Source organism: Hippopotamus amphibius, chromosome 12 (assembly GCF_030028045.1).
Source record: "Hippopotamus amphibius kiboko isolate mHipAmp2 chromosome 12, mHipAmp2.hap2, whole genome shotgun sequence".
Taxonomy (NCBI): Eukaryota; Metazoa; Chordata; class Mammalia; order Artiodactyla; family Hippopotamidae; genus Hippopotamus; species Hippopotamus amphibius.
Window position 1 is genome coordinate 61,209,962 of NC_080197.1, and position 144,179 is coordinate 61,354,140.

Here is a 144,179-nt window from a genome sequence, read left to right on the forward strand (position 1 = left end):
GCAGGGAGTCTTCACAGTTTTCAAGGCTTCATGTGAAAGACCTTTGCAGAATAAACAAAGTATTCAATTTCTGTTTCTCAAAAGGGCTGCTGGAATTTGAACTGTTGCTCCCAGAGAGTATTTGAGGCACCAGTTAGATCACTAACCAGTATAATTTCCATTTGATACCCACCTGATCTATGTGTCCAAAATAAAAAGTTTTATTTAATTTCAAAACAAATGAATCTGCACAATCAGTTTATAGATGTATAAAATGTTGAATGAAGTAGGTTAGCCTGAACAGGAGGAGTAATGTACTGCTAGGATGTGTTGCACCATATTTACACAAAAATTTGCATTTCTACATATTTTAAATGATGGTACTTTTAAAAGATAGCACTCCCAATGAAATAAACATTTTGGATGTTTACTAACCATCTCTTAAATGTCCCTGTGATACAGATAATTATATATCTCCTTTCTTTAAAAAAAAAACCCTATAGAAAACAACCAGACATTAATAACCTAAATGACTGTAAAGCTACCTCTAGAAATATTTTGAATATTTTATATACATATATATATCATATGAATGTGTGTGTGTGGTAGATGAGAAGAAAGACAGGTAGATAAACAGATAAATATCAAGATAGATAAATAGAGGATAGATGTAGATATTCCATAAACAACATACACAATGCAAAAAAGTACACAGCCTGATGAAAAACACATCTTACCAGGCCAAAAATTCCACCCATAATCATAATCAGTGTCTCCTAATAGATGAGGAATTATGCAGATTTTTAATGTTCTCTTATTAGTTTGACCTCTAAAATCATTTAAATGCCATGATATAACAATCAGAGAAAAATTCAACCTTTTCTGTCACTCCTGGAACACCAGAGAAGAGAAATCAAATACCTTGACCCAAATTGCTGATAGTTTTTCATGTGTGGCTAAATTATTTTTAAAAAGTCATCCTCGTTAGGAATGTGAACTTGCCAGTCTAAATCCCAGGTAGTGTGCTTGGGCTTTCATATATTGTCAAATACTCAGGGACTTCCCTGGTGGTCCCGTGGGTAAGACTCTGCACTCCCAATGCAGGGTGCCTGGGTTTGATCCCTGGTCAGGGAACTAGATCCCACATTCATGCTGCAACTAGAAAGAAAGGATCCCACATTCCACAACTAAAGATCCTGCATGCCGCTACAAAGATCCTGCGTGCTGCAACTAAGACCTGATGCAGCCTAATAATAAATAAATAAATAAAATAAATAAAATAATAAATAATAATAATAATAATAAATAAATAAAAATACAAAACCTCTCTCTATTGAAAAAACAAACAAACAAATAATACTATACGCTATACAATAAATTCTACATTGGCAAATTCTTGAAACATTGAAAGGGAAAAAGTCAGAAATTATGATGAAATGAGAATTCTATTAATCCCCTGGGGAAAAAAATGGCAAGCACAAATGCAATGCCTAGGTCTTCTTATAGTTTGCTATGTTTTTGCCTAGTCTAATGACCACGCAATGTAAAATTGCTGGTGGACCATCCTATCACATGGTGCTGAGCTTGTCTTTCCTCAAACTTTTAGACCAAAGAGCAACTCCAAGTTGAACTTAAGAGACACCAATTTCTTAACCAGATTCTTTACCCAACATGAACTTGGAAAATTCATTCTAAGTCTTGCCAAATGAACTGTTTCCATGATTTTGCTCCTAATTCTAGCATGGCTAGATTATTGTGATAAACAAGCACCTATTAAAGAGAAACTGGCAATGTAACGTGTAAAACTCTGTTGATAAGATTCCCTGATCTAAATTTGTAGATCCAATATACATTTTCAGGGCAGTCAAGGGTAACGGTAGAGTGACCATGGACATGATGACAACAGTGCTCCAACGGCTTGATGGTTTGAATTTTAAAAAAAGAGAAGACCATGGTTGTCATCTCAGCATACAGAGAATATGAAGCAATAAGATTCCAAATCTCATCTAAAGACTCATGCAAATACAATGCATGAGCAATTTCTCCAGCTCTGCAGTAACTTACTTATTCATTCGTTCATTAAGCAAAAAATGTATTGAGCTATCAGCTAGCAGAGACTATGGTGAGCCCAGTAAAGGGTACCATGTTATACAAAACACGGCCTCTGCTCCAAAGCTGTTCCCAGGGAATATAGGCAATAATATAGTAAGTATAGAGATAGTTATATTAGTGCTCTGACAACCAGAGGAGAGAACAACCTAAATGTCCCTGGAGGAGTTGGGAATGGCTTCAGAGTAGTGACATTTGAAATGGGCCCTGCCAGGTGAGTAGGAGTTTGCCAAAGAAGGTTGCAAGAAGGGCACGCTAGGTGGAGAGAGCCGCAGGAGCATGGAAACTTAAAAGAGAATTGAATGTGGAAAACTAATCAACAAAGTGTACCCACAGTGAAAGGGAAAGGACATGAAATTAGCAAAGAGCTGCTTACATTTCTTAGACCCCGTGGTACAGAGTAATTTAAAAGATGACAGCAAAAAAGTGGTTTGTGCTTCATTGTAAAGGCTGTTGCATATAGCAGTTTTTCACTCTTTGTGTGGTAGGTAGATGGGTTACAGACGTGCTGAGATATTGACCTCTTAAGCCCTCTTTGGGTCAGCCAGCAGAGTCTGGGTGGTCAGAGATACTAGATCCATCCCCTCTGGCCAAGAACAGCTTCTTCCATTTGTCATAGTGCACTCTGAAAATATCATCTTCTATACCTGTCATGGGGTGGAAAAGATTGTGGATCATTGGCATAGCCAGCTAAAGCGTATGCGTTTTAGGCACTAGTGAGCCCCTGAAAATCTTAGGCAGGAAAGTGGTGACAACAGGAGACGTTAGAGATGGGACACCACCCTCAGAGGCTACTACAATAGCCAAGAGAAGGGAGGGTAAAGACTTCAGCTATTTCTCAGCTGGGTCACTCTTGAGCACCTTGTGTCATTCTGTTAAACAGAACTCACATTCTGCATGGTAAGGACTTATGTTAGAGACACAGAGACCCTGGGATATCACAGCAGGACCACAGAACCGATTTTTGTAAAGAGGCCCCCTGTTGGGAATAAAAGAGAATATTTAGGTCTGACAATCAGGCTTTGGCTCACAAAATGACTACTTTGAGCAAAAAAGGGTAAGGCCAAGGCTCTGTTCAACCATTTGGGGTGGAGGCATGTTTCAGAAAGTAGCTTCTAATGAACTAAGAACCCAACGGGCATATTGGCTCAGTGTGTGACCCAACCAACTGTCCATGAGAAGAAACCGTTTTGGTAGAGACTAGAATGTAAACTCCATGTCAGCAGAAATTTGGTCTGTCTGGTTCACTGGTCCTCACTGCCTAGACTAGTGCCTGACACTTTTAGGCATTTAATAGATATTTGTTGAATGAAAGGATGATACCATAATGTTGAGTGTTAACGTGTAAATAGTCTCTGGCGCAATTCCTGTGGAATATGCTCATTTTTCTAAAGAAGGGATTATAAACTCTAAACATATATATGTATGGAGAGACAGAGAGAGAGATGGATTTAATTTATTTAGACTGAAGCCCCTGAGGAACGAGATGAACAATGGAACTTCAATTCTACTTCCCCCGCTCAGCACTGATGTCAGTGGCTGCACCTGAAAAAGTGGCTGAGAATAAAAGCAGCAGCTAAGGAGTGACTAAGTGACAGGAATGATGAAACCCAGGAGGCATAGCACCAGTGGCGCCTTTGGCAGCAAGTCAAGACACACAACGCATTTTCAGCATAAGTTGTGAGCTGTGGGTGTCCCCAGGTTGGGAATGCACGTGGACATGGGGAGGGAGAAGGTAGGAATCCAGAAATGACAATGCAATAGTGGGTGAGGACTCAGAGAAAATTATTATCCTTCATACTCATGAGTAGGAATGGAAACTGCTGACATGGTTCAGGGAAACAAGGGTTACACATGCATTCACAAGGATCTGAATCTGCTATCCGCCAGCTGTACCAACAGAGAGCCAGTGAAACAGACCATAGTATGGAAAATATAGTGTGTGATTTACTTCTGTCAACTTGTAAAGCTGAGACAGATTTCTGCAGCTGCACTGGACAAGCAGAGATCCATCGAACTCATTAAGATGTCAATGGCCAATCATGTGCACCGTGTTTTTCTAGATCCACAGCTCTAGCCACAATTCTCAAGTCCAGAATCTTCTGGAAATCCAATTTTTTTTAATTTTTTAGACATTTGATGATTGAACTGATGTAAGGCTACTTTCAATTTTTGTCTCATTTAGTGGGAATATGCGCACCCTTGGCTGCTGAAATTTGGTGATGGAGTCCTGCTCCAGATGCTGCTGGGGGTGTTGCACCACACACATTAGTGTGGTGCGTGCACCAAATCACCTTCCCAAATCCTAAACTTCCTGCATTCTGAAGCCCATCTTGCCTCACAGGCTTCAGCTAAGGGATTGTATATCTATATTCTAATTCTTCTCCCATATAAACAGTCTTATTTTGGATTTAGAAGCATTTCATAGTAATTATTTTTACTGACCCCTTCCAAAAATAGAGTTGTTTCTATCATTAAATTTCTAATTGCCAATTTCTATGCCTTCCAAAATTAAAAAACAAAACAAAACAGTAATAATACCAGCTAACACCAAACGCTTACTATGTGCTAGTCCCTGTGCTAAAAGCTTTAGATTTGTTTTGTCTTAGTGACATGTAGCTGGGCCTAGCCCCGGTACCTTACAGAAACCAATGACACGTTTGCATTCCCCTTGGTTCCATTGTCACTGAATCTTCTTTAGAAAATTAGACCTCTACCTAAGGCTACCAAGTAACCCCAACAGCACATATAGAGAGGGTCCAACTTGACCCCATGGGATTCCTAAGCCCCTCATATTACCTTGTTCTTTCTCTTTATAGAGTTGATTACATTTGTCATTGTATTTTTGTTTCTCTGTCTAATGCCATTTTCCCCACTGTGAGGTGAGGATGGTGTCTATTTTAGTGACCATGGTTTCTGGTGCATAATAATGGGCTTCAGTTAATTATTGCTACGTAATAATATACCATCCCCAGAAGTAATGGCATAAGAAGGAAAACAAAATATTATTTTCACAGTCCTGTGGGCTTCTGGGCAGTTTCTCTCTTGGTTTCACTTGAGCTCACTTATTTGGTACAGGGATGCACCGTGTAGGATGGCAGTACTGACACATCTAGTACTGACTGGACTGACTTCCTTGTGTGGAAATCTTGGGGTTTCAAGAGAGCATCTATAGAAGCATCAAAGCTTCTTAGGGCACAAGCTTCAGAACTCACCTCTCATCTCTTCTGCCACACTCTACTGGTCAAAGCAGGTCACAAGGTCAGTCCAGACTGAAAGGGATGGAAAAAGCCCATTTCCAGGTGAAAGGACAGCCAAGGGGCAGGCACACAGGGACTGGGTGGAATTTATGGCTGTGCAGCAATTGCCACATTCTACCCTCTGGTCACAAATTTCTCACAAGCCTCCCACATGTAAAAAGGCTTATTCCTATCCCAGTACCTGCAAAAGTCTCATTCTAGATATTGCTTGAAATTTACCAGTTTGTGATTTACTTCTGGTCCTTATGAGATGAGGTTTCTCTGTGCGGCCCCTCTGCTCTCCAGAGACCTGTGAACCAAAACGATAAGCGATCTGCCCTCTCCCACCCGAACAGCTAAGTTACAATAGTGAGGCAAAGAAGACGTAACCACACTGAACACTCATTTCTTAAAACGAGAAAAAACTGGAAGCACATAGTGTCTGGTCTGTAGCAATTGTGAGATCCAAATAGACACATGTTCAGGGATAGGAAATGTTCCCTGATTAGGGCCTCTTCCTTCCCCCTCGGAGTGGTTCTCTAATCCATTTTGTTCTTACACTCTGGACTGTTTACTTAGCCCTCTGAGAGGCCTTTCTCTTTCCATTGGAAATAGCCCAGGTTTGCATCTGAATAATTCTCTCAGTCTGTTTTCACCTGTGGGAAGTTGAGGGCCTAGAGGTTTCTTATACTGTCTCTATCCCTTTTAATCCGAATCAATACAGCTCCTTTAAAAATCTTTATGGGATTTCTAGGGATCAGACTAACGTCTACTCTATTAGACAATAGCCAGTCTCACTATTCTTATCGAAACTGGCTTCTAATTTGTCAAATTTGGGTGACGTGTCTGGATTCATAGGAGATCTTTTGCTTAGGTGAGAGGTCTACTAGACACCACCTTAAGTAATTCTGAGGTCTTGTGAAAGGATCTTATAGCCACACCCTTCATTTGATCTTGCCCCTGAGGCCACATTTTATTGAATATAGCCTGGAATTAATTTTTATGCACATTTTAATTTTCTTCGACAGTCTTTTCCAACCCAACACATCCTGGGTCTTCTATATTTTCTTTAAATTCTATTGCAAACTGAAAGGTTCTTTCTTTAGTTAATCTCTCTCTTCCTGCATTTTATTATACACAGCTATAAAAAGCTAACTCACACTTGTAACATTCTGCCTGGAAATCTCCTAGCCAGATCCACCAGTTCATTAGAAAAAATTCCCATCTTCCAAGTGTAGCAGGCAACATTTGCCAGTTGTTTGGTTACTATATAACAAGGGTGATTTTTTACTCCACCCTCCAATAATAATTTCCCTATTAATCTCCCAGCATCTCTAGATGCCAATCATTTTCTCACAGCCTCTCTAGACACCAACTTCCCCCATTACCAAAGTCAAGGCCACATGTTTTAGATTTTTCTTATGACAGCATCCCACCTCTGTGTACTAACTTCTGTTTTAGTTAACTATTTCTGTGTAACAAACTACCCTAAAACCTAGTGGCTTAAACAACAGTGACTTCTTACTTCCTATATAGCTCTGCAGGTTGGCTGGGATGTCCCTCTGCTGGTTTCGTGTGTTTGTTCATGCTGGAGGTTTGTCTGAGCTGAGAGGTTCAAAACAGCCTCACTCTTAAGTCTAATGATTGGAGTGGACTATGGCTGGGGAGTCTTCATTCTCTTTTACGTGGTCTCTCATCTTCTAGTCGGCCAGACTGGCTTTCCTAAACAGTATCTCAAGGCATCGTTTCCAGAGGGCAAGGGCAGAGTCTTCAAGACATTATTATGAGGCTCAGGCTCTGCAACTTGTATGATATCATTACTGCCACATTCTGTTGGTCAAAGAGACTCACGGGGGCGGGACAGGTTCAAGGAGGTAGAGAAACAGATCTATCTCTAGATGGGAGGAATGGCAAAGTCACAACGCAGGGGGATATGCACACTGAGATGGGAGGAATTTGTGGCCACTGAGCAATCTATTTGACTAGAATCTATTGAAAGAGTGAATGCTTAATTCTTATTTGGGGAATGAACATGGCCTTAGTCCCTGATCTCTACTTCTTGACTCCAGCTTCAACTCCACGGCGGTGTGTTAGGGCTGGGCTCTGAGATCAGACTTGTAATATGAGATTTCCCAAGTGACTATTCTCTGATCTCCCCACTTTCTTAATCCTTGTCATGAATGGGGTCTTGAATATCTTATATCTGCTGTTCTCTATATCATATTCTAGATCAATCTGGACGAACAGATAGATCTGGTTTAGAATCTTGGCTTTATCGTGTATTCATTATGTGATCTTGAGCAGGTTATTTTAATGATTTGAAATATCTTCATCAGATTTGTAGGATAAAATGGCACATTGAATTAAAGTTCCTAGCACATAGTAGGACATCAATGAATGTCAGTTTTCTTCCTTTGTCTATGTCACTAGATCTAAAGAAGATCTTACACAAGGTAAGGATTGTGGATTTACAGGCAAAAGTCAGCTGTTGATAGTTTGTAACCTAGGAAATTATAAAAATAAAAGGGGTTGGGAAATGCTCAGCTATGTATGACTTCTATATTATATGTCCTACATTATTCTGCACTGTACATACAATTTCAGAGATTTTAAAGAGGTATATTACTATAACCTCCATCCAGTAATAGATTACACAATTAATCCCTAAAGATATGTGTAAGATACGAGAATATTAGGTCACAGGACAAAATTACAAAGTTGTGATATTTGATATTTGCTGATTTTAAAAAGGGCTATGAAACAGTTACCAAAGGAAAACCCAAAACTTTTAAAGACTTTCCTACATATATGTATTTTTAAATTTTGCTTTGTTTTATTTTTAAATACATAGTGTAAAAGGAATTGTAGTCTTATCAATGTTTTGTGTCTCTGATCCAGGCTTTCCTTCACATACCACATAAAATCTGAGGCTTAGAATAGCATTACTAGAAATAAAATGGAGACTAAGTATGAGACCCATTTCATAATAAGAATAAATAATAACTCTTCATTGCTGATGGATTGTAAAGATTGATTGCAAGGGAAAGGTCAAAGATCTCACTACAATCTTGCAATGACGTACTCGAGAAAATTCTATAAAATGAAAAATCATCAGTTATGACCCTGGCACGTCTAGAATTCCATAGATAAGATATTCAGTTTGACTTTCTGTAAGGTATTTCATCCATGTGAAGTATGTCAGCTTGGTCCCCAGTTTGAGCTGAATATGTTTGCTTAATAGCATCAAAGTGTTTTTCTTCTTTTACATGTTTTTGAGTCCAGGAAACCTATCCACTGTGGTGTTTAATGCCCCAGAACTCCTAGACCTGTGGGACCTGAAGGTAGTGGAGTAGATACAAATAAAACATGTCCATTGTGATTATACTTTTTTCCAAAATCCCACAGAGATTCCAACAGTTTGAAAACCAGTGGACTAAGACAATAAATTAAAGCATCTCTTCTTTTCTCTTGTAATGTAGGTTTACCTCCAGTGTAGGAATCCAAGGGAGACAGTGTCAACCGGTCTTTAGAGTTTTACTACAAGTTTTCTATTTTTCCAAAGAGCAGATGGGTTTCTTAAAAAGCCATGAAGTCATAGTGTCTAAACCTTGAATGGGCACTTATACATCTGGAACTTCCTCTGGGAAACTGTGTGCTATTGAAATAAAAGCACTGTGTGAGATGATGTCATATAACATAAACACACATTTATCCCAGGAATGGCAAACTCTTATGTTGTCTATATTTTTTTTAAAAAAAAACTGATCGTTATTCCATTTTTCAGATAGTTCATCTCCAAATGTATCTTTGGGGATGCAGGTGGTATTCTGAGGCATATCAGAAATAATTCAAGTAGCACAGACAAATTTCTTCTCTGGCAGGAAGCTAGGCCTTGGATTCCAACAGTAACTCAGCAGTAAGAATCTAGTATAAGAGTTATTAAGTGGGCCACAAAAACCTCCTCTCAGTAATTGCTACCTCTTCTTCCTCTATGCTTTGAATAGAAGAACATGAGAAGGTCCTATACTTTGTGATTTGAAGCCATCAATGTGCATATTACCTATTTGTGAATTTAAAATGCTATTAAACATCATCTTCCTAAAGCTTTATTTCCAGATATGTTGGCACTTTTTAATTGATCTTATGAAGCTCAACAAAAGCTATTATGCTTGTTTAAAAAAAAAAGAAAAAGAAAATCCTCTAGTGAACATGTAACAGTGAGTTCTAGAAAGCCAGATAATTTCTTTGCTTAATAATAGTTTTCTTTCCTCTTGGCTGCAGATTCTCATAACTAGCACCATGCCAAACATTCGAAGATTGGATTATGGCCTGTCGTACTTGATTATTTTTGTCAGCATGCTGACCCGGGGTGCCCTTTTCTTGTGTTGTTCCTTCTGTTTCCATTTTTCATGTCATCCAGCTTTTCATCTTGTCAATCAGCTTTTGACTTCCTGATTAAAGTGTCTGTCACAGGAGCAGCCTGGTCTCCAGTCAGTTGTTTAATTTGTTCCTCATGGCATCCAATTGAGTTATTCATCTGGCCCAGCTGTTCCCAAGTGCTTCCAGCATCACTTTTTCATGTGTTTGGGTTTAACCTCTATATCTATGTACAACAGTGTGAATTGTTCCATTCATACTGTTGACTGTGGATTGCTTTCCCTTCCTAATGCCTTGACGCTATGAGGCTGGCTGCTATGCTGTGGCCAAACCAATGCAGAGAGGCAATATTTCAATCTGATGTTATGGTAACGACTACAACTAAACAGACTAGTTTTCAAGAATTATAGCAGTCCCCCCCTTTTAACAATTAGATGATGTAATGGAAACCCTGGACTATTCGGACTCAGATCCACCCCAAAATAACGTTGATGGGGCTTGGCAGAGGAAAGGAGACCTTAGTCTGCCAACATTGTGGATGTTGCTGTGAATGCTCCAGGACCTATTTGTTGCATTAGGTGACATGAGATACTCTCTTGGCCTGAATTGGTGCAGATAGCCAACTGGAAAAATGAAATTAAGTAAATCTGCTGAGTTCGCAAGCTAAAACTTGTCTTTTAGTGGTAAGATGATTTATATTATGCAACATTCAAGGAGCCACATGATGCAACGGGAAGCTGAAGGAAAAGAAAACTAGGGTATGTTTCCCCCACTCTCCCTTTTAGCAACTCAAACCTAATCAATTCAAAATTTCAGGAGATCGTTCGTGAGTGAGCCATTCCTTCCTGCTATCCCTATCATGTTTCTCCTGCACCCCTTATAAACTTGAAATGGTAATTCCATTATAGCAGTCATGAAAATAACCAGAGACTTTGTGCCTATGACTTAAAAGAATGTAGAATGAGTCTAATAAGAATCAGGCAGCAGGCTAACGCAACTTTATAAACTACCTCCCATTCTGGTTTGATTTCGTGGAAATATTTAAAAGGAATTCAGCTGTTCCTATAAGAACATGCATTCATTTCCTTAGGTGAGCAATACAGGGTATAGTGAAATAATGCAGAAATCCTGGACAGAATAAAATCTTAGTAGCATGATATATGGGGAAAGCTATTGCCAATTAAATTGATGAAATAAAGTCATTTTTCTGACTATGGGTTTTTACAAAATATTTTTAATTTTCTCTGAGAGGTATTGTACATATACTAACTCATATTATTAATAATATTGCAACTTATTTATAGAGGTTTTATAGATTTCATTTTTAACTAGAAAAACTATTATCAAGTAAGCTTGACTTCAAGTGGTAAAAATAAAATGTTTGGGGGTCATAAGTCATGGAGAAAAATGTACTTTGGAATTTATACCTCTGGTTATTCTGGGCAAATAAACCCCACAGGCTTCTCAGTGAAGGTTTTCCATGATGTATTTCACAGGAAAATAGTTTTTTCAATCTCTCTTCTGGAAGATTTTCCTTGTTGTCTCAGGTAGATTCATTTTTCCAATTTTTCCAAACAAGTTTCTGGAGGAATATCCTCTCATGAGTCTTTCTCAATTCTATCCCCAGGAAAGTGAATACAGTGAATTGGTACTCAATATTCTTTCATTCTTTTTCTAGTGTGTCTTTCTGTTCTGCAGAGGCTGGAAAGTTAATCATCATATTTGCTAGACTCCCTTGCAGCTATGGTTCCAGATGTGCTTTAGTTCTGTCCCATCAGATATACTTGTGAAATGTGTGGAAAGGGGAAATGAAGCAAAGACCAATATTTTACCCTTTCTATTGACTGTGTTGGGAAGCACAGCCCTGGAAGTACTGAGTTTTGCTGTGGCAGTGCTAGCAAATATCCCTGGTGTCAAGAGGCAAGGTGAGGTATAATCACTGTTTTCTAGGGAGAGATCTAATATGCACAACATGACAAAGAAGACAACAGTTGTAAATGTAGCACCTTAACCTGAATCTCAATTGGAAAGTGTGCCCTTGGAGCTTACAGTACAGATGGTGGCTTCCTGTTTCCCCACCTTTCTGACTGTAGGTCCCCTGGTGGGCTAGTAATATGTTATTCCTCTCAGAGATATTCCTGGAGTTCTAACCCAGAGACTGATTTTCTAGCCCTTCTAATGGATTGCAAGTTCCTTATTTCCTGTATCAAACCTCTTTCTTATTTAATGAGAGTCATTCTTAACTGCAAATTTATCCTGGTTGGTACAGTTTATCTTTCCACCTTTTCAAGAACCCTTTGCTTTACTGTCAGTGTCAGAGTACAAAGAGCAGATGATTTGAAGTCATACACAACATTATTGTAATATGCCACCTTGGATAAATTTATGAGCTTTTCTAAGCCCCAGTTCTGTCATCTTACAAAGTAATATTTATATGCATAGAGGATATAAGGATAAATGAGGTAACAAATATTTAGACCTTGAAACACAGATGCAAAAATTCAATAAATGTCAATACTCTTCTTCAATGTTTAAATCCGAACATCCATTTCCAATGTAATACTTTTTCCACTAATCTAATCAAGGATCACATTTAGTCAGGAAAACAAAAGGTTATGGGACAAGATTGTATATTTCTTTGAAAGTACATTCCTGTGTGATCCTGTGAGTCAACTACTTGTGGAGACCTGTACTGAGGTTTACACAGGGAACCAGACCAACTGAGACTTCCAAGTTGCTATACTTAACTCTTTGGAAAATGAAATAAAATAAATTTTATATATATTCCATGGAAGGAAAGAGTACCAGGTGCTATACATATGCATGCTTGCTTAATGCCATGAAAAAATTAAGTGACTGACCCTCAATCCAAGAAGACTGTATTAAAGGTGATAGTGTAATTTTAACCCTACCTCCTTACCTAAGACTAGGGACATTTTTCAGTTCGTAACCCAATAAAATAGCACTCCCATTCTTTTAGACAAAATAGCTTTGGGTTATCAGCAGACATTTTCTTTGAAAAAGAACTAAGGCATCCCAGAATTCTTTTTGATCTTTCCACATGAGTTGGGGATTTTACTGTCTCCCATGTTATTAACCTAAGAAGTGTATATTCTTCTAGGAATAAGTGGGATAAAATAGAAAGATGCACTCAGAAGAAAGAAAGAGATGTACCCAGATGCTGCGGTCAAAATGGATCTGAAATTCAACAGCTGCATATGTTAGAAGATACTGTGGTGGTCTGGAAACAGGCTCTAATACCTAGAGGCTTGAGTTTAAATCTCAGTAAATGTCACAAAAAGAGCAGAAGCTTTGAGCATATTTGAATAGGAAGGTAGAAATGAGACCCCTATAAGCTAGAACCATTAATGGCTTCATTCTCAGTGAAAAGAGATACTGGAAACATATATGTTGGGCCAGGGGAATGGCAAGAAATTTTCCCATTGCCTGAGGATCTGGGTCAAAAAGAGAAAAAAATCACCATGGAAAATGGATACCACAAACTATGAGCAAATGAAACCTGATTTTGCATGTTTTGGGGAGGGGAAGAACACACAAGAATTATCAAACCAATAAACATGCAGGAAAAAACAACTGATTTCAGGCACCTTGTATCAGCAAATACAAACTCAAAACCCTTTTGGAGAAACACTTCCACAACTAAAGCTCATTTAGGACTCTCTCTCTCTCTCTCTCTCTCACACACACACACACACACACAAACACACACACACACACACACACTGCTAATGACCACACAATAAAACACTTTTAAAAACTCACAAGAAAACAATACTTCATTAGCAAGATTAAATACACATCATCCCCAAATTCGAAATTACAGGAAAATGTGAAAAATCTATATATGTTTAAAATAACAAAAGGAATAAAAACCATATGGCAAGAATAAGACACTCTCAAAAAGGCAAATTTTAAAAGAACTAATGACATAAAAAATAATATAGTTATTGAAATAAAAAACTCAATTTTTTAAATTAAAAATTAAAAAGCAGATTAGAGCCAAATCCAAAAAAGTAGTAAAATGGAAACTAGGTCTTAAGATCTTATGTAGAATATGTACAGATATATAAAAAGGTGGGGATTGCAGAATGTTAAGAAATGTTTAGAAAAAATTAAGGTAAAATTAAAAGGCAACCCAAAGAAGTTCTGGGACAGATTTTAGATAATGGTAGCAGCACATAATTCAAAAAGAAAAAGAAAAAAACTAACTGAGATCTTTCCTAAATGACATATATCTTCAGGTTCAACAACCATGATGACTAAGGAGAAGTACAACAATTCTCTTCCATATAAGACAGTGTTCAGTGCTCTGCACATATTCCCTCGATCTCTTCCTTCCTCCTTCCTCCTAGTATTGGCCCCAGGTGTGCCTTCAAACCCAGCTCTAACACTTGCATCTCTTTGGCAAGCATTTCCTGTACTACACATCCTCACCGATACTTGTTATCTCTTGTCTTTTTGATAATAGCCATTCTAACAGATGTGAAGTGATACCTCATTACTGTATTGATTTGCATTTCTCTGATGATTAGTGATATTGAGCATCTTTTCATGGACCTGTAGGTCATTTGCATGACGTTTTTGGAAAAATTCAGGTTCTTTGCCCATTGTTTAATTAGATCTGTTTTTATTTTGTTTTTGCTATTGAGTTATAGAAATTTCTTACATATTTTGGATATTAACCGTTATCAGATGGATGGTTTGCAAATATTTTCTCACATTCTGTAGGTTGATTTTTCATTTTGTTGATTGTTTCTTTTGCTGTTCAGAGCTTTTTTAGTTTGATGTGGTCCCATTTATTTACTTTTGCTTTTGTTGTTTGTGCGTTTGATGTCACGTCCAAAAATCATTGACAAGACCAATGTTAAAGAGCTTTCTCCCTATGTTTTCTTCTATGAGTTTTATGAGTGGTATAAGAAAGGGGTACACTTTCATTTTTATACAAAAGATTTCCAATTTTTCAGCACCAGTTATTGAAGAGGTTATTCCTTCCCCATTGAATATTATTGGCTCCCTTTACAAATTTTAGTTGACTCTATATTTGCCTGTTTGTGGGCTCTGTATTCTGTTTACTAGTCTGTATATCTATTTTAATGCAAGTATCATCTAGTTTTAATTACTATAGCTTTGTAATATAGTTCAAAATCAGGAAGTATGATGCCTCCAGCTTTGTTATTCTTTTTCAGGATTGCTTTGGCTACTCAGGATTTGTGGTTCCATGTAAATTTTAGGATTTTTTTTTTCTGTGAAAAATACCATTAGAATTTGGTAGGGATTGCATCGAATCTATAGATAGCTTTAAGTATTAGGGGTGTTTCAGCAATATTAATTTTTCTGATCTGATCCATTAACATGTAAATCCTTCCATTTATATTTGTCTTCTTCAATTTCATTCACCAAAGTCTTAGGGTTTTCAATGTAAAGATCTTTCTCAACCTTGATTAAATTTGTTCCAAGTATTTTATTGCTTTTGATACTATTGTGAATAAGATTTTCTTTATTTCTTTTCCAGATATTTCACTGCTAGTGTAAAGAAACACAACTGATTTCTGTATGTCAATTTTTCATCCTGCAAATTTCCTAATTTGTTGAGTAGCTCTAACAGCTTTTCAGCAGAGTCTTTAGGACTTATATATTTTCTATATATAAGGTCATATTTGCAAACAGAGACAATGTTACTTCTTCTTTTCAATTCAGATAACAATTTTTAAAAATCTCCCTTGTGAATGCAATGAATGGAAAAGAAGGAGCTGTCAACTGTTCCTCTATTAAATCCCAAGGAATGGATGGTCCCTAATTTTCCACATCATTAATGCTGGGGGAAAAGGGCATTGAGAAGTGTCTAGGATTGGCAAAATCTTCCTTTTTGAAGAGAAAATGATAGCCAAGGCCATTCCTGTGCTGAAAGCTTCAGTCAATAAAGAAGAGTTTGTAAAGAACATGAAATGAGAAAGCAGTTAATGAGCAATTTGTTTCCTAACTTACTAAGGCATCATGTCACTGCAAAATCATTTTAGATACCTTTGTCTGAATTTACCTGGATGATGGTGATTGAATGAACATTACCATTCCTTCCAAATTGTGGGCACATTTATTGGTGCATCAATAAAGGCAGTCTTTGATTTTCTTAAAAAAAAAATAACAACAACAAAAAACTTCCTTGTGGATGCAAGGAATGAAAATATGCTTTCCTCTTACTCTCTCTGATGTGTCCAAGCTCTTTTTTATTTTTTTGTTCCAATGATGTTCCACAATTTCTCTGCTGGACTTCCCCAAAGGCTCTCTCATCAATGGATGACTAAGAAAGTGTTTCTCAGGGGTTCCTGGACCACAGCCAAGAGGAGCTGGAGCCAGTTCATGGGGGTACTACAGAATCCATTTCTGGGGCCAAGGTCTATGCGCCTATTACCTGATGTATGGGTATGCAAGCCTCCTCCCAGGTCCCTTGGTATGTGGCGCTGGATCCCACATCTTCCACAAAGGCACTTTTGTCTGTGAATGGATATGAAATTTATGTTGTTGAGGGAGGAATACGAGTTAGGTACTTCTTAGTCAGCCATCTTGCTGATGTTACTCAAAACCAAACTTCTGTAGAGAATATAGCCTAAAATCACATAAATGGTATTGGGATGGATATTATTTGTCATGGTTGTGATGGATTTAAAGCATTCTAAGATGTCTGTAATTCTTTGGGAGGAGGTAAAGCTATTGATTAACTTTAGGTTTTCCAGGTCAAGTGTAGAAATTAAAATTCAGAACTGATGTGAGAATAGAAAAAGAATTAATATTTAACATATGTCAATAGAGAAGAAAAGGAAATAAAATAAAATTTGATCAGCCAATAAGAAGCAAGAAGTTCAATAAAGAAGCAAAGAAAATCATAAGATATAGGAAAACTAAGATTATAAAAATGTATTTAGATGTATCAGAAATAATAAATGCAATTGCTAATGCAATTATCGATGCATTAACCTTTCTAGGAAAAAAGAAGATGGTTCCCAGAAAAGTGCTGTTTTAAAAATCTAACTATATTTTTTTTACTAAAAGTCACACCTACATAACAATAGTACAGTTAGGCTGAAAGAAAAAAAAGTGGAAATAATCCCAGAAACATAATATTGTAAAAGCCTAAAATATTCACATCAATAAAAACTAAAACATATTTCAAGAAAAAATTATTAGTGATATAAAGGAATATGTCATAATTATCAAAGGAAAATTGTGTAGGACTATATAATCCCAAACTCATATACTACAAAGGAACATCAAAATATATAATGTAATGATTTCAAATATCACAGGGAAAATGAAGTTATATGTTTAGTGGTTAATTTTAACATATCACTCTCATTAATAAATCAAGAAGACAGAAAATAATAAGCATAAAAAGTATATATACCCAGAGAACACCATAATTCAAAAAGACACATGCACTCTAATGTTCATTGCACCACTATTTACATTAGCCAGGACATGGAAGCAACCTAAATGTCCATCAACAAATGAATAGATAAAAAAGATGTGGTACATATATACAATGGAATATTACTCAGCTGAAAAATGAATGAGACTAGGACTTTTGTAGAGACATGGAAGGACCTAGAGACTGTCATACAGAGTGAAGTGAGTCAGAAAGAGAAAAACAAATATCGTATATTAACACATATATGTGGACTATAGAAAAATGGTAGAAATCAACCGGTTTGCTAGGCAGAAATAGAGACACAGATATAGAGAACAAACATATGGACACCAAGTGGGGAAAGCGGGGAGGGTTGGGGGGGGAATGAATTGGGAGATTGGGATTGCTATATATACATTACTAATAAGAAAAAAAAAATACCAAATTGTACACTCTAAATATATGCAGTTTATTATCTGTTAACTGTATCTCAATAAAAGCTCTTTAAAAAAGTATATAGACAAGCCAACTAACAATTTTGCTTTAAAGGATATATAGAGAATTCTATCCACAAAAGTAGAAAATACAATTTAAAATATTATTAAAATTAGAGAATTTTTTCTTTTAAAGTATACATTGAATTATATAAAAATCAAACACAAAGAAGCCAAATATTTTATGAAGAAAAAAAGAATGTATAATATAAACTTCATTCTTTTAATGCAATTAAAATAAGTGAAAACGCATTATAAAAAATAAATTTGAGGGTACATTACTAGCAACCTTTCATTACAAAATAAAAAGATCAGCTCATGACCAGCTGACTTCACTGGTGAATTCTACCTAACATTTAAAGAAGTAACACTGATACTTCACAAACGCTTCCAAAAAACAGAAGAGGGACTACTTCCCAAATGATTCAATGAGGTCAGTATTAATTTGGTACCAAAAGTAGATAATAACCACATAAGAAAAAGAAACTACAAACCAATTATTCCTTATGAATATAGATGAAAAGTCCTAAACAAAATACTAGCAAACTGAACCCAGCAACATATAAAAAGGATTACACAGGACTAAGTGGGATTTATCCCAGAAATGCAAGGTTGGTTCAATATACAAAAATCAATCTATGTAATACACTTCAGTAATGGAATAAAGGACAAAAAAAACTTCATGTGGTTATCTCAATAGATTCAGAAAAACCTTTTGACAAAATCCAAAAGCCTTTCATGATAAAAACACTAAAATAATTAGGAGTAAAATGGAACATTCTAAATATGATAAAGGGCATTAATGAAAAATCTAAAGCTAACCATAATTAATGGTGAAAGAATAAAAAATTTGCCCCCTAACATCAGGAATAAGATAAGGATATCTATGCTAGCCACTTGTGTTTAATGTTGTGCTGAAGAATCAAGCCAGGGCAATTAGACAAGAAAAAATAAACAAAAAGTTGTCCTGATTGCAAACAAAATCTAAAACTTTCTCTATTTGCAGATAACATGATCTTGTATACAGAAAATCCTAAGGAATCCGATAAAAAATATTAGAATGTTAAGCAAGTTTGCAAGATACAAGAGCAAAACACAAAAATCAATTTTATTTCTATATAGTGGCAATGAGCAACCTGAAAATAAAGCTTTAAAAAATCCTATTATATTAGCATCAAAAAGAACAAAATAGCTACAAATAAATTTAGCTTTTTTTAGAAACACAAGTCTCCTACAGTAAAAACTTTAAAAATATATTGTTCGAAGAAATTAAAGAAGACATAAATAAGTGTGAAGAAATTCCATTTTAATGGATTAAAAGACAATATTGTTAAGATGACAATACTCTCCAAATTGATCTATTGATTCAAGTTTCCCTATTAGAATCTCAGCTAAATTTTTTTTGCAGAATTTGACAAACTGATCCTAAAATTCATATGAACATGCAAAAGAACCCAAATAACCAAAGTAATCTTAAAGAAGTGCAAAGTTAGAAGACTCACAATTTCTGATTTTAAAACTTACTACAGGCCTACATAAATCAAGACAGCATGGTACAGGTATTACGATAAACATATAGACTGATGGAAAGAATTGAGAGTCTGGAAATAAACCCTTAAATAAACATTTAAACTTATGGTCAACTAATTTTGACAAGGGTGCCAAGATGATTAAATGGGGAGAAGATAGTCTTTTAGTAAATGATGCTGGAACAAATGGATATCTTCATGCAAAAGAATGAAATTGGACTCATATCACATATGAAAACTTATTCAAAATGGATCATACATTGAACACTTCAATGTAAGAGCTAAAACTATAAAACTCCTTGGAGAAAATGTAGTTGTAAATCTTCTTGACCTTGTATTAAGCAACGGTTTCTTACATATGACACCTGTAGCACAAGCACACAAACAAAACCAAAAAAGCCCAGATGAATTGGACTTCATCAGAATTAAACTTTATGCTTCAAAGGATACTATCAAGAAAATGATAATCATTGAATGAAAGAAAATATTTGCACACCATAATGTGAAAAGAGATTTATATCCAGATTATATAAAGCACTCTTACAATTCAACAGTGAAAAGAAAACAATTAAAAACTAAGCAAAAGATATGAATAAATATTTCTTCAGAGAAGACATACAAATGGTCAGTAAGCACATGAAAAGGTATTCAACATCATTAGTCATTAAGGAAATGCAAATTAAAATCACAATGAAATACCTCTTTGCACCCACTAGGATGGCTACAGTAAATTTTTTTTAAAGGACAATAGTGTGTTGAAAATAATGTGGAGAAATTGTAAACCTCATGCATTGCTGGTGGGAATGTATCATGATGAAGCCACATTGGAAAACTGTTTAGTAGTTCATCAAAAAAGAACATGGAATTACCATATGACAGAAATGCCATTCCTATGTACCCAAGAAACTGAAACCTATTCACACAAAAATGTGTACGTGAAGGTTCATAGCAGCATTATGCATAGTAGCCAAAAAGTCCAAACAACACAATGTCCATCAGCTGATGAATGGATAAATAAATATTGCATATCCAAACAATAGAACATTATTCAGCCATAAAAGGAGTACAGTATTGATATATGCAACAATATGAAAGAATCTTGAAAACATTATACAAAGTAAAATAAACCAGGTACAAAAGACTACATAGTGTATGATTCCATTTATGTGATATGTCTGGCACAGAAAAATCCATGGAGACAGAAAATAGTTTCGTGGTTATTCGTGGAAGGAGAGAGAAATGAGGAGTAACTACTAATGGATACAAGGTTTATTCTGGTGGTGTAATATATTCTAGAATTAGATATTGGTGAATTGTATAACCCTGTGAATTTACTAAAAATCACTGAACTGTACATTTTGAAAGAGTGAATTTTATGGCGTGTGCATTATACTTTAATTTTAAAATCAGAAAAAATAAATGAAGAAACTATATAATGCTAGAAATTTCAAGAAGCATTTAAAAATAATTTATGGGTGATAGTAAAATAATTATGGAAATTAGAATCTACTAAGAAATAAGTGACAATGTTTTCACATGAGGAATACAGCTTAATTGTATTTGTAAGAAAATGTAGAGCCTTCAGTACAAATATTTTCAAAATTGAAAATTAATGACCTAAAGATTTAAATTAAAAAATTAATATATCAGTAATATTTCAAACCCAAAGACAGTAAAAGGAAAGAAATAGTGAAGATTAAAAAAATGAAATAGAGAACAGAAACATAAGTTAAATAAAACAGAAAATTACAACAATAAAATAAAAAATTCAAAAGCTGCTTCTGGGGAAAACAATTTTGAAACCCTTTTTGCAAGACTGATAAAGGAAAAACAGAAATTACAAATGTTAGTCCCGAGAAAAGGGTGTATTCTTAAGCACTGCACCATCAGGGAAGTCCCTCAAAGACTTTAAAATAACCTTCATAAACATATTCAAGGCCTTTAAAAAAATCATGAACATAATAAAGTCAGTAAAATTAAAGAACTAAATAACTCAGGACTGAAAAATATAATATCTAAAATCAAAACTCATTGGATGTGCTTAAGAGCAGGGTATCACCTCAGAAGAAAAGATTGATGAACTTGAAGACATAACAAAAGAAATAATCAGATGAAACTTGGGAGTGAGAAGTAGGAAGAATGAAAGAAAAAAATGGACTGATTCGCAGGAAACTGTAAAACAATATCAAGTTATTTAACTGTATGTATAATTGGAGTTGAGAAAAACGGCAGGGGATAATTGAAGAAATAGTCCCAAAAGAATGGTCCTAATTTTTTCAATTTGACAAAAACTATAATCTGCATCTCCAAGAAGCTCAGAAAACCCCAAGCAGGAAAACCCCAAGGGAACTCACCCCAAGGCACAGCTTCAAGTCTTAAAAGCAGTCAGAGAAAAAAAGACATATTTAATGTAGAGTATCAAAGGTAAGAAATATTACTGATTTCTTTTCAGAAACAATGCAAGCCAGAGGACAAAGAATACCTTTAAAATAGTGGAACAACAACAACAAAAAAAAACAACTTTCAATCCAGACTTCTATATCTGGTAAACTATATGCTTCAAAATGAAGGTAAAATATATATATTTTAAAGCAAACAGCTGAAAGAATTCATTGCCATCAGACTTTCACTAAGGCTAAAGAATAATACTCAATGGAAACAGAATTACACGTTGCAATAAAGATCACTGATAATGGTTAATATAAAGTATGCATATACATACTACTATATATGAAATAGATAATCGACAAGGACTACTGTAGAGCATAGGGAAATCTACTCAATATTCTGTAATAACCTATATGGGAAAAGAATCTGAAAAAGAATGGGTATATGTATATGTATAACTGACTCACTTGTATACTTGAAACTAACACAACATTGTAAATCAACTATACCCTAATATAAAATAAAAATTAAATCAAAAAAATAAAGTATACATACAATACTTTTTTCTACATTTCTTAACAGATAATTATTGGGCTTCCCTGGTGGCACAGTGGTTAAGAAACTGCCTGCCAATGCAGGCGACACAGGCTTGAGCCCTGGTCCTGGAAGATCCCACATGCGGTGAAGCAACTAAGCCCGTGTGCCACAACTACTGAACCTGCACTCTAGAGCCCTGGAGGCACAACTAATGAGCCAAAGTGCCACAACTACTGAAGCCCGCGTGCCTAGAGCCCATGCTCCACAACACGAGAAGCCACCGCAATGAGAAGTCAGGGCGCCACAATGAAGAGTCGTCCCCACTCGCCGCAACCAGGGAAAGCCCATGCACAGCAACAAAGACCCAATGCAGCCAAAATAAATAAAATAAAATAAAAACTAAAAATAAATAAATAAAAATTTAAAAAACAGAATTGTTAAAAGCAGAAACAATAACAATATATCATGGGTTTTAGAACATAGAGAAAAGCAAAATGCATGACAATAGCACAAAGGAAGAGAAGAAACAAACATTCAGTTCTATAAGATTCTTAAGTTATAGTGGTATGATACTATTTGAAGATAGACTGTGATAAATTAAAGAAAAACCAAAGTACTACTACCTGGGGAAGAAAAGAAGTACAGCTAATATGGCAATTGTGGAGATGAAATGGAATACTGAAACTATACTCAATTAAGCCAAAAAGAAAGAAAGAGAGAGAGACAGACAGAAAGTAAGGGACACAGATTGACAAATTGAAAGCAAATAGCAAGATTGCAGATTTAAAATGACTATATCCATAATCATATTAAATTTAAAAATTGTAAACCGGGGTTGGCAAATGTTTTCTTATAAAAGCCAAGAGTAACTACTCTCCATCAACTACTCAATATTTTAAAAACAAAAAGAAAAACACGTAGTTAGCCCATGGGCCATAGTTTTATCATGCCTGGTCTGAGTACTGTTCAGTGGAAACATGTGAGCCACATATACAATTTTAAATACTATGATACCTACATTAAAGATAAAAGAGTGAAGTTAATTTAATAATATATTTTATATAAACTAATATATCTGTTACCAGTATTTCAAAGTATAATCAATATATAAGTAATTAATGGATATTTTACTTCCTTTTTTCTTAGTAAGTCTTTGAAATCTGATGTGCATCTTACATGCAAGGAGGCGGTAGTGTTCAGGATCATACAGACACAGAGTCAGTGCCTGAGAATGATTTGCCTCCTTAAATTTTGCTATCTGGGTTCCTCTTTACTGCATGTGAGTACTGGTTTTAAGCCACTGATGGAGTAAATAATCCTGGGGTGGTGGTGATAACTCACTGACATTCCTGGCCTGCCACGTATATGGGTAAAGTAGGTTCTTCGGAGAAATCAGCCAAAAATGTGCAGATGCTGACAGCTGGACCTCAAAAGGAACGCAGAACAAGGGTCAATAGTAAGACCCGAGGAGACATGGTGGGACACTAACAGTATCTGTTACGCCTGGTAAGCAAGAAGTAGCTCATTCCCTGGATGCTCTGCAGAGACACATGTTCCAGAGGGTGGGAGATAAGCTCTACAAAGACTGTTATAGCAGTGATGCTTCTAGAGAGGTGTGTGTGCCTTTAGGGAGCAGTATCAAGTGTATGCAACCATGCTACCCGTCACGAGCTGGGCATTGTCAGAACCAGGAAGACAGACTATCCAGCAGAGATATCAGCAACCCATGGTAAAATCCTAGCAATAGATTTCAGATTTGGACCCGGGCTGGTGATGATAAGAGTTTGTTTATAAATCACCAGAACTTCCATTCTTTGGGTGAGATAATCTGAGATGCTACAGTACAGTAGCAGTAACTCCCAAAGAGATTAAGCTTTTATTAGCCACAGTGAAAACTTGCCTATTTGCTTTCCCTCCTCTGTCTCATTTCCTGATTCCTCTACTGTATTTCTGGGAACGCTCCCCAAATAAGCTAATTGTTCTTGAAACCCTATCTCAGGGTCTTCTTCTGGAGAATCGCAAACTAAGCACCAAGTTTGATTTAGCGTCATGTTATCAACATGGCGGACCAGCATGACATTCTACGTAATGTTGAAATGATTAAGGTCCTGTAGGACAATATTGTGATTGAGCAATCTAGCTAATACAGTGCTTAGTCAAGACTATGAACACATATTGTTGTCTCTCTCAGGAGAATGCAAACTACTTTGATTCTCCTTTTTTAATTTGAGGTATAATTGACATAAAACATTATATTAGTTTCAAGTGTACAGCATAATGATTTATCATTTGTATATTTTGCAAAATGATCACCACAGTAAGCCTAGTTAACATATACTGTTGAACTTTCTTATTGATGACCATTAAAAATTACCCGCTCACCAGATCAGTAGCCTCATGTAACGTTTCAGAGGTGGGACTAATCTATTCTAGTAAAAATAAAGCTACACTTCACTAAATATGTGATAGTACATTTCAACCTACAATGATTCATCTGTTTTTTGCAGGAGCCATTCTGGTAAATTAAGTGAGGAAATGGTGGATGCTACCCTCTTAGTCTTCTAGATGTCATTAAAATCTATCATTCCACCTAGGATGTGATATTGCTTCTAATTTATCATCTTGACTAAGGGCAGTGAGGACAGATTTGTGAGCTTCCACTTGGCCTTTCCTACTATGCTGACTATTAATCCACAAGCCAGGGAATGTTGCGAGGATTTGGATATATATGTATGTGTATATATATATATATAGTATAGTATATATACATTATATTATATATGTGTTATAGGGACACGTGATGTATATATCAATAGAGTTGATACAGAGGCTAGGTAATGAATGGAACCCTGGCCCCATGCTAGTCCTGTGGGTCCGTGGACACATCCTATGCTCATTTCCCTGGTGTCCCTGGGAGACTACATGATGTGTCCACGGACCCACGGGACTAGCCCGGGACCAGTTTTCCACTCACTACTTAGCCTCTGTATCAACACTATTCTGTCAGCAACACCGTGATGACATTTTGGGTCTCATGGTGTCAATGTCAGGTCAGACACTGTGTGAGACATCCTAATTTTCCATTACAATGGCTGCCATCAGCTGTCTGCCAATCAGCTTTTTATATTTTTGTTTTTTGGCTGCTATAAATTAAGCCATCTCCTCATTTTGCCATCTATCTTGCCCCTGGGAATATCATGGTATATTAGCCATTGTGAACAAATCCCAGAGGATCTAAACATCTTGGTTGCTTCTTTGGCTTGGCTGCCTGGTACAGTAATTATGCCCACTTGCCTCTAACGATTAAGTGTCACCACCTGGCTTTTCAGTTACAGACCGCTATCAGCCCCTCTGAAATTGGGAGTGGAGTTTTAGAGCAGCATCTGCTACTATGAACTCTGGCCTGCAGATGACAGTGACCCCAGAGCTTGTTGACAGTGCTTGTGTCACAGTGACTAGCAGAGCAAGAATCCTCCTGGGTCCTCCTGGGGAACATCCTGCTGGTTGGGAGTCCTCTGAGAGAATGGTTAGAGCACATCCCAGCAATGTCCTACCAGGTAGCAAAGAAGCTGAGGTATTTTCTACCAGTTCCCATTGGTGAAGACTTCCTCCTGGGGATGTAAAGTCCTCAGCATTATTAGCCTGTTCAGCACACTCAAGTCCTTCTTCAGGGACCAGAAAAAGTCCCCAGGCAGAGAAATGTGGAAGCTTGAAGGAGGAAGCCTCTGGTGTGAACAAAGCTGCAGGATTGTGCTGAGGGGGATAAGGCTACCAAAGTTTCTACTTCTGTCACAGACAAACTCAACTACATGAGAACAGTGTCTACATTATTCCTGCTTGCAATATTGGGAAAAAAAATGGAAATAGGCTAATTATTCATCTTTGGGGAAATACTGGAGAATAGATAAATAAATGGCTTGTTTATTAATAAAGACACAGCCATTAACATAAATGAACTAGATTTACTTGTATCACTAGGGACAAATCAAAAAACATAATACTGAGCAAAGAATAACTTGCAAAATTTATATATGGTAAATTCATTATAGGAAACCAATACTGAATAATGATGTATTATTTATAGGTATCTGCATATGTAATAAAATTACAAAACATGTGCCTGGAATGATACATATAAATTTCGGGTTCTTGACTATTTCTGGAAAGAAAAGAATGGGATCAGACTGGGTGTTAAGCTGTTTTTATAATACTTAGCTCTTAAAAGAAATGTTAAAAGATAGTCTAAAGCAAATATGTCAAAAATGTTGATAATTACTGAATCCCATGGTGAGTAATGGGATTCTGTTATATTTTGTCTGAAATGTTTCATTAAAAATTTAATTTTAATTTTAAATTAAATTCATTTTTAAATGAAAATGTAAATTTTAATTAAAAATGTAAGTGTATTTTAATTACTTAAAACAAGTGGTGGACCAGAAGGTAGCTTTAAGGTGGTGACTCCTAGGTCTGGCTGCTCACCAGAATCATCTGAGGAGTGTTTTTTTAAATATATGTCTGGCTCTCACCCCCAAAAAATCATTTTCGGTAGATCTGGGGCAGTGTCCCAGAATTTTATTAAAAGTTTCTTGAGTAATTTTGATATTTATTCAGCTTTGGGAGCTACTGACTTAAGATACTTTCTTTCTCTAGGAAATTTAACTTATATCCTAATTTTCTCTTCTATGACTAGAAGTTAAGCAATTCACTTGTAAACATTTTCACTAAGTCATAGCACAATGGTGTGCCTTTTATTTTTATTAAAGAAATAAAAGCTTCGGGATTTGCTGTAAAATCATTGATGAGTGTGTTGTCAATTGCATTACTTAGTATCATTTATAAACCGTATCCTATGAGAAATGGCATTCATACTTTAATGCCAAGAAAAAGAATCTGTCTTTTTGAATGAATAATTGATATTTTTCCTTTTATCAGTTAATAATTATTATGTAAGTAACCACGAAGAAATTTTTGCCTGTGCTGCTGAAAAAACTCAGAAGGAAATTTAATACTTTAAAAAATTCATTCTGTTTCAATAGCTTTAACACAGTTGTTTTTTATTGAAGTATAGTTGATTTACAGTATTATATTAGTTTCAGGTGTACGGCATAGTAATGTAGTTGTGTCTTTTAATGAAAGCCACTTGAGATACTTTGTAGAACTAGGTTTGGGATAAATGATTGTTGTTGATGATGATGACGAGGATGGCTACCTTTTTTGGGGGGGCTTTTATTATGTGACTTCATAAACTTAATTTTTTATTTAATCCTCAATTCAACCTTCTAAGGTAGAAATTATTGCCATTTGACAGAAAGCAAGTTAATTAATAGCTCTTCTTCACCGATGAAGAAAATCAAAATTACAGAGAAAAAGTAGAGCTTGAGAACGTACACAGTAAATTGTTTCCCTATGAATCTACTCAACAACTAGCCAGTAGTCTAGAGTCGCTATAATGTATAGTTTTTAATGGTTCCAACTCTCAGTTTATACCCTTTAGGCAAAGGAGGTAGGTTATGGTTTCAAAGATTCCCTCCAGTTTAATATGACTTTAAGTCACAAAATTTGTGACTAATATAGTGGCTGAGATGGAGGGCAACTAATTTCCCATTTATATATACTCTTTCTCCCACCAGAAACCAAGAGTGTGGGCAGAACAGAGTTCTAGGGACTTTGCAGCATAGAGATAATAAATATAAGGATAATCTTTAGCCTTCAAACCAAAAGCTAATATTTCCATTCAGTATACTTCCCCCATTTCTCCTCTATCCTATCTTAGTCTTCTTCAAATAATGTAGAAATGGATTATGATAAATAATAATAATAAATATTGTATTATTGTATTTGTAGATGAAAAGCATTACATCCTAAAACATAATTAACATAGTGGGTGTCAAGCTGGACGTAAACCCAAGAGGTCAGAATCTAGCCTGAAATATTATTATTCCCTGTGGCCCAAATATTTGTTAATTGAAATAATTACAATAACATTCACTTCTTGGATGTTTTTGTCTGACTATGTCACAAAGGTTCTCACCCCTTTTAGTTTGCCTTGTTTATACTAATGGACAGAAAAACAGCAGGTTGCATTAAAGGACATTTAGAGTACTCTCGTGTTCTTCTTGTTGATGAATTCATGTCGTAAAACCGTTATGCCTTGAAGAGCAAATTTATTTTAGAGTATGCCAGAGTAGAACTGAAGCAGACCTGAAGGCTTGGATCTGCACATGCTGAGTGGTGGTAACCTTCTGATTTACCCAGATTTATAGGAAGTACCCAAGAAGTTGCTGGGATTGTCTTTTAGTTACTTCTGCTTGGTGATCAGACAGAGTTTCCAGAACATTTGGGAGGGCCAGGAAGTTATCAATATTCCTGGGAGACCAGAAAATAGGAGCTTCTCAAAAAATCTGACAGTATCTTCTCCAAATCAGGTGGCATCATTGACAAGGATTCTGGGAAATCTCAAGGTGACAGAAGCTTGCCCATCTGACTTGGAGTATTTCTGCGTCCCTTGTATCGGGTTGGCCAAAAAGTTCCTTTGGGTTTTTCTGTAAAATCTTGGGAAAAATCCCGAATGAACTTTTTGCCTAACCCAATACCATGTATGTAGCCATCTGTGTAAGAAAGCTGTATCATCTCACCTAATTTAAAGTGAGTTTACCCTTTGCTTTATCTGTTGGTGCCTTTGTATCAATCATCTCACCACCACACTTAGACAACCTTTCATGAGGTTACCAAAGGAACCAGAAGTAAGCTCCATCACTATCAAACTCACCCATCTAAAAGCATTTAGGAAGAGTCCTAACAGAAAAATGAATGATTGTGAAAACATTTAGATCATGGTATGTCAAGTGACGTGGAAGACACTCTTTGTTCCTCTTTTTTTTCTTCTTTCAGATGGATCAGAACAGTGCAGATGAACCTCAGAGAAGCTCCACAGCTTTCTTATTCGTTGCCCTCCCCTCCCAAGCAGCAAGGGTCCATTTCCTCCTTTCATTCACTTATCCACAATTACCAAAGATTACAGAGTGCTTACCATGTGCCAACTCCATGGGCTGTCAGACTCATGTTGTCCCCTCTGCCTGAAATATCCTTCCCATGTTCTTCTTTCTTGGATGAATTCTTCCTCAGCCTTTGTGTACCATCTAAAAAATCTCCCTCTGTGAGGGCTTCCCAAACTCTCTAGGAAGACAGGCTTCCCCTCCACTGTACTATGAGAGCATCACTTCATAGTTCTAGTACAGACCTCATCACATCCATTGGTCTCATTTGTCTGTGAGTTCCAGGAGAGCAAGGGGGATGCCTTCTTCTTCTCTGCATCTTTTATGAAACTTGGTACAACTTTACTGAGCATATAGCTCAATATTATTTTTAATTCAAGAAATATGTAAATATGTGAAGGAAAGCTAGGTGTTATTTTCCACACATTGGACTTTACATGGAAATTTGAACAAGTTGCTAAATCACCTTTTTTGTTTTGGCTTCCTCTTGGTACAATTAAGTGCTAACACTTGCCTTCTTTCCTTCTGTGAGGTATCATAATGCTTTGAAACTTTAAGTATGGAACCCCGGAAGTGTCTTATTGTTGCTATTACATCCATTGTCACCTTGCAGTTGACTTTGTGGCCTCAATGCAAATGAATGTTGGATCCAGTGAGTTAGAACAGCAGATAGTAACTGTAGAGTTTATGTGCTGTCATCACATTTATCATGTGGTTAACTTCCTCAGTGCCTGCTTATTAAGCAAGATCGGTTTTAGTGGATTTCTACGGACACAAGAAAAACTGAAGCAATTTGAGGAGTGAGTGAGAGATGAAGAAATAATGGCATCATGTCTAGATAACCCTTTGACAAATTGATTCTGAAGTTAGAGAGAGAAAAAAGAGTGGTGTCTGGCAAGGAATAGGACCAGACCAATTTGCTAAGAAACCAATAGGGAAAACAAGTAGAAGGATGCTCATTGCAGCATCATTTGTAACAGAGAAAAGAGTGGTGGGATACATTAGTATATTCATATGATGAAATAACATGCAGAAGAAAAGTAGAACGAACTGAAACTATTTGTATCAATATGAAATGATTTCACAACATAATATTGAATAATGTATCAGAATGACACACACAGCGTGATACTCTTCATGAAAAATTTGTAAACTCATAAAGTAGTGCTATACATTATGTGTCTGCAGATTTATTGTAAACATATAAAGATTGGAGAGGAAGGATACTCATCAAATTAGTGAAGATGGCTGCTTTTGCATAAAAGTAGAAGAGAGGGAACTGAGATTAAGGAAGAGAATAAAGTGTGCTTGTCTTATAACTTCTATATAAACAATTGCTCTATAAAAGGTAAATCTAAGACATAAATTGGAAAACATTATTAATTCTTGGAGAACAAAGTGTGTTTTTCTTACAATTTCTATATTGACTACAACTTGTTCTATAAAGTATAAATCTAAGGCATAAATTGGAAAACAGTAACCATTTATTAATACAAATGAGCATTTGTAATGTAGATCTCTTAAATACGCTATATTTTTTAAACAATCAAAGAAAACAAAAAGTCAGTGGGAAAGACCCAGTTGAAAGAGTGAGACATTGAATCAACAGAAGTGAAGAAAACTTTCTCAAAAGCAAGAAATAAATGAGGTTAAAAGCAAAAAAAAAAGAGAGAGAGAGAGAAGGAAAGAAAGAAAGAGGAAAAGAAAGGAAGGAAGGAAGAAAGAAAGGAAGAGAAAAAGAAAAAGAAAGAAAGAAAGAAAGAGAAAGAAAGAAAGAAAGAAGAAAGGAAGGAAGGAAGGAAGAAAGAAAGGAAGAGAAAAAGAAAAAGAAAGAAAGAAAGAAAGAAAGAAAGAAAGAAAGAAAGAAAGAAAGAAAGAAAGAAAGAAAGAAGAAAGGAAGGAAGGAAGGAAGAAAGAAAGGAAGGAAGAAAGAAAAAAAGACTAGAATTCTTAAGCTTAGAAGAAGGGCTATCAGGAGCTGATGGGTATATTTGGGTAGGATATTTTCCTTGATTTTTAAAATAAGGGAACTCCTCCATGCTACAGAGTGGTAAGATATAAGAGACGTATTCTGAAGACAACAGAGGATGTTATTAAAAATGATTTCAGGGAGTAAGTGTGAGCTGACTGAAGAAATGTTGCAAAGCTGCCAAGCAATGGGGTTTCCTTTTCAGTGATCATGAATTTCTTGTGAAACCCATCTGTCCTGTTGTGTGAATTTTTTCAGCAGGATGCAGGCCCAAAGAAAGCAGGGTTATTCTTCTTTTAGGATATACTGGATGCATGTGACAAAAGGTCAGAGGGGCAAGCTGATTCAGATTTGAGGGAATATTATTATTTAATGGTGTATAAGGGAATTTCATCTGGATAAGAGAGAAGTGAATAACGATCTGGGAAAAAACAGAGAATTCATGAGATTGGACGTCCCAGTGAGGTCACAGAATGATGGTGGTGGCCCAAACTGAACTAATTATTTAATTAGTGATTTGGGAAGTAGAACAATTATGAGTGATGACATGAATTAGTGATTTGGGTCAAAGGTGGGAATAGCTAAATTATAGTGGAAGGGAAGCTTGTGAAGATGGGAAATCCAAGGGTTTAAAGGCTGTCAGGTCACTGGGGCCATTTACCTGGCTATCTAAATCACGCTGGTTGAGGACAAGGCTTGGTTTCTCTCTCATTGTGAAGAGAGAGACTACATTACAGCTTCCTTTTGTCTCTGTTTCTAATTCATCTGCCACTATTGCCACATTCTCTGTGTTTCATATTTTTTTAAGAGAATGTGTTTGGTTCCATCAGTTATCATTTAGTTTGAGGTTCCTTGCTGGGATTCTCAGAGCCATCCCTGGTCTAGGTCACTGGTGAGTCTATAGAGGTTTTCTCTTAGCCTCGTGTGTCCAGTTTAGATTTTAGAGAAAACTGTACATGGGGTGAATGCAATAAGTACTGTATGTATGAGTGTGTGTGAAATTATATCGCATGCCATTTCTCCAAATATATTTGTGTGTATATATCTTAATTCAACCAAGTAAAATTCAATGAAGTTACCTTTTAACTTCTTCCCAGAGCTACTCACCAATATCTTTTTACTGGAAAAAACAGAAGAAGGGGAAGTAGCAGGGTACTCTGAGACTGTAGGGCATGAGAATTACCGGTCAGCAAGCACACAAAGTAAGTACACCTTCTTTTCAAAGAAGTCCAGGGTCCAGGAACTGTGGGAGCATTGAGGAGAAAATGGGTAGGGCCTGGTAGAACAAGGGAAGCTATGTGTAGTTGGCCAGAGCTGTGGTTAGATGCCCAGTGGCACTTATTCCAGGCATGGAAGCACCTCCTATATGCATGACTGATTTAACTAATATAAAAAGTTATTTCTTCTTTTTGCACCTTGAAGACCAGGAAAAAAGGAGCAAATGAAATCCAAAATAAATGAATAAAATCAATATATTTTTTGTTGGAAAATGCAAGTGAACTATACAGTAAACCCTCACAATATTTCCATCTGCTAAGTAGATGACTCCAGAACGGTTTTACATTTATAATTACAGAGGGAATGTGTGAAAGACCCTTATTGCTTTTTTCCCTTCTCTTAAAAAAAAAAAAAAAAAACAGTGAATAGGGCCTTTAATACTCAATCTTAAATGAATGTTGTATATTTTGGCGTGGTGTCAAAGTGTTAACAGAACTTGTACTATGGTCTTCTAAAGGGAAAAAACAAATAGTTTAACACTGAGGTATTTTGAAACAGGTGCTCTGGACAATTAAAGAACTTTGTGGCTTTTGAAGGCACCTTTCCAAGAACTAGAAATCTGAAAAATGAATACCACACTGTCACTTTGATAAAATATCTGGTTTTTGCTTCTAGTGGGGAAAGAAACCAGAACTCAAAAAGCACAGAGTAAAGTTGTGTTTATTAAGGTGTAATGTACAAGACACTGCTTGAAAGTTACCAATGACCCAAGAAAAAAGGTTATATTCATCAGTTATTTAGCTCCAAGAACAAAACATCAACAGTTCAGTTACTCAAATTTTTGACTTAACTTATTGTTACCATGATACGAATAGAAATGTATAAAAATTACAATTTGGGATAGACAAGGCTATGACTGAAACTGGAATTTTGTAATATAAAGCAAAGGGAAAATATGTGTAAGAAAACAAATAACATAGGATTAAAAGAAAATAGGAGAAGAAAAAGAATGAAAGAGAAGTGGGGGTGTGGACAGGGAAACCATAGGACAAAATCCAAGTGCAAGAAAATGAAAAGAAAAATCACTTGGAATGTTGAACAAATCCCGAGTTCTAGATCTGGATATTTTCAACAGAAATAGGACTATTACTAGCAATAAATAGTGATTTCAAGCAGTACTGAGACATTAAGGAACTAACTCAATGTTTTTGAACATCAATCAGTTTTACCATCCATAAGAGGAAAATATAATTTCTGCTCTGTATACTTTACATGATCTTAGTGAGTCTCAAATGAGGAAATGGTTTTCAAAGCATCATAAAAATATCTAGTGGATTTTTTTGTGAAGGTTCAACCTAGAATCCTATAAAGGGAAACAAATAGTCTAGAACAACACACCATCAAAATCCTGGTGGCCAAAAAGAAGAGAATATCGCTAAGCATATAATGGCCAGTTCCACCTGGGGGAAAGATCTAAGCTGGGATTCACTCTCAGAAAGAGGGAAGTGATGACCTCAGGCTACTTCCCCATGAATTTAGAAGATGACACAATGGTGCCTGTCATTCACATCAACTGAAATGCTTACTGTGGCCTAAGCCAGTCCTGTACCTGTGGGTGCACAGATTGCCCTTAGTTGGGTAGATAATTGTACTAATCTTTATTTCCACTGCAGTATAGATAAAGCCTTTAAAACAAGATATTTAACCCCACTGGGCTTTCAATAATGAATATGACCACTATAGGATTAAAAATATTTTTTAGAGTAGAAATTTCATCATCTATACTCTTGACTAAACCTGGCGTGGGTGGGTGCAGGGGGCAGGTACTAAATTCATCGCTAAAATTCATCTGGAAATTAGAGTTTAAATGTATTTTCCCAGACATACACTTTATTAATTTTTTATTACTCTACAATTCCTAAGATGCTTTCTCAAGGTCTATCTCATTTTGTATCTTATTTTCTATGTTTCAATGAGGCATTTGCATATTTGTCTTCATTACCATATAATTGTATCATATAACATTTATAAGTTTAACTTTTCTATTTGAAATGCAAAGTTAATGGGTTTTGTGTAATTCATCTTCCTCCCACCCCACTGAACCAAAGGATCAGAAAGTACCATGGCCCACATTTTACTGAACACTGGTCAATCTATTTCTGTCTCACATGCTGGTCAAGGCTTCAAGTTACTCAGGATCATATTTCCCAGATCTAGTGGCTCTTAATCCTGGCCTCACTTAAGAATCACCTGATAAGCATTGAAAAAATCGCCATACCCAGGCCCTACATCAGAATGATTGAATCAGAATCCCTGATGATGGGGCCTGAGGGTCAGTATTCTTCCTAAACTCCTTAGGTGATCCTGAAGTGCAGCCAAGATTCAGAACCATCGTTCCAAAGCAGTGCCTTTCAAACTTTAATCTGAGTAGAACTCATAAGAGTATGTTGTGGAAATACTGATTCTGATCTAGTAGGTCTGGATGGCCCCTGAGATGCTGCATTTCTAACAAACCCCCAGGTGAGGCAAACACATCAAAACCCGGAACATGTAACATTATCTGAGTGATGATTTTCTCAGTTCTTCCAAGGAGAGTACACAGCTAGAACCATTCTAAATTAAGAGGAGAGAAGTTAGTTCATCACATGCAATGGACCCCTCAGGACATTGGGCCGGAATTCTTAGAAAATATGAGTTGAGGAAGCCTGCTTCGTCTGTGAATGGAAATTGGAACATAAAGATCAAGCAATATCTTTTATACCTAGACAGCACGTCTTAGTCATTTCTATCTTTATAACATCCACTAATTAATTGGCTAGCCTGGAGCTTTTATTTTATTTATTTTATTTTATTTTAAATATATGAGTGCTGTACTTGGTTTTTATTTTTATTATTTTTTAAACAAATATATTTATTTATTTATTTATTGGCTGCATTGGGTCTTTGTTGCTGCACACGGGTTTTCTCTAGTTGTGGTGAGTGGGGGCTGCTCTTTGTTGTGCTGTGTAGGCTTCTCATTGTGGTGGCTTCTCTTGTTGCAGAGCATGGGCTCTAGGCACGTGGGTTTTGGTAGTAGTGGCACGTGGGCTCAATAGTTGTGGCTCGCAGGCTCTAAAGCACAGGCTCAGTAGATGTGGCACATGGGCTTTTGCTCTGTGGTATGTAGGATCTTCCAGGACCAGGGATCAAACCCGTGTCCTCTGCATTGGTAGGCAGATTCTTAACCACTGTGCCACCAGGGAAGTCCCTGGCCTGGAACTTTTAGATTCACAGGGCATCAATACCTTCTTCATCCTCTTCCACACTGCAACCTGCCATTTATTCCAATTCTATTCACTTCTCAAATCCCTAAATTTTGGCCTCTGTCCTGCTACTTTACTGAAATCACCCCCTCCAAGATCAACAACTTCTTTGGTTAAATCCAATGAACTCTGTTTTAACTCCATCTTATTTGTCTTCTTTTTCATACTACAGACTACCTCATCTTTGAAACAGTCTCCTTCTTAGCTTCTTGCTACTAAAACCCACTCCTACCTCTCAGCTCACTCTTTCTTCCTCAGTTCTTTCTTTCTTTTCCTTCCTTCTTCTGTCTCTCTTAAATGTTGGCTATTCTTGAGGTGTTACCCTTGTGTTCTTATTCTACTCACCCTTCCTGAGATATCTTGCCTAATCCTATTGCTTCCTTCAATGTGCTGGTGACTTTCAAATCTGTGGTGACTTCCAAATCCATGTCCCCAGACCAGAGCAATTTCTAGGCTCAAATTTCAATTGCCTGTTACATCTCTTGGCCTGAATATCAAATCCTTCATTACCCATTCTAAACTTATTGCCACCCCCAACTCTCTCTTTTTTTTAAATCCACTATAGTGAATATTGAAAGCACTAAGATAAGAAATTAGTGAGAAACAAGGGAGAGGTGGTGACATCTGAGAAAAGATGGCTGGTCACTTAGTTAGGTCCCCTCAGGGAAATAAAACCTCATGAATTTTCCTAAGCCCAAATTCTGCCCCTCAGCTTTCCAGGTTCAGAAGCCTTATTTTATCAGGATCTGCCTGGTAATGGCCAATGTATAAAAACTGTAAGCCAAGTTATTTTAGTAAATTTCAGCTTTAATATTCCCATCCATGTGACCAAGATGTGCTCTCTCTATAGAAAAACCTACATGGAAAGTCAAATTATAACCAATGTTTGCTCAATAAACATGAAATCGGTGCAGAGGAGTTGTTAGATAATTCAAATGTATAATAGAATCGGGCTAAGATTCAATACTTCATTTATTCTACAAATATTAATTGAGCCAAATGACTACAGCTTTGCTATGAATTGTAATTCTTAGTTTTTCATTCAATATCCCCTTACCCAAGAAGATGCTTCCTGACAGCTGCTGGTCTTCATAACATTTCTTTTTCTTTCTTCCCATCATTGATCAACCTAACTACCTCCACTTCCACTCACACTGTCTGCTATTTGATATCTTCATTGTCTTCATACTGTCATTGATGTCTTCCTGTTTTTAATCTGCTATTTATCTATTCCAGCTTCAATGTTCTGGAAAAGTCATTCCTGATCTTTAAAGTAACAGCACTTCTTTACTGTACGAACTTTATTACTTATTATATATTTTAAGTCTCAGAGGGGAATTTCATTTTAAATTCCTAGAGCTCTTCACTACCTGCCACCCAAGTATCACCTACAGATACCACCATTCACCTATTTCAAAATCCTGGTATCATAGTGACTCCTTTTCCTGTTTCATTTCTCCAAACACTTAAAGATACAACTTAAGTAATTTACTTAGCCCTCATTTTTCCCCACTAGAATCATAGCTGTAGCAATTATCTGCCCCCTGCCTTAGGTATGGAACCTCTCCAACCCCTTCTCCATGAAGCTCCCAAAGCTTAAGAAATAGAAATTGCTGTTGTTGGGACTATCACCCAAGACAACAGGTAGCTAAACCTGAAGCTGCTGGACCTAACACAGTTGTTATCAACTGGGGAATATTTCTTCTCAGAGGACATTAGGCAATGTCTGGAAACAATTTTGGCTGTTGCAACTTGGGGGATGCTACTGGCATCTAGTGGGTAGAGGTTAAATACCCTAAAATGCACAAGATAGCCACCCCCCATCAAAGAATTGTTTGGCCCCAAATGTCAGTAGTTCTGAGGTTGAGAAACTCTGATTAATATCATTCTAAGCAGAAAGAAGCATAGCCACCGTATTCATGTCACTTTACTACTATCTTCATAAATATATATCCCCCACTCAGGCTATTCTTTACCACATGTCATCAGCTCCTAATGGTCAGAAATCCATTTTCTCAGTCCTGCCCTTCCATGCTGCCCCAGACTCCTCTCCCTGCATCTCCTGAAATGTTACTTGTAGTCTGGGCAGTTCTTATATGCTCAGCCTCTTCTCAGAGCATTCTTTCAACTTCTTGACTTATCTGAATCCTTAAGTAGTTCCTGAGGAGACCATGTCTCCTGTTAACTTTTCAGTTTATTTATTCTTTCACACTTTATAAAACTCAAGATTGGGAAGTGGGAATGTTGTCCTCCTCTAATTTCACATTAGGTGTCTTTCAATGCCACCTACCTCCAAACCATTTCATCTCTATAGTCTGGTTCAGAATTCTGCTTCTCTCTCTCTCGCTCTCTCTCTCTCTCATCCTCACCTTGTTTGTCTATATGTTCTCTTCCTGTCTTCATTTTGTCATATATAGTCCTCCTGGTCATTCCCTTTCATTCATTGAAGGTGTTGTCTCATCATTTTTGGTAACTTAAGCACTCTTGTGAACACACCCCAAATTCTAGTCTCTCAGGTTCTACACTATTTCATTTCCAATGGCATTCTCCTCCACTCCCACAGTCACACCACCTTGTGCTTTCTCTGCTTCTCTACCATTGACCGTACTCTTTCCCTCCATGGATATCCTTTTACCTTCTACTTTCTCTGAGTGACTTCCGGTCACATGTCAGGACTCAGTCCATTAGTTAGCTTCCCAGGGAAGTCTGGGGAGTATTGCCAGAATCCCTGGCATCAGTTAAGCATGCCTCTAGAGCACTGTTTTAACATCCAGTACAAACTTATATCTTGCATTTAGAAAGCTTTTCAATGATTTATTATTTATGTGTCTGTCTTTATGAGTCTGTCTCTCTCAGTTGATTTTAGCCTCCATCGCAGGACCACATGTCTAATTTGCCTTTGTATTCCGAGAAACTAACATAGCACATGGCATATGATTGTTGACATGTCTCTCCCCACTCCCATGACTCTCTCCAGCTCTCAGTTGTCCTTGTAAGTTATAAAAAGAAGAATAGTCAAGGCAGCAGGATACTCCAGTTTATAAATACCAATAATAAGATAAATGCCACTGACGAGTCCTGGAGGATGTTCATACAATGGCCTTAACTTCTTGCATAGTGTCCAAGCCAGTCAGAGACTCAACAGGCTTACATATCCCTTTTTTGTTATAGCCCTAATCTTGGTTGGTTTTCTTCCAAGTTTTGCGAACAGTATTATCTTCCTGTGCTCAAAACTATGAAAGATCTAAATGTTCTCTTCTCGTATTTTCTGATGCCAGTTTTTATGAAGCTGGTATATTTTTTCATTCTCCTTGTATGTTTTTTTCTGCTTTTTAGAGGAGGTTCATGTTTCCCTCCATATGCCTACAGATTTCTTTAAAACTCCTAAGATTCCATTTATATGTTATTTTACTCTCTATAAATAGTAGGCACTTAATAAATGTTGACTCCTGAAAGGATTACAATTCTGAGGAACTCACAGTCCTTGTGTGGTAGAGTAGCAGATGAACTCCCAACCTAAATAAAGAGTGCAAATCAGTATGTGCTCTCAAATCAATGATCCAATATCATTAATAAGATTGGGTTTCATTTTTCTTTCTCCTTCTGCTAGACAAATAAACTCATTAAAGATAGGATTCCATCTTATGTTTTTTGGCACCCTCACCTCCTAATACAGTGCCTTTTAAAGAGTGGACACTCAATGTTTGTTGGATATATAAAATAGTGAATGAATAACTGTGAGGTACACTCTCCTTCACACAATTCTTTTATGCAACATTGAGGGAAGCCATCTATTAACATATAGTAATTAACAGACATACTTGCATATCCACCATGTTTATGTTCTGAAAGATTACACCAATAGAAATTCTTGTGAAATAAGAACTCTCACTCATTGGTAAAAACACTACCACTTAGAAATCCTAAAGAGAATTCTTTTCTCTGTGTCTTAGTACAAAAATGTCAAACTATCTACTATGTAACAATCATTAGATACTAATGGCCTTTGAAAAGGAATTTATTATACAAAAGCAATTTCAAATAAAAATGTTTAAATCTAGCCATCTAGCCAGATGCCTTAAGAAGATGCCTTTATCGATCTTTTCACTTCTTGTGTTGACAAGGCACAAACTGGGACTGGCTCATGTAGATTAATGCCTTTAAAGCAACTTATGACCTATATTTCTTTGATTAAAATCTAGGTGAAATATTAGACAGAATTTCAAAAACCCAAGAGGTTTGAAAATGTTCTCTTAAAAATAATATCTTGGGCTTCCTAGGTGGCGCAGTGGTTGGGAATCCGCCTGCCAATGCAGGGGACATGGGTTCGATCCCTGCTCCAGGAAGATCCCACGTGCTGCGGAGCAACTAAGCCCGTGTGCCACAACCGTGTGCCACAACTGTTGAGCCCATGTGCTAAAAAAAAAAAAGAAAAAAAAAATAATATCTTACATTTCTTTGGGCTCTCTTGGTTTTTACAACAGTGTCTTAAGTTGATTGTGTTGACTTGCTATATGACTGTTAAACAACCATCATGTATCTTCATTTCAAACATAGCTATTTAAAGTGATGAGTGATGCACATATACACACTAAGACAAAGTGTTGATAAGTTGATTCTTTGGAATGAAAGGTATACATAGTCGTTAAATTTCTACAATTAGAAATTCCTTATTGAATTTTCACTTCAGATCATTTTAATAATACTTTATGCCATGACAAAATTAAAAGTTCTCTCTTTAATATGTTTAAATCCCTAATTTATTCCAAGCCCTCAATGTCTATACGGGGTTTTAAAAAAGTTACGTAAAAATTTTTTAAAAAACTGAAAAGATCTCAATTCTACTTCCATAATTAGAGCCTGCTCCACCCTAGCTAATTTATTGAAGTATCTTCTTCTTTGCAACCAATTTGTAACTCCACTACCTCCTTCCTATTGTGTTTATTGAGGAAAAAGTTGTTAACAACATTCATTACTGTATTTAAGAAGTATTTATTTGCCTATCGTGTACCCCTCGGTTCTAGACAGTGGGGATACAATAAATAAGAAAAACAAAAATAAACAAATCAGTGCCTACATGGAGTTTATATTTTAATGCAAATGTTTAGGAAAAGAAATAAACAAATGACAAAATATAGCATGAAGTAATAAAAGTGCAAAGAGGGAAAAGAGAGCATGGTAAAAGGACAAAAATTGTTGGTGATGGTATCTCTGAGGAAGTGAAATTTGGTCAAATACAGTAAGTCCCCTACATACAGGCCTTTAAGTTGCAAACTTTCAAAGATGTGAACATGTGTTCACATGTCCAATGGTATCTCTGAGGAAGTGAAATTTGGTCAAATACAGTAAGTCCCCTACATACAGGCCTTTAAGTTGCAAACTTTCAAAGATGTGAACATGTGTTCACATATCCAGTCATGTAAGTTAGTTCACGTGTCTGGTGTACATTGCCATGTACATGCATCCTATACAAGTGGTTGTGCTGTTGTGTACTTTACTGTACAGTATGGTAGAGAGTACAGTAGTACAGTATCTTTATTTCAAGGCCAGAGTGTCTGGAAGCAAGCGTAAAAGTAGCAGTGATGTAGCTGGTACTGCTAAGAAGTGCCAGGACTTAGAGGCCCAAAGGACGAAGAGAGACAAGAGGAAGAAGTAACTGAAGAACCAAAGAGATTCATGACACTGGAAATGGTGAGGGGAATTTCTTTATTTGAGGAGGCACTGTTAGTTTTTGAGGCACAGGACACGAATGTAGAATGTACACAAAGGTTGCAGCAGCCAGTCAGAATGCAATCCAGTGCCACCATGCTATCCATGATAAGAAAAAAAGAGCTACTACCCAGACATCACTGAATCACCTTTTCAAGAGGGTAGATAGAATTGAATCCAGCAAGGAACCAGAACCTGCGCCATGAGCGTCAGGTGTGAGTGAAACTGCAGCTGGCCCTCCGTCTCCTATTGCTGACGATCCTTCAGCTCTGCCATCTCCTCCCTCCTCTTCCTCCTCCAGTCAGTAACTCTTCTTGCCTGTTCACTTGATGCCAGCCCCTGCATGCCACATGTTGTACTGGACTACTGTACTTTTCAAGGTACTGTACTGTAAGATTAAAAATGTTTTCTTTATATTTTGTTTGCTTTTTGTGTATTATTTGTGTGAAAAGTATTATAAGCCTATTACAGTACAGTACTATATAGTCGATTGTATTAGTTGGGTACGTAGGCTAACTTTGTTGGACTTACAAACAAATTGGACTTACGAACACACTCTCAGAATGGAATTCATTTGTATGTAGGGGACTTACTGTACTGGACAGAATTAAAGAAACAAGGTATGCAAAAATCTTGGGGAAAGTGTTTCAACAGAGGGAACCATACCACAGAGGCTTGAGGCAGAAATGTGTTTGATACTTTCCAGGTGGAGCAGGAAATTTAATGTGTCTGGAGCAGTGTGATGGGGGTGAGGGTGTGGAAGATGGTAAATGATCAGGTTAAAGCAGAGGACAGATTATGAAGGGCCTTGTGGGCCACTGTGGTAAGGACTTTGAATTTCCTTCTAAGTGTGAGAAGAAGCATTGGAAGATAGAGTAGAAGAGTGGCATAATGGGATTTTGGTTTTAAAAGTCTCACTCTGGCTGCTGTGTAAAGACTGGAAATTGGAGTGGGGAAGCAAGAGGAAGGAAAGCAGGGTTACTAGTTGGAAGACCACTGCATTTGTCAGGAGAGAACAATTTCATCTTGGCTTAAGGTGGGAGAGGTGTAAATGGTAAGAGGTGATCTAGTTCCAAATATATATATATTTAATATCTTCTAGTACTTTATTTTTTTAAAAGAACTTTTATTGAGATACAGTTAACAGACAATAAACTGCATATATTTAGAGTGTACAATTTGGTATCCCAATCTCCCAATTCTCCCCTCAACCCTCCCCGCTTTCCGCACTTGGTGTCCATATGTTTGTTCTCTACATCTGTGTCTCTGTTTCTGCCTTGCAAACTGGTTGATTTGTACCATTTTTCTACAGTCCACATATATGTGTTAATATACAATATTTGTTTTTCTCTTTCTGACTCACTTCACTCTGTATGACAGTCTCTAGTTCCATCCATGTCTCTAAAAATGTCCCAGTTTCATTGCTTTTTACAGCTGAGTAATATTCCATTGTATATATGTACCACATCTTTTTTATCTATTCATCTGTTGATGGACATTTAGGTTGCTTCCATGTCCTGGCTATTGTAAATAGTGGTGCAATGAACATTGGAGTGCATGTGTCTTTCTGAATTATGGTGTTCTCTGGGTATATGCCCAGCAATGGGATTGCTGGGTCATAAGGTAACTCCATTTTTAGTTTTTCAAGGAATCTCCATACTGTTCTCCATAGTGGGTGTATCAATTTACATTCCCACCAATAGCGCAGGAGAGTTCCCTTTTCTCCACACCCTCTCCAGCATTTACTGTTTGTAGATTTTCTGATGATGCCCATTCTAACTGGTGTGAGGTGATGCTTCATTGTAGTTTTGATTTGCATTTCTCTAATAATTAGTGATGTTGAGCAGCTTTTCATGTGCCTCTTGGCCATCCATAGGTCTTCTTTGGAGAAATGTCTGTTTAGGTCTTCTGCCCATTTTTTGATGGGGTTGCTTGTTTTTTTGATATTGAGCTGGATGAACTGTTTATATATTTTAGAGATTAATCCTTTGTCTGTTGATTCATTTGCAAATATTTTCTCCCATTCTGAGGGTTGTCTTTTCATCTTGCTTATAGTTTCCTTTGCTGTGTAGAAGCTTTGAAGTTTCATTAGGTCCCACTTATTTATTTTTGTTTTTATTTCCATTATTCTAGGAGGTGGATCAAAAAAGATCTTGCTGTTATTTACATCGAAGAGTGTTCTTCCTATGTTTTCCTCTAGGAGTTTTGGGTTTTTTCACCATATTAACAAAATAAAGGAAATACAACACCCATTCATGGAAGAACTCTTACAAAGTAAGAGTAAAAAAATATTTCTTAACTGCATAAAAATACCTATGAAAAGCTTGGAGCAAATGTTGTATTTGATATTTACTGAAAACTTTCTTCTGAGATTGGGCAATTCCATATGATTGACATTTTGAAAGCTAAAATTTCCCTCTGAAATTAGAACATGAAAAGGATGTCTACCTATCACCCTTTCTAGTCAGCATTTTTGGTGATCATAAACCATGCAATAAGACATGAAAAAGTATATATAGAAGGATTACAATGAAAGAAAAATTGTTTTATTATTTTTCAGACAGAATTATTAAACACAAACAAAATTCAAATGAATCTATAAATATTTTAAAATAATGTGTTACCTTAATAAGGTTGCTAGACTGAAGGAAGTTAGAAAACAATGTTTTAAAATATACCATTGCTTTATTGTAAAATAAAGTCCACAAAGTAAAATATCTAGGAATAAACCTAATAAAAGATGTGTAAATTTCTTATGCAGAAATTTATAAAACACTATTGAGAGAAATTAAAGAAAATGTAAATAAATATTTATGAACTGGAAGACTTGATTAGCCTGTAGATTTGATACAATTTAAAAAAAAAATCTCAAGATGGATGCGTATATATATGTGTAATTTGACAAGTGGATTCTCACATGTATGTAAACTGAAAAAGCCAAGATTAATGACATGACTATAAAAGAAAAACATAGTGGAAAAACTTGCTCTGCTAGATGTCAATTTAAAGTTTCAATAATTAAGACAATGGGGTATTAGGACAAGAACAGACAGATCAATGGCATGGATTACGGAGCCAGCATATATGAATGACTGATTTATTAAAAGGGTACAAAAGAGCTGAGCAGTGGAAGAAATATAAAAAATGTGGCTGAGACAATAGGATAGCCTATGGACAATAAATATACTGAACATCAACTCCTACTCAAGTTACGTGCAAAAGTGAAATCCAGGTGCATTGTAGATCTAAATATGAAAGGAAATCAATAACATTTCTTGAAGATAACACAGAGAGGTATCATTATTCCCTCACTGAAGTAAAATATTCCTAAAAAAATGTTAATCATAAAAGAGTGTTAGATTATAATAAGAATAGAACTTTTGGTCACAAAAAGACACAAATAAAGAGTGAAAAAGCAAACCACAGAATGAAAGGTATTTATAACATATATAACTTCTATCATGTATAACTTACATAACATATAACTTACAGCATATATATTTATAACATATATAACATATATAACTTAGGTCTAGAATATGTGAAGAATTTCAACAAATCAATAAGAAGACAAACAATCCAACAGAAAAGGCTTGAGCAGTGCTTCACTAAAAAGGGATATCAAAATGGTCACAAAAGGATGAAAGAAGGGTCATTAGCAGTCAGGAAAACAAAGTTAAAACCAAAATAAAACATACTACAAGCCAAAGTGCCTCAAATCAAACAGACTGACAGTGTTGTCAAGAATTTAGAGCAATAAGAACATTCATTCATTGCTGGTAGGAATGTAAATTGGTATAAACATTTTGGAAATAGTTTAGTATTATATCAGTTGTTAGACCATTATAATGTTATGCATCAACCATCCAAAAAAACCTCAATGAGACATACCAAAGAGCACTGATACAGCTCACACATCTGCATGGTAGCTGGGCTCAGCTGATCCAGAATGACCTCTCTGCTGCATTGTTGTGATGCTCTGGGGCTCTGTCCTTTGTCTGCAGATTAGTTAGGAATCAGTTGGTCTGGGCTGGGTTTGTTTGGAACAGTTCATCTGCCTGAGTTCTGGTTCCACTGACTCTCCACCTTCTGGAGTGTTATCTTTCCTACTGGAATGTATCTTTGTCCAATGAGATCTGCAGTGAGGGAAGATTTAAGTCTGACTACACTATAAGCACATTGCAATTTGAGTTGGCCAAATATAGCTGTTTGAAGAAAATGTAATATCTGTTCTTCATAGCTATTAAAATATTTGAGAGATTTGCAGAAAAGGCAGGAAAAGAAGTGAAGACTAATCATGCTAATTTCTGTAAAAGCATGTTAGATACTTGTTTCTTTTCTCTCTCTTCTGGAAGAGGAATAAATAAATATTACATCTCTTTTTCTCCCCAATTTCTTCCCTCCTCCCCACTTATCTCCAAGACTGCTTTCTGGTTTTCAAAAAGTGTTTTTCACACATTTTAGCCCTTACCCTAAGCTATTGCTCTTATTCATTTCATTGCAATTACCAAAATGTATAACTGCAGCTACAGTTTTTCAGAGCTAATTTTCTTTGAGATCCTTTTCTCAGACTTCCTAGGAAAGATGAAGAAAGTGGGAGGAAGGTGAGAGCTTGTTGATAAGCCTGATTCTTATTCTGTCCTCATGAAGTCTGAGGTGTTAATCTTGCCTTTTCTTTTAATCTAGCTAATGATAATGGGTTGTTTTTCAATATTGTTTCAACTTCATTAATATGTATGTTGTCTGCTGTAATTTCTTTTTCATTCAAACAGTACTTTGAAGCTAACTTTATAAGCCTCTGTCCTGCTTCAGGCCTAACTTTGACTTTCTTTTTCTCTCTCATATGTTTTCTCTCCATTTGCCCCCTGTGTTTTGTGTTTTGTATCTCAATGCAGCTCCTGGTTTTTCTGTTCACTGCTCTAGCATTAGTCTACCATGTATTTTGTGTTTTATGTTTGGTCAGTATCTCATCAATTTCATGTTTATGAAAACTATGTAGTGGAGTAAATTCCCAATTTTGTATTTATTCAATTAATGTTAGTGTTTATCCTGTGGCAGGCACTGTCCTAAGACCATCCTGCCCACCTCTTGTGAGACCTGGTGCTCTTTCCACACATGAATGAAGCACCTGGGGATATGGGCACTGAAACACTGATATGCACCTTCACTAGGTAGCTGGCACCCAAGCTCAGCTGTCCCCCCCACCCCCACCCCACCCACATAAGGCTCCACTGTCAAACCTTCTCTAAAAGTAGTGTGGCAATGTTTGGGGGTCTCTCTCTTAGAATGCTTTCTGCAGTACCTCCAGCAGGGATCTAATCCTTGTACCCCTTTTGGGGTAATACTGAGAGCACAGGGTTTTCACATATCATTCAGCCAAGCATCCGCCTTTAAATTTTCTCAGTAAAGCTTGTTTTGTGCTTGTATCACATGTAAGAGATGTTTGCTTTCACCTACAACTCCACAACATGGAACAGAATGAAAAAATCCATGTCTTCATGGAACCTCAGCTAGTTAGAGGTACTATGTAAATAGATATCAAATTTATTTTAGGCCCTCAGATAGCATTTTGGCTATGAACTTTTGCCTGGTAAACTCCATTGGATTGCATACTTCAGGCTTATTTCCATCCTGGTCCCCTTAACAACTTGGCTCTGTTCCATGGCCACAGATGGTACCTCCTGACAAGTCATCCACCTTGCACACCCATAGGCACTGGAAGAAGCAACTTAAGAAAGTAAATAGATTAGCTTCAACTCACAAAACTATTGAAGAGCAAAAGACCCTCAAGCAACAGGACCATCATCTCCCAGCTTGGGAAGCAGCAGCTAGTATTTGACTCAGTGCTTCAGTATAATTTCCCTTTTTCTTTCCTACCTAATTTATAAGACTTATAAATGAGAAGAGGCTAAAGGGGCTCTAAAACTTTGACATATAGAAACTGATAACAAATTTTTTAATTATTTATTATAAGGCTATAATTTTCCAATATAACTTCCTAGCAAAAATAATAAGCATAGAATGGATGAGATTAACCATAAGTAAAAATTTTATCAGAAAGAACTAAGCTATTCATTCGTTCATTCATCCCTTCACTCATTAAACACAAATTTTGAGGTGGATCAACTGTATAAGCTAAAATTTTAAGCACTGGGATAGTGTAGACTGAAGAGGCAGTGGCCGTGGGGGGCGGGGTGCAGAATTCAAAGGTCAAGACATATTTCCTAACCTCAGGGAGTTCACGGCTTAGTTTGAGGTGCAGAGAAGTGTGATAAATGTTGTAATAGGATATGTATTCCAGGTCTAGGACACCCTCCATTGATTTTGGTTCTCTCAGGTTAACAGGATAAATTTTGTAACAACAAAGATCAATAGAGCTTATACATTTTTAAGGTAAAATATTGACTGCCAGGTATTCATCCACAGCATAAGCATCTCCTGCATCTCCAAGTACTATGTTTTGGAGACATTTGCAATAAAGTCCACCCCTAGACTGTGATGGCTCTGCCAATCTACTCCCTCTTGGTTGGTTCAACTGTCATTACACTAACAACCTGTAATCCATGAAACAGTACTGATGTATCTCTTGGCATCTTGGGTTTTAAAGCACCAAACTCTCAGCAAGGACAACTTTTCACCTGGTAGTGTGTAGTCCTGTCACCAGCCATAAGATACATTATGTTAGACAACTTCGAGACTTTCTAATATTCTTTCTCCACCACGAAGGCTAAGGCAACCCAAAGACTGCATTTATTGGACTGGCCAAAAAGTTCATCTGAGTTTTTCTGTAACATCCTATGGAAAAAACCCAAACGAACTTTTTGGCCAACCCAATATAAGTCTGCACAGCAAGCAGGGAGAATATGAAGAGTCCCAGTTCTGATTATGTATCTACCTATACCTCAATCATTAAAGTATCAGTTAAGCATTATAAGATAAAAATAGAACATAGGATGTTAAAGTATAGCTCTAAGCACAGGTAAATAAATAAAGGATGCTTGACAATTATTTGTTTTAGAAGGCATATAAGAGAACATAAGAAAGGAACATGAGAGAGAGAGAAAAGTCCACCTACAAGAAGTATAGATGCAGAATTACCATGCTGTTAATGAAGGTGCAGCTTTAAGACCTCTCACTTGCAATGGACCATCCAGGGCCTGTAGAGGGACCCTAAAAATGTGTTCACTTCATCCTGTGTAAAATTTGCAAAGTTACGATTTTTTAGCAGCAATTGATTGACTGTTCTCTTTTTCTACTTCAATGACATCCCTCATACATTTTTTTTCTGATGCTTTGAGTGACTTTGGAGTGGTTTCAGAAATTTGGGAGATGTGACTAAGGGGAAGTTGAGTTGGAGATAGTAGATTGTGCTTGTATGGTTCCCAAGCACTTCCATGTGTACGTAAGTCCCTGCTAACCTTCCTGATGCAGGATGGTCCAGGAATACTCTAAACCACACTGACAGAGCTTCTCTCTCTCTATTGTGGATGAAGATGTTGCAGGATTTGCAAGCAAGTTATTCTCATTGGGTAAAAATGATGTCTCAACAATACTTGAAAAGGTTGACCACTTCGGTACTTTGTAGCAGTTATATTTTCTTTTGGGTTCTCTCACGGTGTAATAATTTTAAACACGTGCCAATTTTAGTTTTCCTTACACATATTCTTAAGCATAGAGAGACGGTCTGTCCATGATAAAGCTGCTCAAGCTTTGCAGCAATGGGTAAAATGACATTTTAGGGGTACTGAGTTATACTGAGAAGATTTGAAATAGAATTCCATATACAAATAATTTGCAAAATGTTTATTTTAAAAGTTTATAAAGCTTGAATACGTTTTAACCATTGTTTAATTTAAAAAGGCATCTTGCAACATTTCAGTAAAATAAGTGAGAAAGTATAGACTCCTGATTTGATGTCTATAAAATGTACCTTCTTGTTCCTGAGTTGACGGAAAATTCAGAGAAAAAAACTAATGGCATATGAAGTAAAAGGGATAGAGATGGGTATTAAAATAAAACAAATTAACATAAAAGGGGTAAATTTTAACACAAACATTTGCAGGGCACTAAGTCCATAAGAGAAAGATGTCTAGTCAGAAGTAATGACTATACCCTTGGATGTTTGCTAGAGCAGTTAATGGAGTGGTGTGAATTGTATGAACACATTAGAAAAAGACTGAAATTTTTTACTGCTTTGATATGAAATACTGTATAATTACCATAAACATTATAATACGTACAGTAAGCAAAGATACCAAAGACAAGCTGGTAAATAAATGTCTTCAATTCCGAGTATTTGAGGTTAGTTACTGGTTAAGAAACCTGGAAACCTTAACGCTAACACAGGAAAGAAACTTGATGAAGATTTTGGCAAATATGATCTCAAACTTTAAAATGTATAAGACAATACCAAATACTGGTTCTGAAGCTGAAATAGCTTTCCTAGACTTTCAATAAGACACATAACATTTTAAAAATTCAAGCTCTATCAACAGTAATAGAGAGATGTGGTACAGACCTGTCGTCCAAGGGAGTTGGTGCACTAACCCAGAAGCAAAAGTGCTGGCCTGTTTAGCAGGTTTCCCACAGTGGCCATGGTGGATCAGGTACCTTCTAGGCACTCAGCCCAACTTAGTCTTGTTCTGTGTTCACCAGGCAAGCCATCGTATTATCTGAATTTCATTTTCCAGATTTCCATACGAAGAAGAAACAGTGCTGACCAACTCACGAGGGGACTTCAAGATCACAGTTCACATTTAATAAATTGTCATCCTGATTTAGCATTCTTTTTTGAATTTGAATTAGTCTTTTTTTTTTTTTTTTTCCGATTTGACTAACATGAGAAAGTGAAAGAAATTCAGTTTCTTCCTGCGTGAGTCTGGTTGTTAATGGTGAGAATTCCGCACTCAGGTTTCCTGGAGTAGAATCCCAGCTTCTTCATTCATTAGCTGTGGGACCTGAGGTAAATTTCTTACCTGGCTTTGCCTTAATTTACTCATGTGTATAATGGAAGAGAGTAGGACTTACAATATGAAAACATTTGGAGAAAACAAGTTAGGAGCACCTGGCTTAGTGGCTCTGGAAAAGCATTAGCTATTTTGATTACTACCCTTGATTCATCCATAGAAGGACCCGGGTTCTATGGTCAGACTGCCTGGAATTGTTTTACAGCTTTGTCTATAACTGCCCTTGAGCAAGGACTGTATAGTCTTTCTATGCCTTGGCGGCCTCAGCTGTAAATGGATTTAACCATTGTTTGGTGATCAGGTAATGTAATATATTTAGAAGTCTAAGAACAGTGACTGGCCCATAGTAAGCACGAGCTACTGTCTTGTTATTAAACACACATTTGTTGAATATGCATGAATTGCACCTGCAAAGTGGCTTAACTTAACCCCTGCCCTGAACGGAGGTGCCACATCAGCAGAGAGCTATGTGTGTTAACAATAGGGTGAAATAAATGTTCCAACTACGGAAGAAAGAACTGGTGCAATTGATAACTAAATATAGTGAAGAATAAATTGAAGTAAAGTGTTTAGTTTTGAAGTTTTATTTTCATAGCCCCTGAGTATTTATATTTCCTAAGACAGACAAATAAGGAAGGAGCCAAATGAATAAATTGCAAATCTTGTAGTTTTAGTCATTTATTAAACTGAGTCATACCAATTTAGTGGAGTGGAAATCTACACCTAATGCAACTAAAATTGCTGAGATTAAAGCAAGTTTGGTAAATGCCTGTATGTAAAATTAGGAGTTGCCTGGAAGGAGACTCAGCTCTAATTAAAATTTTGTCTCATTATTAGTTCGTCCCTCCATCCGTGGACACACTGATTTTCCTCACCTGCAAAGTACTTACCCTCCCTACACACCTCAAAGGCTTGTTGCAACGATTAAATAAGATAGCGGACATATATACACTCTGAAGATTGTTTATCATGTTATATGTGAAAAGGCATTATCGTTATATATGAGAGTATACCATCATTCAGAATATCACGTTAAAAATTGAAATTCCTCAAACTGTAGGCCAGTGCATTGCCAGGGGTGGCTGCTCATTATGTTTGAGTTAGTTAATACCTAAAACCAGTTCATGAAAGTAATTTCTGCTGCCTTAAGGGTCACATTAAAGCAACTTTTAAGAGATTCTATTCACTGCTCAGCTCTGAGCTGTGACAACACCTGAGAAATAAATTTCCCCAAACAGGCTAAATTTTTTTCTGTAAATGGTATTCAAGTAAATTTAAAATTTCTTCCAACCACAGATTATTTACATTTGTATAATTAGAATTAGAATTTCATATAATATATAACTACAATTGTATATAATTATATAATATATAGAGTATATAATTCTAATTATTCACATTGTGTGTGGCTATTCTAATTGTAGAATACACACACACACACAGTACTACTCATCAAATGCTAGGAGGAAACGCTGTTTATCCAAACTTTTACAAAAGCACCTCTTTACCTATGTTCCTTTTTATCGTGTCCATTGAGATCACATGAATCCAAGACCTGAATCCAATACACCTGTGTATGCGTCCCTCTATTGTTACGAGGCTTGAACATTAAATGGTGGCATAACTGAAAAAAAAATGTTTCCAGAACATCTTTTCTTTTTTTTGTACATTATTACTATTGTCCTTGTTTCCCCCTTTCAATTTTTTTAAGATTTATTAATTTATTTACAGTTATTTATTTATTGGCTACATTGGGTCTTCGCTGCTGTGCGTGGGCTTTCTCTAGTTGTGGTAAGCGAGGGCTACTCTTCATTCTCATTTCTCTTGTTGCAGAGCATGGACTTTAGACGTGTGAGCTTCAGGAGTTGTGGCACATGGGCTCAGTAGTTGTGGCTCATGGGCTCTAGAGTGCAGGCTCAGTAGTTGTGGCACATGGGCTTAGTTGCTCCACTGCATATGGGATCTTCCCAGATCAGGGCTCGAATGAATCCGTGTCCCTGCACTGGCAGGCAGATTCTTAACAACTGTGTCACCAGGGAAGTCCTTCCCCTTTCAATTTTAATGAATTATTTCATATCATGTTTGTTTCACATTTTAGCAGTAATATAAAACCTACTGTTGAGCAGTTTACATAATCAAGCTGGTAACATTAAAATAGGCTTCCCTAGCTTTTTATTATAATTTCCACAACTATGGATAAATCATTATAATAAATTGTTTATCACTGATATGGATATTAATTAGGATTGATAAGAATATACTTTTAAATGAATATGCTCTGTGTTATTTTTAAATGGTTAAACAGTTCCACTTCTATTCCACAATTATTTTCTGCTTTGTAAAATTAGGGTTTAAATTTAACTTCACTAATTTATTAGGAAGACAATAATTCTCTCTGGCATCATTATTTTTCCATGATAAAATTTGTGGACAGCAATATGAAAAAGTGTAGTGATCTTGCCAAACACACGAAATATATATTTTAAACGTGCTGTTAACAATTTAATTACTTTTAAACTATCTGTAGGAACTTCAATAAAATTACAATTTATTAAATGTCTAATACTTTTCTATACTATATGACACTTTATTAATTCTTTCAACAACCCTATAAAGTAAATCTTTTTATCCCAGTTTCACATGTAAGTCATTGAGATGGAAAATTTGAGCTAAGTAGTTATTAATATTATTAATATTGTTCTTTATAGCTGAGGAAATTAAGGATTCAGGAAGTTTAGTGCGTTTCCTAAGACAGTGTGGGCAGCCCACGCTAGCTCTAGTTTCACAGGGCTCCTAGGCATCCGTGCTCTGAGTACGGGATACTAAGATTTTATCCATCAGTTAGCAACCATTTATGAACTCGCTGAATCTAGAATGCCTGGTTACACTGATTTTCAGAAGAATTGCATTCATTGAATTCATGGCAAAACTACTTAGGTCGTAACAGATCTATACTCCTATAGGAAAAAGAAAACACACACACACTTCTAATCTCAAATCCACATCACATAAGAAAATTCAGCTCCATCTAGGGCTCTGTAACCAAAGCAAAGGTTGAAGAATCTTCCTGGATTTTTGAGATTAGCTCTGATCCACACTCGCACGTTACCAGAAAAATCTCAGTTACAGATGTAGATACAAGAAAGATGAGGTTATGATGTTAGTTAGAATATAGGTGTTTACTGGACAGAACATCTGCTTATATGGAATGGATACAGATAAAGTCTAGCTGTGCTGCATTCCATCTATTAATTAGCTCCTCCAAGACCATTGGAGGTAGTGTCAGGAAACTTATTCTGCTATTGTCTATGTTGGCTAGTAAGAAGCTTACTCAAAAGGTTAATAAAAAGATTAATAGAGAGGTTAATAAAAGTCTTTCATCTTCAAGTCAGAATAAAGCCTAAAATATTAATGTTTTCTAAAGTTTTTAAAGAATTTCTATCATAGGTACACTTACATATAGGTGGAAAAAATACAATTTAACAGCAAAAAATATTTCTTTTAAGAAACATTAAATTCACACATTATATGTGGCTATTCTAATTGTAGCTCCATTAAATATTTAAATGCCATTGAAATAATAAATTGTCTTCTTTTTAAAATATGGTTTTTTAATTGAAAGGAAAAATGTACAAAGACACTGAAATATTTTATTAATGGCCATCCAATTTCATGGGAAGTTTAGAGCCTTAGTTCTTATTTCTAACTTTCCTCAGCTCAGGAAGATGTAGATTTTCCTGGCAACAGTTGCTGTGTAAAATATTCTGAGATAGAATTTTTTATCATAATTAATAATAGATGAAAATTTCTGAGTTTTTGATGTTCTAAACTCTATGCTGTTTGATTTACGGTGTCTTTATAGTTGTTTTTCTGGTAATGCTCAGCCTCTTCCTGTTGGTATAAGGGTTAGTCCTTTTTTTCTAGATGGCTCTGATATATTTTTCCTTTTCCCCAGATCTCCATGTTTTACTTGTGTATATAACTTAATAAAAAACCAATTCTGTCATAATGAGATTTGACTACAAGTTTTCCTAGTTTCAGATGGAATTTTTATTACATCCTTCTATAGCTACCAAAGCACTCTTGCTGTCTGCATCCTCGTAATGGAAATACTTCATGGGGGCATCACAACTTTTAAAACTTAGTTCCAAAACAGGCACCCAGTCTTGAGGCAATTATCAAAGCTAACACATAAATCTCATTCATTGTGAAAAGTTTAGTACAGGTGCTTGCACAATATGACCATTATGTTATCCATTTCATTTTAAATTCTTCTGTACTTCTTTGGGGCCATTTAAAATGGAAAGTTGAGATATAGTTTCAATTCATACAGACAGGAATTTTTCAAAAATGCTTTCCATAGAGAGCAGTCAGAGAGAATGTAATCCCTAGAATGTCTTCTGTCTTTTTCTACAGTATTTCTCTCTTTTTTGAAATATAGGCTCTTGGGCAGGTAGCAACAATGTACGTTTCTATTACGTATTCCCTTCGTTTTGTCTTCTCCCTTGCTAGTATCTGCCATCTGACTACTAATCTGCACTTCATCAATGGAAGAACTTCATAGTTTTGATGTTCAATCATCAATTTGCACCCACGGAGACATGCAATGTTTGTCAGATTTATTGCTGAACTTCGGTGCATTTCGGTGGAAATGGATAACCGTCTGCCTATACCATATGGGGTTATAGTAAAGGCAGAACTGGTTTGTTTCAGCCATCTATGTCTTAATTTATAGTGCTGCCAATTTTGTTAAATATTTTCGTAAAAGGGATCATGAGTCATAACTAAGCCTAATTATTCTAATGAAATCTTGCATGACTGACCACTTTTATTTTTCATCATTATAACTTAATAAATAGCTACTTATTTTTCTTCTGATAACCTCGGGCAATAGAACGCTTTTGCAAATTTAGCCTTGTAAAAACTATGCTTGGGTGGTCTATGATTACTACTATATAGTCAGGCAATTCTCAGTAATTCTTTTTCGAGAATTAGAAAAATGTTTAGTGAGAAAATAGGTTCTTTGCAAACAGCTGCATTTCTGAATGTTTGCTGGGAAATAAAAAATTATGCCCACTATAAATTGAGGCGTTTCCATTCTCAAAATGAGGTAATCGCTTTCCTCGATAACTGCATCTGCAAAGCATACACTACAGTTCCTGATACACAGCCATATTTTTTGTTGCCTTCCTAAGAACAGCTATTTTACCCTTTCAGGGAAAGCTGTGTCAGTCTTGAAAACCAAAGTTACATAGTTAAAGACCATAAAAAGATAAAACGCAATGTTTCCGTTCTTCCTAGTTTAAAGAGATTAGGACTTTAACAGAAAAATCTGATTAAAAAACTAAAATTAATTTTAAGGAAAGCATGGGTCCAATCCTGTGCAAAAGCCTAAGTCTTTACAAAGTATATGTACCTGAATTACCCTAGTGGGAAGTAAACAGTGATTGTGTGTGTGTGTGTGTGTGTGTGTGTGTGTGTGTGTGTTTAAATCCACCAGAAAAAAAAGCGCAGGTTGTTTCAGAATAAAATACAGTCCACTAACTTCACAGTCTGGAGAAATAGTTACAGTGCTATCCATCTAGTAAAACTTCTCTTCATCTCTTTTTTAGTACAACTTTGGATGCGATCAAACAAAACTAGCAAGTGGTAGGGGAGAGAGTGAGAAAAAGAGAAGGAAAGAAACCCCCCATGTCCCCCACTGTCTTGCTTGGGACATGAAGAGTGGGAGGAAGAACATTTAAGTTGCATGAAAGATGGAAGTGTTCACTGGATGAACAATTTTAATTACTGAAATGGGCTTTTATTGAAGAGGAAAGTTAGAAACTTACACTCAGCTAAAAACAACTCCATGCTTGTTTTGCTTTTGTGAAATATGCTTGCTGTGCTGAGAAAAACAGAAAAACAGGATGACGTAACAATTCAATGTAACTTTAAGATGTTTTGCTAAAAAATGGAATATACTGTACCTGCTCTTGTAAGTTTCTGTTTGGAAACTTCCATGCTCTGTAAACGTGCACTATAAAAGTAAAGCTCATCCTGAGCTCCGGGCCCAGCACTCTGGAGCGTTAGCTCATCTGGTGCTGCTGGCTTAGTAAACCTGAGTTCTCCAACCCTCCGAGTGTGGTGCTTGGTTTCTCGACTGACCGATTTCTGCAACATTATGACTAAATGGGGACAGAAAAGTGACTGGAGCTGCTCAAAATTTTGACAAAAAGTGGGGGGAAAAGTCTAGAGCATAGAGTCTGAAAGAAGAGGAGTATTAAAAAATTTTTTTTTCCTGTTCACCCTCTATACACTCAAGGTTTTTCAGTAACATGTTTAGATCACGCTGCCCCATTTGTCTTGTTTTGCTCCTGGGGCTGGGCCTTCACATGCCATTCATCCTCTTTTATTTTGAATCTTCTCTGTGACTCTGCATTTTGTCTCCATTTTACCTTTAAATTAGATCACGTGCTTTGCAGGCGCCTATACCTCATTTCCACAGCACCGTCCCTAAATATATTGCCATGCTTTCACCAATGACTGTAGGTAAGGAGGAACTGTGGCTAAGCCGTCAGTGCTGTGGGTGTCCCATCATTTATTTTCTTTATTTTTTTTAGATTTAATTTTACATTGGAGTATAGTTGATTTACAATGTTGGGTTAGTTTCAGGTGTACAGCAAAGTGATTCAGTTATACATATACATATATCTATTCTTTTTCAAATTCTTTTCCCATTTAGGTTTTTACAGAATATTGAGTAGAGTTCCCTGTGCTATACAGTAGGTCCTTGTTGATTACCTATTTTATATATAGTAGTGTGTATGTGCTAATCTCAAACTCCTAATTCATCCCTCACTTCAACCTTTCCCCTTTGGGGAAACATAAATTTGTTTTTCAAGACTGTGAGTCTTTCTGTTTTGTAAATAAGTTCATTTGTATCATTTTTTTAGATTCCACATATAAGTGATATCATATGTCCCATCATTTTTTTTTGTTTTGTTTTGTTACAAAAAGCTACCACCTTCCTGCCCTCAACACCATGGCCCAGAGATTCTCCATGATAAACCTTGTTAAAAGTTTCTGAGAACTGGGCAGTACCAGCAAAGGAAACTCATGGCTTATTTTTCTCCTTTAATCTGGTGGCTAAAATTGCTCAAGAGCGTATTTTATATTATCAAGTACATATACAATAATGCCAACAACTAATACTTATTGAGTATTGTTCACCTGCCAGTAATCACATTAAGTGCTTTCCACGCATTATCTCATTTAATCCTGAGAGCAAGCCTTTGTAATGGTTATAAATTTCCCCTCAATTCAAGGAGGTGGCTCAAAGAGGTTTGGAGACACGCCAAAGGCCAGACATCCAGAAAAACGACAAAGATGTGAGTCTGTGGCCAGAGACTGCGCTCTTAACCACTAGGTTCTACTATTTCTCAGTGACAACACATTTTAAAGAGTAGAACTTAGTGAAAACAGAAATAAAGTTTGTATTTTCCACCATGAATCAGAGGTCTGCTCTGAAACCCAGCAAAATTAGAAGTTTTTTGACACTGTGGGTCTGGTATCACCAGTCCACCAACTTTAGGAATTTAGCCTAGAGCTGAGAAAAATCTTTAAGGCATAAAGGAGAGCTTGAGGCCACTTGTAGGACCAGAGACAACCATATATAGGCCCTCTTTTCCCCTGTTCTACTGGCAATTTCATTCACTTTGTAGCATCTATGTGGAAAGAATTCTTACCTTTATTTAATCACTGAGGAAACAGAAACAGAAGTATTAATAGACCCAGCAAAATTCACAACCTCAAGACCCGAGCTGCTGAGTTCCTAATGTTTGGCATTTTAGAGCACTGGGCAAGAAATCGCCACCTCTCTGTGTGACCTAATTTATTAAAACTCATGCAAAATTAAATGGTTAGCCAATTTAACTAAGCATGAGAGATACCCTATGACCTATAGAATACTGCAAAAGCCTTCCTTAAACACATCCTCTATTCAGTGAATTCAGGATATATTTATAGGACCTCCACAGTGAGTGAGGCATTTCAACTCTGATGTTGAGGGAAGATAAACACAGGACACAGGAAAATCCTCATAGCAAAGCTTTGGAGGATGCGCTGACCTATTTCACGTAGACTCAGTCTACTACTCACACAGCATCACTATACTTATGAATTTATTAAGAGTTTATATAGATATGCTATTATGTTAAGGAACGTACAGAGTGATGTAGACAGAAACTGACTTTGCCCTCAAGGGGCTTTCATTGTGGGGTAAGTTAGGTCATATAGATCCCCCCTCTCTAGTTTAAAATAAATATTAAAAACACTTAATTTGGATGACTTAGTTGGACATTATTCATTATTGGACATTTATATTTGCCACTGAATATCTGCAAAACGGCTTTAACAGGATCTACCATTATTGAGTATCACATATAGAATGCTGTCCCACATGTACGTTCTAAGCATAAATGTGCATTACTGCCTTTAAATAATTTTATTGTCCTCTATACAGTATTTCCAAGTATACTGTAAAATATGTCCGACTTTCAGTGAAAATGTGTATACGTTACCTAAAAATGTTATTGAATTTAAAGTAACTAGATAAAACAATGTTTCCAAAGAATCCTTTTCTATAACATCTAAACCTATCAATTCCCTTACTATTAGTTCCCTTTTATGAGAAATTGGCAGAAGTTGAAAATTTATTATATAAATAATATTTAAATCTGCATGTCTGATAACTGCTTGTATTTTAAACTTAATGCATGCAGTAGTTAGAAGCACAAATTGGTCAATTAAAAAAGTGAATGTTCTTTGAAGTTCCTTTGTGAAAGGAAAGACAGTCATGATTTCTGGAGAATTTAACCTGAAGTTATCTTCATCAAAGGCCAAAGACTTACTTCATAACACCTAGTATTTATCGTTCCCTCTAATGTCTTAAAAATATATATCCTGAAGGAGGGAATGATGTCAGGAGCACGGGAAGGAACAAGAAAACTTGGCAGAGAAAGAATGCATAGATCTCTAGAACAGCTTTGAGGAACATGTGGGTTGCAGAGAGGGTGGTGACTTATGGTTGTTGTTTCATATGTAAAGACAGCATGAGAGAAAGGTGACAGGAATAGAGGTGATACCAAGCAAGGGTCAAAAAATATTCGATGTCTCTTCTGTGGAGAATAGGGCCCCCCAAAGTCAGGAAATCTTTATTTTCATTGTAATCAGGCTACATGATACAAGTAGAGAGCTCGTCAGCATTTGGGAATCCATTCAGCAAATGTCACCACCTGAGATCGAGGCAAGTAGGAATCAACATAAAATGGATAAGCTTGACCCTCTGCGGAAGTAGCTCATCTTGACTATACTGCTGATGAGAACAGGGATTCCCCATTGCCAGTTGCTAAGGTTCTGGGGTATCATCCATAACTCATCCAGGTGACCATGTCAGAAAGACATGATTCAAATGTTCAAGAAAGCCATAGTCTGCGCAGCAATTATGTAATGCCTTTGGCATGAAAGATCACTGCTTTGGATGACGATTAGAACGAATAGTTTGATATTAAGAATTTTCCCTCTTTTTTTAAGGGGAAGGGGGCTCTTGACATTTACTTGATCAATCCTGGTTCTTTAAGCAGACATATTTAAGAAATGAGAAAAATAATTCCAAATAGACTTCTATCCAAACCACTCCAATGACAATTCTCTTTTTCCAGTCACCAACGAGCTCCATCTTGCGAAATCAATTGCAAGTCTTATCCTGGCTTGGATTCTCATCCATATTCAGCTTCCTCCCTGCTGAGGCAGTCTCTTTTCTGATACTATGAACACAATCCCCTCCAGGTTTTTCTCCATCTCACTAGCTGTTCAATTTTCTTTTCCTTTGCTGACTTCTTTTACTGCTGAATCTCTAAATATCAGGATTCCCTGAGGCTTGATACTTGGTCCTCTTTTTTTTTTTTTTTTTTTTTAATATATCTACGTCTACATATTCCTTCTAGGTGATCTCATTCTGACCCATGGTTTTAAATACCATCTATACTCAGATGACACTCAATATTGCCTCTTTAGCCCTGAGTTAAAGATTTATATTTCCAACTGTCTATTTGTCATTTCTGCTTAGAAGGGTAACATGTATCTCAAAGTGAATGTGACTGATAAACTCTTCATGCTTCAATCTGTTCCATCTCAGCAAATGGCATCCTCATTTGTTCAGGTGATCAAGTTATACACTAAAGCATATCCGTGGTTTTCCTCCCTGTCTGATACAGGTACTGTCTGTTAATGAAATTCCAAAGCCTACATTTAATCTGTCCACTTACCTCAAGAATTGCCTAGTCCAAGTCATTGAGACTACAGAATTGACCTCACAATTGATTCCTCCTTCCCTTCTGCATCCCTCCAATTCTTTCTTGAGATATTTAACAGATATCATCTCTTCCTTATTTAACTCTTCACTGCCTTCCCATTACAGTCAGAATGAAAACCCAGGACTTTGGACTGTGGCCACAGTGAGATTCCACGACTATATCTTACATTATTTCCCCCCTAACTCACTAGACTTCCTGTTTTCAAACACACTTAACTCATGCCTGATTTTTTAAATTCTGCATTTGCTGTCTCCCCTCCCAGTAGCAGTCTGTCCCCAGATGCTCATATGCCCAAGTTCTCTATAATATTTAGATCTCAAGTCTATTGTCACTTCTTCTAAGTTGTCTTTCCTGACCAAGCGCTTTGAAGCAGTCCCTACCCCAACTGAGCCTCTCATCACATTACTATGTTTTGTTGTCTGTACAGTATTTATCAAAATCAGAGCTCATCTTGTTTATTGATTTAATTGTTTACTTTTCATCTCCCTCTCTCTATCATTTGCTCCAAAAGAGTAAGGTCCTTTTCTGTCTTGTACACAGTTGTATCTCTAACTCTTAAAATAGAATCTGACATATAGCATAAAACCTTAGTAAATCTTTTAAATTACTTAACTATCCAGAATCATATATATCTGTATTAAAATATATTATATGTATTAAATATATGCTATACAAATATATGTTTGCTGTGTATATTTACTGTTCTTTTAAAAACAGATATATATATACTTAATAATATCTCCCTTGGAGGGTTGTGTGAGGATAGCATATTTTATATATATTTAAAAATGAGAACATACATTTGTATATAATATATTTAATACATAATAGTATATGACATATAAACATAGTAAAATATATGTGTGTGTATATATATGTATATATACACATACAGATATATAGAATATACTATCCTCATACAACCCTACAGTGGAGATATTATTAAGTTTATATATATAATCCATTTTAAAGAGAATACCAAAATCAGAGTAGTTAGGAGTTTTGAAGTTTGCTTGTGAATGCATGTTGAGATTTAAACTCATGATTTAAAGAAAAGATTATCATTACTCTAAAATGTCCTCTAAAAAAGATTAAACAAATCTAGACATTTTTATTTTGGTTTAATAGCTTTGTGAAAGTCAATTCATGCAGCTCAGTCCCTCAGAGTCTCATAATCTCCGGGTGTTCAAATAATCGTGCATTCCTGGACCCGCAAAGTTGAGTCTAGATTCTAGAAGCATGGCGACTCCACCTAGGAACTGGCTTTCTGAGAGGCCTGATGTCAATAGTCAGCCAGGCTCTCACAAGTAACTTCACAAAATCTCATTGACTTTATCTCTTGTTCCTTTGTCATAGCCCAGAAATCATGATAAGTCTAGTCTGGACAACACTGTTCAATCTGAACAGGTGAGAGAGCCTCTAAATCTCAATAAAAGAAAGTTGAGCTTTTTTGCAGCAGAGAAAAGCAATCTGTCCTATTGGTGGTTCTGTAAGAAATGGTAGACTCAGAGATAGATTTTTCTTCATCCTTGAGTTGCTTTACTCTTTACTAAGAGTCTAAATTAGTTCAGGGGGAGGGCAGATAATCTACAAGGGCCCTACCTTGCTACAATGCTAGATTATTTGAGAGCTGTAGGTGGAGAAATTGCTGAGAAGGAAGAGGGTTCCTTTTTGGAACATTGAAGTATTGAGTTCAACTCCTTGAAATCAATAATTCCTTTATTGAAATATATATTTCATACTATCTGAGTGGCATGTTTACATAGAATGCCTAATTTGTGCTTAGGAAGACAGTTAAGAAATGACTTGGTGTAATGACTTACTTGAAGAACTAGGCCAAACAAAATTATTGCTGGCTCAGATAAAAGGAGGGAAAGAGGAAACAAAATGGAAAACCTCATAGCCAAAAATGTGGAATACAAGGCAAAGAGTGATGAAAGTCAGTGGTGGTTTTTAAAATAGAATATTGTAATGACAGAAACTCAAATATTTTCAAAATGAATTAATAAGCTTCGATCTGGGGTGCACATACTTTACTTTAAAATTGTAAAAATGGCCCTGGTGTGCAAATGAAGTTTTTAAGTGTTCAGTTATGGATTTTAAAGCACAATATTAATAAGCTAATAAAGCATATTTCTTCATAAAAATGATAACAAAATTATGTACGGGTGTAAGAAACTTACTTTTGCTTAGAATGAATTGAATTTTAGTAATAGAATAATGAGTCCCAATGATAATAAATGTTATATGCTGTTGTAAATTTGTATTCATGTGATCTGAATTGTATTATTAAAATATGTTATACATATTTAAAATGATGAATCATAAATCCTTCAAAAATAAAACCTTAAAATACACACAATAGTATTCTCATGTTGTAAGCCATTTGTACATTGAATTTTTTACCAAGCCCAATTCATTGCACTCAATACTATCAGAAATGTAGGTACGTCTAGTACTATTTTAACTCTACTGCTAATTTATTTCAGTGATTAAATCATGACCTTTCCTTACTTTGGGCACTAAATTAGCCGTTTTAAGGCACTAAATGATGACATAGAGAACTGAGCCGTTTTAAGGCACTAAATGATGACATAACACCTGATGGGTGGGGAGATTACTATTGAATAAAATGCAACCCCAATTCACATTCTATTAAGAAAAGCACAATCTAGTCCTATATAAAGTTCCAAGGAAATTGGTATAGTAGCACCATCTTTAGCATTGATGTAAGAATCTTGAGGTAGGGATTAATTTAGATAGAGTCTTAATGTTTGGTTATGTTATAATGCTATGCAGACTATACAACAGACCACCTCAACAAGAACCCCTTGGTGAATGAACTACTTCCTCCTTGGTTTTAAATATTTTTATGAAGAATATAAGATCTATGAGCTTAATGAGCTGGGGAGAGTGAAGACACAATCAAAATATCTTGCATATGGCAAATTGAGCTTCATTATTCTTTAAAGTCTAGTGGCTAGGAGAACAGATGAGGGAGGAGAGTATCTAATCAATCAGATGATAGGACTTATGTAGTGCCCTTCATGCAGGAGGATCACAAGGCACTTAACTTTAAGGCAACTTGCTTTCCTGACTACAACAGAAGGAAGGCAGAATAAAACAAATTAGTCTAAGACTCAAAAATGCCAAGGGCCCTGTTAAGTATAAAAAGCTAATAGGGTATGTGCTTAAACCCACAAGTATGTGCATGTGTCTCAAAGAATGGTTAGTGTAAAAAGAAATTAGCAGCACATGCTGCTTTAGCAAGATCATACAGAATTTTCTTGATTCATAAAACCTGACTTACAAGCAAATCTCATACAAAACTAAGCAGCTTTAAAAGTGGAGCTCAGATGGAAAGACAACGGGGTTACTTAGACACAAACATTACTCCTTTTTTAACATCACCAAAGCAATTCATGTTATGTTTTGATGCTATATTGCTGGGGTGCTGAAAAAAAAAGAAGAAAAACAAGTCTTTTACATATAAGTATTTTATGCATGTAGGGGGTGGAATTAGAGAGGAAGTTTATTTTGGTAGTAATATCAAGTGAAAACTTAGTGATTATATGCAATTTTACATCTTCCATTATTTTTTCTCTATTACCATTTCATTAGGTCTCGTCATTTTTTTCTCTTTAAAAACTACACTATAATAAAGGTATCTGTATGATTCCATGGATACATATTGAAATCACTAACAGTGGCAGTTCCTGAAACTGTATCCAAAAGATAGGCTGTGTGAAAGGATTTCAATCTAAAATAGAACTAGAAGTTATTAAAAGAAGACTCTCATAGGTGTGTCCTCAGGAAAACAAACCTTAAGGACTAAGAGACTGATTCCTCATGTATAACTGATTTACAAGAAACTGATAGTGTCAGAATTTTCTCAGGTGATAGGTGGTTGATCAGATTGTCTCATATCAACCTTGGGAAGTTTTGCCATAGGTATGAATGGAAGTTGATTGACTCAGATTGGGTTGGTCTCAAAGTGGGCTGAATTGAGCTTTGTTTGTGTGACTGGACTGATGTTGTCTGCTCAGGGAGGTTTCAAGGCTGGTCTCTGTTTCTCTTCATTTTAACTTGACTCTCCTCCCTTAATGTTCCCTGCCCATAAATACAAACTACCCCAAACTCTCAATGGACTCTTCTGTAGCTTGCTATAATTTTCTTGTCCCACATTGCAACTCCTCTGCTATTTCCAAATAAACTCATCTTTTTGAAGTTGTCTCAGTTTACCTCTTTATTTGTCAACATTTATGGTGTCAGAAGTGGGATTTATAGAAGACCCTCAAAAACCCTGAGGTCAGTGAACAAACAGGTGCTGGTACTCACAGAGCCCATTGAGCTTACTGTTTTCCCACCAACCCTGGAGTTTGAGGGTAAGTCTCAGAGTTTGAGCTCCCTCCCTTTTGGCTGAGCTCTCCAAATGTATTTGGGACCTATTTAAAGGCTTCATCTTTTTTGGTCAGCATTTGATTGTTTTCTTGTTGATAACACACTAGAATTTCAATATAATTCCTTTGGAATTCTTGACAGAAAAAACATAATAATAATAATAATAACAATACTGGAGGCACAGTTGAGAATTTAAATACCATCAGACTATCTAGAGATTTTTCTTTTGCTCTCAAGAAAACCTCTGAGAAATGGGATTGCAATCATCTAAATGCTCTAAGGGTAACCCTCTTTCAGGGACCCAAGCCAATTTTATGTTATAATCTCTCCAAATTAATTTTCCTCTGGACTAAATTAAAAGACTGGAGCAAGAGAATTATTTTAATTGGTACCTAGAGGCTTACAAACATATTCAGCATTCTAAAATTTGCGTCTTTACATAATACTATTTCTAAGTTAACAAAGCAAATAAACAACGAAAAGGAGATTTAAAAAAAAAACCTGAGGCTTCTTTGCTGGCAGCATGAACTGAGGTTTCTCCTAATCCCCTTTTCTATCTGAACTGCCCTAATTCTCTAGTGCTAAACTCTCACCAACATTTCCTTTTTAAAAAAAGAGAAAGAAAAGAAAAAATTCTTGATTTGAACTCAAAATCCATTCAGACCTTTTCCAATTTTCCTTCAGACATTTGCAGATACTGAAAAAAAAATCAGGACATTGGAAATATAATTTACCTACACTTAAGAAAAAGAAGGAAAAAAATTTAAATTGTAATTAATCTAGACTTCTGATAATAGACAAATATACCCCCAAATTCCCCATCCCCCTTGCATTCTTTCTCTTTCCCTTGGAGTTTTAAATCTTATTATGTTTTTGAAATGTAAACACCCAGGAGATAACCAAAACATTGCCCACAGAGACTAAAAGGAAAAAAATGGAAAAAAGTCTTTTAAAATATAGACCTCTATAGAAGTTTCCTTGTCAACATTAATTTGTAATGTGCTCTGTTTAATTGGATTAAAGAAAATTAAGCATTTATATAAAGATGATACTCTCAGAAATAGAAACTAACCCAACTGTTTTTCAAATTCACATAATCTGGGATAATATTTGATAAATAAAAGCTAGCTTAGGTTTGTTGGTTTAATTAATTCAGATATATCTTTAGAGTTATCAACATTTAGTATAATACTTTTATTCCACCCAGGTTTACTGAAAATCAAATAAACCCATCCAAATTCTGTTGTGAAATTTCTCAGCAAGAAAAACAACTTAAGATGATGGTTATGGGACTTCCCTGGTGGCACAGTGGTAAAGAATCCACCTGCCAATGCAGGGGACATAAGTTTGAGCCCTGGTGTAGGAAAACCCCACATTCTGCAGAGCAACTAAGCCTGGGTACCATAACTACTGAGCCTGTGCTCTAGAGCCCAAGAGCCACAACTACTGAGCCTATGCACCACAACTACTGAAGCACATGTGCCTACAGCCCATGCTCCGTAACAGGAGAAGCCACCACACTGAGAAGCCCGTGCACCACAATGAAGAGTAGCCCCCGCTTGCCACAACTAGAGAAAGCCCCCATGTAGCAACGAAGACCCAATGCAGTCAAAAATAAATAAATAAAATAATAAATAAATCTTAAAAAACAAAACCAAAACAAAACAAAAAGATGATGGTTAGCTGTTTAATGTTTTATCCAAGTATAATTGTTAAACATAAGTATTTTAAATATATGATCAAAGTTTCTAATAAGTCAAACTAAGTAGTGGATGCTTATTGAATATCTAGCTCATTTCTAAATAAAACAATACACTGAGACATCACCTTCTGGCTTTTTAATTTTTGTTTGCAGAGACAAAGGGTATTTGGATCTATTAATCAACATGTTTTGTGCTACACTTTTAAAAATTTACTATGAGGAAGAAAAGCTGAGGTTAGAGAAGGACATGTGTTGTCTGCTACTACTCTGCTAGCTTCAGGGTTGGCAGAGAAGGTGGGAAAGAAAAACAATAAATTGGAGACCTTAGCATGCCATTTTGTAAAGGTAGGAGGGCACAAAATGCCACAGATTAAGATCCATGCACTTGTGGCAAAGTTTAAGTAGGATGCTAAGAGATGAAATCTCTGGGAAAATAATGAGAATGAATAGGAGGATGTTATGGTAATTGAAAATGACTGTATATGATAAGTAGTATACATATTGCCAGTGAGAGAAAGTTTGAGGAATGGAGATGCATTTTTATTGAGGGAAAAGAAAGTAACTTTGTCCTAAAGTAAAATGATTGTTCCAAAAGAAAAAAAATAGAAAGGACAAAATCTAAATAGATATAGTAAGGTTTGTGGAAAGGAATCTTGAGAGAGGAATTTTCTGTGTGGTCAAACTGACTAAGATTGGAATGAATTTAAGTTTTTTTTCCTTTTTTTTTTTTTTTTTTTAAGGAAGAATTTTAATATCAAAAGTACTCTGGTGCAAAATTGGAATTTGGTTTTCTCTTTTCAAAAGGATAATTTTTATTTTTAGATTATTGGCCTACTCTTAATAGGTAATTGTAAACAGGGGGTTTTCTTTACCTTTAATGTAACCTGCCTAGAAAACAAAGATTCTGTGTTTTTTATTTATCAGATCTTTTATTATTTAAGTAAATCTAGTTTTCTCAATATTAACAGCTAAATTTTGTTCAAGTCTTTGTAACCTTCTATATTTGCCTTTGAACTCTTTTATTGTTATTTGAGAATTGGTAATTCTCCATATAAAAAGGGGAATATTATACCAATTAGGCTTATTTGGTGTGAACAAAGTACGAATTTCTAAAACTCTGATGTTAAAACTGATGTATTCGTAAAACTGCTAACAAAAGATGAAGCAACAACAAAATACTAGCAAACAGAATCCAACAACACATTAAAAGGATCATACACCATGATTAAGTGGGATTTAACCCAGGGATGCAAGGATTCCTCAATATAAGCAAATCAATCAATGTAATACACCACATTAACAAACTGAAGAATAAAAACCATATAATCATCACAATAAATGCAGAAAAAGTGTTTGAAAAAATTCAACACCCATTTATGATAAAAGTGGGTATAGAGGGAACCTACCTCAAAATAGTAAATACCATATATGATAAACCCACAGCAACATAATTCTCAGTGGTGGAAACTGAAAGCATTTCCTCTAAGATCAGGAAAAAGACAAGGATGTCCTCTCTCACCACTGCTATTCAACATAGTTTTGGAAGTCCTAGCCATGGCAATGAGAGAAGAAAAAAGAAATAAAAGGAGTCCAAATTGGAAAAGAAGTAAAACTGTCACTGCTGATGACATGATACTATACACAGAAAATCCTAAAGATGTCACCAGAAAAGTACTAGAGCTAATCAATGAGTTTGGTAAAGTTGCATGATACAAAATTAATGCACAGAAATCTCTTGCATTCCTATACACTAACAACGAAAGATCAGAAAAAGAGATAAGGAAACAATCCCATTTACCATTGCAACAAAAAGAATAAAATACCTAGGAATAAATCTACCTAAAGAGGCAAAAGACCTGTACTCAGAAAACTATAAGATACTGATGAAAGAAATCAAAGATTACACAAACAGATGGAGGAGACGGTATACCACATTCTTGGATAGGAAGAATCAGTATTGTGAAAATGGATATAGTACCCAAAGCAATCTACCAATGGCATTTTTCACAGAACAAGAACAAAAAAATTTACAATTGGTATGGAAACACAAAAGACCCTGAATAGCCAAAGCAATCTTGAGGAAAAAAAAAATAGAGCTGGAGGAATCAGGCTCCCTGACTTTAGACTCTACTGAAAAGTTACAGTAATCCAGACAGTATGGTACTGGCACAAAAACAGAAATATAGATCAATAGAACATGATAGAAAGCTCAGAGATAAACCCACGGTCACCTAATCTTTGACAAAGGAGGCAAGAATATACAGTGGAGAAAAGACAGTGTCTTCAATAAGTCGTGCTGGGAAAACTGGACAGCTACATGTAAGAGAATGAAATTAGAACACTCCCTAACACCATATACAAAAATGAATTCAAAATGGATTAAAGACCTAAATGTAAGGCTAGACACTAAAAAATTCTTAGAGGAAAGCATAGGCAGAACACTCTTTGACATAAATCACAGCAAGACCTTTTTTTACCCACCTCCTAGAGTAATGAAAACAAAAACAAAAATAAAACAAATGGGACCTAATGGAACTTAAATGTTTTTGCACATCAAAGGAAACTATAAACAAGATGAAATGACAACCCTCAGAATGGGAGAAAATATTTGCAAGTGAAGCAACTGACAATAGATTACTCTCCAAGATATACAAACAGCTCATGCAGCTCAATATCAAAAAAACAAACAGCCCAATCCAAAAATGGGCAGAAGATCTAAATAGACATTTCTCCAAAGAAGACACACAGATGGCCAAGAGGCACATGAAAAGATGCTCAACATCACTAATTATTAGGGAAATGCAAATCAAAACTATACTGAGGTATCACCTCACAGCAGTCAGAATGGCCATCTTCAAAAAATCTACAAACAATAAATGCTGGGGTGTGGAGAAAAGGGAACCCTCTTACACTGTTAGTGGGAATGTAAATTGATACAGCCATTATGGAGAGCAGTATGGAGTTTCCTTAAAAAACTAAAAATAGAACTAAAAATATGACCCATCAATCCCACTACCAGGCATGTACCTTGAGCAAATAATAATTCAAAAAGAAACATGTACCACAATATTCATTGCAGCACCCTTTACAATAGCCAAAACATGGAAGCAACCTAAATGTCCATCAACAGATGAATGGATAAAGAAGATGTGGCATATATATACAGTGGAATATACTCAGCCTTAAAAAGGAATGAAATTGAGTTATTTGTAGCCAGGTGGATGGGCCTAGAGTCTGTCATACAGAGTGAAGTAAGCCAGAAAGAAAAAAAATATCATATGTTAATGCATATATATGGAATCTAAAAAAATGGTAGAGATGAACCCAGTGGCAGGGCAAGAATAAAGATGCAGACGTAGAGAGTGGACTTGAGGACATAGTCAGGGAAGGGAAGGCTGGGATGAAGTGAGCGAGTAGCACTGACATATACATACTACCAAATGTAAAATGGGTGGCTAGTGGGAAGCTGCTGCATAGCACAGGGAGATATCAACTCCATGCTTGTTGACAACCTAAAGGGGTGGGATAGGGAAGGTGGGAGGGAGGCTCAAGAGAGGGGATATGGGGATATATGTACAAATACAGCTGATTCACTTTGTTGTACAGTGGCAACTGGCACAACATTGTAAAGCAATTATACTCCAATAAAAATCTGAAGAAAAAAATTAAAACAAATAAAAGCCCCCAAAACAAAAAACAAAGTAAATAAAATAAAATACACATTTTAACCACTATTCCAAATTATGATACTTAAGTTTTTTACTAAAACAAACATGATTTATGTTTACCACAACTAAACTATATGACAACAAAAACAGAGACAAATATATGAAGGAAAGACTAAATTAAAAAGAAGCCCCTCATTCACTAGCCTAAGAGGCCATGTGCTTATCTTATTGATTTAATGCAATCTGAGTCATAACTTCATGTCAGAAATCTCTCAGTAGCTTGTCCTCAATTCTCAAAAGCAGATGCCTCTTTAGCAATAGTCTATTCCCTGAAAGCATCTAAACTGATCAAGGAAATAGTGTTTGTTTACCTGTCTGGCTTTCTCTCTGTGGTAATAATTGTTTTCCTTTTCTCCCATCTCCCTGCTAGAGACACTCAGTTCGTCATGAGGAAGACAGAAGGAAAAGAAAAGAAGGTCATAGTCTTTTGCTTCCCAAGGCGCCATTTCTTTATTTGAATGTTCCTTCATTCCAGCTGCCATCTCCTTCTACTGTATCTACCCAGTTTGGGAGGTTTATTACTTTACTCTCTAGGAACGGAGTAAAATGATCTGCTTTCCTCTGCAATTACTAACACACATGACTTATTATTTTGTTTTACAGGTGCCTTAAGTTGCTATTTGAAGGTGCTTTAAAAGAAGTCAAATTGAAACTTGGAACTGAAATGCAACATATTTTGAATTGGTTTCGTATTTGGAGAACGTAAACTTTTCTTCCGAAGACCATTCAATAAGACTCTAAAAAGGCACAAAATATACACACTTTCAATAGCCTAAATATTTAGTGCTGGTGAAAGTGATTAATTTCTTTCAAAAGAACTGCCGTGAACGTGAGTTTCCAAGATGTGAAATTTGCTTTTAGGAATCTGGTATTGAATTCAGGCAGAAACCACACATGTAAAGGCAAACATAGCTCTTTTGGAGCATAACTTTCCATTGACATCCCCCATAAGTAAAAAAAAAAAAAAAATTGACTGCAGAGGACCTGTACACGTGGAGATTTACATTCATAATTCTGAGGATCCATGAGTATCCCCACAGGTCTCATAACGTAATCATTTGTGCTTTTTGTTGAGGTGTGCGTTCTGATCACTGTGCCCTGGTTTGCCTAACTCCTAACTGAGTCTTGCCAACACCCGGCATCAGCATTTCGTCATGCCTGTCATATTCTCTTCTTATCCCTGGGAACCATTAACGCAATTAAAGTGAAATCCAAAGCTCTTAAATGGCCTGCAAATCCCTATACGGTCTGCCCTTTTCCACCCCACCCAACTTTCTGGCCTCATTTCAAACTATCCTTCTCTCTTGTTCTTCTCCAGCCATACTGGCCTCCTTACTGAGCACAGAAAGTGCATCCTAAAACAAGACCTTTGCCCTTACTATTCCCTGTATCTGGAGCAACTCTTTCTTCCCCCTGGTATCTACCTGCTGGGCATATTCTCTCCATTCTAGCAGGTATCTGCTCTTAACATTTGATCAGGGAGGATTTTTGATCCATTATATCAAAGAAGACTCCTGATACTGAGGCTTCTCATCTCCCTTATCTCACTTCATTGTTCTTCACGCTACTCATCACTCTTTAAAATACTTGTTTATTGGTTTATTGTCCTGGCTCCATCCCACACGGCCCTTCCTGCTTCCTGCTTCTTCACCCTCTGCAGCACTTTTACTTTCAACTCTTACAAAACCTAGTTGTAAAAGCTGACCTCCAAGCATCTGGGAATCCCAGGATCTCCTCTAGAAAATTCCTTTCCTCCTCAGTTAGCTACAGTCTAACCCAAATTACCTTACACTAAGAATTTTCAACTGGCACAACAGACTTCTGTTTTCTTATCCCTGACATAGTAGGGAATTGTTTACCTGCCAAAGGTCCTTTTGGCATATGGGAATCTTTTTAAAGTTGGGCTGTATGGTTCTTAGGAGAAAACTGCAGTCCTTTTGGCTGGTGAATTGAAATATTTTCTAGTTACAATTAGATCCCTTGATTAAAAAAATAATAATAATAATAGTGGCTACCACACTAAATAGCAAATTACCTGACGATCGAATCCTGCCAAAGGGACATTCCAAAAATCAAAGCTCCATAGATGCAGGCTGGGTTGGCAGTGCCTTGGAAATTTCGTATGCACTCCTGCAACTCCACCTCAGTAAAAGCGTTTACATTAGGAATGTGAAGTCCGGCATGCAATGGTGCTGCATCCCCAACTCCAACCTGGACAGTTAAGGCTACTTTTGATAATCCTCTCCAGCCGCCTCAAGGCAGGAACATCAAAAGGGCACATCAAAGCTCCTAGTCACAGTGGAGAGGAGTGACTGCAAACCGGGTGATGCCTTTTTCTTCAGGGTCCACAACAAATACAAGTCTTCCAGCCTTCCCCCAAGGAGGAAAGAGTAAATTTTAAAAATTCTCAGCTGCCTGCCCTGAGGGAGGAGAGAGACACCATGGTTGCAGGTGGAAGATAAAACCATGTCTCCCAGTCATACATTTCTGAGAGTTAGAAGGCTGTGCTAACCACATGCACACACACACACGAAAAGTTTGCTCCATGCTTCACTGGTGTGTGTGTTTTAAAATGCAAATAACAAAAGCTGAAAATGATGAAATGAGCAAGAGCTGTCTCACTGAAGTGCGAGACAGGCAACTAATGAAACTCAGGGCCACAATATCAGCTGCCTGCTGACTTCTAAAATTGAATTAAAACTATCATAAGAATAATACGAGGACTTGCCCTTGTCCTTCTTGTCTATGTGTTTATTTAATTTTCTGTCCAACTGACTCTCAAATAAATTGGAAACAGCTGCCATTTTTTGATTCAGTAGCTCCATTACCCCCTTGTGACATCATTCTGGGCACGAACACTAACAATAGGTCATTATGTAGCAATTACTTTATTGATTTATGGAAGTTTTTAAGCTCCATCAGGAATATGCACATTCAAGGGGGAAAAAAGACCACTTCTGTGCTCTTGTTAAGGAGAAAAACTGAACTGCAGTGGCTGGAATAATGTTGCTCAGATGGGACCTTCCTGATGAAGGAAAACTACAGGAATGATTCCTGTTTTGTTGATTTTCTTTAAGTAAGAGAGAAATGGGGAAAGATTGTAAAGTTTGAAAGTTAGACCCATAATTGAATAAAGTAACTAAGGAAGCAGATTACTCAAAGGCTGCTCTTATGTAATAGGAGGACTTCAGTGATATGATAGAAGATGCTTCAAACAAATTAACAGAGTTCAAACTCCCATGATGAATGAACTTTCCAAGCTTACACATAACATTTCAAGAACACTGCTGCATGAAACCAGGCTTGCTTTCTCAATTCAAATGGATATCATAAAACTTCACATTTCAGTATTAAATGCATGCCTCACACCATTCAGTGGATCACAGTTTTAACTGTCTGTCAGTTTTTAACCAGGCTGTCTTCTTGGGCCCCTAAATATAAATGAGCAAGAGTTTCCTTTCTTGTAAACAGCTGACTTTATTTCACATTCCTCTGGTTTAGGGAACTCTGATCTAGCGATAAAAAATAAAATAGGAATAATGTGCCCTTTGGGCAGTAACTTAGCAAGATTCTTGAGGGAAATTGTTGTTTCTTTAGTGAAATCTGTATTTGAGATTTGTTGGCACCTTTTGGAGGTCAAGAGTTTACTATCTTGGCTCTTCTGTCAAAGCCCTAATAGAGGAAACATTCTAGGCCCAACATCTGGCTTGGCTCCCAATGGGAAGAACAGCTATGGAGGAGACATCCCTGTGGAAACACAGGGAGCTGTGGCTTGTCCTAGATCAGTAGCCTGAGGGTGAAGAAGGATGCTGAAACGTGTGTGTTTCAGAGGTAAGACAGAGCATATGATAATCTTGAGCTTCTCCTATTGATGTTTTTCAGTTCTGACCAGATCCTGAAAGGCACTAGGAAAGGAAATTATTTAGGAAATAAAGAAAAGTAGTAGGTGATCCTGTTTAGGAAGTCCATCTTCTTAACTCACAGTGAAGACAAATTTTAGGAGTCCATCATTCACAAATCTTGAGCCTTATATTCTTAAAATAAATGCCCCAAAAGCAACTTAAGGGAAAATGTCTCCTCTCTATTCTGATTCTGAAAACATTTTTAAGGGTCTTCCAGGTAGAGAGTAAAACTTGAGGGAAATAACGTCTAACAAATGCTGAAACTGAGTTCTACTCCTGGGAGGACAGCTCTGGAGAAAGAAAAAGTAAACAAAGGCTCGGGCCCTGACCTCTGGGAGCTCATAATGAAATCTACTTGGGTTGGGTGTACAAACAACATGGGTGACCCTTTGTAACATATATATAAAAAATGCAGTTCATATTAGGAGACCTAGGTTATAATCACAATCATGTTATTAATTGGAGATGAGATCTTGGATAAGTCACAATTTTCCTAGGACTCTATTTCCCTCAGTTGTGAACTAAAGAAAGTGGTTAGATAACACTTGGGTCCCTTTTAGTCCTCACAAATCTCATAATCATGATAATTCATATGTCACACAATTTCTTGCCTGAGTTCCTATGCCACAGTTTATGAGTATATTCCAGCTAATGCCTGAAAACAGTAAATATTTCTGTTTATAACTTAAAAGAACAAGAGTATTTTACCTTACTTGTGCACAATACATCTCTCACACATCTGACTGTCAAAATTCTTGTATTCCTCACAAGATGGCCCAAATCCATTAACTCTTTATCAGGAATACATTTGTAATCAAAGAAAAAAACACATGTTAACATGAAGGCTTTTGTGTTGAAATATCATTTCTGAACCACCAAACTGCACTTCCTTGATAACTGGCCTTGGAGCAATATGTATAGACTAAAAATATTAGGAAAATGTAAAGGGGACTTTTCATTTGGGATGATCCAATTCACTGAAATCTTTTTGAAAGACTTTTGAAGCCAAGTCTTAAGAAAGTTATGGGCATAGTTTAATGAAAGAGAAGAGGTAGTCATTCCATGGGACTGTAAGAGCAATGACAAAACAGTGGGCATAACAAGGACACTGAATTTTGTGAGGTGGAGTGAATGACTGCTGGAGATAGATGGGGTTTGTGTGCACACAGTGTGTAATAAATGAGGGCTGGAATGCCATTAACATAGATAAAGGGGGTGTACTTTGTTCTGGGGGAAATGCATGATTAAAGTAATATCTAAGGAAGACTGTGTTGTTGATTATGTGGTGAGTAGGCTGAAGAATAAAGGGGTTATAACCAAGAGAAAGTTAACATAATCAAGGAATGAAGTTATAAAGCTCTGGACTAGGATAATGACTACGGAAATGGAAAAGAAGGCTCAAATCCAGAAAACCCTACAAGAAGAATTAATACGATATGAGAAGTGACTTGATATGTGAAGATGAATGAGATTTTTTTTTTAAAGAAAGTAGTAAAAATTTACTACGCGATGAATGTTTCAGATAATTAACTGGATAGTTGTGTCATTGGGAGAGGAGCACAGAAGGAGACAGAATGTTTGAGAATGTTTATTTCATTGAACTCAGGGCATAAATGTCCCACTGGAAGCACAACTAAATAAAACATTTAGTTAATAAATAGATATAGAAAACTGGTGAAGGGTCAGAGCTGCAACATCATTCTTTCATTCAGCAAACATTTATTAAATATTTATCAAACATCTTTCATGATCCAGGCACTATTCCTGATACCAGGAATAAAGAAATAACAGGCATAATTCCTGTGTTCCAGAAATTTTGTCCAGTGGAAGAGACAGAAAATTACTTAGTCAAGCATCTTGTAATCAACTATTGAATATATAATCAACATTATTAAGTATAAGTCAAAAGGAGATATCACAGCCCAGATTACTATGTGACAAGAAATTTGGGATATCTCCTTGGAGCAGAGCAGAGGGAGAAAAACCTAGAGACTGCAGTTTAAGCATAACTAGTAGCAGGATAAAATTTTAAAATAGTAGAAAAAAATTCAAGGGAGTTTACTATCATCACTTCTGTTCAACATTGTATGAGATCCTATTCTGTGCAACTAAAAGAAATGAAAGACACAGAATGGAAAGAAAAAGAAAACTGTCATTATTTACAGGTTATTTTGCATTCAGACTGAACCAAAAAACTCCATATACAAAATTTTAAAATTAGTAAGCCAATTTAGCAAGATTACTATATTAAATGTCAATGCTCAGAATTAATGTATGTATTTATGCTTCTAGCAAAATTGGAAAGTAAAAAATTTTAAAACGATATTACTTATATTGTAACAAAATGCATCAAATACCTAAGAATAACTATATAAAAGATAAGTAAGACCTTTGTACTGAAAGCTATGTTGAGTCAAATTAAAGACCTAAAAAATTAAGAAATATATTATGCTCACAGGCTGAAGGAATCCATGTTTTTAATGTGACAATTCTTCTCAAATTTATCTGTGCATTTAATGTAATCAAAATCAAATCCCAGTGGAGTTTTGCAGAAGTTGCTAAACTGCTTCCACTGTTATATGAAAATACAAAAGACCTGGAAAATCACAGTAATCTTGAAGAAAAGTAGATCTCTACCAGATCTCAAAACTTTTATAAATTTAAAGTAATTAGGACAATGTACAAAACTAGAACAACAGAACAGAATAGAAAGTCCAGGAACAGACCCACACATTGACAAACAAATGATATATGACAAAAGCATCACTGCAATTCAATGGGGAAAGGATGGTCTTTTTAATAAGTGATATTACAATAACTAGATATCTACATTAAAAAAGAATGCCTTTCATACCATACACAAAAATTAATTCAAGATGCATCCAATGTTAAAGAAACAATTCTTAAACAAAGCCATTATAGGAGATAATTTTATTATAGGAGATAATTTTTTATTGTGGGGATAATTTTTATGATGTTATTTTTAAGATTTTTTAAATGAAGCATTAGAATACAAACCTTTTATGAAAAGATTGAAAAGTTTCATGTTTTAAAATTAAGTTCTCAAATTAAAAACTCCCATATATCCAACAAAGAACTCATATCCAAAACATACAAGCATTTAAAGTAGTTGTACAAATAAACATTTTTTTAAATGAAAAAACACTTGTATAGGCACTTCAAAAAAAAGAAATTCCAACTGATCTATAAACATCAATGTGTTTGTCATTGCCATTTCTAAGGAAAATGCAAATTAAACCAAAATTAGATTCCACTACATGCCTTCTAGTGTTACGAAAATTAAGAAAAATTGACTGTATCAAGTATTGGTGAGTAAGTGGAACTCTCATACAATGTTGTTAAGAGACTAAAATTGGTATACTCACTTTAAAAACTCCTTAGAAATATCTAGTAAGTTACACATTTGCATACCCTATGACCCAGAAATTCCACACCCAAGTATATGCCCAACCGAAATTACCACTTATGTCACCAGAAGACAAGAATGTTCATATCAGCTTTTTTTTCATAAGAGGAAGGAACTGGAAATAATCAGAATGTTCATCAATAATAGAATGGGAATGTCCATCATCAATAAAATGGATGAATACATGGTGGTACCCTCATACAAGTGAAATATGATGCAGCAAGGGAATAGAATAAACTACAGGTATACACAACAAAATCAATGAATTTCAAAGATATTATTTCAAGCTAAAGAAACCAGACACAATAAAAACATATTTCATGACCCCGTTTAAGTTCAAAGTAAGTAAAGTGAATCTTCCAACAAATAGTGCTAGAACAGTATAAACATGATATACCTTTCCATCTGTTTGAGTCATCTTCAATTTCTTTCATCAGAGTCTTATAGTTTTCCAAGTACAGGTCTTTTACCTCCTTAGTTAGATATATTCCTAGGTATTTTAGTCTTCTTGATGTGATTGCAGACTATTGTTTTCTTAATATCTCTTTCTGATAGTTCATTGTTAGTATATAGAAATGGAACAGATTTCTATATACTAATTTTGTATCCTGCAACTTTACTAAATTAATTGATTAACTCTAGTAGTTTTTTGGTGGCATCTTGTGGATTTTCTATGTATAGTATCATGTCTTCTGCAGACAGAGACAGTTTTACTTCCTTCCCAATTTGAATTCCTTATATTTCTTTTTCTTATCTAATTGCTGTGGCTAGGACATTGATACTATGTTAAATAAAAATAATGAATGGGCATCCTTGTATTGTTCCTGATCTTAGAGGAAATCTTTCAGCTTTTCACCACTGAGTATGATGTTATGTGGGCTTATATATGGCTTTTATTACATTGAGGTATCTTCCCCTGATACCCACTTTGTGGAGTTTTTATCATAAATGGATGTTGAATGTTTCAAAAAGTTTTCTGTATCTATTGAGATGATTATACAATTTTTATTCTCAATCTGTTAATGTAGTGTATCACACTGATTGATTTGTGGATACTGGACCATCTTGCACCCCCTGGGATAAATCTCACTTGATCATGGTGTGTGATGTTTTTAATGTACTGTTGAATTGGGTTTGTTAATATTTTGTTGAGGAAATTTACATCTATGTTCATCAGTGATATTGGCCTGTAATTTTCTTTTCTGTGTGTGATATCTTTGTCTGGTTTTGGTATCAGAGTAATACTGGTCTCAAAGGATGAGTTTGGAAGTGTTCCTTCCTCTGAAATTTTGGCATTGTTTGAGGATAGGTGTTAACTCTTCTCTAAATGTTTGGTAGAATTCATAGGTGAATGCAACTGGTTCTAGATTTTTGTTCATTGGGAGTTTTTTGGATTTTTTTTTAACTGATTCAATTTCATGACCAGTAATTTCATTATGGGTAATTGATCTGTTCATATTTTCTATTTCTTCCTGGTCAGTCTTGGGAGATTGTAAATTTCTAGGAATTAGTCCATTTCTTCTAGATTGTCCACCATATTGGCATATAGTTCATAGTATTCTCTTCTGGTCCTTTGTATTACTATTTTTGACATCATATTTTACATATTTTTATTTTGCGTATCCCTTAACCACTTATTGTGGATATAGATGATTTTACTACTTTTGTCTTTTAACCTTCCTACTAGCTTCATACATGGTTGATTCAATAAGATTTTTCCTTTCATAATTTTCACGTTTCTAATTGTGACTTTTTCTTTTTCACTTAGAGAATTCCCTTTAACATTTCTTATAAAGCCTGTCTGGTGGTTCTAAACTCTTTCAGCATTTGCTTGTCTGTAAAAACTTTTGATATCTCCATCAAATCTGAATGAAAGCCTTGCCAGGTAGAGTTCTTTGTTGTAGGTTTTTCCCTTTCATCACTTTAGATATAGCATGTCACTCCCTCCTGGCTTGCAGAGTTTCTGCAGAAAAATCAGCTAACAATCTTATGGGAGTTCCCTTGTAGGTAACTTATTGCTCTTTCCTTCATGCTTTAATATTCTCTCTTTATCTTTAATATTTGCCATTTTAATTACAATGTGTCTTGGTGTGGTCCTCTTTAGGTGGATCCTGTTTAGGACTCTGTATTTCTTGGACCTGGGTGTTTCCTTTCCCAGGTTAGGGAAGTTTTCAGCCATTATGTCTTCAGATATGTTCTCTCTCTTCTTTTTCTGAGACCCCTACAATGTGAATGTTAGTATGCTTGATGTTTTCCTAGAGATCTCTTAAACGGTCCTCATTTCTTTTTATTTTTCATTTTTTTCTTTTCAACTTCAGTAATGTCCATTACTCTTTCTTCCAGCTTGCTGATTCATTCCTCTGTATCATCTAGTCTACTGCTGATTCCTTCTAGTGTATTCTTTACTTCAGTTATTGTATTCTTCCTCTCTGTTTGGTTCTTCTGTATACTTTCTCTTTGTTAAAAACTTCTAACTTCTTACTCTGCTCATCTAATCTTCTCCTGAGTCCCTTGATCATCTTTATGATGGTTACCTTGAACTCTTTATTGAGTGGGTTGCTCATCTCCAGTTCTCTTAGTTCTTATTCTTATCCAAATATCTTGTTCTTTCATTTGGAACATATTCCCCTGTTGCCTCATTTTACCAAATTTGTTATTTTTACTTCTATGAATTTGGTAGATTAGTTAAGTTTCCTGACCTTGGAGAGTGGGCTTTTGTAGATGTCTTATATGTCCCAGCAGCACACTCCCCTCTGGTCACCAGAGCTATATGGTCTAGAGGCACCCCCTATGTGGGCTGTGTGGGTCCCTCTCTTGTGGTTGGCTAACTACTGTAGTCTGGTAGGTGTGGCTGGCCCCTGGTTTAGTTAGTTAGGTGGTTTTGCTTTGTCCCTAGGCTGTTGGCTGCTGGTGGGTTGGGCTGGGTCACAAGGTGGCTGGCTCAGTGCCCTGGGGGGATCCTAGGGCTAGTGTTGGCCCATTGCTGGAAGAAGCTAGATTCTGGGGTGGATGGTTGTGGGGACAAGGATCCTGGATCTAGCTTGGTCTGCTGGTGGCTGGAGCTTGTTCCTGACATGGCAGGCTGTGGGGCTGTCTCGTCCTAAGGCTGGTGTCCCCCTGCTGGTATCTGGGGCCAAGGCTTAGGGGATTGTGGGGCTGTTGCCTACCCATTGGTAGGTAAGACCTTGTCCTGGTGCTAGTGCTGGCACACTACTGACCGGAGCTGTATCCTGGGTCTCTGGCTTTAAGACCTGGGGTTTCCAGAGTTGGTGCAGGCTTTTTGATGGGTGGGGCCAAGGCTCAAGGGATTCTAGGGCTAAAGCTGTTGCTCTGGTGTGTGGGACTGGGTCCTGAGCCCTCTGGTGGACAGGACTGTGTCCCAGGTCAGCTGTGGACTCAGGGGGTCTTAAGGCAGCTGCTCTGCTGGTAGGTAGAGCTATATCCCTACACAGCTGGTTGCTTGGCCTGAGGTGTCCTAGAACTAGTACCAACAGGCTGATGGGTGTGGCCAGGTCTTGGCACTAGTAAGCTAGAGGGAGGATTCCAAAATTGTGCTTGCCAGCACCAGTGTCTTCATGGTAAAACAAGCTCCCCAAAATGGCCTCCACCAGTGTCTATGTCTCCAGGGTGAGCTCCAGCTGCCTCTCTGGGGGGCTCTCCAAGATCAGTAAGTGGGTAAGACTCAAGTTCCTTTCAAATTACTGCTTCTGCCCTGGGTCCTGGAGTATGTGATATTTTGTGAGTGCCCTCTAAGGGTAGAGTCTATTTCCCACAGCCCTCTGGCTCTCCCCAAAGTTAGCCCTGTTGGCCTTCAAAACTAAACATTCTGGGGTTCATCTTCCTGGTGCAGGACTCCTGGGCTAGGAATCCCGATGTGGGGTTTGGCCCCCTCACTCCTTGGGAAGAACCTCTGCAATTGAAATTGTCTTCCCATTTGTGGATCACCCACCTGAGCATATGGGTTGACTATACCATGTCTCCTCTCCTCCTACTCATCGTAGTTTCTTCTTTACATCTTTAGTTGTAGAAGATCTTTTCTGATAGTCTTCTGGTCTTTCTCATCAACAGTTCCTCTGTAAATAGTTGTAATTTTGGTGTGCCCGTGGCAGGAGGTGAGCTCAGAGTCTCCTATTCCAACAACTTGGTCACTACTTCTCCTCACACTTCATTAAAATTAACTAAAAATGAATAATAGACCTAGATATAAAATGAAAATTCTAAGACTTTTAGAAGAAAATGTACAAGAAATTCTTTGTGATCTTAAATTAGGAAAATATTTCTTAGATATGACCCTGAAATCACAATCCACAAAAGGTTCTGCTCTTCAGTAGACATTGTTAAGAGAATAAAAAGCAAGCCACAGACTGGAGGAAAATATTTGCAGATCACATATCTGTTGAAGTACTTGTATCTGGAGTACATAAAGAACTTTCAAAACACAATAAGAGAACAAACTATTTTTTTTAATGGGTAAAAGAGCTGAACAGAGGCTTGTCATCATTGCTCTAAGGAAAAGCAAGGCAAATAAAACCACAGTGAGTTACCACTTCACCCTTATTGAAATGGCTAAAATTAAAGAGACTGACCATGCTAAGTGTTGATGGGGATGTGGAGAAACTGGAATTTTCATGCACTGCCAGTGGGAATGGAATGGTTCAACCTCTTTGAAAAAGACTTTGACAGTTTCTTTAAAAAGTTGAACATAAACACACTATATAATCAAGCCATTCTGCTTGATATTCCCAAAAATAAATAAAAAGCAAGTATATCATGTTCACTGCAACTGTATTTGTAATATTAAAAAACTGGAAATAACTCAGATATCTGTCAACGGGTAAATGGATTTTAAAAGGTGTGGTATATCCATACACTGTAAGCCTACTCAGCATTAAAAGAGAAAGTTTTGATACATGCTCTATCATAGATAGATCACAAGATAATTATGCTGAATTATAGAAGCAAGACAAAAAAATGACATATGGTATGATTCCATTCATATAAAATTCAGGAAATGCAATTAATAGTTGTTGGAGGATTAGAAGGTAAGGAAGCATGAGGGGACGTGATTACAAAGAGACATAAGGAAACTTCTGGGAGTGATGGATGTGCTTATTATCTTGATTGATGTTTTCACAGATGTACATATGTCAAAACTTACCAAATTATACATTTTGAAATGTTACAGTTATTGTCTATCAATGATAGTTTTACAAAGGTATAAAATGTTTACATGGACAAAATTAATCTTTGGTGTCATAGTTCCTAAGGAGGGATATGAGGGAGAATTCTGGTGTGAGTTTTCTATAGCTCAATATGGGTATATATATCAAAAAAAAAAAAAGCTGTATATTTTGAATTTGTACATTTCATTGCTTTTAATTTCCAACCTCATAGAAATAAATTTTACAAAAAAGTAGTTGAAGGACTTAAAGTTAATGAGTATGGAGTAGAAAGTCTAGAACTATGACTGACTTTCACAAGATATCTGTAAGTAAAGAACAGAAGAAGAAATGACAAGCAGAGTATAAAACAATACTGCAAACATAGGAGGAACACTCCTAGGCAATGGTGGGTGACTTTTACTCTGAAAATTTAAATGAACCTGCCATGGACAAAGAAAATTTTCTGTACCCTTCTAGCTAATTCTGGCAATCTAAGAATTAAATTAACATGACAGATTAAAAGGAGAAAATTGAAAGTTTAATAACATGTATACGTGGGAGAGACCTAGGAAAGCTGAGTAACTCACCAAAATTACAGAAACTCTCACCTTAAATATCATCTTCAGCTGAAGGCAAAGAGGATGTTGGGAATAGTGGTTTCAGACTTCAAAGGACGGCAATTCACATGGAGATTAAAAAGCGAATGCTTAGTAATCACATGTTTGCTGGGCCCTGCAGAGACAATGCAACGAAGAATGGACTCTGACCTCTAGACCCTACTGAGTTTCCCCAGCCACACACAGTCTACATTGTTTGCAGATATCTCTGGTGATAGCTCTATTCTTGGAATAGGTCCTTTATCTAAATTCTTTTAGTCAGTTAAGGGATGGGGAGGAGGAAAGCTTTCTGCTGTTTCTTAAAAATATTCATCCCAAATTAATCCTCATGTGAAAGAGACAAATTTTGGAGTGGCAAATTTCACTCCTGTACAAACCCATCATGACCCAATGAAAAAGCTGGCACAATGATCCGTACTTCATTAATGGAATTCCTGCTGCAGGACACATTTTGTTTGCCTTGTCTCTCACTCTCGGTTGTCACGCTTTCTTATTTTTTAATCCTCTTCTCTTATTCTATCTAAGTGAATCAAACACTAGGCTTTAAATTTTCTCTTGGCTTTGCTCTTTGGCGTAGAGCCTATCCCTCTGAAACACAATTCTAGTCTTTGTCTTCTGTGTTTATGTAGAAAACCACAGGTGAAGGGTTACCTCTTCTGCATGGCCTGCCATATGCCTATAATACATGCTCTAGATGGGGTAGGTGTGACTTCTTACCTGCCACAAGCTGATCATTGTGTAGGATAACAGGGGGAAGAGGAACAGGTAAGCGGGAGGATGGACATGACTGAACAGACAGAATAAGAAACAGCTGAATGGCTGGGAGTAAAGGAGCAAGGACATTTGAACGGGTCAAATGCTAGCATGGGCCACTAGATTTGCTTCAGAGGATCACAGCAACCCAGGAGAAACCCAAACCACAAAAAAATAATTTGGGGAGAAATTATGATGAAAGAGGATGGTGAGTAGGTACAAATATTCAACATAATCATGTAACAAAGTCATGAATTTTGGAAATATTTATAGGGAAAGCAGAATGAAGTGCAGGATTTTTGTTTTAACCTGTTGAATGTCATGAGTAGGGAAAAGAGAATGTTTGGAAAAAGGAGTTAGTGTAACTTTTTTTCTAAATCCATAGGAAAGGAGTGAGCAAAAAAAAAAAGGAGTTTGTGCCTCATTTCAAACCCACCCAATTTAACTTTCAGCATGAAGTGAAGAAAAAAAAATTTTGTGTCTTCCAGCTTTGTTTGTACTAAACAGGTTTGGGGGGGGGATGGGTGTTGGGAGCTGTCCGGGTAGGCATGGTCGCCATGGAATTTGAAAGAAAACGGAGGTGATACAGACTGGAGATAGCTACTTTGAAAGTTAAAGATCTCAAAACTGCTAGAAAGCAAGCCAGTGCTCTGAAAATCAGGAGTACAAAACAGATGCCTTGGGTTTTGTGGTTCAAAGCAATTGACCTGTCAGTTAAGACAAAATGAATCAAAAGCTCAAAGCACATAGTACTGGAATTTTAGATGATCACTGAGAGCAGATTCCTCAAAGAAAGCAGTATTGTAGCATTTAACCTGTACCCTGACTTGTAAACTTTGTGTTAAGCAGGTCATGCTGAGCCCACTGGTGTATGGGAGGCAATGGCTGCCAAAGGGAGAGCGAAGTATCACGAGAAGTTGTTACATTATTTCATATATTTCACTTTTGGTTACCTTCCAATCTAAATTATCAGCTTGCCAAAGATGGATAAAATGATATACTGTGATTAAAAGCTTTAAAACTACTAAGGTTAAAGAGTCATTACACATTTTAATTGAAGCAGATGTGAAATGGCCCTTTCCAAAGGTAAAAGATGCATGTATAAACATCACTCTGCTATCCAACTAAGCCAACCTGAGATTCTAGTCCAAGAACTCTAAGTTCTTACACACACACACACACACGTATTTATGTATATTAAGCATGCTGGTGAGTTGAACAATTTCTATGCCATATAACGCAGACAAAAAGAAAGATGTTGTAGGTGAGGAACAAAAAAGGGGGAGGGAAAAGGCCATGCATTGCAGTTGAGATGGCTAGTCTACAATAGTTTCTGCCCTCATCCCAAACCAATAGTTACTCCTTTTGTTAGTCCCTCCCCTTGAATCTGGGCAGGTCCTGTGACTCACTTTTGACTATTAGAATATGGCACAGGTTAGCTTCTAATGCTGTCATAAGAAGACTTGTAGCTTTGGCTTGGATTTCTCAAACTCTCACCTTTGACATGCTTCCTTTCATAGCCCAGCCAGCAGGCCATATGCGTAGCCTGCAAAGAAGTGCCCCAACCACCAGTACCTGCTGATCAATCTCCCAGGTGATACCAGCATCAACTGTCAGCCACCTAATATGTCAACTCAGAATCTTCAGCCCAGTCTTACTCCTAGACAACATCAACATCCAACATTCTGTGGGACAGAAGAACAGCCGAGCATAGCCTAGTCAACCCACAGAATTGTGAAAGATAATAAATTGGTTGTTGTTTAAGCCATTAAGTTCTTTCTTAATGGTTCATTGAGCAAGATTAAATAATCAAAATGATTGATCAATTTCTTCATGAGCTAGCACACCAGCTAGATATTCCTGTGTAACAAGCCATCTCCACACTTAAGTGACTTAAAATAGGGAATCATTCAACTTTTTCATAAAGGGCCAGATAGTAAATATTTTAGTCTTTATGGACCAGATAGTCTCCATCCAAACTATTCAGCTCTGCCATTATAGTGGAAAGAAGCCATAGACAATACATGAACAAATGTGCATGGCTGTGTGCCAATAAAACTTTACAAAAACTGGTAGCTGGCCCATGGCCAGAGTTTATCGACCCTCTTTAAAAAAAAAAAAAAAGCATGTATTATTGTTCACAATCCTATAGGTTAGAGGGATTGTTCTGCTGACCTGAGCCAGGTCTAGCTGATCTCAGCTTGACTTATGCATGCACCTGTCATCTGCTGGCAGGTTAGTAAGGGGGCTGGTTGGTCTATGATGGCCTCATGTACATCTGGTGTTTTGCTGGCTGCCAGCTGGAGTGACAGGGGTGCTTGGGCCACATGTCTCTTATCATCCATCAAGCTAGCCTAGGCTTATTCACAAAGTGGTGGCAGAATCCCAAGAAAACAAGCAAAAGCGCACAAGACTTTTGAGGCCTAGGATCAGTATTGGCAAATTTTTACTTCTGTTTTATTTTATTGGCCAAAATAAGTCACAAGGTCAATCCACATTCAGTGATGGGAGAATAGACTCATTCCCTGCTGGAGGCGCTGCAAAGTCATGATGCAAATGGCATGGGTACAGGTAGGGGTGGAGAATGGTGCCATTTTCCCAGATCATGAGACTATGAATATGTGAAGCTAAGAGTTAAGATCCTAACAGGAGTTGTTCCACTTTGTTCGTTTATAAAGGAAGAAAGTAAAATCTAGGAACAGGGACTGACTCACCCAAGTCATTCTTGCTGGGTAGCACAGCCCTGGAGTTACTTACTAAATGTGGTATAACTAGGAAGTTAGGGTTTTTCTGACCCTTGGAATGTCCATATAGGGCCTTTAGGGTTTCCTAACACAACTGTGAAGTGGCTCTTGAACAAACAAATCCCAGTTAGGTAACCTCCACCTCAAAGTCTCCAATTCTAGTAACGGTACACTTGGGATGGGAAATATGTATTATCTACCAAGATCCATTAAACTTCTTATATCCAGAAAGTCCTTCTTATTATATGCTTAGCATCTTAATTCCTAATTTAGCATATCTTCAGCCTAAAATGTCTCCAAACATCTGTATCACTTGGTCACATGCCATGAATGTGGAGTAGCCTGGTGATAATAGGTCCAGTGGGAATGACTCTTACTCAAACAGTTGAGCCAAAGACTTGCCGTAAACACACTTAGAATGAGATGACTACAGGCTACAAATTACTCACCAGCTGCCACAGTTATAGGTAACATCCCTACTAGTCAGTTCAAAATCCACAGGGACTTGTAAGAATGTTCAAGCTAAAACCTTCCCTTCTATTCTCAACAGCTATGCTTTTGGAAAAAAACAGTAGAATTATCTTTCCCACCCTGATTTAATGACTTCTGGTAAGGATACAGCCCTATATTAAGTGCAATCTCCTAGTCACAGTTTAATAGGTTATAAAACTAAAGTTTTCTGCTTTGCTTTACCAAATGGACCAGATTGACTTAAGCCAGAGCATATGCAAGAACCTGGGTTCCTGACTCCAGAATCTTATATTACAATTTGTCCTGGAATCTGGACATTACCCAATTTGGCTGCATGTTATTAAGCTAATAAGTTATTCTGATGTTTATGTTTTCATGACAAAAAAACTCTAACAAATCTTTGTGGCTTGCTTGTAAAGCAGCATTCTAGTATTTTTGTCTCTACATCAAGCACCTTTTATGTAATTCAGAACTTTTAAGGGTCAAACCTAAATCCAATATTAGGCAACAAACCATCTCCTACACATAATGTGAAACTAATTCTCATCCATGACAGTAAACCCAACTCTGAGGAACCAGACTTACGTAAGGTTCTGAATTTAGGCTGCACTAATTCATCATTGCTATGTTCTCTTGTTTTTATGGCTTCGGGGGGATGCGACAGCATCACCATTCATGGTCATTTCCCTCCACTCACGTTACAAATTGCCAAAGCCTTTGCATCCTACCTTCTTCACATCTTGGCAGTTGGTTTCTTCTTTTTATCCTCTTTACTCCCACTTGCATGAACTTCGAATTTAGGCATTTTTTGTGCTTGGACTCATGCTATTCCTTTAATAAAATGTCTTTTCACCATCTCTGCCTACTAATGTTTCACTTGCACTACAGTTGATTTTCCCTGACCAAATCGGATCACTCATTTCATTATGAACAAAAATCAGTTTGTTTTGTAGGACATTATTCATTTTTTTGTTGTTGTAGGAATGCCCCCTTTTCCTACAGCAAGATCATTTTCCTCTAACTTAAGGTAAGCATTTAGCAAACCTGACACCAACATTTAACTTTCTAAGGCAAGATCTGCAAAGGGCCCCACTGTAATGCCTAATTCTTTCTGTTGATACATCAGCAGTTGTACCAAATCCAGCAATAAGAGTCTCATGGGGAAGGAGAACCCACATTTCCACAATCACTTAGGAAGTGTAAAGGCAAAATTGTTAATAGCCTCCCTAGGGTTTTCTCTCTGGCTATGATGCCTTCCATGATTTCATCAAGGCTTAAGTAGTGAAATATCTCAATTCAGTTTTCAAAGCATAAAATAAAAATGTGTGCTTTAGTCATCTTTCCCAAAGCCTGGTTTTATTATTAGGTCTACAAATTTCTTTCATATGTAATTTAATTATATGACAGTATCAAAATTCATTTCTAAGCCAGGTAGTATTACCATGCATCTTGTTACAATTTTTTTTTTAACAAACACATTTTATTATGGTCACAGGTTTTTTGTTTTGTTTTTGTTTGTTTGCCACACCACACAGCATGCGGGATTTAGTTCCCTGACAGGGGATGAGCCCATTGCCCCTGCTGTGGAAGTGTGAAGTCTTAACCACTGAACAGTCAGGGAAGTCCTATTGTTATAATGTTTTTAAAACAACTCCTTGCACAGAAATATCAAATACTATATATATTGTTTTATACCTTTTTTTCTTCAGTTCAAGGTTGGCCTCTTTCCTTTTTGAGAAACTCACTGACTTCTTTAGTAAAGATGTTCTTTTTTTCAGCCAAATTACTATATATTTCTTTGAGAGTCTGAAATCTTTTACATGTGCAAAGATGAGAGGAGAAAAATTCAGCGGTCTTATAGTGTTCTCAAAATAGATATATTATAATTAAGGTAATTAACTACTATATCGAGAGCAACAGTATCTGAAAAATATTTGTGCATATACCTTTGGGTACATAATTGTGTGCTTCACTGATGCTTGCTTTTTTAGTTTTTAACTTTACAATAGTGACTGAAATCAAGTTTACAGAACTGATCCCATATGAATCAATTAGTTTTGTTCCATTCTACAGTAGCTTACATTTATTAAGTGCCTAATGTGGGCCAGTCATCATGACATGCTCTTTCTAGATTTATCTCAAAAAATACCAAATCTGGTCCCCTATCTACAGTTCTTCTTTCTGTGAAAGGTATCACTCTCTGTCCAGTTGGCTAGATGCACACTTTTTGCTTCTTCTCTCACAATCCTTATTTCTGATTCACACCAAGTTCTATGAATTTTATCATCTAGGTAGACCTAGAGTCAGTCCACGTCTCTTTTGCTTCACCACCACTCTCCTATTTCAAACTGAAATCATCTCCAACCCAAACTACTGAAAGAAGCGGACTAGTTTTCTTGCATTAACTCTGGGGTTCCCCTTTTCCACTCTCCACACTGGTGTCTGTCCAAGTTTTTGCCTATTCCTAAACAGAGTAGTTTGTCTTCTTATTATTGAATTTTAGGAGTTTTTTGATGTTATGGATATAAGTGTTCTTTTCAAAATGTACAGCCAGTTCCTGGCAAAAAGTAGGAAGTCAATGTTCTCATTGAATACATGAATGAATAACTCTTTGGAGCATACATTACCCCAGTTTATGGCTAAAGAAACAGACTTTTAGAGAGGTTAAGTTTGTTGCATGAGGTCACATAACTAAAATTGCAGAACAAGGATTGGAAACCAGGTCTACCTGAATTCAAAGACAACTCTTTCCATGTGCTATATTGATTCCCAATTCATTGTCATAAAAATATGTGCTTAAATTTGTTGAACCATCTCACAAATGTGTGTCTTTGTTAAGTGCTGAGTAGGGAAAGGAGGGAGTATTAAGAGAATGTAAAGGAATAGAGATAGAGTTGGTTATCACTAACAGATAATTATGCAAAGCTTATGCTTCATTGTGATTGAGCCAGCAACTCTATCTATCTATCTATCATCTATCTATCTATCTATCTATCTATCTATCTATCTATCTATCATCTATCTATCATCTATCTATCTATCCATAATCTATCTAAAAAGATAGCTTTTCTATTTATAGACTGTGTGGTCTAAGGCATACTCCTTTATCCTATAGAGGTAGCTAATAATATTAAGCATATATCAGGAAGAGTTATTTTTTACTGTTCATTTTTTGGTAAAATTTGCCTTCAGAAAAATGTATAAATCGTAGGTGTTCAATAAGATGAGCTTGACAAATGAGTGCAGCCGTATAACCCACACCGCTGTCAAGATAAAGAACATTTCCATCACTTAGAAAATTCTTTCACATCCCTGTCCAGTCAATCTCACTCATGCCAGAGGCAACTATCTTTTTTTATTTCTTTCACCACTGATTAGTTTTGCCTGTTCTAAAACTTTGTATGAATGAAGTCATAGTATATACTCTTTGGTATATACTCTTCTCTTCCTCAGCCTAATGTCTTTAGGATATATCATATTGCTATATTTGGCAGTCACTAATTCTTTTTTTTAAATAGGTGAGTATTATTCCATTACATGAATATACCACAACGTTTTTTATCAATTCTCCTTTTGATCGACATTTAGGTTATTTCTGGCTTGGAGATATTAGGAATAAAACTTTTGTGGACATATGCTTTTCATGTCTTTTGGCATAATGCCTAGGAGTGGAATACTGGATTATATGGTAAGAGTATGTTTAAATTTATGATAAATTGACAAAATTTCTCCCAAAGTGGTTGTACCATTTTTCATGCCTACCAGCAATGTATGAGAATTCTTGCTCCATATTCTAGCCAATAATTGGTGGTGACATTATTTTCAATTTTAACCATTCTAGGGGTGAATAGTGGTATCTCATTGAGTTTTTAGTTTAAATTTCCTTGATGATTAGAGATGTTGCTTAGTTTTTCATGTGCTTATTGGCTATTTGTATATATTCCATTGTGAAGTATCTGAATAAGTTTTTGCCCATTTTAGAATACGGTAGTTTATCTTTTTATTAGTGAGTTGTAGGCATTCTTTATATGCTCTGGATACAGGTCTTTGTCAGATATATGTTTTATAAATACTTTGTGGCTTGCCTAATCTTGTTTTTTAATGGAGATATTGGTGAGTAGATTTTAATTGTAAGTCTAGTTTTTAGGTTTTTTTTTAAATGACGATTTCTTCATGTGTCTTGTCTAAGAATCTTTGAGCATTACAGGGTCTCAAAAATATTCTTTGACGGGGAGAGATGACTAGGTGGGGCACAAAGAATTTTTAGGGCAGTGAAAATTGTCTGTATGACACCATAATGATGGAAAATGTTATTATACATTTGAACAAACCCATAAAATGTACAACACCAAACGTGAACCATAATATAAACTATGGACTCTGGGTGATTATGACATGTCAATATAGATTCATGAATTGTAACAAATGTAGCACTCAGGTGGGGATGTTTTTCTGTTTGTTTTTTTGTTTTACAGTAGGTCCTTGTTGGTTATCTGTTTTAAATATAGTGTGTACATGTCAATCCCAAACTCCCAACCTATCCCTCCCCCACCCACCCTCACGGTAACCACAAGTTCATGCTCTAAGACTGTGAGTCTCTTTCTGTTTTTTAAATAAATTCATTTGTATCTTTTTTTTAAAGATTCCACATATAAGTGATATCATATGATATTTGTCTTTCTCTGTCTGACTTACTCGACTTGGTATGATAATCTCCGGGTCCATCCATGTTGCTGCAAATGGCATTGTTTCATTCTTTTTAATGGCTAAGTAATATTCCATTGTATATATGTACCACATCTTCTTTATCTGTTCCTCTGTCGGTGGACATTTAGGTTGTTTCCATGTCTTGGCTATTGTAAATAGTGCTGCAGTGAACATTGTGGTGAATATATCCTTTCAAACCATGTTTTTCTCTGAATATACTCCCAGGAGTGGGATTGCTGTATCATATGGTAGCTCTATTTTTAGTTTTCTAAGGAATCTCCATACTGTTCTCCATAGTGGTTGTACCAATTTACATTCCCATCAACAGTGTAGGAGGGTTGCTTTTTCTCCGCAGCCACTCCAGCATTTATTGTTTATAGATTTTTTGATGATACCCATTCTCACTGGTGTGAGGTGGTATCTCACTGTAGTTTTGATTTACATTTCTCTAATAATTAGTGATGTTGAGCATCTTATCATGTTCCTCTTGGCCTTCTGTATGTCTTCTTTGGAGAAATGTCTATTTAGGGCTTCTGTGCATTTTTTGATTGGGTTGTTTTTTGGATATTGAGCCACATGGGCTGTTTGTAAATTTTGGAGACTAATCCCTTGTCAGTTGCATCATTTGTGAATATTTTCTCCCATTCTGTGGGTTGTCTTTTTGGCTTATTTGTGGTTTCTTTTGCTGTGCAAAAGCTTTTGAGTTTAATTAGGTCCCATTTGTTTACTTTGTTTTTATTTCCACTATGCTGGGAGACAGAGCAAAAAAGATATCACTGTGATTTATGTCAAAGAGTGTTCTGCCTATATTTTCCTCTAAGAGTTTTATAGTATCCGGTCTTACATTTAGGTCTTTTATCCGTTTTTAATTTATTTTTGTGTATGGTGTTAAAAAATGTTCTAGTTTCAATTTTTTGGGGGGAGGGGTGTTGATAATAAGGGACGCTATGCACATGTGGGAGCAGGGAGTAAATGGGAAGTCTTTGTACCTTCCCCTCAACTTTGCTATAAACTGCTCTTAAAAAAGGAAGTCTTGGGACTTCTCTGGTGGTGCAGTGGTTAAGAATCCGCCTGCCAATGCAGGGGACACAGGTTTGAGCCCTGGTCCTGACAGATTCTACATGCTGCAGAGCAACTAAGCCCATGCACCACAACTACTAAGCCTGCACTCTGGAGCCTGCGAGCCACAACTATTGAGCCCATGTGCCACAACTACTGAGGTCCATGCACCTAGAGCCTATGCTCCGTAACAAGAGAAGCCACAGCAATGAGAAGTCCGCGCACCGCAAGGAAGAGTAGCCCCCACTTGCTGCAGCTAGAGAAAGCCCACGTGCAGCAACAAAGACCCAACACAGCCAATAAATAAAATAAATAAAAATAAATTTATTAAAAAAAAGTCAAGTTATAAAAACAAAAAATAGAAATGTCCATCAATAAAGCTACGTTATTCTTCAGTGGCAAAAAAAACAATAAGAAGGCCAGTGTAAAAAAAAAAAAGAAAAAATCTTCTCTGTTTTCTTCCAAAAGCTTTAAAATTTTACCTTTAACTTTTAGTTCTATGAGGCATCTGAATTAACTTTTGTGTATCATGAGAACCAAAGTTAATTTTTTCTATACATTTTTCAGATTTTCATTGGTTTAAATGACTTTTCTTCTCCACTACATTTTTTTGGCACCTTTGTCAAAAATGAATTGGGTCTTCTTCTGGACTCCCTATTCTGTGCTATGAATCTGTTTTAATATTCTAACACCATACTATCTTGATTAATGTAGCTTTATAGTAATTCTTTAAGTCAGGTAATGTAAGTACTCCAAATGTATTGTTTTTTTTACAAGATCGTCTTGAATTCCTAAGACATTTTGATTTCTATATATATTTTACCATCATTAATTTTTTTAAAAAGTCTACTCGTATTGTGTTCTTTCTATAAATTAATTGAGGGACAATGAACAACTTAACAATATTAAGTGTTTCATTTAATGAACATGGTATAACTCTCCATGTATTTAGGTTTTCTTTCATTTATATCAGAAATTTTAGTAGATTTTACTATAAAAATCATAAACATTTTTGCTTAATTTATTCCTAAGTATAAGTGTTTTCAACAATATGGTAAATGGAAAAAAATTTAAGTTTGTGTTCTTCTGGTTTGCTGTTACTATTTAAGAAGTACAATTGAAATTTGAATATTGTCCTAGTGTTTTACAGTCTTGGGAAATTTACTTGATGTTTATAGTAATTGCTTTGCAAAGTCTTTAGAATTTTCTATGTAGATAACTATATATTCTATAAAGAGGAATAGTTTTACTTCTTCCTTTCCAATATTTATGATATTCTTTCTTCCTCTTGCCTTATAAGATCAGCTATAACTTCCAGTACACTGCTGAACAGAAATTGTCAAAGTAGAAATCATTGCATTGTTACTCATCTTAGGTGAAAAGCAGCTAGTCTTTCATGATTACATATATTAGCTGTAGATTTTACATAGATGCCCTTTTTTAGGTTGAGGAAGATCTATTTCTAGTTTACTTAATATTTTATCATGAATCAATATTTAGTTTTGTCAAATTTTTAATAAAAACTCTAATGATTAATTTGTCATTTATTCTGTTAATATGGTAAACCGCTTTCATTGTTTTTCCAATCTTAAACCTTGCATTGCTGGACTAAACCCCACCTGGTCTTCATGTAATGTTGTCTTTATACATTGCTTGATTCTATTTGCTATACTTATGTTCATGAATAGTATGGGTCTGTGATTTTCATTTCTGATTCCATCTTCATCAGGTTCTGTTATAAAGATTATGCTGACTTCATCAAATTAAAACTTTGTGTAGCATTGGTATTATTTCTTCTTTAAATGCTTGATAGAACTCATCAGTGAGGCTATCTGTTCATTTCACCTGTCATCAAATTTGTTAGCATAAGTTCTCATATTCTTATATTTTTATAATGCCTTAAGGATCTGTAGTGAGATTCCCTCCTTCATTACTTATATTGGTAATTTGTGGATTTTTTTTTTCTTTTTTCTTGATCTGTCTTCCTAGATATTTATCAGTCTTTTCAAGGAACAAAATTTGTTTCTTCAATTGAGTTCTGTTCTTACTATTATTTTTTCCTTACTTTTTAAAAGAATTAAGGTAGAAATCTATTACTGTTTTAGAAACTATTATTTTCCAGTCTCAGCATTTAAAGCTATAAATATTCCTTTACACTGCTTTAGTTCTATATCACAAATTGTGACATGCTGTGCTTTCTTTATCATTCCATTTTTAATATTTTCTAATTTCCCTTGTGATTGCTTCTTTGACCTAGGGGTTATTTAGTAGTGTGTTGTTTAATTTGCAAGTCTTTGGGACTTTTCTTGATACCTCAATATTATTGATGTATAATTTAATTCTGTTGCTTCTGTTCTCTGGCCCAGTATATAGTCTAATCTGTTGAATGTATTGTGCACCAAAGAGGAATGTGATTCTATTGTTGATGGGTTTGGTATTACATAAATGTCAATTAGGTTAGGTGATTAATAGTGTTGTTCAGCTTTTCTCTGTTCTTACTGTTTTTTTACTCTACTTGTGCTATCAATTATTGAGAATGGAATGTTGAAATTTTCAGCTACATTTGTGAATTTGTCTGTTTCTCCTTTTTGTTCTATAAATTTATGCTTTACATGGTAGCATGCTCTGTTACTAGGAACACAGACATTTATGATTACTACATCTCCCTGATGAATTAAAACTGATCATTTAATCATTACAGAATGTCTGCCATGTCATTAAGGCTCTGTTCCTTTTTTTCCCGTCTTTGTTTCTTCTCTGTTCTTTATACTAAATAATTTATAGCATCTACTTTCAAATTCACTGTTTCTTTCTGACATTTTGAGTGTGCTATTAGGACTATCCAGTGACTTTTTTTGTTTTTTAATTTTAAATATTTTTTAATTCTCAAATTTTCATTTGGTTACCTTTTATAGTTTCCAGTTCTCTGCCGAGAGTTTCCTTCTGTTCATTCATTATGAACATATTTCCCTTTAGTCTTTAAGCATATTTATAACAGCTGTTTTAAAGGCCTTGTCTGCTAATTCAAACTTCTAGGTCATCTTGGGGTTCAATACAATGACTGGCTTTTGACTGTGGACCACTATTTCATGTTTCTTTCAATGTCTAGCAATTATTTTATCATTGTAAATGATATGCAGCAGGGGGTTTGGATTACATGATCTTCCCTTAAGGGATGTTGAATTTCTTCTGATAGACAATTAAATTACTAGTAGGTACATTTGAACCTGTTAAGCTTGGTTTTATTTTTTTATTAAGGTGATTCTATTTCAGTTGTAAGCGTAGTCCTGGTTCAGACTCCTTACTCAATGGAATCGAGTCTCAAATGAATACCTAAGGCTATTAATGAAGTCTCTGCTTTGATGGGGCTGAAACTCCGTCTCCCATCACTGCATCAGGCATCTCTGCTATGCCTTTTGGTATTTTGTCTTAAGCGTGTGCATCTCAATGATTTTTCAAGGACATACAGTAAACCCCTACACAGACTTTAGACACCACCCTCTGTGAAGCTTTTAATTCTTAGCCGTTATGGCCAGCAAATTCCAGGGACTGGGACAGCAACATGAGACTGCTGTTCTACTTAAGTTCCATGTGCCTGTTCTGTGCAGGAAAGTGCCTATAAAATAAAATTTTTTAAAAAGTAGGAGAATTCATAAGCATTCGTGCACTCACCTTATGTGTTTTCCATCTCTCGAGAATCACAAGCTTGCATTACCTGTTCAATTCCTAAAAATATTTCCCATATTTATTTTACCTACTTTTTTTGGTAGAGGGGCAAGTTCAGTACCAGTTACTTTGTCAAGACTAGAAGTAGAAGATGCCAAGGCATCATCCTTTTAAAATATCTATGATTAAACTTTTGTTATATATGAGTATAACAGATGCACATTTCTACTAATCAGTGCTTCAGAAATATATGCTAAATTAATAACTAAAATTACAGACGGTATGCAGAGGCATCTTGTTAACTTAACAAAAGTATGCTTCAATCTACGCAAATGTAAAATTCAAACATTGGAGAAAAACATACATATAACATATATAAACATATGTATATTTTACATATAACACATATAAATATGTGGGTATTTATATGTGTTATATGTGTGTATATTTATGTATGTTATATATACATATTTATATATATATGTATACTTTTATCTCTCAAACCTAGAGATTCATGGCAGGAAGGAAAGATTGGAGGAGTTGGCCCAGGCAGCAACTCTATTCTCACATGTAGTAAAACCAGGACTGACTTCTAGGACATAGCTCAGTATACTTTTGAACAGATATAAGAACACTGTCCTGGTACAGGTGAGCTTAAAGTTAATCAGAGGAATAGTAAACAATCTTCCAAACAAAGAAAATGTACTTCCTTTTGTGTAGTATAATTGAGAATTAGGCTTTTGAAAGAGTCATACAACTCTATATGTTCTCTCCAGCTGAAATTTCAGATTATTTTCTTCATGAAAAGAGAAAGGACAAAGTATCATATAACAAAACACTTTCCCAGAAGTATAGTGAAAGCTAGACACTCATGATATTTGATTGTAAGTATACATTAGGGGTCCAAATATATGAAAAAGATAAAGAGAAGGGAAATAAAGGAAAAATAGAATACCAATAGTTTTTCCAGTCAGAAACATATCCTAAGAAGGGTAAATGGTGATTACAAAGAAAAATTGCTCAGTTTCATGACAAGAACAAGGACACAGATGCAGAGAATGGACTGGAGAACTTGAGGTTTGGGAGGGGGCAGGGGGTGAAGGGGAAGATGAGACGAAGCGAGAGAGTAGCATAGACATATGTATACTACCAACTGTAAAATAGATATCCAGTGGAAAGTTGTTGCATAACAAAGGGAGTTCAACTCGAGGATGGAAGATGCCTTAGAGCACTGGGACGAGGAGGGTGGGGGGGACTCGAGGGAGGGTGGGGGGGAGTCGAGGGAGGGAGGGAATACGGGGATATGTGTATAAAAACAGATGATTGAACTTGGTGTACCCCCCAAAAAATAATAAATAAATAAATGAAATTTAAAAAAAATTGCTCAGTTTCAAGTTGCAATAGAGGGATAACTATTTGAATTTCACAGGGGAATAAAAAGAGGAGGAGAAAGAAGTGGAGGAGAAGGAGGAGGGAGGAACAGGAGAAGAAGGGGAAGAAGGGGGGAGGGAGGCGAAGGAAGAGGTTTCACTGTCTCTAGTTTGCATATGATAACTGCTGTTGTAAGCCCTTTACATGGATACATTTATTTAATCTTCACTATGGCCCTACCAATTAGGCTTTGGCAAAGAGGCTAGCTGACCACCAGAGAATCCTGCTTCCCTTCCTGCGTGGAGATTTACTGCTGGGAAACAGCTGTCCAGTAGGACTCATTTCCTTGCTCTGCTATATCTCGGGATCGGGTGTGTCAGTGGTCCTCACCAATGAGATGTGAGCGGAAGTGATATATATCATTTACAGGCTGAAGTTGTCGTGTGTCAGCTCTTATTCTCCACAGTCACTTTCTCCTTACTCTGAAAACCTGGAAACCACATGTAAAGATGGTGAATTCACAATATGGAGACAATCTGGGTCCTTGAACCACTTTTATAAGAGATCTACCCAATCAGGAACATTCACACTGGACAAGTAATTCATTTTATGTTATTAAACTATTGAGAATTTGGGGTTTATCAGTTACAGCCACTAGCATTACCTTAACAATTATGGTAATAAGGTAAAATATGAAATACATGATCCCCATTTTACAGACAAGGAAACTGGGGCACAGGGAGAAAATATCACCATCAGCAGAATAAAAATAATTTCTATTTCATTTAACTACTGCATGAATTATAATTTTCACAAAGTAAAGAGAAATAATGAACTCTACCCAGTAACCTGACTTTTAAATAAGTAGGGAAGTTGATAAAGCATATTGTCCTCTATATAAATTGGCAATGAACACCTTTCATTGGAACAATAACAAAAATGATTGATTGACATTAGATCAGCAATGGTGGCTATTATCTTAGAATTAACCTGGGAAGTTTCTTTTATTGTTGGTGATATCAGATGTGTGGATTGGAGTGACTCAGGTTGAAATAGAAAAGCTGAGAAGCAGTCAGGAGAGCAGCTTAACTGACAAGCTTATCCCAAACAAGTCCAAACAAACAAAATCTGAGCACTGGCTTTAAGACCATTGGTATAGTTTTATCCCAGAGCCAAAAACTGTGATTGGAACCTGGACGTAAATATGCCTCTATCCTAGACTTTATTGATACTATTTCTTTTTCTATGTTAAACATTAAACATACAAAACTTAGGAAGAGAATGCTTTAGTGAAGGATAAAGCAGCCAAGGACGAGTTCAAGCTTCACAATGAAATGCAGCTTTCCCATTATAAGACAAATATTTCATTTCCAAAGGTTAAATTGGTTAATACTTAAAAAAAAGAATTCCACTGGAGGAAAAAAAAAAGAAGAATCTAATCCAAACTGTTCTCTGGCACTGTGTCTATTGTGCTTTCATTTGATTATCTGTGGATAGATTTTCATGCACTGTAATTCTTCCCCACCCTGTATTGTATGATTCTCCTAAATTTTTACACATCTGAAAACTCCACTAGCGCAATGATTCTGCCTTTCACAGTGTGTTTTACTTACACTTATTCCTATCTTAAAATAGATTAATGTTTGTAGATGTGTCTTTATTGAATGATTTGCTACTAGAATTTATTGGAGGCTTGGTCATTTATGATCCCAGTCTTATTCCACTTTTTCTTATACAGGATCTATTATCTCTTAAACTCATGCCTGGGCAGAAAAGTCTGTGAGGGGTCAAGTGTTCCTCTGGTCTTCACTATTCTTTTGATATTTCTTCAAGTTTTTTGGTACTCACATGGCTATGAGTTCTTATTTCCCACCAAGATTGTTCTAAGCTCAACTTAATTTTTTTGAGGCATACAAATAATCATAAATAGGTAATAGTCAAGTCATGACCAATTGTCATTTCTAAGAGTTCCCTAAGGAAAAAAGACCACTGATGCCTTGAGTCTTGAAGGAACTATAGAATCTGGGCTGGTAGAGAGGTGAATATTTCAGAAGAGAAGAAAATTATATTTTATAAGTTCATGTTCATTCAATAAATAAAAACTTGAATCCTTAGGTGTCAAGATCTGGTCTAAGACCTGGGGAACTAGATTGTATCTTGCAAAAGTGCCAGTCAAAGGAACATGAGTGGACACCTTTTCTAATTCTTACTAAGACTTCTTGGTCTAGAAGAGGCCTTGATTAAAGCAGGCATGGCCCTGACTTCAAGTAGCTTGGAGTAGAGGAGTCAGACATTAAATACATAATTAAAACTATGTAAAGTTATAAATTGTGACTAGAAGTGCTAGAAGGAAATATGCAGGGTGCTAAAAAAGAGAATGACAGGAGTAAAAGTAGGTTTCTTTTATTTTAATAAATTATTTATTTATTTTCTGTGTTGGGTCTTCATTGCTGCCCACGGGCTTTCTCTAGTTGTGGCAAGCAGGGGCTACTCTTCGTTGTGGTGCACAGGCTCCTCATTGCAGTGGCTTCTCTTGTTGCAGAGCATGGAATCTAGGCATGCGGGCTTCAGTAGTTGTGGCACATGGGCTCAGTAATTGTAGCTCACAGGCTCTAGAGCGCAGGCTCAATAGTTGTGGCACATGGGCTTAGTTGCTCCACGTCATGTGGGATCTTCCTGGAGCAGAGATCAAATCCATGTTCCCTGCATTGGCAGGCAGATTCTTAACCACTGCGCCACCTAGGAAGTCCCAAAAAGAGGTTTCTTAATTGAGGTTCCTTGTCACCTCTCTGATGCAGTCATATTGAGGCTGAGACCGGATGGGTGAAATCGGTGTTGCAGTATGGAAACAGGCAAATGGGATGGGTGGTCCAGAAAGAGGAAACAGCCTGCACAAAGGTCCTCAAACTGTTAAAAACAAAACAAAACCTCAAAAAAAAAATCCTGAAAGAAGACTGGAATGACTTCTGTTTCTATTTTTAGTCCAAAAGTAGCACTAAAAATGTAGTTTTGGCTGAGCCATAATGTAACATCAACTCTTCCAACTTCTTACTTTCTGTTAATTCCTTGATTACAGGTTGCTCTTTATTTGGAAGCAGTTGGAAGCAATGTATTTTGTGAGTCAGGGCATAGGTCTACTGATTCTGTCTTGCCCCAGAATGCAAAGTCTACCACACCCTCTTGGAACAAGGCAAACTCAAACACAGCAAGGGCCCTGGTTTGACAGCCTAACCTTGACTACCTTGCAGGCTCACAAAATCTGGGCTGACTTGTAGGTCCAACATTAGGGGTCTAATTTGCATGAGGGACTGAGGCCCTTGAGAATGACCTTTCCTGCTTATAGCAGAGAAGGTTGAAGAGTACAAGTTTGGTTCACAGATGTCATAAGGGAAGGGCAGTGCTGAAGTATAGCAAAGCAAGTGGTACCAACATTGTCCTCTATTCTGTTTCCACTGGAGACTGTGCCTGAGGAGAGGCCTGGAAGGGGAGATGGTTAAAATAAAAGACCTGGAGCACAAAATCCACTTAAGACGTGAATTAGAGTCACAGAAAAAGTAAAGGCCCCAATCCTTCTTTGCCACTGAAGGTCATTGGAGCACAAAACAGAGGGTAGTATATCATCATAGCCACTTGGATTAGAGGCAGCTGCAAGTGAATGATAAGGACAGGAGATTAATAAGCACCGTTCCAGGTTCTGGGTGCAAAACACACATAGCCTCTGCCTTCACAAAGCAGCTGAGAGTCATTGATCAATAATTTTGCCAGTCCATAAATATAAACTGTGATAAGGGCTATGAAAGAATTATATAAGATGTCAGACAATCCTGTTAGTTGTGTGGCCTTGGGCATGTGGTGGTTTCTATGAACCACAATTCTTTATTCATTTTGTTGTTTTGATGTAGTTATTGAATAAGTTAGTGTATGTAAATCACCCAACATGCAATTTGTCTGTAATAGGCCAAATCAATGGTACCTATTAATAATATTTGGGAAAAATCTAAGTCTGTAATTACACAGGCTGTGGCTGATCTAAAGCAAAGCTCTTTTGTTCCCTGTTTCTTTGGTCTTATTTTGATGCCTAGTCATTTTTCCAGGCAGGAAACGTAGATTGCGTAGATATTAAGGGATTCAGTGACAGTCTCAAATGTCCTTTTACATACCTCCATTGTTCCTCTACTACTGAGAACTGGGAAATGGGTGCAAACCCACATCTGTGGACAAATCAAGGTATTCCATAGTTTCTCAAGGTAACAAATTAAAATTTGATAAATGTTGTGTTTCTAATCTCCAATAATGGCCCCTTAGCAAATCACATACTCACTTCCTGAAAGTATTTGGAGTTACCAAACTAAGCTTACTGGAACAGGGCATTAAAAATATTTAAACTGGATAGTGAAGAGCTTTTAAGCAGATGTAATATGAGGTTTCACCACATACATTATGGGAAACTGTCGACACTTCTTTGTCTGTTTTGTGGGAACTCCTCCAGCATCCTATCATGCCTATCACTTTTTGTTAAACATGTGAAATAAACTCTATACCTGAATAAATGTGCATCACACTTTAAACAGATATAGCTGCACTGACCTAGCTGTAAAGTTCTTTTCAAAGTATAAATCACAGGAAGTAGAATGTGAGTATAATGTATTAATCACAACACATTAGCTGTGAGAACACCTCTAGTTTCTAGAAACCAAATCAAAGACTGAAGGCACAAATATCGCCACAAAACAGTTTTATGTGAGAATCAAGCCAGCTAACCAGCTAGTTTAGAGGAAGAGCACGGCCTTAGACATAAATACTATCACAAAATGTCCGGTACAGTTTCTGGCATTTAGTAGGTAATCTTTCCATGGCACTCCATTATTTGTGATAATCTGATCACAGATTCAAAATCACTGATTTTACATACATAGATAACTTGATTGAAGTAGCCATCTTTATATTCCTGGATTTTCCAGATAACTAAAATATTCTCTTTGGAATGGATATATTTTGAAGGAAGGAGTTTTGAAATGTTGGGGCTTCCCTGGTGGCACAGTGGTTAAAAATCTGCTTGCCAATGCAAGGCACACAGGTTTGATCCCTGGTCTGGGAAGATCCCACATGCTGTGGAGCGACTAAGCCCATGCACCACAACTATAGAACCTGCTCTCTAGAGACCATGAGCGACAACTATGGAGCCCATGCACCCCAACTACTGAAGCCCACGCACCTAGAGCCCATGCTCTGCAACAAAGGAAGCCACTACAATGAGGAGCCCATGCACCACAATGAAGAGTAGCCCCCCACCACTCACCACAACTAAAGAAAGTCTGTATGCAGCAACGAGACCCCAATGCAGCCGATAAATAAATAAATTCATATAAAAAATGTAGAAGCATAGCCTGTTTTTCCTTAAATATAGTAGCTTGAACATTATTTGAAAGTTTCTTCATGAATCAAGGCCATTTTGATGAACACCATGCCCTGAACTGCACAACACTTCTTGGAGACCACTGATTTTTTTCATCTGTACTCTACCCAGGAATTCTGGAAACCCCCTTTTAATGCAAAATGTTTATTTCTTAATGAACCAGTATACTTTATATATGTAAACATGCCAGTTTGGTTTTCATATTTTTTTTACTCAGAAGACTATATTTATGCCCATTCATATACAAAATATGGTTAGAAGGAAAAAAAAAGTTGAGCTGAAGATAAAGCATTGGCTAAGATGAGATACCACATTACTGAATTCTGCCTTCAACATTAGAGGAGAAAGATGCCTGTCCTATTATTGAGTAAATATCCAAGGCAAAAGCTCTTTCCTCTTTGCGCTTCTATTTGGTTATTACCAATCTCATTCATTTATACTAACTTCCAATCTTTGACCATTTAGGAATGTTCATTAGAAAGAAAATTTATCCAGTTCTTAAGAAGCCCTTGAAGGCCCAGTGCCATATTTGAGCCAATAAATAAACAAAACAGTGTAGCTAGCGAGCACCAAACTTTATCAACCTACAGGATTGTTTTACCAACTCCCTGGCCCCTCAAGAGACACAGGCAATTCTTTTTTTTTTTTTAGTGACATGAAAGAGGAAAGACAGAAAAACACAGAAAACAACAAACAACATAACAAATTAAAAATTCTGCAAATTGGCCTCAAGCACACAAGTGAATCGTCCACGGAACTATCCATGGTTTTGTTTTTATTTTCGTTTCATTTTGTATTTATATCTTTAATAAATATCCTTGCAAAAATTGTGCAGGCTTTTTTCTACTTCAGAAGTCTTTGGTTACCCAGGGCATCTGCACAAAACACAAGAGGGTACTTCGTTTTCACTCATGTTGAGTGGCAGCCAAACTATTCATAAAAGCTACACTCTGCAGAACAACTGCAGAAAATAATTACCAGGTCAAGCAGACCCTTTATCCTCGGTAGTCATCTATCCAAAGTCCCACCGAAAGATCTACAAATCTTTAACCTTTCTTCTAAAAAGTCCCCTTTGGATGTAAACCTCCTTAAAGCCCACTATGAAGGGTCAATTCTAAAAGGCCTCCCAGTTATGAAGTGAGCGCGATAAGTTATGACCCCGAAGCTTATATTTCTCTGTTAGATATTATCTCATATCCGTACATAAAGTCTGATTTATACAAATTGGCTCACTTTCTGAGGATTTGCTTTTATTTTCAATACAGCTTTTCAGTCATACTTCACTTTCGGTGGAAACACATTTTTGATAGCTGGGGCTGGACATAAGATTCCATTATTTAAGTGGCAAAGAGTTGGTAAGTCAAGTCCACGAGGCCTGTGGCAGTAACTTACTCTGTTTGTGGTTTCTACTTTGTTAGACTCTGTGGAGCCATGAATCTATCTTGTCCTTAAAAAACTGAAAGAGGGGGCTTTTAAAATGAATGTAATGCTGAATTTATGTGCCCCAGGAGCAGCATATCAAGGCCTCCGGACTGATTAGACCCAGATGTCGGTAACAATGTTAGTGTTATGGACCAAGTGCAGGTGTGGGAATAGATCCCCTTCCCTGGGACCCTCAGCAATCAGACCAGTGGTTTCTTCTGGCTCTCAGTTTAGAGTTTTCAATTAACACTACAATGGTATTGTTGTTCTCCAGCATTAGATCATATGTCATGTAAATGAAGTTGAATATACAGTTCAACTTGACAAGGTGATTTAGGCCAAGGATACATGTGTTCAGTATTATAACTTGATTGAGGTTAAATAATAATAATAAAAAAGCCCTGACATGCTATAAAGTTTTTATTATTTGGCTTATCAGTAGATTTTCACATTATGCTTTCATAAAACAGAATGTCATTTATAGTCAGGCGAGACGCTTATGAAAAGGGAGACACAAACCTACTTATAAATGACTGAAGTGATTAATTCCAGATTGGATGCTTTCCTGTAGTCAGTAGGGCAATTGGAAGTTGTCTCTATGTTTTTTTACTTGCTTGTTTCCATCTTCCAAAATTCTGTCTTGGTTCTTTATCTTCTCCTTTAACATGAGTGATCGGAACCTACATAATCAGCCCCGCTGGTGAGAGCAGCAGTAGTGTTTGGGCTGGGATCGTGCTGAAATATTACTGGTCTGAAAGCAATGAATCCAGCACAACAATGACCAGGACCATATTCTACTCTCCTATGGGTGTCATGCTGCTTAGGAGAGAAGCCTGACTCACTAAAACATACCTCGACAGCTGTCATCTCTTTGAGTTAGACTGTAAGCTTCTCAGGGCAGGAACCTTACCTGTTATGTGTTTATAGGTGCCACAGACACTCATCAGCCATGAATAAATACCCATAAAAACAACTTCTCTGGTCCATTTTGTACTTCATACTCGCAGAGCATTTACAACTCTCATTAATGTTGATGGACCATGCACAGTACAGAACTCTCTCGTTCTCCTTATGCCTTCATTTGCTGCAGTAATCTCTAAGAGACCAGACCACGTCATAAGTCAGCTCAATAAAATGTGCTTGGTGTGCTGACACCTAGGAAAAGCTTTATGCCCTACAAATGTGTGCATCACAAATGTAAAGAAGGAGAAGGCTTATTTGTTCAGAGAGAATTAATAAGCTCATGGACTAAATTTTTCACAACCTAACACTATCATAACTCAAAAATTACTTCTTTCAATGAATGATAAATAACTGGGAAAATGAAGCTAGTCCTGAGAGTGACACTGAACCTCTCCGTTAAGATCAGAAAGGGCTGATGGCATTGCACTGTCTTCTCATTAAGATTCATATGTGTGTGTGTGTGTGTGTGTGTGTGTGTGTGTGTGTAGTATTTCCTCTTTAAATGTATAAATTGTTCACTATAGCTGGAAACGTTGATTCCTGGCATAATTACAAATATTTTGGCAAGTTACAAGTGAGTCTCAATTTACCTATCTGCAATATAAACATAATGTGAGATGGAGGAGTGAGCTAATAATCTCTGAGAAAAAAAGTCAGATATACTTTGTGGACGAATTGCTTCAAGACACTACATTGTAGTTTGGTATAGTCGTTCATTCAGGCATTTATTCAGCAAATGTTGAACATCTGTAATGAGCAAGGCACGGTGTGGGGGACTTGGATACAAAGATGAATAATATACAATCCTTTCCCCAAGAGAAGACAGACATATAACCTAAGTGCCATAAAGCAATTCCATAAGAGCAATGATGGACGTACATAGAAAATACGTCAACAGCAAGATTCAGAAACAAAATTAAACACCTACGAGTGCATAATTTTTAAGGTTGCCCTATTTGTTCTTAATACAAAGGAAAAGGTAAACAATAACAGTTACAATGTGGAAGAATGTGATTTGAGTGATGCTGTCAGAGTCACTGTCAGCATTAATTAAAATGAGTGCAAACATGTGACATGAGGTGTTGATGTGGGACTTTCCTGGTGGCACAGTGGTTAAGGAACCGCGGGCCAATGCAGGGGACATGGGTTTGAGCCCTGGTCTGGGAAGATCCCACATGCTGCAGAGCAACTAAGCCCATGCGCCACAACTACTGAGCCTGCATGCTGCAACTACTGAAGCCCACGTGCCTAGAGCCCGTGCTCTGCAACAAGAGAAGCCACTGCTATGAGAAATCCATGCACCACAACGAGGAGTAGCCCCTGCTCACCAAAACTAGAGAAAGCCCGCATGCAGCAATGAAGACCCAATGCAGCCAAAAAATAATTAATTAATTTAAAAGTTCTCTAAAAAAAAAAGAAAGAAAAGTGACGATGTTAGGCCACTGACATAAAATAAATTCTAATCCCTTACTTTTCCAGGATAACCTAGATATAGTTATCATTAATTTTCTAACTGAATTTTTATCTAGATTTTCCTCTTTCTCTAGTTTTTCCTAGGGCCCTATCAAATGTTTATATCTATGGAACACTACATAACTGTCCCCACGTACAATGATAAAATACATCCCATGGATTTTTCTGCCAAGTAGGTAGAAGAATTATGAATACAGTTATTCTATATTGTTTGACCCCCAAATTACAATAATGTACTTCCCCCTCCTAATGATGTCCAAAAGCATGAAGAAAATGAAAAGTAATGGTGACTGAGATTTCCATAAGAAAAATAATTCATTGTGTCATTTACATTTCCATGGCTGTTTCTGGAAGCTAACACACTTACTATAGTGGAAAGTGGAAGTATAGCAAGGAAACATTTCTATTATGAAGAAATCAAAGGGAAATTTACTTTAGGATAGTGACTATTATTTTCAAATCACTTTCAAAACAAACAGTAGGCAATTAATTTTTCTCAGCAACACTAACATAAAACTAAGGAATTACCTGTTGCTTGGGTTTAGCTACATTTCACAACAATTATTCCAATATGTCATGGCTGTTATACTACATCAGTCATGTAAAAGGAGGTATTATTCATCCTATATCACAGATGAGAAAACTGAGGCCTAAATGGCCATGCAACTCATCTTTTGTCATATGGATCTTAAATTGATTGAGGAAGCAATCATAATGCCCAATTCAACTTTTAATTCCCTGTTGCAAACACCTAGTGAGCCCTCTTAGCGTAAGCCTTTGTGCTAGGTGTAGAGTCAGATACAAAGGTGAATAAAACCTTGTCGATTTTAAGAAACTCATGAAGAAATTACTCCGGATATCTGCATGTTAACAAGATGGGGGGACTCTGATAAGATGTGCAACAAGGAAGCATTTTTTCCTTAGGCTTTCTGTTCTGCAGTCTCTACCAAATGCTATACCAAAGGACTACCCAAGCATTACCTATACTGCCTCAAGCACGTTTCCTGAAGGTAAGCTCACACAGCTTAATACAAAAAGGAAATAACCCAATCCACAAATGAGTGGAAGACCTAAATAGACATTTCTCCAAAGAAGACATGCAGATGGCCAACAAACACATGAAAAGATGCTCAACATCATTAAGTATTAGAGAAATGCAAGTCAAAGCCACAATGAGGTATCACCTCACACCAGTCAGAATGCCCATCATCAAAACATCTAGAAACAATAAATGTTGGAGAGGGTGTGGAGAAAAGGGAACCCTCCTGCACTGTTGGTGGGAATGTACGTTGGTAAAGCCACTATGGAAAACAGTTTGGTGGTTCCTTAAAAAACTAAAAATGGGCAGGGAGGGTGGGGGGGACTCGAGGGGGGGGAGTCAAGAAAGGGAGGGAATACGGGGATATGTGTATAAAAACAGATGATTGAACCTGGTGCACCCCCCCAAAAAAAAAAAAAAAAAACTAAAAATGGAACTACCATATGACCCAGTAATCCCACTACTGGGCATATACCCAGAGAAAACCATAATCCAAAAAGAAACATGCACCATAATGTTCATTGCAGCACTATTTACAATAGTCAGGACATGGAAGCAACCTAAATGTCCATCACCAGATGAATGGATAAAGAAGATGTGGCACATATACACACTGGAATATTACTCAGCCATAAAAAGGAACGAAATTGAGTTATTTGTAATGAGGTGGATAGACCTAGAGTCTGTCATACAGAGCAAAATAAGCCAGAAAGAAAAAAACAAATATTGTATGCTAACTCATATATATGGAATCTAAAAAAAAAAAAAAAAAAAAAAAATGGTACTGATGAACTCAGTGACAGGGCAAGAATAAAGATGCAGATGCAGAGAATGGACTTGAGGACACGGTGGCGGGGGGGGGGGCAATGGGGAAGCTGGGATGAAGTGAGAGAGTAGCATTGACATATGTACACCAGCAAATGTTAAATAGATAGCTCGTGGGAAGTTCCTGCATAACATAAGAAGATCAACTCGATGATGGGTGATGCCTTAGAGGGCCAGTATAGGGAGGGTGGGAGGGAGTCACGGGAGTGAGGGGATATATATATAAATACAGCTGATTCACTTTGGTGTACCTCAAAAATTGGCACAGCAGTGTAAAGCAATTATATTCCAATAAAGAGCTTTAAAAAAAAATTTTTTTTAAAAACTTAAAAAAAAGAATCTTTAGTCCAGATGTGAATGGTTCTAACCCTGAGCGGGTGCTGCCCACCCATTGTTAGAGGAGGACTCTTGCTCGTAGCCCCAAGACATCAAGCTGTAGAAAAGCAAGTGAGCATTTTGGATCCTCATTGTCATGAACACAAGTTTCAGATCCATGGTAGAACCCAAATACCAAGTCCTTTCACCTTGTTTGGGATACAAAAGAACAAGCCGTTCTATAATTATGCATATCAAAAAGATCAAGCAAAGAAACAATTTATGTAAAAGTATCAGTGGGTATTATTTATTCTCCCTAGTTCCCCTAACTCCCAGCCCTGGCAAACACCATTCTACTCTTTGTTTCTCTGAGTTCAATTTTCTGTGTGGATTCCACATATAAGTGATTCTATGCAGTACTTGCCTTTCTCTGTCTGGCTTATTTCATTTAGTATAATGCCCTTAAGATTCATCTATGTAGCCTAAAAGGACAGAATTTCCTTCTTTCTTAAGGCTGAATAATATTCCATTTTATAGATAGATGATAGATGAGAGATAGGAGATAGAGATAGAGATAGATCACATTTTCTTGATTCATTCATCTGTTTTGTTGATGGACACAGGTTGTTTCATACCTTTTTAAACTAATAATTACAAGAGTTGATTGGGGCTGTGGAGACTTGATAAAAAAATTGAGACAAGTAGCACAGGAAAGTATAACTTTGAGCTTGAAATTAGCTTTAATCAGAGCTTTGGAGAGGTGAAATGATTTTGCCAATACAATAAGAAAAATACGTATCTTCAAAATAGATCAGTGAATGCTGGCTTTTCTATCCCTAGCTTCCAGCCCTCTGTCCATGTAAGAAAATATATCCAAATAGGTATTGCTGTAAGTAGCTTAAATTGAATCAATGAAACTTGCAAAAGAAGTTTCAATCAGAAACTGAACCGTCTAAAGACAAGATCTTGTTTTGCTTTCTCCACCTGTTTCATTTGATATCTCTTCCATGACTCCCACGCCTTTTTGGTGTGTGTTTTCATCCTTGCCATGCTTATGTTCTCAGTACCCACCTCCTTCCTGGGCAATCTGGCTCATTTAATGGCTTCGGCTGCCCTCACAGCTGCCAGTGACTCCCAAATCTATAGCTCTCACCCCCAAATTCTGTCCTGTGCTCCACACATAACTTCTATCTGTTAATATGCCAACTCCACTTGGATTTCTATATCATATTTAGCACATCTAAAACTGAACTCATTTTTCCACCCAAACACGTTCCTTTTCCTATTTCTGCCAGCTCTATTAATAATATTATCATCCCTAGTGAGAAGCTTTAAATTCATTACCTAATTTTCTCTCTCTCTTTTTCCTTTACATCCAATGTTATCGGTGCAGCCTCTAAAATTTCCCAAGGAGAAACCAAACCAGAAAACCACATCCACCTTTGCAATTGTGTTAGTCCTGTCTTGCCTAACTGCAACAGATTTTTAAAATAACTATTCTCCCTGTCTTTAAAGCTCTTCTCTTAACTTTTTCTTCCTCAGTGCCACCAGATATTGAAATACTCTGCTAGAAAAAGCTTCAAAATCTCCCCACTTCCTAGAGGATCAGCACAGACCCAACCTACCTGTGCTGGTTTATTTCCATCATTCTGTATTTCAGCCAAATAGAATCATTTGCTTTTCCCCTGGACTATGGCATGCACTTTTATGCCTCTGCATCTTTCATCTTCAGCTTCCTTAGCCAGAAATATGACAGGTTCTGTGGGGTCACATAAGGTGGTATCTTTCTCTAAGCGTCCCCTTCCGTCCCCCATCTGGTGGCAGTGCTGTGTTGGAGGTGGGAGGATGAGACAAGAGAGTGAAAACAGACCTCTTGCCAACTCACTGCCAGGAATTGCTTTATCAAACAATGCCTGAAAAGTCTTAGACACCACGACAACTGTTAGTCAAAGAAGTTGAATGAAAGTCACAGGTGTTTCTGAGGATTAACCCAGCATCACGGAGAAAGAGACATAACATTGGAAAATAAACTGCCGTCTCTTTGCATCATCATAGCTATGAAATAATTACTATGGTCTCTGCTTACTCTGAGATGCCATCACTCTATACATCTTACTCATAGAGAGAGAATCAAATGTATTTGTCTGATGATAATGGAAAGATTGTTCTTTGCAGTTAGTGCAGTATTATGAGTAAATAAAACACTAAGCCAATGCTAAAGTAAGTGTCCAGATGTAAATAAACTACAAAGCAACACAAATAACTGTAGTTAAGTGGAGTGAATTAAATAAATCTAGTATACCCACTGTCAACTGCTCCCAGAGGATACTGCTTAGCCAAGACAGTCCAAAACCATTTATCCTAAAAATCATATGGTACAAGTGCATACCACTCAACAGTAATACTTCAAGACTCTGAGTAAGTACACTTGGCTTCTCAGCAAAAACTTTCTGTATTAATGCATCCCTGGAGATGAATCATATCTCTAAAAAATATCAGATCAGAAAGAGAAGGACAAATATTGTATGCTAACTCACATATACGGAATCTAAAAATGGTACTGATGAACTCAGTGACAAGAACAAGGATGCAGATACAGAGAATGGACTGGAGAACTCGAGGTATGGGAGGGGGCGGGGGGTGAAGGGGAAACTGAGACGAAGCGAGAGAGTAGCACAGACATATATATACTACCAACTGTAAAATAGTCAGTGGGAAGTTGTTGTATAACAAAGGGAGCCCAACTCGAGGATGGAAGATGCCTTAGAGGACTGGGGCGGGGAGGGTGGGGGGGACTCAAGGGGGGGGGAGTCAAGGAAGGGAGGGAATACGGGGATATGTGTATAAAAACAGATGATTGAACCTGGTGTACCCCCAAAAAAATAAAAAAAAATTAAAAAAAAATATCAGAAAAATAGTAAATATTATTTGGCCCAGTATGTTTTCAAGTCAGTAATATGAATAACTAAATGGATTAAAAACAGAAATGAAAAAGCATTTGATTTCTGAAGACAAATCAAATAGTTGTGCTTGGTGAGTAAGAAGCAATTGTATCTTTACAAGTATGAAATAGCCTTTATTCTAAACACCCCCCACTCACCCCATCCTATGTGTCTTTGTGTAAGTCTGAAAATAAGTGTCCATGTTCAGAGACCTACAGTGAGAAACTGCTTGCTGTAACCGATATTCTTTTCCAGGTTGGGTCACCATCCAGGTGGTAAGGGTCCCATAGAACTCTTGGAGAGAAGCCGCCCAGAAGATTCCTTATTTCCTCTTGCTCTTAGAAGCCAAGATGAAAGTGGGAGCAATCAGCTGAACGTCTAGAAGGAGGAAGCCTTTTACTCCTATTTACATACATGTCATCTCCTCCCTTCTTCACCGCTCCCATCCCCATCCCCTTCTGAGCTGCTGTGTGTAACTCTCAAGGCTGCTTTATTGAGTGATGGAGAAAACACCATGTTCCTCTCCTTTCTCTCTGCCACATTTCAGGCCCATGTCCCCAAGTCCTAGCCAAGTTCAAACCTAAGATTGCAGAGAAAACAACAACAACAAAAAAAGACAACCAGTCTCAATTTTCCATTGTCCTTGCAATCACGACTTTGCAGCTACTCAGTTCAAGAGGGGGGAGGGTTTACTTTCCCACCCCTGAATTCTGAGCTGCCCTTGTAACTTATCTTGACCAAAAAAAAAAGTCAGTGAAACTGATGCTGTCTCAGCTCCAAGCTTAGGCTTCAAGTGGCCTTATCTGCTTTCTCTTTTTCTCGGAACCCTGCCCCTGCCATGAAAATAGGCCCAGGCTGGGTTGCTGGAAGGTGGGAGAGTAGGACTGAGTCAGCCCAGTCGTCTAGGCCTAGAGCCCAGCAAAAATCAATAAGCCCGTTTTGCCAGTGACTAGCCAGGCAAGAACAGAACTGCCCTGTCCACTCAGAGACCCATAAGCTAAGTCAATGCTTATTATTTTACACTGCTGGGTCATGGGTATTGGTGGTTGCACTGCACATTGTGGAAGGAGACCACAGATGCACTCATTTACTTTGACATTGGCAGAAACCCCCTAAACTGTCTGAGTACAATGGCAGAACCCCAGCAGCAGTAGCCTCATAGAGACCAGAGATGAGCCTAAGAACTCACTCAGAGGTCCTGGGGCAGATACCACTAAGACAGGAGGGAGGGCAGGATATCGGGGTCTAAGGCCCAGAGTTGAAGGCAAGAGCCACACACCGAAGTCCAGGTAGAGTGAACAAATTAACTGACCCAGTCAAGAATTCCATAACAGCTGGAATCAATAGGAAAAGAATCAGAGTGAAAACCCATTGTATAAGTCAGGAAAAAGCATCAGCTAGGGAAGACAGTTAGCATAGGAAAGATAGAATAAAGCAGGTAGTTGATTTCTGTCTTTTCCTAGGAAGATGTCTGAACGCTGCCTGATTATGAATTAGAATTATATTGACCAGCCGAACATATTACTTTATTACACTAGAGTGTGTTCTCCATAAGAACAAATGGTTTGTTTTTCCCCAGCCCTTGTATTCAGTCTTAGCGACTAGCATAGTACCTATGCATATTAAATGCTCAACAAATGTGCTGACTGAATGAATGAAAGAATGGAAGAAGGAGTAAACGGGTACCTGCGGTAAATATCTGACCTCAAGCCAGGTCAGCCAAGTTTGGCATTAAGAGACACTGGGGAAAGGGCTGATTCACAAGGACAATTATTAAGGCAGAGCTTTTTGGGTCATGAATTTTCATGATTAGAGTTTTTATGACTTTTATTTCATAAACCTGACTTTGGATCCCTGGATGTTTCACATAACAGGCATTTAATAATGTTTGTTGAATTACACTAAAGGGTATAATAGAGTAAGGAATGCTCTCTTCATTTATTTTAAATTCCATGACCTATTGGGAATTATCCAAAACTCTCCCCCCGCCCCTTCCCCAAGCACGTGCAGCTTCTTGATATTGCACGCATTTCTGTGCTGCTGCACTGGGATCTGGGTGCAAAAGCAGAGCAGATAGCCCAGGGAAGCTACTCACAGGCCTCCTTCAGGTTTGCCTTTACCAAAGCCCAACTGCCAAAAGTATCCCCCAAGATTATCAAAAGGCCCATCTCCAGGAGTGGAGGCCAACAGAACTGACCCTGTTGTATGTTTTCAAATGGATATTTACCAGGTGGCACCGAATGACTTTCCTTGAATCCTAGTCATACATTATTTCATGCATTTTGCACTTTCAAGAAGCTAAAATACCATGTATCAATACAGCTGAAATGTAGGATTGATTCTGTGCGTTGATTGGGATTTCACAGACTCTCATTAAGGGACACCCCCGCTGGAGGTTTCTTTAAACAAACACCAGGGAGGGGCTCTGTCCTTCTGCTGTCATGTGGTGTTAGTAATAATGCAAATTTGATGAGTAGTACTACAAACAGTAAGGCCAATGATGGTCCCAGTGACATCAGTTGTAGAATTTACGATGCTTCGTGATGGGCTTCCTTAATTGATTAACTTCTTTCACGCAGCAGTTGTGGGATGAAGGGAAGTCTTTCACAAAAGCTTTTCACTAGCATTAAATGTGTCTTTCTCAGTGATATAAAATGGAGTCAAAGTTTTAAAAATGTAGGTTGCAAGTAAAATGAGCAGCATTCCTGAACAGGGCATCAGGATGCTGATAAAACATCTATCATCTTGTAATTTTCTTCTAACTTACTATAGGTGACAAAAGGAGTCCATCCAGGCAAAACATTACCAAGTCTCCACAGACATCTAAACGTCTAATTACATGCACCATGCTAAACATCAACTTGTAGAACATTTGGGTATTTGGAAATATGGGATGGGCTTTAGTTCATTGAATAAAATCAGAACTGACCTACTTGGAGTTCTACTACTTTTCTCTTTGATTAGTTTTAGAGACCATTCTGTGTTTATTCTCTCTTATAATGCTCTGTGTACGTGAGGGTTTGTGTTTGTGTTAAAGCCTCATACATACTACATCCTGTAACACTTTAGAAAGATCTCCAATAACTAAATTACTTTCCTATAGTTATTAAAATTTTTTTCACCATTCTCTTTGTACTTTGCTATCGGTCAGCAAAGATCAAAAATGCTTAAGCTGATTCTATTACTTCACTGTTTTAACGATGAAGTCATATCAGAATGCCTTGGCTTTTCACAACTGGACTAGAAAGTCTGTTTGAAAACCCATTCTTAAAATATTTGGTTAATCATCTTTCCCAGCCCAAATCCCAAAATGTAAAATTACTTAAAATGGAAAAAGCTTTAAGACGGATATGTTTCTGTGTGTTTTTCAAATTTTTGATTCATGTTAGGAATCTGAAAATTGCTTCATCAGATTTTCATAAGAAGCAAATAATTCTGCCAAAATTACAGCATTATGATATAAATATGGGTATTGACAACCTGAAGAGGACTCTTTGAACATTAATCTAATTAACTGCTTCTCTCCTTATCATAGTGATCATTTACTGTTAGGTGCCTTAAGACAGAATCGCTGGGAGAGTTGGATGGTAGAGAAAGCTAACAGTCAGAGGATCCAATACAGTGGGAATTTATGGCAGTGAACTACAGCACTTAAATATGCCTAACCTCCAAATGTGAAGTCTTCTAGCTTTGGATGACACATCACTGAACTGAGATTTAAGGAGAAAGTTCTAGTTTAATTACAAAGTTGACTTTGAACCTATACAGACAGTGATGGAGAGACTGATGGAGAGACAATGATAGAAGGAAGATGTGGTGGGAGTAGGCTGAGGGAATGAGAGGGGAATGTACAGAAAAATTAAATCTAGAGGTAAGAAAACATATACATCCTTGGAAAACACCCTTTCAACCCAAATTTATAAAAATAAATAACGTTACATGATTTTTAAAATTTTACCAGGTAATTTTTCCTTCTCACATGATAAGTGAGAATAAATTGGATGATTAGGGGCCAGGATAAAAAGGCAAAGCAAGAAGCTTTGATAGAATCCACACTAAGAACATTTCACTCAACTCAATTCAGTAAATACTTCTCAGGGTCTATGCTCTGTGTATTGTGTCTAGTGCTATACTTGGTACCACAGAGACAAAGATAAGGCCCCTGACCTTAAGAAATTTATTGTCAAGTTGGGGAGAGAAACATTTAAACAAATAAATGTTTATGTGATACATGCAAGATCGGAAGCACAGAAGTAAAACAAAGGAAGGGATGAGTCCAGGAGGGAGAGAAAAAGAAATATCTCCTGACCAAAGTTTTGAAAGATGAATAACAGTTCAAGGATAAAATTTGAAGGGAATTTTAAGCAGATGGAACAACATATGCAAAAGTACAGAGCCAGAGAGCAGCAGGTTATGTGAAGCAAGCAAGGGGCAAGTTTTGAGTGAGTTACAAAGAGATAACTCAGATACGACCAGAGTCTTGAATTTCACGCCAGAGAACTTGCTTCAATGTTATCCTGTAGATGGTATCCAAGAAGGAAGGAGATGAAACTTGGAAACCACAGGGTCAAATTTACATTTTGGAAACTGTGCCCAGGGCAGAGTAGAAGATGGATGGAAGAGTTGTAAGAACAGCACAGAGACCAATAAGAGCCTCTGCTACAGAAAAACTTCTTTAGGCTTCTGCCTCGCTAATTGTGACCATATAAATGGAGATCTTTTTATTTTCTTCAAAACACGGAGAGGCTTACAAGGCAACTCATTTTGAGGCCAGATATCTAAAATTTTTCAAGATTTGGACTTCTAAGAAAAGAAGGAAAATGGTTACTTTAAAAGCATAAAGTGATTGTGACACTTAGAAGCATCATTCGTGTTCGATACTGCCTGGCATATGGTGGGTGCTGAATATTTATCAAATGAATGAATAAATTAATAAATATAATTGCCCTTCAGATTGGGTCCTTTCATATTATTTACAAATCATCCTTAGTAATTTATCACTTTTAATAGAAAGTAGAGTTAATTTAGCTGAAAATACTTAAAAGTAATCAAACTGAGTTTATTTAAATTTTTTTCTATAAATCAGACTTTTATTTAGTCAGGCTGCCCTTTACCCCAATTAATCCAAATCAGTGAGCTTTTACTGTAATTGAAAGTTGTGCATACTTGCCATTTCCACTGACCCTGTAAGAGCCTGTAATGGCAATTGGAAAATTTCCAAGGTGCTGGTACCTTTAATTTCTCCTTTCCTCTTCTCACAGACAATAGAAGTTTGCATTGTCAAGTTTAAATCTCTGAAAATGCCCCCTCATATCCTAAAATATCCTTTAGAAGTTTTGTTATTTCTTAACCCTGGCTTTACCTGACAAATCCTTACATGGAAATTAAGTAAACTTGGATCCATCAATTACCCATCACTGAGATAGAGACCTGAGTCAGCCTCCGCTTCTCTCTCCCTCACTCAGGAAGTTATCAAGCCCTGTTTAATCTACCGCTGAAACAACCTCTCGAATGTGTTGTTTCCACTCTACTCCTCTGCCATGCTCTAACTTCAAGCTCTCACCATTTCTGGCCCAGATCTTCCCAAAGGTCTCCCACCTCTAATGTCATCACCCCCCAATCCATTCAGAACCATTAGCCATGGTATTCCTACTGTCAAATGCAAATCCAATTAAGTGACTTCTCTCAGTGGATTGGAAATCCTTCAGCGGCTCCCCACTACTCATAAGCTCAAATCCAAACTCTTCAGCGTGGCCCAAATGGCCCTTGACATGTGGTCCCAGGGTCCTTTCATGTCTGTTTACATCTCTGTACTTTTGTACATATTTTTTCCTCTACCTGAAATTCCTCTCTGCCTAGCTCCCTTCTTCAACCAGCAAATTCACATACATCCTTTCAAGATGAGCTCAAGGGGAAAGGAAATGGAATTTAGGGGTTAGAGCATGGAGGTCAGTGTACTTAAACCTTGGTGGGAATCTGGCACTGCTTCCAGCTGCATCCCTGCTCTACTGCCTCCTGGTTCTGGGACTTGGGGCAAATGACTCAGCCTTCCTGAGCCTCAGTATTCCCTGTAAAAGAAGAGTCATTTTACAGGGCACTGTGAGGATTAAATGAGATCAGGTCTCTAAAGTGCTCAGTTCAGTGCCTGCAACATAATAACTGTGTAGTAGTGACTGCTATTTTTAGATGTCATCTTTTCTGTGAGTTTTTCTTTAATCCAATCACCATTTCCTTAAGTCAAAATTGATCAGTTAGCCTCCTGTGCTCTTGGAATGTTTTGTTTATACTTCTATAGCCCTTACCTTATTTTTAGATGCTCAGTTTCTTTAATAGTAATCAGAGTTAACTGTTCTTTCATCACTTGCTATGATGTCACTAATGTAAACCTTTAACATGTATTATCTAATGTAACCCTTGGCAACTCCAAGAGGTGGGTATGATTATGACCCTCATATTAGTGATGAGGAAACTGAAGCCAGAGAGGAAAAGTGACTTGCCAACAGTTACTCAGCTGATAGCAGTGTCATAGGGAAGAACAAATCTGACTCCATGTTAGATCTATTTCTTTTACTTTAACCTCTGTATTCTATTGCTTTCGCTGCAAGTTAAGTATGTTGCCTGTAGCCTGATATAAACAGGATAGCACATTCTCAAGGCTCTGGCCTTTAAAGGTATAACATTGTTCCATTCACATAGAGATAATACGCTGCAGAATGGAGAATAACATTTGTCTTCTTGGAGATTTACAGGAACATCATGACCTGACCTATCTGGACAGATGCAGGAACAAAGATTCCAGCACCAGGAAGTTTGCAACAACCAACCACATCCCCTCCTCTTTTAGTATAAAAGAAGCCTGAATTCCAACTCGGGTAAGTTCTTTGGGACACTGGTCCACCATCTCCTCAGTCTGCTGGCTCTCTGCATAAAGTCACTATTCCTGGTCCCAGCAACTCTTCTCTTGATTTATCGGACTGTCATAGGGTGAGCAGTACAAATTTGGACTCGGTAACAGTAGCAGAAGGAGTTAACTGAAACCAAGTAACTTTGCACAGAACGCATTCTCTTAACCACTGTATAGTCCATTGGAATTTAAGTTCTTTGAGTACAGAAATTGTATGCCTCTCATCTCTATGCCATTATTATATACACAGCTTCTACAGACAAGAAAGGTTTATTATGAGCTTCTGAAGAGACTGCTAGAACCCAAGTGCTGTGCTGCTAAACCCGGGGATGTCCTGGTAACCCAGGCACAAAAGCCATCCATCCAGACTTGTTCTCTTTCTCTCTGAAAAATCAATTCCTCTGCTTTGGTCTAAGAAAAGTGTGGGAAATCATTATTCTAAATGTGATCCAGTACCCTGCCCTCCTCTATAAGAGATGCCGGAAAAAGAGATTTCTGTGAGGGCTTCCCTGGTGGCACAGTGGTTAAGAATCCACCTGCCAATGCAGGGGACATGGGTTTGATCCCTGCTCCAGGAAGACTGCACATGCCACGGAGTAACTAACCTCATGCACCAAAACCACTGAGCATGTGCTCTAGAGCCGACATGCCACAACTACTGAAGCCCATGCACCTAGAGCCCGTGCTCCACAACAAGAGAAGCCACCACAATGAGAAGCCCGTGCACCACAACAAAGAATAGCCCCCACTCACTGCAGCTAAAGAAAGCCCACATGCATCAATGAAGACCCAACACAGCCAATAAATAAATAAATAGATAAATTTATTTTAAAAAAAAGATTTCTGTGAGTCGAAAAGTTACTCCAAAACATATGGACTATACCCAGCTTTATATATGTTTTGGCAAGTGGATGAATATGAAATTGTATTTGGCAAGCTAGTCTCAAAGGATCTTTTGTTACTGTGGAGGAATTTAGCCACTTGGTAATTGATGACACCTAAGAAAATTCTGGAGAAAGTATACCTCCACAGTTACATTCACAGAGATGGGTATAAAGAAGCTAAACGTCGTTTTCTTTAGTGGGAAACAGCATATGTCGGAAATGTGACGTTTTTACCAACTAAAAATTATACTGGCTTTAATATGGGACAGGATTGTATATCAAGGCCCAAATATACATTTGCTCATCTATTTCAGCCACTCGTGCTCTTATTTCCACTTATAAAGTAGCTGAATATAAAACTCCCCAGGTTTGCTCTGTGTAGTTTAAAAAATTGTGAGCCCGTATGTTCTGTGTAAGATTTGTATCTGCGTTGTGAACATCACTTAATACATCTCTAATTTAAGCACACAATGCCTTCATACCGCCCGAGTTCTTGCTGGGTCTGAGGTCGTATCATCAGCAATGTACACGTTCAGAGCATTTCATGAACTATGTGATGTTGGCAGGTCATTAATAAAAACTGAAAAAGTAAAAAGCCCCATAATTAGCTCCCGAGGTAACTTTGAATGTAACATTTTCACCTCAGATTCAACACCATTAAACAAAATGACTGGGGTTTATTCACTAATGTAGCCTGAGAACCATTCCACTATAGTTAAACTTTGCCAAGTTGAGGGACACTCAAATAGCAATATGTTGTGATTCACCGAATCAAAGGCCACAGACAAATCAATAGAGAGAGTTGCTGCATAAAAAATGATAATGAACAAATGTAACAATATCACCAAGGTTACCTTGAGAAGAGCAAAGAAGTGGTTTGAAACCATCACTAAAAAGAGCGTCAATATATCAGCCTTGAATGAGAAGTAAAAGAAGAGAAAACCAGTGCACCAAATCAGTGAGTCGACCCATATTTATTTAAAGAGGCTTGAAGTAAAGAAACAGCATGTTAGTCAAATGATAGACAAAGGGAAAAGGATGTGAAATGATTTATTTCTATCCTTATTTTAACCGTTTGATTATTTAACTTTGAAGAAAGCCCAATCCCTGGAGGACATTATAACACTTACCTGAATTACTCAAGTGGCTCTTTGGATGATTTGTTAACACAAACAATACAATAACAAATTATCAGATAAAAAACGTTACACTGATGTACACTTAAATTAGCACTTTAGATGACGGGAAACAATCATATTTTTTTCCAATGATGGAAGTCTAAAATTGTTACTGAACCAAACTTGGGTCTGCTTGCCCAAGAGCAGTAAAGCCAATCTACTGACACTGGGTTGTGGTGAAAGAAAATGCAGCGTTTATTGCAGGGCTCCAAGCAAGGAGTCCAGGGCAGCTAGTGCTTGAAAGATCCCAACTCTCTGAACTCCCTGAAGGCTTTCTGGGAAAGGTTTTTAATGACAAAGTGAGGGAGGGGGGTTGTGTAGTGTGTGATCAGCTCATGGACATTTTTCTGATTGGTTGACGGTGAGGTAATAGGGAGTCAACCTTATCAACATTCTGGTTCTGATTGGTCTGGAGTTTACACGCTTGTGGGCAGCATGCAGTTAACTTCTTCCACCGGTGGGGGTTTCAGTATCTGCAAAGCAGCTCAAAATATGGCTCACAATATTATCTACAGTCCTTGAGGAGGAACTAAAGATCCTTGACTTTGTTTAATAGCTAAACTATTATGATTTTGTCTAGCTTGACTGTTTTCCTTTCTTTCTGCATTTTCTCACTTCTCTGATTAAATTTATTCTTTGACTAAAGTTTTTCTACAGACAAAAGCCAGGTGGAGGACATGTGGGGAGTCCTGTCCTGGGAAGGCCCCTTAGGGTCCACTCCAGCACCCCATCAGTCATGTCCTTCCTTCATAGCACCCTTTTCTCAATGTATTACAGAATTAAAATGTTTTTTGTATTGATCGTTCCATGAGAGAGTTTTTCCAAGTGGTTTTTAACATTTCAACAGTAATAACATCAGCAAAGTTCACCTAATGCTTAAACATTTTTCTAAATCCTCCCCCCCCCAAAAAAAAAAATGGTACTGATGAACCCAGTGACAGGACAAGAATAAGGATGCAGATGCAGAGAATGAACTGGAGGACACGGGGTTGTGGGGGCGAGGGGCAAAGGGGAAGCTGGGACAAAGTGAGAGAGTAGCATAGACATATATATACTACCAACTGTAAGACAGATAGCTAGTGGGAAGTTGCTGTATAACAAAGGGAAATCAATTTGATGATGGGTGATGCCTTGGAGGGCCAGGACAGGGAGGGTGGGAGGGAGTTGTGGGAGGGAGGGGATATGGGGATATATGTATAAATACAGCTGATTCACTTTGGTGTACCCTCCCAAAAATAAATAAATAAATACCCCAAAATCACTGTATGTAAAACAATTAAATCACAAAGCAAGGTAAACCTCATTTAGAGAAAAGTGAAGGTTGACGTTAAGGTTGATCAGGGATCTGAATGTTAAACTCTTAGGAAAGGACCACAGGCAGGTTAAGAAGTTATATTCTCTGTTGTGAGATCATTTTTTTAGTTTAGAATAAGAAATGTCAATAACCTGCTTTGCATTTTTGCAACACAGTACATACAATGATTGCTTCTTATCTAATAAAATGATGTGTAGGTTTCTTTATGCTCTTAGAATAATATTTAGCCTTTAGAAATCATCATTTTGTTTAATACACACACAAACATGAATTTCTCAACTGTTTTACATTGGAATCTCAACACAATGTCCACATTGCTATAATTTTTTGAGAATTCATACCCCAACCAGCTCGAAGCAAACAAATAATTGTACAGAGCTTCACAGCAAGAATAGATGTTTTTATTTACCTAAGGAGTCACAAGCACAGTTTTATGAATGTTGTACATCTAAATAACCATCCAAGTGATGACCATAGTTCAATGGTCCATACAATTCTTTATGACATAGTTTTACTCATTGTCACAGAATTTGTGATTATAAACTTGCCTTTTGTGTCTCTACAGACGGTTCCCAAGGCCACCTGAAAGCTTCTGAACTATTGTTTTCAGTAGAGCCCAATTTAGAGAGAAAGCTCTCTCGTTAGACTACGTAATTTTAACCTCCAAAATTCAAATAGAATGCAAAGACAGACAGAAAGAAATAATAATCAAAACGTACTTGAAGGCCCATTTGTAATTTGCATAAGATATTTTTTCTGCTTTGAAATTGAAAAAGAAGGAAAAAGCCTATAAATTATTGCTCAATCATTAACACAGTCAGGTACCACTTCAGTGGCTGATATTCAGTCAGCCGATCAAATTCATCTAGTCAGTTACCTTATGATTTTCCAATTTTATAGTCAGATCAGTTGGAGATGTAAGTAATTAATACATATCTAAATTATCAACAGTTTTAGTTTTGTAGTGAGCCTCACTAAAATTTTAATTTTGATTGACAACAATAAAATTTAACTTTTCAAGGCTTCAGTACTTCAATTGCTTTATTGAAATTAAAAGGGTTCTTCATAAGCTGCATCCATGCCTCAAGCAAACACATGAAATCTGGTGAAGAGGTTATAAATATATCCTGGCCACCTTCCTCTGAATTTTTCCTATTTGAAAAATAGAGCCAGTCAACCAAAACCAGAAAAATTGTTAGGTTTTGTGGCAGTGGAAGATTGACAGAAGACGTAAGAACATGATAGTGCAAAAAAAAAGAAAGTTTGGAAGCAAGTTAGCAGAAAATAAATAGCAATTTAATAATTCCTCTTTACCATGTATCTGTAAGTAAAACTCATTCTTGCTGAAGGCCTTGCTCTCAATCTACTGCTGCTCTAACTTCATCCCTAAGTCCCCATTCACTGTACTGATATGACCTATTTCAAGGGTCAAACTTGAATGGATTTCATACGTATTGAAATGTCTTCTCCCTTTCCTCCACTTTTCAACTAAAATCAAAAGCCTTCAGGCCAAATGAAGTATGTGTAGGTATGTCATCTCCATTTCTCCCATTGTTCCTGCCTTCTTGCATATTCTTCCATGCCATCTTCTCTACCTGTAACACTCTCTGTTTTCATCCCTTGACTTTCTGCCAAGCTTTCCAACGACAACTTGCTTAAAATTGCTGTCTTTCTGGAGGATGTTCATCACAATTTAAATCTAAATTCTACACTACAAGCCCCTTTATTTAGTAAATGTCACCAATCATCTCCATTTTATCTAATTCACCTGTATTTTATCCATTGATATTGAAATTTCAGAAAACAAAGACCAAGTCCACCTTAGTATATTTAAAATTTCTGGTGCTCAAATGACTTTCTATAATGCTGGCCTGGATGTCTACAATGTTGCTCGAGGTTCTTGCTGAGGTCCAGAGAAGGCTCTCCCAAATGTACCTCAACAGTATTTTGATTATTTTAAATTAAATTAGCATGAGAAACAGCTGGTGGAAAAATAATGATACTAAAAAAAAAAACCCACTCTCACCCCCAGCTTATCCCCTTAAGGTGGGAAATAAATCTCCCATGTGAAGGTATCCTCCCTACACTAGGAGGGTAGAAAACATCTTTACCACCACAGTTAAGGAACTCAAGACTAAGAAAGTTATATAAACAAATTCTGTTACTTCTTCACTAGTCTGTTACACCAAGCAGGAACCCCTTTGTTTTGTTAAATCTTCACAAATAATTTTGTCTAAAAATAATATGCAAACAGCCTATTTTGGTCATATTGGGGGTCTCATTTCTAGGAGACCTTGGTGCATACAAAGTAAATTGGTTTTTTCTCCTATTAATCTGCCTTGTGTCAGTTTAATTATTAGACCAGCCAAAAGAACTCAAGAAGGGTAGGGGAGAAATCTTTCCCTCCCTGAAAATTGGAATACCAGGACAACAGGACACCAGCCAGACCCTGATCCTTGCCCCCCACCACCTCCCATGAGACCGCTGCAGCTGAGAGATCCTGGGACCTCTGACAAAGGCCAGCAGAAGGTAAATGTTCTTAACACATCCTCCCGAATCTGCCTGCAGGGTCTAGTGGAAGGGAAAAGTCATGAGAGTCTTTTTTTCTCTCATTCTAAACTCAGATTAGCAGGAGAAAATATTTGTGGAGCTGGTTTCTTGGGGCATAGCAAATCTGGTATTTGGTAAATGAGTACTCTCAAGTTTTATTGATTCTTTCCTCCCAGAGATGGCCACTGTTTTTGTCTATTGTGTTGTTTGTCATAAGGAGGAAGGGCCATAGGGCAGAACAGCAGGCACGGGCCCTTTACATGCCTGCTGTTTGAACCAGCCTCACAGAGTAGTGCGTTGAGAGTTCTCACCAGACCAGTGTCTGTTTAGACAAACTTAACTGTGGGTCCCCTATGTAAAAACTGAATGATGCTCTTCCTTCTGTCTTGTTATATGCCCTGAGAGCTTAGCTTTGTGACCAATGAGAATATTCTCTCTGATTTCCGCCATCCAGAAGGTGCGCTTACTGGAGTGCATCTGGTGGCCAGTCAAACTGACTGGGGTTCCAAGACAAGAAGTCATAAGCTGCACTTTTTTAGTCTGACTGTGCCAGCTCTCAGGGGAATTTGTCATAAGGGTTCCCAGTCCATAAGGGGGCCTTTGTCATTTCAACGTTTGTTGCTTGTTAGTGCTGGAAAAGTCCCATTCCAGTAGTTCCTGCCCAGTGTCACTGATTAGCGGGTCTATGTCCAGAGGTATCCCACATTCTCATGGGAAACCAGAGACAATGTTTCATTGTGCCATTTTACCACCTGTGGCAACAAAAGACTTTTACTTTCTTAGATTAACTCTGGAAATGAACTTTCTGGATCTCGCGAGGGCTGTATACTCTGCTATGAGACATCTTTTGTGTCTTTGGTTAAGCCACAAAAAGGCTTATTGGTTTGAGTCGCTATTTGAAATTAATATAAGATCCTACTCATCAGTGGCCAGACAATGGATTCTTCAAATGACTTCTGATCCTATTTGACCTATGATTCTATTTGACCAAGTGTTTTGAAACCTTTTTGATATTTTTGACAAAATTCCCAAAAGCCAAATTCTAAATGACCTAGAAATAATGTTGGGGTCTTCCAGAGGGCCCCTGGAACACCTCAAAAGATTTGTTTTCTCTCTTTATAAAAGAGAAATATCAAACTAATTAGGCTTATTTGGTATGTTGAATTACGTGGGAAACATTGTCAAATAAATGATGATAAACCTTAAATTATATTGTATGGGTAAATGCTATTAATATAAATGTTCTAAAAATTATACAAAATTCCTGAAATGTGGGTATATCCTATTATAATGTTATCAGTCATAATTCTAGTTGTTATCTGAAAATGTTGTGTCACACAATAAAAAAATTTCCTTGTCAATTCCGTTATAATGAATAAGATTTTTAATAATGGACATTTTAAAGTCTTCCATCATTTACAGACAGTTATTATCGATTATTTTACTCAGATGCTTTTACAAAAGTTTCTTGCCAATGTGTGTCATCTTCAGAGAAATTCATGGAAAGCAATCTAATAAATACTCTAGAATACACATATCTGTTGACTTTCAAATCATACTACTGAACTGGGTAAGAATTTATAGAACCCTAATGGAGAAATTGATAGCTTCATAAAACTTCTAACAAAAGAGCAAGCAAAACAAGAATAAATATGAGACTAAATAACCTGAAAAATATTGTTATAATTTTTAAATATTTTTTTAAATTTGAATCATGCTAATTTTTTTTGTTTTGTTTCTCTCGATTTAAGAAAATCTTTTTTTTTTCTTTTCTCTTAAGCTAACTATGACTTAGAGTAACTTGGTAAATTATACCTTTGCGAGCAGAACTGAAACATTTATCTTTTTCTCCCTACCTGATCCCTCCAGAATTTAGAAACTCTCAGTGAGTGTTCTTATTCCCTTGGCAATATAGTCATTTGTATAATTTCAGTAAGAATCTGTTCTCCTTATAACAAGACACAATTGGAAACACTGATTATATTACCAAAGGTTTGACTGGAATGTCAAATTTGAGAAGAGTAATAGATAGACTCAGGTTGTGACCAAACAACTTTAAGGAACTAAGGATGACTTTATGGAGCCAATAAAGCCCCTTGAAAAAACAGCCTATTATCTTACTTATAGGATTTCCAGCAGCCTTATCAGGTGAGTGAGGAAAGTCACTTCCTGGCAGGCCCAGGAACCTCAAGATATTTGGCAGGACCTCAAGAAGAAAAGAATTCACCTAAATCTATAGACACTGCAGGTGAAGTCTGATGGCGAATATCTGGCTTGGCTTCTTAGCCTCAAGAAGCTATTGAAAGTTCAACCTGGAGATTCCTTATAAAAAGTTCCAGCAAAGCAGATTTAAAGGAGCCTAAAAGGTCAATTGCTATTCTTTCTGTACTTAAGTAAATAACCAGGCCAAGCTTATTGAATATACCGTAAAACCTTAGATTGCGAGTAACTTGTTCTGCGAGTATTCCACAAGACAAGCAAACATTTCTAATAAGCTTTAACTTGGTAAATGAGTGATGTCTTACAGTATGAATAGTACTTGACGCCAAACATCACATGATCACAACTGAGCCAATGGTTCTTCTCTCTCTCTCACTGCGGGATTTCTCCAATTCTGCTTGGAGAAAACTGTGGTCTGATTGCATTCTTGGACATGACTTAGAGGGGCTTGCTTATGAACAGGAGCTGCCGGTTGTCAATGAAATTGTGTCCTTGGGGAAGTCCATGGCACTGGAGGTGAATGAGGATGACATTCAAGAGCTAGTGGAGGAACATGGCCAGAAGCTGACCACTGATGAACTGATGGATCTGTATCATGAGCAACAGCAAGAATTTATGGAGGAGATCTCATCTGCAGAGGAGGAGGAGAAAAAGGCGGAGGAATCCCTCACTTCAAATGAGATTAGGGAGATGTGTAAAATGTGGGAAACAGTGCAAAATTTTGTAGAAAAGCACCACCCGAATAAGGCTGCAGCTCTGCAGGCAATGAATCTGTTTAATGACAACACAATGTCACGTTTCTGCAAAATCCTCAAAAGAAGGCAAAACCAAGTGTCACTGGATAAGTTCCTTGATAAAGTTGCATGAAAAGAAAAAGATTCCATTGAACCAATAGATAGCAGTGATTCCATTAGTGATAGTGAAAGTTGTCCTACACAGTAACCCTCCTCTCTCTTGTCTGCCTCACACCAGCCACGAAGGTTTTAAAAGGTAAATGCAGGTTAATTTGTTTATTTTGCTTTATATTTTGTATTTTCTTTATTACTTTGTATTATATTACAGTATAATAACGATTTTATATGAATATTTTTGGATTGTGGAACAAATCATCTGAGTTTCCATTATTTCTTATGGGGAAATTTGCTTTGATATACAAGTGCTTTGGATTACAAGCATGTCTCTGGAATGAATTATGCTCACAAACCAAGGTTTTACTGTAGACATTTTCAAACCAATTAGTCTTAATTTGGCTATCTTTGGTGGAAATGAGAGTGATTTTAGAGAGAAAATGTATGTTTCACTAGAAACTATAATACACACTTGTCGATATTAGATTCTAGTGCTATTAATTTTGTTTGAGGTTTTGTTCTTTACCTGAAAACTAGACTGGATGTTGAAATTTTCCAGTTTCCACCAATATCTGGGTATGACTCTACAAACTAAAATTTCCAATTTTCTTTCACCCTTTGTACTTGGAATCATTGAGAACTAAAACTGCCCCTTTCCCCTGAAATCCTACAAATTCAAGTTAGATGTCTCAATATAAACCTTACAGAAATCACCACATTAGCTTACGTTCAAACAATCTTCTTCATGTCTGTTGCTATACAGACCACTCAGAAAGTTGACCTGATCCAATGACATCATCTGAGACATTCAGACTGCAAAAGATGCTTCAACCCAGATCTAGAAATCTTCTCAACTTTCTACACCCAGAACTCAAAAGCTGATTTATAATTTGCTCCAAATATTACTAACAATTGCAATTATTAACAGTTGTTTTTCTTTTTTTCTCCATAGAAATGCCTCTTATTAAACACCTGGTTGCCTGCATCATAGGCCTAACTTTGGGAAACTACCTGCATTACCACTTCCTGAAATGAATTTAACTGAACTGACCTCTCAAGACTAAGAGAAAGGTTCAGGGAGATGGAATAATCTACCAGCTCAACTTTTAATATGTGAAACTTGCAAGGAAGTTTCAGAGGCAGGAACCATTGAGGTCCAGGGCAGACTGCCTCCAAATATGCTTCAATGGCATATTGATTATTTTGAGATAATAAAGTTACTTGAGAAATAGCTGGTGGGGGGAAATGATATTAAAAAGTCACTCTGACCCCTCCTCCTTCCCCCTGAAGGCAGGAAAGAAATCTCTCATGTGAAGGTATCCTCCCTAGACCAGGAGGATAGAAAACATCCTTATCACCAGAGTTAGGGAATTCAAGGCTAAGAAAGTTAAATAAACAAACTTTGTTATTTCTTTATTTACCCTAAGCAAAGCCCCTTTGTTTTGTTAAATTCTCACAAGTAATTGTCTGTTTGTCTAAGAATAATGTATTGGTAGCCTGCTTTGGTCACATTGGGGGTCCTATTTCTATGAGACTTCCATGCATATGACTTATTTTTTTTCTCCTGTTAATCTGTCTTATGTTTAATTATTAAACTAGCCAAAAAACTCAAGAAGGGTAGGAGAAAACTTCTCCCTCCTCAGCATTATTAACCCAAGCAAACTGGAGAGAAGATCAGGGGGGTCACACTCACCCCCATAACAAGCCTATCATAAATCAGTACCCTCCTAAGAATGTGCTCAGATGCTCAAGTTTGCACTGAAGACTTCTCAGCCCATATTGCTAGGATCTGTACTCTCAGCTACAAAATGAGCAATGTGGGTATAGGGTACCCATCCACAGATAGTTCCAGCTCAGAATAGGCTATTGTTTGGAAATATCCTTTCCCCAGGTTTCTTTATCTCCTCTGTGTGATTTGTCCTCAACAAGATAAAAATGTGCTTAAGTAAACACAGGGTAGCACAAACGGGATTCCCAGAAAACCCAATCTCTAGACACTTTTGCCAGCTTTTTCTGGGTCTTCCCATGGGACCATTTCCAAGATTATGCACAGAAGCTGTAAAAACAGCAAATCTATCCTTTAGTAGTAGTTTAGGAGAGGCCATGATTCTAGGAAGTACAGGCATACTCCACAAACCATTTGCTGAAAACTTAGAGCCCCTGATCCCCTTGATCTTTACCATCTCCACCTCCTCTGAGCTTACGTACCTGATAATGAACTTGTGTACCTGCTCTGTCCCTCTCTGAGGGCAAGAACTGGCTCTTAGGCAGCTTTCTATTCTCCATAGTCCCTTCCAATAGCATATAATATACTTTAGTTGCTCATTAAGTATGTTTGAAATGAATACTTGGAAAACGGAGAATTAGTATAAAGGTCATGTATTTCCTGTTTGAAATATGGGTCATCCATTGAAGTAAAAATCTTAAAGAAAGATAGATTCATCATGCTTAGGGCAAGCTTCTCATATGAAAAAGGCATAAAGGGGCAAGGGAGCAAGTATGCTTAAATTACAACAGAAACGAAAGGCTGCTGCATGACTGGCTGTATCTCAGGTAGGAAGCAGAGAATAAACGATTTATTCTGAAAGTAAATGATTTCTAAGCTTCATCCAGATCTAGAATTTTACTTATTTCCCTTCTTTCCTTTCTCTCGTTTTAGTCCTTCAACTTGACCTGGTACTAAAAAAAAATCAGAGTCAGCAGCTAGATGCATATGAATTGACTGGGGCCATGAGAAAGCCAAAAGAACTATTCCCTCTTCTCAACACCTGCTGTTCAAAGGAGTGAATAAAAATGGAAGCCTTTACTTAATATCATAACCAAAATAGCACAATATATAAGGCAATGAGCCTATATACCAGCAAATGCATCAAGAGCCATTGTTACACAAAATAAAAATAAATTAGGGTCCACACAAATGCAAAATAGATCGAAACAAGATCTAATTAATGTTGATTAATAGTTTTGAAGAAGAAATAAGAATTCTTGTATGGTCCTTGTTCCCAGTAAATTTAATAAAACATTCTATAGTGCAAAACGGACTCCAGAATCACATTTACTACCTCAAAATAAAAATGATGTGATGGAAACACATGTCGAGATGGAATGTCAGGGTCATAATTGTCTACATTTTCTTTAACTTACCTCTTCTTGCTCTAGAATCCCCACTCCAGCTAATGGTGGGGTGAAGTGGAAATGGCAGGGTCCTTAGGTTTGACAACTAAAGGTGTTTCAGTCACTTGCCTAGGGCCTCATCTCCTGTCTCCTTGTCTTTTTCCTTCCCCTAGTAGATAAGGTGTTTGAATGAAAGGGTGTTCCCATTGAGTAGAACCAAAGTTCTTCCTTACTCTGTTGCTGATTCTGTGTCAGTCCTTAAATTTTGGTTCTCCATATTTAAAAAGAAGTTATTTTAGAGTTTAGGAAATTCCTTTCTCTTGTTGGCAGTTTCCTTTCAAGATAGTTGAGTCAAAACAAAATCAATTTAGGAAAAAGATCAAGATCAATGTATGTCCACTTAATTCTAGGTGGTATCCTTTTTGCAACCAGGCAATGTAATTTATGAGAAATTTTTAAAATGCACAGTCTAATAATAGATAAAGGAACTATGAAAGACTGGAAAAGAAAGTGGAAAGATGAAAGGGGAAAAAGAGAAAAGGAATGTCCAAAGAGATAGAAGAAAAAAATGAAGCTCAGAAAAGAAACAAGCAACAAAAGAAGAGCTAGAGAGAGAACAGCAAAAGAGAGAAGGAAAGAAGACAAAGGAAGGCTGGAAGATGGTGCCACGACATTGACGTTGCCCTGCCCACTGAGAAACCGGAAGGCTCTAGCACTGCTCTCCTTTGACCTACCATCTACGCCACTCTTTCCTTAAGCCAATCACATCATGGCCTCTCTGCTGCAGGCCCCCAGTGTCTCCTGTGGTTCACAAGGTAGGGTTAACTCTCAGAACAGCCCTACAAAGCTGGGCCATAGCCACGCCACTCTATGTACCGTGTACAGAAGCCATGTCAATGATACACCTCCCCTTTCTCTGTAGTGCCCTCATCCAGCTGAACTGTTGAGCTATTGGATAATTTGTTTCCCATGCCCTTCTTGCCCTTTTTCTACCTGAATAATTCCTCGTCATCCTTGAGACACTGCTCAAATGACATATCCTCCAGAGTGTCTTCTGCATCTCTCTCCACCCTCTTGCATGCCCTTATGACAACCCATGAAAAATTCTTATAGTTTATAAATCTGCTTATCTGTCACATATACAGCCAGGCTGAAGTCACTTTATGCTCTGTAGCCCCAATGCCTTATTCAGTGACTTATGCACACATAGCAGGAACTCGGCTTGTATTTTTAAATAATCTAATTTTAATCAGTTTTCTTATTCCTTAGGAGTCAGCCTCCCTGACAACTAATGAAGGCAAGAGTAAAGGGGGACATCCATCTTCCTCCTGGGGCAGATCCTTTCCTTATTTCCCATCCTGATTACCCTGATTTTCTGACTCTTGTGTTGTGGTTCTGGTTCCACATCCCATGCAAGCCCAGGGTGATACACATTAGAGTGGTCACTTTCATAGACTTGAAATACAGTCCTTCCATTCCATGGTTAGCCTTCACTCTTTAAAATATACTCTCTGGCTCATCTACACAAACTGTGTCTTTCGTTGCTAATCAGGGAATCACAACCATTTTTTCTTGTGTCTTCAAACCATTCCCATGCCCTACACTCGTCCATGATCAAAATCTCCCTTTATATACAGTGATCTTCAGCCAGGTGCCTGCACGTTCCTGGGGAAAGGTTTCAGAATCCCAGGGAGGCAGGGTGAAGTACATAGACTTTGAAAGTGCCCCCTTCGGAGTATAGACTCTTCACTTTAGAATCATTGACCAACGGGATGACAGCGAGAGGAGTGCAGAGTAATGGTGGCCTTCAGTTCAAAACTAGGCATGGGCCAGATCTGATGCTAATACTTTTCTAAAAGATGCTAGTACCTACGAGAAAAGTGGTAAGTTGGAAAAATGTCTAAACTAGCTTCTTCGTAAAGGTACAACTTTTTTAATAAACAGAGAAACCAAAGTCCTTGGGTTTGGCCAGCTGTTGTGTGATTGAGAAAGCAAGGGATATAGTGTCAGGAAACTCTAAAGGAAAGAAGAGAAGAGAAAGGAAGAGTGAGGGAGAGAGTGAGAGCGAGTTTGTGTGTATTTGGGGGAAGGATGCTCTTGCTCTCCTGTTCTTCTCCTTTGGCTGAGAGGTGTGGTGAGCAGAGAACACATGCCTCACTGGTATTTGTTCCTCGGGCCCAAAGAGAAAAGACTCCCTCCTGTCTCTCTCCTAGAGTTACAGGCACCAAATGGAATGTTGACCCAGAGAATCACTGAATGGAGAAGGACCAGAATTCAATCAGGCCAAGGAAATCAGAGAATGGAGGATAAAGGAAAGCAGAAAATGACATGCTTGACAACAATCATCATCCGTGATCATAGATGACTACACCCAGCAGGAGCTTTTCCCCAGGTGTCTTCTGTAGCCTCTCAACATGGTAGTGAAAAATAGAAACAGCTGAGGACTCAAGGATGGGGCAGAAGAAGGCTGAATTATAAGCACATGATGCTCCATGTCACCCAACTCTTTGCTTTGTCATCATAGCCTGGCCTCAACTATAGTGACACAAGAAAGGGACTCACTTCCATCTGCAGAAGTAGTGTTGTTGAGATTTTGTAATCAAACTTCCTTGTGTATTTGAAAATGAACTTTCTAAATTACAAATTCTCCAACTGCCCCCAAACTAAGTTCCATTTCCTAAGTTTTAAAACATGTTCATTACTCTTCTGGGGTCTTTAATTTCAACATGTATGGAGAAAATGCTGTTGTTAGGAGAGCTCTGGGTTAACAAACAGTGACCTGATTTCTAGCCTGGGTGTCTGGAGTTGCTGGGACACGGGATCTGCCCGGCCACTAAGTCGCTGTATTATCTGCGATCAGTCACTTTACCCCTTCCTACTTCAGCTTCTCACTTATAAAATAGGAATGCCAACACTGCTACTACTACTACTAATAACAAAAGTAACAAATAACAATAACCATAACATATGTTGGATCATTAATAACACCAGCGATACAATAATAACCCTCTTGCCTGCAAATAGCTGGTAAGAAATCCTGGAACTGAAGCAAATGTTTTCTAGTAAATAAAAAGGAAAAGCTCAATGCCCAAGCCTTTCTCTCCTAAAAATACTGACCCAAAGCCCATCAAAGAACCTCTTGGGAATTTCCACCCATGGGAAGGTGATGAGTGGGGCATCTACTGTTGCCTTAAAGACTCAGTTTGCCTCTATATGGTGATGTTAGCCTTTGGAATTTAACCACCACATGCATCCCTTAGGCTTTCTTGTTAGTCCTTTCTGCAAAATTAAAAGCAACATTCCACTTACCTAAACTTTATTAACTTTTAGCATTTTTAAAACTCTCGAAGATGCTCCTAGATCTGTCAACATACAAGTATTCCTCATACTTGTCCTCTGTTCCTTTCCTCTAATTTTTTCCCTAGCTTTGTGGTTTAATATAATTTGTACTAAAAATAAAATTAATACTTTTATTCACAATTTAAACAACTTAGCCATATTTATCATTATTCATTCCATTGTTAATACGGTTCTTTTAATTTCTTATGTATTCCATTATCTCTTTAAACCAAAAACTTTCCAGTTGTTAGTTCTTTTTTATTTTTGTTTCTTTATATTGCCTTATCTCCCTTACTTTTTTTTAATTTTATTTATTTATTTTATTTATTTGCTGTATTGGGTCTTCATTGCTGTGCGTGGGTTTTCTGTAGTTGCGGAGAGCAGGTGCTACTCTTTGTTGTGGTGCACAGGCTTCTTGTTGCGGTGGCTTCTCTTGTTGCGGAGCACAGGCTCTAGGCACACTGGCTTCAGGGAACGTGGGCTCAATAGTTGTGGCTTTTTTCTTTTTTCTAGTTAAACCATTAGTGATATTTTTAAGCACCTTATTATCACTCCTTCCAGAGTTCAACTTGTGACTTTAAAACTTGCAAGCTAAGTAAACTAGTGGACCCACAGGTTAAGTCTCCAGGATAACAAATCTTTCCCCAGTGGCAATGTAGCTGACCAGCTGGAATTGTACTGTCTTCTCATATTATGTTTATAGGGGAATCCTTGGAAAAATCTCTGTCCAGGGACTAAATCTCCAAGCTCCAGACGTGCAATGATTTTTCCTTCCTAAGGAAACACAGATTGTAGCCATTTTTTCAATTGAAGTCACCATGCCCATCCCAGTAAAATATCTGCACAGAGGGAAAATAAATAACATGGGAAAACCCCCAGCTTAAATATACATTTCTCTAATCTATTAAGAAGGCATTTGGCCCTTTTGTCTGAGGTCAGATGAGACTTTGCCTGAGAGTAGGACTTGAAGGAGACATTTTATTTTTAATAGATCAAGGAGGTAGGAGTAGGGAGGACTGAGATACAGTCACCCTCTTTGCTTGATGAATGGTGGCCCCTAATGTCCCTGATGGGACTTGGTGACAGACTGAAGGCACCACCCTATCCTAATCCACCCTTACTTACATGCCAAGCAGACAGGGAAGTTCCCATCATCAGAGAGCAGGGTTTGAGCACATTGATGCGCTATCTAAATATTACATAGGTAATACATACAACCAAGAGTAAAAGAGTTATGTAAACCTTTTGACTATCTTTTTCACTGTGGGTCTGAAATTTTTTTTCTGCTATGGTTAAAACATTCTAAATGTTATCTAGCTCAATGAAGGAAAATTCCTTAATTTTAAAAATCCTAAATCAATTTTCATCCCTATGTGAATGTATACATGACGTCATCACTATAAACTCTACTTATGAACCCCAACTCACTGATGGAGTAAAGGACGCTGGAGGGCTGTAGCTCCCATCCAGGCAGGAACACTAAATGTTATAATTGAGGTTTAATCTTAAAAAGAACCAAAAGATCATGAACTTTCCAATAATACCCATTAAAGTGAGCTACATTAAGAGCCTACAGTCAAGCTAACAGATTATTTTATATCATCCTGACTCCAGCATAGTTTACAAAAAAATGATTAACTTCTTATAGTTTATAGATCTCCTCAACCCCCTTTCTTTATCCTAAGAGAAAAGAAAATTTTTACAAGGTCTGAGATTATTCTCAAGAAGACTTTTAGAACAGAGAGAAAAAAAAAATTTAAAGGACTTAAAACCCTAATTTAAAAATCCAAGCCTGTCTAGAACTCTAGGAATGGAAAAAATGGGGAACCCCAATTGTTTACTATTAAACACTTTAACTTTCCATAGAAAGACTTCTCTCTGTCACTGGGAGACAGAAGGACTCTGTCAACAGCCTCCCCTGTCATTTCTCACTCAGCTACTGCTGTGAATTAAATTGTGTCCCCCCCAAAAGGTATGCTGAGGTCCTACTATTCAGTGCCTCTAAATATAACCTCATTTGGAAATAATGTTTTCGCAGATTTAATCAAGTTAAAGTGCAGTCATTAATGTAGACCTTAATCCAGTGAGGCAGGTATCCTTATAAGTGGAGAGGAGACAGAGATGGACACATCAGGAGAAGGCCATGTAGGACAGAGGCAGAGATTGGAGTGATGAGCTGCAAACCAAGGAACACCAAGGTTTGATGCCACCACCAGATGCCAAGAGGAGGTAAGGAAGGATTTTATCCAGAGTTTCAGAGAAAGCATGGCCCTGCTAACACCTTGATCTTGGACTCCTAGCCTCCAGAACTGTGAAAGACCATTTTTGCTGTTTTAAGCTACACAGTTTGTGGTACTTCATAACAGTAGCCCTAGAAAACTAATACACACGCCTAAGAGAAAATAAAATAACTGGATGGGCAGCTTTGCATTCTTAACAAATGAGTTGGTTACATAAACACATATAATATTTTCACCCACTAAAGCTCCCATTCACTGTGCCCTGGTGTCCAAGCAGCCACAGAACCTGCTCATCTTTCTGCCAAAAATGTCTGACTCTCACAATATGACAGTCAGGATGCTAAATAGTTTACACCTACTGTTCCACTTAGTCCCCATAGTGGCACTCTAAGGTATGCATTATTTTCCCCATTTTGCAGATTAAAAAAAGAAATGAGGGTTGGAAAGGTTAAACAAGTAACTTGCCCCAGGTCACAAAGCTAGTGAGTAGGAAATAGGATTTAAACCAGGTCTGTTTGATATTCCTTTCCAGGCTCTTAGCCATAATGCTTATTGATTTTACTTCTCACTTTGTCCAACAATATTTAACCCCTTCAAGTGTTCTTTTCTGTTCATGGCATAGAACACTGTCTCTAAGTTGGGCACAGGGAAGAGACCAGAACCATCTCATAGGGTAGTTTTCCAAACCTTATAACCCTCTCAAAAAATACTAGCACATATTGGGCATATGCCCAGAGAACACCATAATTCAAAAAGACACTTGCACTCCAATGTTCATTGCAGCAGTATTTACAATAGCCAGGACATGGAAGCAACCTAAATGTCCATCAACAGATGAGTGGATAAAAAAGATGTGGCACATATATACAATGGAATATTACTCAGCTGTAAAAAGGAATGAAATTGGGACATTTGTAGAGACATGGATGGACCTAGAGACTGTCATACAGAGTGAAGTGAGTCACAAAGAGAAAAACAAATATTGTGTATTAACGCATATATGTGGAATATAGAAAAATAGTACAAATCAACTGGTTTGCAAAGCAGAAATAGAGACACAGATGTAGAGAACAAACATAGGGACACCAAGTGGGGAAGGAGGGAGGAGGGGGGATTGGGGAGGTATGAACTGGGAGATTGGGATTGCCATATATACATTACTAATAAGAAAAAAAATCAAATTTTACACTTTAAATATACGCAGTTTATTGCATGTCAATTGTATCTCAATAAAAGTTCTTAAAAAAAATACTAGTGCAGAACTTCACATATTTTCTCTGTCTCTGTTTCTGTCTCTTTATCCCCCACTTCCTTTCTAACATTCTACATAACTCCATAACCCGATCCCTTTGTCAGGCTAAATGTCACTCACCCTTCCTTCACATGTCTATTTAAATGTCATTTATTCAGTGACCTTTCCCTTATGTCATAGTCTAGTCGGGGACTGTGATAATACAGCATCATAACACCCTGCATCTCTCCCTCATGGCACTTTCAATCAAAATGAAATAATTATTTGGGTATCAGGATAGATCAGCTAACTGGTCTAAGGACCTGTTAGCATGACTTACATCAAAGTTTAGGGTACTGACTGTTATACTAGTTCCATTGCTGTAAGATTAGGAAAATATATACACTGGGTTGAATTAACCTGGGAAAATGACCAATAAGAAATGTGTGCTGGAGGAAGAATCAAGATGGCGGAGTAGGAGGACGTGTGCTCACTCCCTCTTGTAAGAGCACCAGAATTACAACTAACTGCTGAACAATCATTGACAGAAAGACACTGGAACTCACCCCCCCAAAAAAATCCCACATCCAGAGACAAAGGAGAAGCCGCAATGAGATGGTGGGGGGGGGGCAATCTCGTTAAAATCAAATCCAATAAATGCTGGGTGGGTGATTCACAAGCTGGAAAACAGTTATACCTCAGAAGTCTTGAGGGTTCTGAACCCCACGTCAGGCTTCCTAACCTGGGGGTCCAGCAACGGGAGGAGGAATCCCCAGAGAATCAGACTTTGAAAGCCAGCGGGATTTGATTGCAGGACCTCCACAGGACTGGGGGAAATGGAGACTCCACTCTTGGAGGGCACACAAAAAAGTGTGCTCACCAGGACCCAGGGGAAGGAGCAGTGACCCCATAGGAGACTGAACCAGACCTACCTGTTGGTGTTGGAGAGGTGGGGGGCAGCTGTGGCTCACCGAGGAGACAGGGGCAGTGGCAGCAGGGGTTCTGAGAAGTGCTCATTGGCATGAGCCCTCCCAGAGTCCACCATTAGCTCCACCAAAGAGCCTGTAAGTCCCAGGGCTGGGTCGCCTCAGGCCAAACGACCACCAGGGTGGGAACACAGCCCCACCCATTGGCAGACAAGCCGATTAAAGTGTCACTGAGCTCCACACACCAAACTGGATTAAAGTTTTACTGAGCTCTGCACACCCAGCCCAACCCACCATCAGTCCCTCACATCAGGAAGCACCCATGAGTCTCCTAGACAGCATCCTCCACAGAGGGCAGACAGCAGAATCAAGCAGTATCAGCAGTGCTTCATCTTCTGGAACTGAAAACGACAGCCACAGAAAGACACAGAAAATGAAAAGGCAAAAGACTTCATACCAGATGAAGGGACAAGATAAAACTCCAGAAAAACAACTAAATGAAGAGGAGATAGGCACTCTTCCACAAAAAGAATTCAGAATAATGATGGTGAAGATGATCCAGGACTTTGAAAAAAGATTGGATGCAAAGATTGAAAAGTTGCAAGAAAAGTTTACCAAAGACCTAGAAGAATTAAAGAACAGAAAAACAGAGATATGCAACACAATAACTGAAAAGAAAAATACACTAGAAGGAACCAATAGCAGATTACCTAATGCAGAAGGGTGAATAAGTGACCTGGAAGACAGAATGGTGATAATCACTGATGCAGAAAAGAATAAAGAAAAAAGAATGAAAAGAACTAAGATAGCCTAAGAGACCTCTGGGACAACATTAAATGCACCAACATTCGCATTATAGGGGTCCCAGAAGGAGAAGAGAGAGAGAAAGGACCTGAGAAAATACTGGAAGAGATTATAGTTGAAAACTTCCCTAACATGGGAAAGGAAATAGCTACCCACGTGCAGGAAGCACAGAGAGTCCCAGGCAGGATAAACCCAAGAAGAACCAAGCCAAGACATATAGTAGTCAAATTGACAAAAATTAAAGACAGGGAAAAGTTATTAAGAGCAACAAGGGAAAAATGACAAATAACATACAAGGGAACTCCCATAAGGTTAACAGCTGATTTCTCAGCAGAAACTCTGCAAGCCAGAAGGGAGTGGCACGATATATTTAAAGTGATGACAGGGAAGAACCTACAACCAAGAATACTCTCCCCAGCAAGGATCTCATTCAGATTCAACAGAGAAATCAAAAGCTTTACAGACGAGCAACAGCTAAGAGAATTCAGCACCACCAAACCAGCTTTACAACAAATGCTAAAGGAACTTCTCTAAGCGGGAAACATAAGAGAAGAAAAGGACCTACAGAAACAAACAAAAAACAAAACAATTCAGAAAATGGTAATAGGAACATACATATCGATAATTACCTTGAATGTAAATGGACTAAATGTGCCAACCAAAAGACACAGACTGGCTGAATGGATACAAAAACAAGACCCATATATATGCTGTCTACAAGAGACCCACTTCAGACCTAGGGATACATACAGACTGGAAGTGAGGGGATGGAAAAAGATATTCCATGCAAATGGAAATCAAAAGAAAGCTGCAGTAGCAATACTCATATCAGATAAAATAGACTTTAAAATAAAAAATGTTACAAGAGACAAGAAAGGACATAACATAAAGATCAAGGGATCAATCCAAGAAGAAGAGATAACAATTACAAATATATATGCACCCAATATAGGAGCACCTCAATACATAAAGCAAATGCTAACAACTATGAAAGAGGAAATTGACAGTAACACAATCATAGTGGGGGACTTTAACACCCCACTCACACCAATGGACAGATCATCCACACAGAAAATTAATAAGGAAACACAAGCTCTAAATGACACAATAAATCAGCTTGATTTAATAGATATCTATAGGACATTACATCCCAAAACATCAGATTACGCATTCTTCTCAAGTGCACATGGAACATTCTCCAGGATAGATCACATTTTGGTCACAAATCAAGCCTTGGTAAATTCAAAAAAATTGAAATTGTATCAAGCATCTTTTCTGACCACAACGCTATGAGACTAGAAATCAATTACAGGAAAAAAACTGTAAAAAACACAAACACATGGAGGCTAAACAATATGCTACTAAATAACCAACAGATCACTGAAGAAATCAAAGAGGAAATCAAAAAATACCTAGAGACAAATGACAATGAAAACACAACAACCCAAAACCTATGGGATGCAGCAAAGGCAGTTCTAAGAAGGAAGTTTATAGCAATACAATCCTACCTCAAGAAACAAGAAACATCCCAAATAAGCAATCTAACCTTACATCTAAAGAAACTAGAGAAAGAAGAGCAAGCAAAACCCAAAGTTAGTAGATGGAGAGAAATCATAAAGATCAGAGCAAAGATAAATGAAATGGAAACAAAGAAAACAATAGCAAAAATCAATAAAACTAAAAGCTGGTTCTTTGAGAAGATAAATAAAATTGATAAACCTCTAGCAAGACTCATCAAGAAAAAGAGGGAGAGGACTCAAATCAATAAAATTAGAAATGAAACAGAAGTTACAACAGAAACCACAGAAATAAAAAGCACCATAAGAGATTACTACAAGCAACTATATGCCAATAAAATGGACAACGTGGATGAAATGGACAGATTCTTAGAAAGGTATAACCTTCCAAGAATGAATCAGGAAGACATAGAAAATATGAACAGACCAATCACAAGTAATGAAATTGAAACTGTGATTAAAAATCTCCCAACAAACAAAAGTCCAGGCCAGATGGCTTCACAGGTGAATTTTATCAAACATTTAGAGAAGAGCTAACAACCATCCTTCTCAAACTCTTCCAAACAATTGCAGAGGAAGGAGCACTTCCAAACTCATTTTATGAAGCCACCATCACCCTGATACCAAAACCAGACAGAGATGCTACAAAAAAAGAAAACTACAGAGCAATATCACTGATGAATTTAGGTGCAAAAATCCTCAACAAAATACTAGCCAACAGAATCCAACAACACATTTAAAGGATCATACACCATGATCAAGTGGGGTTTATCCCTGGAATGAAAGGATTCTTCAGTATACACAAATCAATCAATGTGATACACCATATTAACAAACTGAAGGATAAAAACCACATGATCATCTCAATAGATACAGAAAAAGCTTTTGACAACATTCAACATCCATTTATGATAAAAAACTCTCCAGAAGGTGGGCACAGAGGGAACCTACCTCAACATAATAAAGGCCATATATGACAAACCCACAGCAAACATCATTCTCAATGGTGAAAAACTGCAAGCATTCCCTCTAAGGTCAGGAACAAGACAAGGATGTCCACTCTCCCCACTACTATTCAACATAGTTTTGGAAGTCCTTGCCACAGCAATCAGAGAAGAAAAAAAAAAATAAAAGGAATCCAAATTGGAAAAGAAGAAGTAAAACTGTCACTGTTTGCAGATGACATGATAGTATACATAGAAAATCCTAAAGATGCCACCAGAAAACTACTTGAGCTAATCAATGAATTTGGTAAAGTTGCAGGATACAAAATTAACACAGAGAAATCGCTTGCATTTCTATACACTAACAATGAAAGATCAGAAAGAGAAATTAAGGAAACAATCCCATTCACCATTGCAACAAAAAGAATAAAATACCTAGACATTAACCTAACCAAGGAGGTAAAAGACTTATACTCAGACACTAATGAAAGAAATCAAAGACGACACAAACAGATGGAGGGACATACCATGTACTTGGATTGGAAGAATCAACATAGTGAAAATGACTATATTACTGAAAGCAATTTACAGACTCAATGCAATCCCTATCAAATTACCAATGGCATTTTTCACAGAACTAAAACAAGAAATATTATGATTTGTATGGAAATGCAAAAGACTCTGAATAGCCAAAGCAATCTTGAGAAGGAAAGATGGAGTTGGTGGAATCAGGCTTCCTGACTTCAGGCTATACTACAAGGCTACAGTGATCAAGACAGTATGGTACTGGCACAAAAACAGAAATATAAATTAATGGAACAGGATAGAAAGCCCAGAGATAAACTATGGTCAACTAATCTATGACAAAGGAGGCAAGGATATACAATGGAGAAAAGGCAGCCTCTTCAATAAGTGGTGCTGGGAAAACTGGACAGCTACATGTAAAAGAATGAAATTAGAACACTTCCTAACACCATACATAAAAATGAACTCAAAATGGATGAAAGACCTAAATGTAAGGCCAGACACTATAAAACTCCTAGAGGAAAACATAGGAAGAACACTCTTCGATGTAAATAACAGCAAGATCTTTTTTGATCCACCCCCTAGAATAATGGAAATAAAAACAAAAATAAATAAGTGGGACCTAATGAAACTTCAAAGCTTCTGCACAGCAAAGGAAACTATAAGCAAGATGAAAAGACAACCCTCAGAGTGGGAGAAAATATTTGCAAACAAATCAACAGACAAAGGATTAATCTCCAAAATATATAAACAGTTCATCCAGCTCAATATCAAAAAAACAAACAACCCAATCAAAAATGGGGCAGAAGACCTAAATAGGCATTTCTCCAAAGAAGACCTACGGATGGACAAGAGGCACATGAAAAGCTGCTCAACATCACTAATTATTAGAGAAATGCAAATCAAAACGACAATGAGGTATCACCTCACACCAGTCAGAATGGGC